Genomic DNA, 142,964 nt, shown 5'->3' on the forward strand with positions numbered 1-142,964 from the left:
TGTTATACTGTCAGTGGAGTAACTAGTTATATGTAACAGTGTTGAGTAATTTAATTACACAGTAATTGTAATCCATTACAGTTACTGAGAAAAAATTTGTAATTAAATTATAGTTACTGATGAAAATGTTGATGATTACAAAGGAGGTTACATCTGAAGTCAGACCTTTAAGATTCTGCTCAGGAGGGTTTTTCCCTCATTTTTAAATATTCAACATGTTACTGAATACATATATTGCTGTTTTTAATTATTTGAAATCAATATCTTTTATATATTGTAAATAAATCATGATGTGGACCTTGTTTGGAGCACACATGGGCTTAAATGGTGTCACAGTACCAATTAAACCCACTTTATTCATCAAATATCTTTATTTTATATTCCAAAATCTACATGAACTAATGAATACATTCTGAAATGAGAGATAAATGTTGCTTTATAAGAAATGATCTCCCTTATAAATCATGTCAGTAGACATTAAAAACACCTGAACTCAGTTTTTGGTGCTTAATGGGAACACTTACCCTAACAGTAATAAGTTACATTACTTTGATTAAGTAATTGAAATAATAACATTATTATTACATATAAACAAGGTAAGTAGTAATCTGTAATCTGTTACATTTCCAAAGTAACCTTCCCAACCCTGTATGCTGTAATGACACTATTGTTATGGCAGTACAATAGTTGGAAGCAAGTGAATGTGCATGAATTATTAATATCAGAGCTGCAATTCATGAACTAATCAATAACTTGCCAACTATTAATCACCAACCATTGTAATAAGCTATAAACCCCTGATTAGTATTGATGTTGTTGTTACAGTTTACATGTTGTTATCTTTGCTATATCAGTTATCTCATCTATCCTTGAACACAGCTACATAATTTGTTTATTTTCATTGTGCCCGGCTCGTTCATTGTGCAGGAATGTTTTTGTTTATCACTGCCGGTGGAGACTAACGAGAAATCAGTCTGCAGGAATCCTGAGGCACTTTTCCTTTCGCTGCTAACTATACTTCATTTCACCACATGTCACACAGAAATATTGCACTTTTCACTGCATTCATCTGAGTTTAAGAAAAATAAAACTATAAAGGGCAATGCAATGAATAGTTATACAGTACATTAAACTATCCAACAGTTAGTTAAAGTTAGGAACAGCTCAACTGTGCAGCATTAAAATGTCATAATACTCCAAAAATACATCATATAATGCTGACAGAGGGTATTCTGCACAATGGGTACTTTTAATATCTTCAGTTACAATAACTGCACATTTCAAAAAAAGACTTTGCATGCAGGATTTTTGCCTATAATGAAGTGTTTTTTTAGTTCGGGCTTTGAAGTAGAGCAGTATTCCCGTAGCCGGCTGTTGCTCAAGAGCACTTACAGTAAGTCGGACACTTCCTGACACGACATAAGGGCCTGAGGGACCTTATCTGCACCTGAGGGACCAGTAAATGACACGTTTATCATCTTCATGTTGTGAAAAAAAAGAAAGGGTTATCATTTTAAAGCCTGAGGTTTTACTGGTCCACATTATACCAGTACAAGAAACAGGTAATAAATAAATTAAATGAATACAAACTAATTAAACAACATGACATGCAATATATATCTGCAGTATAAGATACACATAACAATACATCACACACACTGTTTAGTGGATTGTATTTTACACTTTATGATACTTTCTACTTCTACTTAACTCTTCAGAGGTAAAAATAATAACCTTTTTTAACCCCACTATCTTTTATTTGATAGTTATAGTTACTATCACTTTGCAGATTAACATTTGACATACAAAAATACACGAGTGCTATAAAATATGACGATGCATTGTTTATATTAAACAGACGAAGCACTTAAAATCACTGCAGCACTTATAAATGCTGCTTGCATGTGAATGCATCAGTAATAACAATCAATAATGTAATATAATAATGTATCATAATACCATATAAATCAGAGTGAGTACTTCTACTTGATCCATAAAACTCCTTAACATACAGATGTCCCCTTTTTTTATCACCTTTTGGAGCTTTAAGGTTGTACAAACAACTTTATTCCACTTTGCGGTTCATTGAACATGTGTGTACATCACATTTATCCAAAATTCAACCTGACATATTTGGTCTGTCTGGAAACTCCAGGATCACTACTAGAGTAAAAACACATTTCTGTGGGTTTGGACAGAGTTTGGCTGGTTAAGATTAAGTATTTTGACATGTTATTGCTACTTTTTCTTATAGTAACAGATCTGCATATGTCTTCCACCCCTTAATATTTTTGTGAATGAATATGTGCAAAGGTAATCAATCAATCAATCAAACTTTATAAATATAATTTCAAACCAATCAAATGCAATTCAAAGCGCTTTACAAGCGACTGACAAAGTGTAGGATGTAAAAATGGATTTAGAGACTAATGCACACTAAAATAACTAAAAAGCAAACAAAAGTTAATTGAGTAAGATGTTTAGACTATAAAAGATGGATAGTTATGATGAGAAAAGATAAATAATAATAATAATAAGACATAACAAAATTATGAAATACTACATCAAATAAATAGGCTAGATAATCAAACACTAAAATGTTAAGAAAATAACAGAATTAACCCCTTGCAACTTTTGTCCTCCTGGGTCAAAACTGACCCAAACTTTAGTTTATGAAGCATAAGGGGGGTAAATTATGGTCAATAAACCACAATAAAAGAAACTATATGTGATTTTTGAGTTAATGCCTGTCAAAATTGACCTGAGGACACCAGGAGAGTTCAATAGTGCAACAGGAACCCACTGAATACTTTATTTTCACTATTACTCCATCCATAAGTGACACAATGACAAGATGATGGCTTTCACACACTATCTGTTATAAAACATCTAAAATATGATCAGATAGGGGAAGAGGCGAAGGTTTAATTTGTGTCAGTTTAGGAAAAGAGAGTCCTAAATACTCTGTAGGCTAAAAGCAAGGCTTCATGTTACACAATATGTAAAATACTATCTAAATCTGCAAGGTAAAGTTTCCCTAATTTTGTTGATTTTTTAGTGTTTAGTGTTGCGCCACATGTGGAGCTTTTTAAACATGTTCACCTTGTCGGGACGGGAACCCACCAGTACCAGGAAACAGTCCTGCGAAAGGTCACGCTGATTAGTTATTGGCAATCTGCCATGAGGGAGCGCTCGAGCCACGGATGTATTATAAGATCATGGTTTGCGCGGGCACGTGAGTCCCGAGCCCGTGCCTGACTGCCTGCGTGCGTGCGTGCTCGCGGGGCGGTGCGCGTGCGTGTGTTTACTGGAAGAGCCTCTGAGCGCAGGAGGCGGAGCTTCACTGGAAACAACCTCCAGTAACCTTCCTCCACACACGGACAGGGTTCCTCCGGCAGGCAGATACCACCAGCGCTACATTCCTCCGGTCGGGACACAAACCCGCACACTTTTTCTGGATACTTTTTTTTTTTTTTTTTTCACTTTTGGGGGGGATTTTAATGCCTGAGTTAATAATTTATCTAGCACTACTCTCGGGTAGTTTGCATATCTTGTGGTGCTTTTGCGACGAGCGCCTGCGGTGCGGGGCTGCACATATCCGCAAGGTAAGTTAAAAAAAAAAAATTAAAAAAAAAAAGAGAAAAGAGAGAGACCATAATGATAATATTAATAAGTATAATATATAATAAGAATATGTTTTTATTTGCATAGCGCTTTTCATTCACAACATTTTAGAAAATCATAGTTACACCTCATGCACTGTGAGACTGCTCGGGCTCTTGGTGCAGTGCAGACGGAGGCTGATGGAAGTGTAACATTTTGGGTTGTTTTGCTGTGTTTGTGTGTGTGTGTGTGTGTGTGTGTGTGTGTGTGTGTGTGTGTGTGTGTGTGTGTGTGTGTGTGTGTGTGTGTGTGTGTGTGTGTGTGTGTGTGTGTGTGTGTGTGTGTGTGTTTGAGAGAGAGAGAGAGAATATTGGACGGACTCTCTGTGCTTGTAACGGCGCCTCCTGCTTCAACCCTCTGTCTCTGTCTCTCTGTCCGGCTCTAAGCCCGGCCACCGGGGGATCAACCCCAGACAAGACGGGACACCTTTTTAGTCACAGTGAAACCGGAGAATGGGACCACTGTGGCGCAACCGAGCTGGGAATAAGGAGTTATTTATTGAAAGAGAGAGTGGGGGGGGAGGGGAAAAAGCGCGCTGGACTCTCTGTCTCTCTCTCTCTGTCTCTGTCTCTCTCTCTGTGTGACCCCGTTTCTGAAGTCCCTTGTTGCGGTTCGCCCGGTCGAAGACAATTGAAAGCAATCAGGATCCAGTTGCTGTCTGGCTGCACGGTGCAGGCAGCAGCAGGCAGCAGCAGAAGCAGCAGCAGCAGCGAGCTCATTCATTTAAACTAAATTTAACTCGCCTACTCGCTGTGCAGTCAGTCTCGCCTTGTGCATTTGACAGAGTTGTAAACGCAGAGCTCTCCAGTGAGGCAAAGAAGACATTTATTTATGAATGGGTGTAAATTTGAGAGATTTTTGATTGCATGTCTGCATCAGTTTATGCATAGATGGAAATGTCTAATCTGTCCTCCATCCTCTCCTGCCTCTCCAGCTGTGTGTAGGTCTCTCCCAGCCCCTCTCTGGATGCATCAGACTCCTCTGCCCCGGGGCCCTGGACCCGGTGTGTGACCCCGCCGCCCTCGCCCCTTTCCCCCTCTCCTTCCTCTCCTTCCTCTCCCTCGGCCCCCAGCTCCTTTCCACCTGTCTGCTTCGGCACTCCTGCTCTGGGCCCCCTGCCTCTCGGCCGGCGGGCGGAGGCAGGGGGCCATGGCGCCATGGTAACCTCCGGTGGACGCAACCCCCTCGCCATGAGCAGCGGGACCCCTTCGGAGGGCAGGGTTCAGGGGTCGAACTTTACCCCGCATCACTACAAGCCCTTCAGCTCGCACGCACACTACCAGCAGGTGAGTCTCACCTGAGGTCACAAATCTGAACTTTCACCCATTCAGAAAAGCATCCTAACGTCACCGTTCTCTCTCTCTCTCTCTCTTTGCATGTTTCAGGTGATGCGTGCTCTGCGTAAGCTCCAGGAGAGTGGGTTCTACTGGGGGGCTGTGGGGGGACGAGAGGCTAGCTCCTTGCTACGCTCTGAACCCCCGGGCACCTTTCTGATCCGGGACTCCTCCGACCACCACCACTTCTTCACCCTCTCTGTCCAGACGACCCGCGGGACCAAAAACCTGCGCATCCACAGCGAGGGAGGCGGCTTCTTCTTACAGCCGGACTCCCAAAGCACCCAAGTGCCCCCGCAATTCGACTGTGTGCTGAAACTCATAGCGCACTACATGGGGAAGGGGCCCGACGCCGCGAGGAGCAGAGAGGGAGCGTGTGGTGGAGGGGGGAACTCGGAGGCTGCAGACATGAAAGGACGCAGCGTGTATCTGATCCACACGGGTGGAGAGAGGATTCCCTTGGAGTTGCGCCGACCCCTCTCGAGCTCTCTCTCGTCCCTGCAGCACATGTGCAGGAGGACCCTGAATAACAGAGGAGGCCTGGGGGGGTCTGAGCGAGCCGAGCAGCTCCCGCACACACTCAGAGACTTCCTAGAGGAGTACGATGCCCCCATATGACTGACAGGAACTGCAGAAGTTCCCCAACACATGGACCAGACTCCTGGAGTAAGGCACAGACCAGTTCTCAGCGAATCAGATACTGACCTGAGTTAAGCCGCCAGAAATCAGTGAGGTCTGAAATCAGCTGTTCCCAGATCTATTTCAACACTGACAGCCATCGTCTCCCTCTGACCCGGGGGTGGGGGGGTGCTATGGTATGAGGAAGTGTGATTTGGGTAACCACGGATACCTCGTCCGTCATGCCTTGCAAAAAAAAACAAAAAACAAACTGACCACTAACTAGTGTGAGTGGCAGATTAAAACCAGAGGTCAAAGGTCAACGTTTTCTATGACTGACTTAGACGCAGAGCAGAGCCTCGTAGAAGATTAACCCGATTGGTCGATATTAACGATGAATACACACCACCTGCGTTCCCGGTGGGGTTAAAATGTGCTAAAGACGAAAACCTCTCCTCTCCTCCGACATACCTGACATTTACACACTTTGGATCACTGGACACAGAGAAAAGACGATAAGAGAACAGGAAAGCTCAGAGAGGGTGAAAGAGAGAAATAAAGAAAGAAAAGGGGGGAGGGGGTTGCAATAGAGGAAAGGCAAAGTCCACAAGAGGGCCAGAAAACGTACAGTGTTTGTGTGTGTGTGAGTGTGTGTGTGTGTTGTGGTGGTGGTGATGCACACATTTCCATCGCTGCTTCCCGCAAATGTTGCCTCATAGAGGGAAGCGGGGTGGTCATGCACGCTATCTCCACTCACACACTCAATCACACACACACACGCACACACACACACACACACACACACACACACACACACACACACACACACACAGGTGCTGCAAAGCCCACATGTAGGTTTTTGCTAGCGTGGGAACAAACGAGGGGAGAGAAGAGGGGAAAAAAAGCATTACAAAGCATCTTTTCCCCCCCTCCGCTGTTTGTGTCTTGGTTCTCCTTCATTACCGATTCCCTACCCTCCCTCCCTTCTTTCTTTTCTTTTTTTTTTTTTTGGTGTGTGTGTGTGTTTCGGAGCTGCATGTGCGCTTTGACAGTGACAGAAAACAGGCTGCTGTTGCTGAGACAAAAGCCTTGGCAAGGGACCAAACAAAACAGTAGAACTTATTTTTATCCAGACTCGCTGGAAAAATGTCAGCGACACTGTAAAGCTCCTTTGGGGGAATGATGATGATGATGATGATGATGATGATGATGATGATCATGATGATCCTAGAGATTGGGGGGTGGGGGAGGGTGAGAAGAAGGGAATGAACGAAGGAGACAGAAGAGCGGGAAATGGGATTAGGAAAAAGGAAACTGAATAGGACAGAGTGGTAAGGAGGAGGAGGAGGGGGGCTAGGGTAGAGGAGAAGGAGAAAGGGGAGGAGACATACTGGTATAGAGCTAAACAAAAACATTGACGTGATTGATGCTTCAGACTTAAGAGGAAGTGATAAAGCTCAACAGGACACAACTCCTGTAAATATGAAGCCGGGTTTATGCTCAAGCTGAGAATCTCCATGTGAAAAAGAAAAGTTTAGAGTCTTAATTTAAAAGTGTGTTTTTTGACCCTCTCGTTTTAACATTATCATCTCAAACTCATTTCTTTTTGTGTAATACCTTTTCAAAAACTTGCTCTCCCGAGACCCCTCTTTTAATTTCATCGCTCATCGTATGATTCTGTGGACGTCATGTACTGAAAAAAAAGAAGTGTATTCTCTCCCCCTTCTTACTTCCATCGTTACCTCTGAAGCAGGAGTTTTTTTGTCTGTCTGAATGTCAAAGGGAACACAAGTCTTCCCGAAAGTGATTCTTTAAGATGAAAAAAAAAAAAAAGAAGAAGCCTTTTGTAAAAACAAGACTTGGATTTGATCAAAAAAAAAAAAAGTCTTAACAGCGCTCCTCATACTTACCTGTGATCCATATTGGAGTGGTAGCCTTTCTCACATCAAACAGTTTCTGTGATCTTAATGTGACCACTTGAGAAAAGAGTGCTGAAATATACCATAAATAATTCATGTTTTCCTTTTGTTTTGTTGGTGTTGTTTTTTTGGTTTTTTTTGGTCAAATCCCAGTCTTTATTTTATCACATTAACACCAAGTTTGTACATGTGTCTCATCAGTGGATCTCACGTGTATGTGAATCATTTTTGTCTTTTATAAAGACTCTTGCAAAAGGCTGGCCACTAGTCTGGCAAAAATACAAGCTGTAATATCTGAAATGACAAAGCATTACAAAAAGAAAAATAAATGAAAAGGAACGTTGCACATATTTATATTTCTAAAATATTTCAATAATTTATATTAAAGAGCACTATTTTTACAAAAGTCAATGCTTTTGCCCTGTGTGTTGCTTCGTTGAGTGTGTTTCTTTGCCTCCTTCACTGCTTCTCTTCTCACTCACACACAGTCACTGAGTCAATATTGACTGAATAAGCTCTAACTTACCGTAATGTATTGTTAGGCAGTCTGTATTCCAGCAATGCCTGGCCTCACAACAAGATTATATACTGCCAAATGGGATTTCCTAGTTAAACAAAGCAGTGTTTATTCAGTCGGCAGCCTTTTAAAGAGTCGGACCAGAGCTGGATACACATTCATAGGGTTAAAATTACTGCAATCATCACTTCTTGTTTTCGCTGCTAGAGCATTGTGGGTAAATTCCATAGGCATCAGAGAGCATATAGAAAGGGAGGGAGTAGTAGTGGGGGGGGGGCATGATTTTTGTTGGACACACCCTGCAGATTTACACAACACATAGAGTAACAAAGGGATTCCCAGAAGCACACAGTTACAATAACACTCACACACACTTTGACACAGCAGTTACTGTGTAGAAAGCTCACTTTGGGTTGGACCTAACTGGAAAGGAATGCAGCAGGGTTTTATACATCCTGCCCGAGGGGCAGACTGAGGATGGTCTCCTTTAGAGAGAGTGTGTGTGCAGTGTTGGAAGAAGTACTCAGGAACTTCATTTAAGTAAAAGTACCAACACAGTACCAACAAAGATACTCCATTACAAGTAAAAGTCCTGCATGACAAATACCACTTAAGTAAAAGTAAATAACTACAAGCAGCAAGATATATTTAAAGTATTACAGTAAAAATACATAAGTATTATGAGTGATGTAGTATGCAGTATTACAGTAAAAGTAGTGGTTTGGTCCCTCTGACTGATATATTATTATATATGACATCATTAGATTATTAATAGTGAAGCATCAGTGTTAGAGCAGCATGTTACTGTTGTAGCTGCTGGAGGTGGAGCTAGTTTACACTACTTTATATACAGTTAGCTAGTTTAGTCCAGTGGTTCCCAACCTAGGGTTCGGGCCCCTCCAAAGGGTCAGCAGATAAATGTGAGGGGTCGTGAGATGATTAATGGGAGATGAAAGAAGAAAAACAACGTTCTGATACACAAATCTATATTTTTTTATCTTATCTTTGATTTTTGGTGAAATATTGGATCATTTGAACATTTTTTGAAACGAAACCATGTGAGAAGCTTAGAGGGAAAAATCACTATTTGGTGGAGCTATTAACACCTCATAGACATCTGAAATGTGACCCGACCACACATTGCTTTAACAATGTGTTGTATTTTAAAAGATTGTTATATTATCCATTGTGTCAAACTTTATCTGTAAAGTAACTAAAGCTGTTAAATAAATGTAGTGGAGTACAAACTATAATATTTCCCTCTGAGGTGTAGCACAGTGGAAGTATAAAGTAGTATTAAATGGAAATACTCTAATAAAGTACCTCAGAAATTGTAAACAGTAAAGTACAGCACATAAGTACATTTACTTAGTTACTTTCCACCTTTGTGTGTGTGGTCTGTGTGTATGTGAGTGTGTGTGTGTCAGAGAGAGCGAGAGAGAGAGAGAGAGAGAGAGAGAGAGGTCAAAGACTTGAAAGGGTCCACGTGGAGAAGATTTATGATGGTCTGTGGGTTTAGTGTGCAGCCATTGCATAGTGTGTGTGTGCACGTAAAAGGCTGTTGTAGTGACATTGTTGGTAAATTGAAGCAAGAGGTGAGTTTCTAAAAAATTCTTGACTCTTCTTACACACACACATACACACACACACACACACACACACACACACACACACACACACACACACACGGTTCCCATTCCCTGCATACCTAGTGTTCTGTCTGAGGCTGGCTTCCAGGAAAGAGGCACTTTAATTGAGTTGAGTTTTTACGGCTTGCCTGGTGTTAGTGTGCGTATGAGAAACAGCGAATGAGGTGTCTGTGTGTGTGTGTGTCGGGGGGGGGGGGGGGGGGGGGGGGAGAGAGAGAGAGAGAGAGAGAGAGAGAGAGAGAGAGAGAGAGAGAGAGAGAGAGAGATGGGGGACTCCACCTGGAAAGAATGAAATAAAGAAAACAACATGATGCAGAAAGAGCATCTAGTGCAGAGAAACTGACTATTTTTTCTCCGCTCAGTGGCATTACACTATACAATGACACCATTTACCACACACACACACACACACACACACACACACACACACACACACACACACACACACACACACACACAGACACACACATACATACTCATTTGGATACAAGCCAGTTTCAGACCTTTGAGGGAAGTGATGGCGGGAATGAGAGGACAATGTTTAATTACTGTTTTTACAGCTTACCTTAGTGCAGGTAATTACAATGAATCTTTAAAAAAAAAAAAAAAGTCCTTAAGGTTCCTTATTTTGTTTTGTTATGACATTTCCAGGAAAAATGTGAGTCTAAAGTTTCTGTTTGTGCGCCTGTGTGTGTGTGTGTGCGTGGTTGTGTGCGTGTGTGTGTGTAAACGTAGGTGGGTGACACTACTTGTTTATGAGAGGAGGATTGAGTGGGCAATTATAGACAAAAAAATGACGTAGCTCAAGAGACAAACAGCGATGACCGAGTCGTCTTCCCAAAATCCAACCAGAATAATCCAGTTTCACTCACACAAGCTCACACACACACACACACACACACACACATTGTCTAAATAAGCCAGCTCAGCTCACTCTGACTCATTTTATGTTCCCCATAGTTGCCTGGTTAGTGGGGCTGAAATATCCTGCCTGTATCCTCAGCTCCTTTCGTGAATCTCACACACTCATAGAAAGTCTTTCCACCGTGATTCATTTTCTGGGTAATGACTTGCTGTGTCCAGCTCAACAGTTGTCAACAGTGCCCCGGCCAAGCACAACACCCGTCTCTCAAACAACTGAGCTCGGTTTGGAGATTTTCTTTTTTTTTTTTTTTTTTGTTTGCTTCCAACAATCAAAACATTCACACTAAAGTTTGGGCACCGCCCCTCATAACTTTTAGCATCGTGCTTTAATGCTTCACAAGGAAATGTGAAACAAGTTGTGCAACGAGAGGAGAATGTTTTGAAAAAAAAGTGAGACAGCTTGACTGATGACGTTTTACAGTTTGATTAATGTGTGAGATGTTATTGACAGTCTTTTTTTTTTCATGTCATTTTTGAGTAAATGCCAATATCAACGGTGTCAAGCGCAGAAGGTGGAAAGAATATTAAAGGATTAGGAATATTCCCTGCAACGAGCAATCCACATTGGTCTTCCAGGAAGGGCCTCCAGTTTGCTGATTATTTCTTCCAGGAAGGCTTTTTGTTGGCTGATCAGTGCTTATAGGAAAGACGTTTGGTTGGCCCATCAGCTCGAGTATTGTCACAGCCACTTCTGATAAAGCCAGACCAGCTTCCAGGAAACCAGAGATTTACCCTCCAGCATTCCATCATTCCTACACCATCAGCGCACACAGAGAAAGACAGAGAGAAAAGAGAGGGAGCAGAAGGGGTATAATAGGGACATGGATCAATAAAAACCATATGGGAAGCATACAGATAGTCAAATGCACTCAATAACATGCGTGTATTTGCATGTACGTGTTTGCACAAGCCTGACTGACCAGCTCATTGTGACACAGACACACTCACTCAAACCACAATATTTTTCTAAGCTGACTATTCACCCCCCCCCCACACACACACACACACACACACACATGCACACACACTCTCTACAGAATTTGAAACTCATTGTGACTAACTTTATTTTCACTTAAATCATCACTGAAATGGTTTTCCCGTAACACCTGGACAGCCCTAACGGATGGGTGTGCCTATGTTGTTCCTGGCTGGAAGAACAAAGAAAACTACCTGGGATGATCGAGAAGTTAGAAAACAGGCTGTAAAAAAAAAAGCAGTTTTTAATGCTGCAGCAGACACACAGTTGCATTGTTTTATATAGGCGATGGATTTTTTTTTCTCTCTCTCTCCATTCACAGCTGTGCGAGCGTAGTGGCAGAGAGGCTCGGGGGCCAAATGGCTTACTGTAACAGCGTGGACTCAGACCAAACCCTCCAACACTCTCAGGTGTCACTGTGTCCCCTCAGCCAGCAAGCAGGGCTGCATAATAAACACTGCACTGCACACATTTAAACAGACAGACACACATGCACACATATACTTAACAGCACTAGCATATACATATGTGGCTGGCAAGGGGCTACTAGTCATGAAGGAAAGGTAATAATAATATATTTAATAATTTATAGAGTGCTGTTCAGGGTACTCAAAGAAGAAAAAACACAGTGAAAGCAGGAGAACAGTAAAAATATATTATGTTAGCAGGGGACATTAAATCAACATCAAAAGAAGCTTTAAGCTTTAAGTTTTAAATAGTTTTGAATTTCATCACTCATGATGAAGATCCAGTGCAGTCTAAACATTGCCTTCTTTAGTGAATTTTTTTTTTTTAAATACCATGGGAGTTATAATCCAGTGTGTAGACAGTGTGCTACATTTTTCCACCACCTGTAATTCACCCACATCCATCCTTTACTTAAATACATGCAACAGTGCTATATTAATAATGCACCAAACTGCATGCTAATCCATCGAACAGTCATTTCACTCTGAAACAAAAATGTCAAGATGTGCAGAAGATAAGTCATCCTCTGAGGAGCATGACTGTACAAAAAAGCCACTGCGTCTTGTAAATGTAAAGATATTATGCACGATATGCAGAAATGTTGACCTCCTGCAGGTGGCGCTAGAAGAAATGTCAACCACATGGTGGAGCTAAAAGAAAGTCAGAGGATCATCAAGCTCATTAGGATTCATCCTTTGGAGACTACGATTGCCTGTACAACATTTCATGACAATCCATCCAGTAGTTGTTGAGATATTCCAACAAATTTCAACAAATAAAAAGTACATTTCCATCTGAAATAACATATTAAAGTCTCACAAATTGGAAATATTGTAGTACAGTATAAACACTCGAGTACTTACTCCCACTCCTGTTTACTTGCCAGTACAGTAATTCTGTGACACATACACACTTGTCCAACTAAGTCAACATTACTGCAGAGCGTATTGACATCAGTTGGAAAAGTGTGTGGGAAGGTGTCAGTCTCTGGCCGTCACTCAGTTACATAACACAGAGGCGACTGACATCAAAGAGGAGCTCCACTGCCCTTGGCATTTCGTTATCAAAACTCATACATTTTGGTTTCTGCACTGGATAAAACCATTAACCGTCTGTCTCTCTGAAGCTACACATAAAAGACCAGCTGGAGTATCAGCATCAGATTAAAATGTGGAGGTCCAAAAACAAGTTTCTCATTAGTTAAGACCAAAACAGCATTCTTTTATGAAACCATGTGTGTTGTTTCAAATCATACACAGCTTTTACAAGGTTTTCACTGCAAATTAAAAAGCCTTCAATCCAAGCAAAGTGGAGTTTTTGAATATGAACAGTGGCCAATATCTGACAGGCTGCCCTGTTTCGTCTCAACGAGGATCCAATTGGATTAAAATGAGCCTCAATGCTGAGTCCATTCAGCTATTGACCTGCCACAGCACGAATCCCTCAACATAAAAACAAATACAACTTCTCAGGCTTAGTGTGTATGTGCGTGCATGCTTAAGTGATTTCACCTTGTGAGAGCAGCCCACTCATTAAAGATAAGTAAGCATTGCTCTATTTGAATTCTCTGTTTACTGCAAAAGGTGGGATTTAGGCATAAGCACTCACACACACACACACACACACGTTCATGAACCCCCCCTCATTCCGTCTTTTAATGTGAAGGATCACATTTGTTCCTGTAAGGAGAAAACAGTGGGTCTGCTGTGTGTGTGTGTGTGTGTGTGTGTGTGTGTGTGTGTGTGTGTGTGTGTGTGTGTGTGTGTATGTTTGCGCCCAGCATCTGAATGCAAGAGCCAATCAGCGAACTGTATAGACACTGAGCCCCCCAAGTACTGCTGGTTTATAGGGCTCAGCTTCAGAGAAGTCACATGACTTCCCAGAGAGAGAGCGAGAGAGGAGTGGGTAATGTGGGAAAGGAGGATGAAGAGGAGGAGGAGGAGGAGAAGCAGGAGGAGGAGGAGGAGTGAAAAAAGGGTCAGGAGGTTGACAGGATCGCTGCGAGGGGTGAATTGAAGGTCTGGTAAATGAATGAAGGAGAATGGAGGTAAATAAAAAAAAGGAAAAAGAAAAAAAGGGGAAAAAAAGAGAGAGATGCCACTGTTCTCGGAAGTGAAATTGTACAAGCTGGTCATGGTCTATAATTACAGCTGAATGAACGAAACGAGAAATGACTGAGTGAGTGAGTGGAGAAGTCATTAAGTGGATGAATGAAGGATGAGATGACACACAGGCGATGGCGGTCGCAGTTGATTACTACAGCGGGTAATCTTGATGGTCTGGTTAACCTTACCTCACAGTGTCACACAACAACTATCTTCACCACACTGCTTTAAAGGGACAGTTCACCCAAATCACGGAAAAGGTACTGGTGGCATGCATGCAGTACCGTGCAAAAGTTTTAGGCACTGAAAGAAAAAGTAAGGAGGATTTTTCATACAGAGCAATAAACAACAAAAAAACCTAAATCAAATCCACATTTGGTGCAGTGACCACGCTTTGCCTTTAAAACGGCACCAGTTCTCCTCGGTAAAAGCGCACAGTTTTTCAAGCTTGTCTCTGTCTCTTCATTTGATCCCAGACTGACCCGGTGATGTTGCGATCAGGGCTCTGTTGGGGCCATACCATCTGTTGCAGGACTCTTTGTTCTTGCTGTCACTGGAGATAGTTTTTTATGACTCTAGCTGTATGTTTGGGGTCATTGTCATGCTGCAGAATGAATCTAGGGCCGAACAGATGCCTCTCTGACGGTATTGCATAATGGATACCAATTTAAATATCTACTCAACTGCATCAACCTTTTGTTCAGTACTAAAAATCAACCAACAAAAACAATAGAAGGGACTTAAACTTTTTTGTGTGGTGCTAAACATTTAAAAATCTTTCGCCCCCTTTTCCAGGAACAATTTTCCTGTTACCATCATCCACAGAATTGGCTGTCAAGAGTTTTAATTGGGACAATTTGCTGGGTTGAAAGCAGTTCCAATGAAAACAGTTCACAGCAAGTTCTGTGGAAATATGTGACGCTTTGGAGTTTTGCAAGTCATTTTTTTTAAATCCTTGGAGGACCATAAATATAATTCTATTCATCACCATCGTATTGACGAACATGTCAAAATGTCACAAAGAGAGCCAAAACTAAACAATATGGTCTGGGGTTCATGGTTTGAGTTAAACTTCTTAGGTCCAATGAAGGGAAATCTTTCTGTTACAGCATACAATGATGTTTTGGACAGTATTGTGCTTCCAGCTGGTGGCAACAATTTCAGGAAGGTATGTGTTGTATGTGAGTTAATAATTCTGGTAAGAACTTGCACAGAGCCTTGACCTTAACACCACGCAACTGCTTTGAGATGAACGAGAACACTGATTGTGAGTCAGGCCTTATCGTCCAGCATCAGTGGTTGACCTCGCAAATGCACTTGAGGTTGAATGGGAGCAAATCCCTGCAAGCCAAAATCTTGCGAAAAGCCTTCACAGAAGAGAGGAGGCTGTTATTGCAGCAGATTAAGGCCTATGGTTTTGGAATCAGATGTTCAGCTCGTGTTTATGTTTGTAATGTTCAGGAGTCCGTGTACTTTTGGCCATACAGACACCCTGTCTCCTAGAAATTAGGTTCATATACAACCAAATTGCAACAGCAAACAAGGCTGGCTAAATAATGTTTTCTGTCAACATAACAAGAAAATGTTGCTAATTCATGTATTTGGCAAGTTACAAGTGCCGGATATGGTTTTTCCACAAATAAAAGTATGATTACCATGTTAAATCCTTAAAATGGCATCTTTTCCTTCTCCCTGATTAAACATCTCTATTTGCAAGTATTTTTCATTTCAGACATTTTCCTTTTGGACACAAAAGTCCTGTTTAGTTTATGTGCACTGGAGACATCAAGCTTCCACATCACACTAGTGTGAGTTGAATACTGCATCATGTTAGCTTCCAAACTAGTTCTAATGTCACAAATCATGTTTGTAGGCCAGTACCTTAAAATCTGATTTTGAATAAATTTTTTGAGTAGTTACATGTGAAAACAGCCTTCAAGTGTCAAACTCTGCATATGCATCATTCTGCAGAGTGAAGCTCAAACGTCCAACTGAAGGAACAAGAAGAAAAACATATTTTTTAAGTGGAGGAGGACTTTAAGGTTGGAGAAAGATCACAGTCTTGGTTTTAATACAGAAAAAAAGCCTGAAATGACTTGAAGCAGGAGTTTATTAATATTTAAATGAAACAACGATCTTTCATTAACTCTTAACCAAAGTTTTTTTATTGCCTAAACCTAACCGCACACAGAGTCTTTAAAGACACACGACTGTGGCACAGAGAACAACCCCCACTCTGCTTTGAGAGAAAGGGAAAGAAAGAATTTGCACCATCGAGCCTCCCTGCTTCTTAAGAGCAATGTATATGTGTGTGTGTATGTGTGTGTGTGTGTGTATATGTGTGTGTGTTTGTGTGAAGTAAAGCATGTCCACATGGTCCATGACATATGAAGTAGGGGGTTAGTGTGAAATGTGAAACAGATGTTACTCTTGTTTCGCAGGCACTGATGTCGACACCTTGACACTGAACTGGGAAGTGTGTGTGCGACGTTTGTGTGTTTGTGTGTTTGTGTGTTTGTGTGTGTGTGTGTGTGTGTGTGTGTGTGTGTGTGTGTGTTTGTGTGTGTGTAAACCTCATTTGAGGGGAAGGCTTCCCATAAACACCTGTTTTGTTCCGGTTAATATCTCTCGTCATGGTGAAGAAATGATGGCCTCAGTGAAAGGGGAGAGAGAGAGAGAGAGAGAGAGAGAGAGAGAGAAGGGAAGGGAAGGAGGGAAGAAGAAGAAGAAGGAGGAGGAGGAGGAGGAGAAGGGGGGGGGTCACCTCCATTCCCCTCCATCTGTGAAAGAGAAGAGCTCATGTGGGATGAACACATTCGTTTATTCATTCGGCCCGTCTATTTTCAGCCCAGTGGGTTTATGGTTATTGGAAAGGCGTTGCCGTCTCGCTCCTTCCCAGAAGGAGTCAATATTTCTCCCTCTCCTTCATTTCTCTCTCTCTCTCTGCCTCTTTTTCTCTAATTCAATATTTTCTCCAAAACACCACTCTCCCTCCACGCACAGGCAAGGAATGCTGGAAGGCATTTGAGAGAAAACAAAACACACACACACACACACACACACACACACACACACACACACACACACACACACACACACACACACACACACACACACACACGTAAACAAAAGTGTGAGGTTACAGAATACGGTGCCAGCAGTGATCCCGGAAAACTCCTGCTCAGGACGTCCCCCACATTCTCCGTCTTATCACGGTTATCCATCGCCGGCTTTGTCTTGCTTACCGATGCATCTTTATCTCTCTCATTTCACGGCTCTTGCGAGACTCTCGAGACCAACTGTGGCCTTTTTACGATGCTGATGTTTGCTAATGACTTTTAATGATGACTTGTTATGGCCCATAAAACCTGGCTCTGTTACTGGCAGTATCAACTACAGTTTGGTGTGGTCCTGATAACACAAGTGATTAAAATCAAACAAGACAGCATGAGTATGCATGCGAGTGGGAAATGTGTGTTTGAGTGTGGTGTTGGGGTGCGGCGGTGGTGGAGAGGGAGGGAGGGAGATGGTGCCTGTGATGTGAATTGTAGTCGTACCATTTGTAGGTCAGAAGGAAAAAGTGAGAGTAAGAGGGAGGAGGAAGCTGTTTTGTTAAGAGCGCACCTCCCTCGTAGCTTAATCTCACTCCACACCAGATAAATTCCCACAAGCCTTCACCTCCAAATATTGACATAGTCCTAGAGACATGAAGGAACTGAAGCTTTATTTCAGATAAAAATAGAGGACAGGGCTGGATATAACCAGTTTAGTTTGGGGCCAGAGCGTTGCCCCATAATGTTATGTGTATGCATGTGTGTTGGGAAGTGAGAGGTGGGGGAGGGGGGGCATGCTTTCACCTCCTTTCTCGCTCGCTACAATAAGATAAATTATATAAGTTAGAAATTAGCTTTACTGCCGAGCGCTGGGAGAAAAGGTCAATCCAAAAGCAGGTTTATGACCCCTGAAGAATCTGCGGGCGTCGCAGTTATTTCAGAGCTTTCATGACAACATAGTGTAAACATCTCGTACACACTGGCACAGGAACAGACGGACACACACAGATGCACAGAGATATTTACGTACATACAAGCAGCACTAATGGGGTGAGGGGGGCAGTGAAAGCAGTCAGCACTGAGTGTTATTTGAGGCATTGGGTAGGACTATCTGGTTCACTTCACACCTGTCGAACACGAGGCTTTAATAATATCGTATTTTGCTCCTGTCAGGTATGGTGTTCCTCAGGGGTCACTTTTGGGGCCAGTGTTATTTTCTCTATATGGGTCGGTAACAAATAAAGTTTGGTAATTAAAAAAATATCTTTAAAAATAGTTTTAAAAGCAGCATCAGGCTTATTAATATGTATATTTTGTATTTATGTTAGTAAGACAGAATGCTTCTGAAAATGTCAAATGGTGTAACCACAAAAGAATGATAAATATTAAATGTTTCATCCACCTACAGTGTGCACTTATAAAAATAATTACTTCATTTTAACACATCGAATGAAAAGAATTTTTTGGAATATTTCTATGTTTAAATTTTAAAGCATGTTGTCAATATTGAGCAGGACGTATCCTAAAAATAAGTTTGACAAACTGTGTAAAATGTGTTAAAAAAAAAACACTGCGTTGCACAAATGAATTATATTTATTCCACATTTTAGTTCACATTTATTTTCCCGTATATAATCAGATTTTTCTGAAAGAATACTGGTTACACCAATTCACACTGGGTTACACCATGTCAATCACCCATACAAACTTCATCAGGGACACATTATCCATACATCCAGTTATGCAGACGACATGCAGATGAACTTGAGGTTGAATGGGAGATGTATATTGTCAATAATGTCAAAAACTGAATGTCACAGCTTAACTCAAACAAAACAGAAATCTTTGTTATTGTCTCCCAACATATTACAAAACAATTCCTGTTATCTGCTGGTGCTGGAACACATCGAGCCAGTTGCAAAGCTTCTCAGCATTTGGTTTGATAGCAACTTCAGCTTTGAGCAGCATACGCACAAAAAAAACATGTGCAGTCTTGTTTTCATTATCTTAGAAATATTTCCTTACTACAATCTATTTTATCTGACAAAGACCATTTTACACGCCTTCATCTCCTCATGCTTCGACTATTGCAACAGCCTCTTCACCTGCATTGACTAAAAATCTATTAATCGGCTCCAGATTGTGCAAAACTCAGCTGCAAGGCTTTTTTAAAAAAAGATTGAAGAGAAATTACCATATTGCGCCTATTTTATCTTCCTTGCACTAGCTCCTAGTATGTTTTAGAATTGATTTTAAGTTCTTACTGTTGACTCTCTCCATGCTATATATCAGCATTATTATGGTGCAGCACTATTGTACGTGAACTGATTGATGACACATTATGCACTCATACATCGTCTATGGAAAGTGACTAATTCACTGCACGAAGCATGCTGGCATACATGGTGAAAACTGGCGGTGAGACGAGAAGGCGGTATGCATTCAAAAATTCAAATGGTGACCACATCAATAGAGCCAATAAAGCTGCAGCTCAAGCAACTTTCTTAACAGCTGACTTAGTTACCGGCTGTGCAACTAGGACTCTCGAGACTAATTGGTTGCGTACAGTGGGGCAGCATCGTTAGTCGCATACGAGCCGGTACGTAGCCTGAGATCCTCGGGGTAGAGGTCTTTAATTTGTTCCTGAGACGTAGCTGAAAACTACAGCTGACAAAGCGTTCACAATCAGGGCCCTGAAGCTACAGAAGGAAATCAGGTCAGCAGTATCAATTACCTCTTTTAAAGGTGCAGTGTGTGCAATTTAGTGGCACCTTTCAGAACAGTTGGCAGAATTGGAGTATAATATTCATAAGTATGTTTTTATTATAATATTTTGTGTTATTCTAATATCTTAGAATGAGCCCTTTATATCTACATAGGGAGCAGGTCCTCTTCCACGGAGCCCGCCATGTTTCTACAGTAGCTCAGAGTGGACAAACTAAACACTGGCTCTAGAGAGGAAATTTCATGTTTTTTCCGAGTTTTGCACAACTGTAGGTTCTCTTACATGCTTGGAAATTCAGTTGCATTCAGTTTTTTGCAATCTGCAACCTCACCGCTAGCTGTCACCAAATCCTGCACACTGCACCTTTAAATCACTTAACACATACTTTTCTTTAATTTTGCTGTTTTTTTATTGGCTTCCCTTTTGCTGTCGATACTGTAATTTGTTTTATTTGCTTATTTTATTTTATGATCTGCTTGTTTTGAAGCTGTTGCCTTGTGTGAAGCACTTTATAACACAGGTGTAGAAAAGTACTCTATAAATAATAAAGATTATTATTATATGTGTGAATAAATATATATGTATGGGAATTAGAAAGAAACGCAAACTTTACATAAAATATAATGTATTCTGATAAAAGATAATTGAGTGAAAGTAGAGGAGTACATCTGGGAATGTTTTTGAGGGAAAAGCAAGAAAATAAAAGTAGACATAGCAGAGGTTGTATCTGTTTGTTAGCAACCCCTAAATAAAATACCCCAACTAAATGTTACTGCTATTCTCATGTGTACAAGTACCGGAGTATGTTCATGCTTCACAAGCAGCAAAGTAATCTGAAAACACTGCTGCAGACACAATAACATGATCAGTTGCTCTGTCTAAAGGGATCCAGTGTAATTATACTGCAATAATTATCTCCTATATTAAAGTTTGCAATGTTTAGTTTTTACTGACAGACTGTCAGTGAGTGGTTGATTCAATTCTGGCACTTCAATCCAGTTTAATATCATAAAGTACTGCCTCATAAAGAGTTGAGTGAACACAAAGAGTTGATTTTTTTAAATTTTTTTAATTGCAGGTCAATTGTCTTGTTATTTCTGAGGGTTGGGATGATTAATTTGGAAATGTAATAAGTGATATAACTGTTTCAATTACTTAATCAAAGTAATGTAAATTATTATTGATGGGAAAGTGTACCCATTAAGCACCAAAATCAGTTCAGGAGTTTTTCATGGATACTGACATGATTTATAAGGGATATCATTTCTTATAAAGCAAGATGTATCTCTCATTTGAAAATGTATTCATTAGTTCATGTAGATTTTGGAATATAAAATAAAGATATTTGATGAAAAAAGTCAAAAGTCTGGCATGTGCTTAATTGGTACTGTGACACGTCATGATTCATTTACCAAATATAAAAAATATTGATTTCAAAGAATTTAAAACAGCAAAATATTTATTCAGTAACATGTTAAATATTTTTTTTTAAAAGAGGAAAAAACCCTCCTGAGCTGAATTGTAAAGGTCTGTAACCCCTTTTGTAATCATCATCATTTTCATGAGTGCTTTAATTACACATTTTACATAAAAGTAGGAGTTTTGTCATTATCTAGTGAGTTGAGTTAAATTTGACATAGGGGACGATCACTTTTTCTACCTAAATTAATGTATTTCTGTGTATTATAGAAATTAGAGCTTTGTTTGCATAGTGGCTCCACCTTGAGGTCCACACTGCTCTGTGCATGTTGATCAGGCTCATCGGTCATCCATTAACTCTCCTCTCAGTCAATGATTGTCGATAGCAATAATCCAAAGTTCAGCACAATAACACCTTCAATGAACATGACATGACTGAAAGCTGCACATCATGTCTGTAAAAACTTTTTCTTGCAGGGTTTTCTTTAATCTTTTGAACCACGCTGCAGTCGCCTCCAACAAGCCGATTCATGCTCGACATGCAGCCGCCGCCAGAGGTTACTACACCTCGGGGAAGCCCAGCGACACCGGGGCTGGACGGGCGGCCCGGGTGCAGGTGGTGGACCTCCGCAGCGACACGGTGACCAAACCCGGTGCAGCGATGCGTCAAGCCATGGCGGAGGCCGAGGTTGGAGATGATGTGATGGGGGAAGACCCGACTGTTAACGGTACCGATGGTGGTGGTGTTTAAATATGATCCTGTGTGTGACTGAAGAAAGATTTAAAGGACGAGTTCACAGCTGTTCAAGTCTGATTTAAAGCAGACAGGAGTCCAAATGAGTATTGAAACAGGTCACATTACAGACCCCAAACTTAAAAAAATCAGAGCAAGGGCCTCCATCTGATAGGATTTTGCCTTTGGTTTAGATTTTACAGTAAGTGTATGAAACCCATGACCAAAAACAGTCATACATTCTGTCACTGTGTAATTGATGATACAGTGAAAATAAGCAATTCCCCTATTTGCTGGTGACCCCTTATTGAGCCCCATCAACCAGAACCACTGCATTATCCCTTCATAATGCACTTATAATGGAAGTGATGAGGGACAATATCAACAACCCGTCTGCACAAAAATGTATTGAAAAGTTTATCTGAAACTATTATAAATCTTCTGCTGTCCAAATTGGTCTAATCGAGTAGATATCTTTCAATGTTACAGTGTTTTTAGAGCCAAAGTTCCTCTTTTTCTTACTATTCTTCCACCACAGCTCAACAGGGAAACACAAAGAGGGAATTTGATGCTAAAAAGTCTATAAATGTGGCCGATATCCACTAGATATGACTAACTCAGACTGCTGAAGCCTCATATAAGCTTCACATCTACTTTTAAATGTGGATTTTGGCCCCTGTTACTTACACTGAAAGCTCGTTGAAAGGGACATTTTTAATAGCCAATATAAACAGGAGGAATTTTTACAGCGTGGAAAACCTCTTTCAGTGTTCATATGAGCACCAGGCTGTTGTTTTAAGACAGACTTGAAAAACTGTGAAAGAGTAGCGATCAAGCACTCAATATGACACAAAAAGTTGGCAGTGGTTCCTGAATAACTGAATAATGAAGGACTGCTGACTAGATATAAATAACTTTATAGATGTGTTATTGTACTGGTTTGTAGTGCGTTGTCCCTGCTTAACCGTACATCTACATATCAAAACCCTTAGTAGTAAAAATATTTAACTGATTATATAGCAGCATGAAGATAGCAGAGCAGAATGGATCTTAACAGGTATTATGAAATGGAGGAATTATTGTGCGTTATTATTGTGTGTGTTTTTTTTTGCAGAGTTACAGAAAATTGCAGCTAATATGTTTGGTATGGAGGCCGCCCTGTTTGTCCCCACTGGAACTATGAGTAATCTCATTGCAGGTGAGCTAAGCTTGCAGTGAGCTGTGTTTTTTTAATGTGTTTGTCAGATTTTATGAGGTCGTATTGGTCATTATGTGCATGCTATTCATCGTGCAGTGATGGTGCACTGCAGGGAGCGAGGCGATGAGATGATTGTTGGCGATCTGTCTCATTTACACATCTACGAGCAAGGAGGGAGCGCACAGGTGAGTTTAACTGAGCAGCTAAACCGTTTCACTGCATCTACAGAGTGTCTTTCTTTCCCAACATGGAAGAATTCAATGTGTGTTTGTTGTGTTGACACAGCTGGCCGGTGTCCACGCCACCACGGTGAACACCCTTCCCGACGGGACGTTTGATTTGGAGCAGCTGGAGTCAAAGATCCGCCACGGGTACCCCGACCCCCACTACCCCCGCTCACGCCTCATATGTGTGGAGAACACGCACAACATACAGGGAGGACGTGTGTTGCCTCTGCCTTTCCTGCAGCAGGTGTGTGTACATTACTTTTTGTTTTTTTTAGATATAATGTGTCGCCATGTGTGAATGCAGCAGTGATATTCTCCTTAGGACAGTTAGGGCAAACAATTCAGAATTCAGCAAACGTGTTTTCATGTGTTTCCATATCCAAGGTACGCGATGTAGCGGACAAATATGGTCTGTCAGTTCATATGGATGGAGCCAGGGTGATGAACGCTGCTGTGGCCCAGGGGGTGCCTCCTTCCACTATACTGCAGTACACACACACCGTCAGTGTGTGTCTCTCCAAGGTGGGACAGCTAAATAAAAACACAAAAAGTGCACCAGAACATACTGTACACTGCTAACAATCACCAGGTTTTTACAGTAAATTCTCACAATGAAATGCTGTATTCACACTCTTTGCAATGCATGGCGGGTAATTATTAGGAATTTTACCGCAGGCTGCAGTGAATTTTAATTTAATGGTAATTACAAGTAGAGCCCAACCGATATATCGGTCAGCCGATTTTATCAGCCGATATTGGCCTATCACAGATATATCGGTATCGACGATATTTTGTGTAATTCAACAAGTGAGCAGAGACCAACAAAGAACTTAGACAAACAACAAAACTTCCTGAAAGAAAATCAGTCATATAATGCTGCAACTAATGATTGTTTTCTTAATTGATTTTCTTGATTAATTGATGAGGTGTTTGGTCAGTATTTCTCAAAGTCGAAGATGAAATCATAAAAGTGTTGTTTTGTGCACATTAACCCCAAAATTAGTCAGTTTAATATCACAGAGAACTAAATAAAGCAGAAAATATTCATATTTAAGATGAAATAAGATATTCCTTTATTAGTCCCTCGATAGGGAAATTTACACTATTGCAGCAGCAAAGTGGATAGTAAAAACAGAAGAGTAAAAAGACTGAACCAGATAATTATGGCATTTTTTCTTGACTCAAAATGATTAATCGATTATCAGAATATTTGCAGATGAATTTTTGATTGACTGAAATGTTTCTGGGTGTGTAACAGGGTTTGGGTGCCCCCGTGGGAACCATGCTAGCTGGACCTAAAGATTTCATATCCCGGGCATTGCGGTGCCGTAAAGCTCTGGGTGGGGGGATGCGACAAGCTGGTGTAATAGCAGCAGCTGGAAAACTGTCTCTGCTGGAGATGGTGGGAAGACTGGAGGAAGACCACCACAATGCAAAAACATTTGCTCAAGGTGCGTAGTTGCTCTTATTTCCCTGTAAAGGTTTATTCTACTGTTGTGGTCCTGCTCGTAACTTCTCTTTCTTTTTCTTCTCCCAGCTTTGCTAGAGTGTGACCCTCCTCTGTTCACTGTAGACATGGCAGCTGTGGAGACAAACATCCTGCGTTTCCGAATACAGGAACCCACGTTGAGTCCCTCTGAGTTCTGTGCCCGCATGGCCCAGGTTGCGGAGGGAGAGGAGACGGCACTGGGACAGGGGATCCAAGTCCTCATGTACCCTCATTTTGGAAATTCGGTACGGGCTGTGTGGCATCTCGGGATATCGCCTGAAGATACCCAGCTGGCCATCCAGAAAATGCAATTTGTGGCTTCTCAGTTCTTGAAGGAAAAAGTCAGGGCCCAGTGAAACCTGATGTTTCCCCAAGTGTCTAAAACTAATCTTGAGCAATCTCAACAGACGAATCTAGAAAAAGACTAAATCATAGGATACTGCACTTTGGATCAGAGTCCTCTTTATATTAAAGAAGTGTTTTCTGTCATTTATATTCATTAAATTTTATGAAACATTATATTGTGTCAAGGTTTATTCTTTGGTTAATTTGAATAGTCTGAATTTGAGCAGCTACAGCACTGTTCACAATTCACAGTTTTTTCCAATCTGGCCTAAAGCAACACTCAGGTGCCCAAACAAACATTGACACATTTTTCTTGCTGTAATCATTCCTCTTGTTCATACTGACTTAGGAGATCCCTTCATAATGTGTTTTCACTATAAGTGATCTGTTCCAAAGTTAACTGAAGCTAATATGAAGCGTCAGTCCAAATTATTAAAATGAAGTCAGTATCTTTTCAAAGTTACTGCCAGATTCCCTCCTTTTGTTATGATCCTTTCACTGCAGCTGAACAAGCAAACACTGTCTATCTCCATCGAGATTAAACAATAACTGTGGAAGATATCCACTTTATTTGACTAAGTTAGACAGCTGAAGCCACGTATCATGTTCAGATAAAATACATTTTTGCTCAAAATGAGGATGGTGGGTTTTGTCGCTCATCACATCATGCATTATGAAGATAAGATAAGTTTGGGTTTTTTTTGGAACCACCATGGGGAAACTAGCAGTATTGCAGCAGCAAAGTGGACGGTACAAGTGGAAGAGCATCAATAAAAAAGAATAAAGAACAATATATAATGGAGGAATCCTATATGAAGAAGAGGAATGATTAAAGCATAATAAATGTGTTAATGTTAATTTAAGCACCTGTTGTTTTTAGGACAGACTTGAAAAATTGTGAACCTGTCCTTTTATATAAGTGCAGTAACACATTCAGCCACAAGGCACCACTTTAGTCTGTACCATAGTCTGTACCTGATCCTGCTACATGGTGACTTCTAGGCAGACGCTGGCAAGAGGGAACGGTCTATTTAAGGTGTTTTTAAAAAAAAATCTTATAAACACTTGTACGTAGGAGCTATGCTATGAAATGTGTTTAGCGTTGGTGTGTTAATTAAATATAAAGCAAAGAAAAGGTATTGGCAGCGGTGGGATTCGAACCCACGCCATCGAAATGACTGGAGCCTAAATCCAGCGCCTTAGACCACTCGGCCACGCTACCGTTACATCTGCACGGTGGCGACGTCATTGCTTTTAAAGTGTCACCACGTACTGTAAATACGACAAATGATTGTGTTGCTTTTGTGACAAACTAGACTGGTTGTTGTTTAGCTGTTTCTTAGCTACAAACTTTTTAGTTCTTCTCATGATGCATTGGCTCTCCATTAGTTTATGAACGGGGCCCGGTTGATGCTTTTGATCAGAATAACAGATAAATAATGTGAATTCGTGACTCAACTGATAAACGGGATCATGTGACAAGTCTTAACTTACAGATGAATGGCAATGGTTACTGACTAAAACACTATAAATATGGTTACCAACGCTGGGACGTCGTTTCTTCAAAAAGTGAGCCCTTTTTAGCGAAAACACGGTAAAGCCAGCCGCCGCTTGGATTTTGATGCGCGTTTTTTCGTGTTGTTACGGTAAAGGTGCTAAGGTGCTACTAGACCTTTACTTCTAGTACTAATCCAATACTACTAATTAGTACTTAAACGAAGAATAATTAGTAATTCATATAGTGCAGTAATAAGTTCCTGTTGAGGAGACAGAGAGGGAAAGTGAAGACCAGACAAACTGAGAACTGAGGCTGCCAAACTAAAGAGTTTGATGCTGCAGTATAGAAAAGGTGATGCATGATACAATAATGACTAAAAAACAGCAGTAATTGAATAAAGAACATTTCCCCAATTGTAATAAGGCATTTTTACAACCTTTAATACGTTCTGTTAATGTTATTACTCATAGATTAAAGATGAAGCTCATAAAGTCTGTTAGTGATGCTGAAAATGTATTTTGTTATTAACATTTATGGATATTACAGCAAAGTTGTAAACTAACCAGAGACAAAGGAGGTCAGGCTGATGAGCAGAAGGATCCTGTGAAAGGAGACAGAAGAGAGGAGAACTTTCATATCAGAAACACTGTGGACTACAACCACAGACACATTAGTCATTTCTATTATAAATATACAGTTTTTCTCTGAATACATTTATCTCTTAAACATTTTCAGTTTCTCATGTGCAGTCATGTATTTTGTCACAAGATGGCGCCAAAATATATGCAGATATAAATGTGCAGATTACACCCAATATGACATGAGGCATCACTCTTCCTGCACAAGGAATATAATTAATTTATTTCAAATATTTGATACAATAAAATATACATTTTAGCATTTTAATAATGCCCCATGTTGCTACGCCAACAATAATGAAATATCCCTTATGTGGGTCGACAGAGGTGGTCCTCAAGTTTGTGGGTATCATAGATCATGATATACGAGTCATAAAATCAGCTTCAAAGAAAAGGTAATCATACAAGGAGGAAATAATATAAAACACAATGGTAAGAAAGGAATTATAATGTAAAACAGGGAGAGAAATTTCCTTAAAAGGTGAAAAAATTACCATTTTATTTCTCCAAAATAAAGCTGCAGGATTAAATGAGGATTTTATGACCAAATTGCTTCTTGAGAATTTGATGTGTTGAATCATCAGTGCATATCATAATAATTAAGAAACATGTGATGAAAATGTGTGTTTGAGTTTTCTTTGCAGCTAACTGTGAAAATCAAGTCCACTTACTAATGAATTGGGGCTTGCAGTTGAAAGCTTTGAGTCACTGTGGACCTTACGAATTCAGGTGTGTCTTAGACTGTTGGCATACTAACATTTTTAGAGTTCAAGTCTCAGTTCAAATCTAACTAACCGAAGATAAGCTGTCCAAAGGGTCTGTAAACAGTAAAGGACATAATCAGCTCTCTTTGATGGAAGACTTTCACTGTGAAGAGCTGCACTGTCGAGTTTGTATTAATAGCAAACGACAGGCACATCACTAAATGTTTAGTAAAACAACTGGAGAAGAAACACAGTTAAGGATTGGGGGTCCTCCCCTAACAAAAAAAAAAGAAGCTAAACACCAACAATTTACACACAATTTTGGACTATTATCATTACAGTTTGCCATAAAAAATACTATTCACAAAACACTGGTCAAGCAGGCTTACACTGACACATATCAAGAGATCCAATATGTCAGCTCAGCACTTTTTATATCACACATTAGACTCCTGATAAAGATTTAAACTGTCTGTTAATGATTGACATTTGTTCCACAGTTCATGATGCTTTTCTGTGATCAGATTTAGTCGAATAACAGAATGGAGACTTGTGAGGCAGGAGCAGCTGATTTACTTCACTTTCACTCATGAGCTTGATGCAGATTATATTCAGCATGTAAAGGTAATGTGAGCAACAGTTTTCATTGTGTGTGGATGTTAAAATGATCAGATAACAGTTTTTATGTGTTATGTTGCTTTGTTCGCTGAATCGATAGAATGAACGAAACACCACAAGAAAGAAATTGATCAATACTCTTATTGGATCTTTTTTTTGCTAAAAATGTGGGATTAGAATATAATTAGTATACAGTCTAGTCTAATCAGAATAAGATTAGCAAAGATTTATATTTTAAATATGACAACATATTGCTTCTTACAGCAGCGACAGTAATGTTTAAATTAGCAAAGTCTGTATAAATTCAGTAATATCTCACTTGGAGAAAATAAAAAATGTCCGTACAATAAATAATATTGCTGACATTAGAATACTGAGTGAAGTTTAGAAAGAATGAAGAACACAGACATAGGTCAATGTCCTCCTCTCTTCTGTCCTCCCTCTGCTGATCTTTGAGAGGTGGAACTGTTTCAGCAAGTAGCGAAGTTTACAGGCATTTGCCAAATTTTAATACGTGTTAGGCTACAAACTAAGCTAAATACAAACACTGACAAAAGAGCAGTAATAGCAGTATAGTTTCACCTGTGTGTCGACACACAAGACATTCAGGTTCAGTGTTGAGCGTTGGTCATATATCTCAGACATAGATCGATACTGTTTTATTTCCATCTGAACACTTGTTGATTCCTTGTTGGAATAAAAGACACACATGATAAAGATTTATAAGAGCTGATAATATTTGACCTTTGAACTAATAGTGTTCAACCAGTTACCTTTATGACTTGAGTTAATGATATTGAATGCCAGTGCTTTCTGAATGAGAACGAGTGAAAACACAGGAATAGTGTTTAGTTAGGTTGATGTGTTAAATTAGGCCCAGTTATAAACGATTTAAAAAAAACTGTAAAACATTCTTACTGTAGAGGGGAGAAGAGTCAGAATAAATTCTGTGAATATGAAGAGAAGAAAGAAAACACTGCTGTCACAACTGTTGTTGCTCTGACTCTTGAACAGACTTGTTTCTCTTCAATCTTGCTCTCTAACCTCACGTTCAGTGTTACTGGTTTACCTTTCAGACTGACTGTAGTCCACAAGATGAGTGTTCATGTGGAGAAAGAGGAGGACAGAGCAGCGTCTCCAGCTCCCAGCTGTGTGTCTATGAAGAGTGACTGGTCCAGGGGTCTTCCTCCAGAGTTTAGTAATGAACCTGGACCCTCAGACACAAAGTAAGAGACTGTATCTACCAGTGCACTGGTTACAGATGTATTTCAGAACTTCTGAATCTTCCAGTAAGGACTCATGGGGCAACATTTGTGGAAGGAACTAGAGATCAGAGTTCACAAGAGGGCCCCCCGTAATCTTCTAGATTTAAAGACAATCTGTTTAAAGAATGGGCCAAAAGTTTTAAATAAATTTTAGTTTGCATGTTAAATACTTTTTTCCTGTTTCATTCCACTTTATTACACATAACTTTATTTATGGACTTTAATGTTTTTATGTCTTTATATGTGTGGCTTTTTTGAGTTAATACCAAAGTCTGGTGAAAATGTCATGTGAATATCCTCATTGGAAATATATTTACTGAAAAAAAATGTTGAAGCATTCAATACATATTTACCCCAGTGCTGTAACTCTTGAACAGACTTGTTTCTCTTGAATGTTGCTTTCTAATCTCAAGTTTATTGTTACTGGTTTACCTTTCAGACTGACTGTAGTCCACAAGATGAGTGTTCGTGTGGAGGAAGAGGGGAACAGAGCAGCGTCTCCAGTACCCAGCTGTGTGTCTATGAAGAGCGACTGGTCCAGGGGTCTTCCTCCAGAGTTTAGTAATGAACCTGGACCCTCAGACACAAAGTAAGAGACTGTATCTACTGTAAACTGACCTGGTGGAAGATGATTCAGTGAGGATGAAGACAAACTGCTCTGTTTAAATATTTCTATTCATGATGCAGAACTATTATAATAGACGTATAATGTATGTTACTATTATTATAGGTTATTATAGACATTACAAATAGTATTTCTACAGCAACCTCAGAACCTCCATGTCAGAATTTACCTGTCAAGATAGGACTTATTTCGAAAAAACAAAACAAAAAAAAGGTTTTGCCACAGTGAAATGATTTGTGAGAAAGATAATTTCATTATTCTCTCTTCACACATTAAAATGATTATGATGTGATTTTTTAGGGATCTGTATCAAACAAAGTCTTAGAATATGAAGTGTAGGCCAGAACATCTTTGAAGCATGACAATATTTAATTTTAAATGTTATTTTGAAATACATTTCACTTTTAGTAAATATTGCACCTCCTGAGATTTGAAAATTGCAGTAGGCCATTAAAAAAAATGATTTACTGTTCATCCCTACTTCTTTAGATGTGCAACTATTCAAAACTGTGAAAAGTAAATTGTTAGAGTACTTTTGCGTTACTGAAAATGAAAACCCCTTTGTGATTCCTAGCGCATGTTGTATTAGTGAATACCTTTAATAATGACCAACCCCAGGCACAACTTGCATGTTACTTTAATTTTCTTGCCCTTATTTCCTCCTACAAATCCAAAATATTGTGAATATTTCCACCAAGTGAATGCTGCCCCATCTTACTCACCAAGCTGCCGAATTTGTGTCACATTTCCTTTTTTTGTGGCAAAAGGTACAGGAATACTTGGTTAAAAATTATAACCGATTACCTTTTTGAAAATGTAACTAAACAACAGAGTTACTTAAATTGCGGACCTAACGCATTAGGTTACTCGTTACATAAAAAAAGTAAACCAAGTACTATAATAGTACATTGTGTCTTGAACTGCTGGTGTCCCAAAAATGTATGAGCGCTTCTAATTTCAGTTCAAACAAAAAAAAACGAGCTAAGCTGCTTAAAGGGGCTGTAAACTATAAAGGAAATAATCAGCTCCCTTTAATGGAAGGCTTTTACTGTGAAACAGCTGCAGGAAGAGTTGACTTTGTGTTAAAAGCAAACCACAGACACATCACTAAAGGTATATAGTAAGACAACCAGAGAAGAAACACAGTTAAGGTTTGTTTTCAGCAGAGATAAATTAATCATTTTATGTCAGTTTACAAAACTTGAATATGTGTTTATGAAGGCCGCATCATTTCATTACAATGAATAACCATTTCCAGAAAAATAGCTACACTTTTTTTTTTAATTTGGGGGTTTTTATGCCTTTATTCAGAGAGTAACTGGCAGAGAGGGGAATGACCTGGAGCATTGGTCCCAAGCCGGACTCAAACCAGGGACCATGCTGGTGGTTGATTGCTCTAACCAATCAACCACCAGGACGCTCCAAAAGAGCTACACTTTTACTGTTCTCTGTGACTGTCTGATATTGCTGAACCACAATCAACAAACCATTCCAATGATAAAGAAATGTCTTTACAGAAAGAGGATGAGGAAGAGGGAGGGTGTTTCTATGGTGGAGCAGCTGTCCTGCTGTTATTTGTGTCAGGTCCTCCCGAAGGATCCAGTCCCTACCAGCTGTAGACACTGGTTCTGCAGACAGTGCATCACCTCATACTGGGACCAGTCTGCTTTGTCAGGAGACTTCTCCTGTCCCCAGTGTGGAGAAGTATTGAGAACAAGACCTGGACTGCAGTCAGACAGTCAGACCATCACTGTACAAAGTAAGATTGATTGTTTTGTATTGGTAATAATAGATGATTTTAAGATATCTTTGTTTAATCTCACATTTTTCTCTTTTTTAGTGATCGTTGCTCTACTGGAGGTTTTATATGTACATAAGATCAGTCTGAAGTGGATATGTGAATGTGTGACCGAAGGAACTGAAGAAGCAGGAAGTGAAACCATCCTCAACAAGATCTACACTGCGCTCTTCATCACAGAGGGACAGAGTGAAGACGTTAATACCCAACATGAGGTGAAGCAGCTTGAGAGAGCTTTGAAGATGGAGACCGTCCATGACACTCCAATAAAGTGTCAGGACATCTTTAAAGTCTCACCTGACCAACAGAAACCCATCAGAGTCGTTCTGACAAATGGCGTTGCTGGTGTTGGAAAAACCTTCACAGTGAAGAAGTTCACTCTGGACTGGGCCGAGGGTTTGGAAAACCAAGATATCATTCTAGTGATTCCTCTTTTGTTCAGGGCACTGAACTTGATCAAAGATGAGCAGCACAGTCTGCTCACGCTGATCCATGTTTTCCATCCAACATTACAGAAGCTCACAGCAGAGACGCTCGCTGTCTGTAAAGTTTTGTTCATCTTTGACGGTCTGGATGAAAGCAGACTTTCACTGGATTTCATGAACGATGAAGTTGTGTCTGATATCACACAGAATTCATCAGTCGATGTGCTGCTGACAAACCTCTTCAAGGGGAATCTGCTTCCCTCAGCTCTCATCTGGATAACTACCCGACCTGCAGCAGCCAATCAGATCCCTCCTAAATGTGTTGACAGAGTAACAGAAGTACGAGGCTTCACTGATGCCCAGAAGGAGGAGTACTTCAGGAAGAGATTCAGCGATGAAGAGATGTCCAAGAGAATCATCTCACACATCAAGACATCCAGGAGCCTCCACATCATGTGTCACATCCCGGTCTTCTGCTGGATCACTGCTACAGTTCTGGAGAACATGCTGACTACAGACCAGAGAGGAGAGCTGCCCAAGACCCTGACTGCCATGTACTCACACTTCCTGCTGGTTCAGACAAAGAGGAAGAAGCACAAGTATGATGAGGGACATGAGATGAGTCCACAGGAGCTGACGGAGGCTGACAGGGAAGTTCTTCTGAAGCTGGGGAGGCTGGCGTTTGAACAACTGGTGAAAGGAAACATCATATTCTACCAAGAAGACCTCGAGCGGTGTGGTCTTGATATCAGAGAGGGCTCAGTGTACTCAGGATTTTGTACAGAGATCTTCAAAAGAGAGAGTGTGATATTCCAGAAAACAGTCGTCAGCTTTGTTCATCTGAGTGTTCAGGAGTTTCTGGCTGCAGTCTACATCTACCACTGCTTCACCAGCAGCAACACAAAGGTACTGGAGGACTTTCTCCAAGAAGAGTATTTTTTAGGGAAGATTTTGGATGTCTTCCTGTTTGCATCCATGAAAAAATCTCTCAAAAGTGAAAATGGCCACCTGGACCTGTTTGTTCGCTTCCTTCATGGCCTCTCTCTGGAGTCCAACCAGAGTCGCTTAGGAGGCCTGCTGGGTCAGACAGAGAACAGTCCAGAAATAATTCAGGAAGCCATCAAAAACTTGAAGGAGATGAACACTGAGCACATCTCCCCTGACAGAAGCATCAACATCTTCCACTGCCTGATGGAGATAAACGACCGCTCAGTACATCAGGAGATCCAAGACTTTCCGAAGTCAGAGAACAAATCAAAGAAGAAACTCTCTGACATCCAGTGCTCAGCTCTGGCCTACATGCTGCAGATGTCAGAGGAAGTTCTGGATGAGTTGGACCTGGAGAACTACAACACATCAGACCAGGGACGACTGAGACTGATCCCAGCTGTGAGGAACTGCAGAAAGGCCATGTAAGTCCAGTTGTATCAGCATTATAAATCAATCACTGTAGAACACATACACATTTCTCATGTTTAAGTGCTCAGTCCAAAAAGTTTTAGTAACTTCCTGTTGCCTCTGTACCCAACTCTGAAGAGCCTATCTATTTTAATGGAGTTTTTACAATCTTGAGAGTCATAAGGAAACATAAGGAAAGTATCAAAGCCAATATTACATCAATCATATCAATATTTAATTTTTCATATTTAAGTGTAATGTTAATGTACAATGTATCACTTTTAATTACAGATGATACCATGTGGAATTTCAGGGCTGATGACAAAAAATGAGAATTATCTGTTTGTTGTGGCTAATATCAACACAATAACCAGTAATATTAATGTTAAAACAATGTTGTTTATTTTTGTTTGTAAGTTACTCTGGCCTTGTGCAAACAGGCAGCAACACAGAGAGCAGAGGAGAGAAAGGCTAGAGAGGAAAGACTGTACAGACTACTATCATCTATTCTAAAACCATATCTGCTTTGTTACTCTCAGTCTGCTCCAGTACAAACAGAAGACCCAACCATAAAAAATCCCAGTTCACAACTGGGTTCAGAATGATGTCACTAGTCCACAGTCACTGTAAAAAGAATCTGCATTATCAGACGTAATTATCAGCTGAAATTCCTTCAGCAAAACAATAAAATATCAGCCACTGACATATCATACTTACAAACTATTAAAATGTGTTCAGTTTGTGTTACAGCTGCTTGTTGCCAAAATTGTACAGTTATTCTCACAATTGTTCTTCAGTTGTAACAAAAACTTTGAGAGCAAGAAAAACTTTGTAGTTTCTGTGTTTACACTCATGAACACAGTTATTCTGTTTAGTAATAAATAATGTTACATTTTACAGTTTATCCTTCACCTTCTAGTTTTAATACAAATCCAGCAAAAGAACTTCAGGACTTTGGGATTAATGTTGAAAAAGTTTTAATAGTCAGCATTTTAAAGTGTTTGCTGTATATGCAATATATGGAGCTTCTGACCTCCCCTCAATACAAATGTATAATGTCTATATTCATGATTAAAGTGTTTTGATATTTATCATATTTAAATATTATATAATTTGTAATAACAGGCTTCAGAGATGTGGACTCTCAGAGACTCACTGCGAAGTTGTGGCCTCAGCTCTGAAGTCCAACCCCTCCCATCTCACACACCTGGAGCTGAGCTACAACAACCTGAAGGATTCTGCAGTGAAGCTGTCTGCTGGACTGGAGAGTCCAAACTGTAGACTGGAGACTCTGAGGTCAGTTCATTGTCTGTGTTTTCCTTTTGTACATCATGTATGTACTCAGTTATTTAAATTCATAAAATAAGTTTCAGATTCAATTTGATTCATTTGTTTTTCACAACTCAATAAAATGTCCAAAATGCCTGAACAGTTGGTTTCACTATGAATTTAAATTACAACTGAAAGGGTCTGAAAACTTGAAATGATTGGACAATTTAATGTTCATCATTTTTTAGTACATGTGTGAAAGTCAAATCAGAGAAAGAAATGGGAACTGCGTTTTTTCATTGCATTTTCAGGAATACTGTCTTTTATATTAAATATTGAGAAGACACTTTAATAATATTGGTTATCATATTTGTATAAGTCACAAAAACGGATAATTATCTGTTTGTTGTGACTTATACAAATATGATAACCAATATTATTAATGTTAAAACAACGCAGGTTATTTTTGTGTGTAAGTTACTCTGGCCTTGTGCAAACAGGCAGCAACACAGAGAGCAGAGGAGAGAAAGGCAAGAGAGGAAAGACTGTACAGATTACTATCATCTACTCTAAAACCATGTCTGCTTTGTTACTCCCACACTGCTCCAGTACAAACAGAAGATCTGACCTTAAAAAATCCCAGTTTACAACTGGGTTCAGAATGATGTCACTAGTCCACAGTCACTGTAAAAAGGCTATTCAGTATGGGACGTAATTATCAGCTGAAATCCCTTCAGCAAAACAATAACTGCAGTTACATTTTCTCATTTCTCAGGTAATAAAATATCAGCCACTGACATATCATACATCCTTCCTTTACATACATGCACACTATAAAACTTACAAACTATTAAAATGTGTTCAGTTTATGTTACAGCTGCTTGTTGCCAAAATTGTTCACCAGTTATTCTCACAATTGTTCTTCAGTTGTAAAAAAAACTTTAAGAGCAAGAAAAACTTTGTAGTTGCTGGGTTTACAGTCATGAACACAGTTATTCTGTTTAGTTATAAATAATGTTACATTTTAAAGTTTATCCTGACCACACATTAGGAATCTACATAGTTGCTTTCTCGCATGAAAAAATATTAAATCTTGATAAAATGACTTATAAAATTGCAGCTGCTTTTGGTTTGCTTTTGGTCCCCATTCTGATCTCCTACAGTCCTTCACACATCTGAAGAAGAAGTCAATAAGCCACGGAAATTGGAAAAATTAAATATCAAAAACAAATTTCTTTTTTTGACTTGAGCCTAAGATCAAAAGTCCGAAAAACTAAGCGTAAATTACATTTTTGTATCACATTCATAAACAAATAATGAAATTAAGAGCAATTTTTAAAACTTTGGATTCTCAAATGAATATCAAATGAACGAATGATACACACTGAGAACACACTATTTGCAGGAACTTTTCATATTCACCAATACAGTTTGTATCTGTAGTCTAGTCTGAGTTTGCCACAAATGACACTTAAACATTTGCATGATGCTTCCTGTCAAAAAATGATGTCACTTTGTGTAGCTGCACCACCAATTTAAAGAGAAGCGGTGTGACAGTCTGGTGTTTGGTGCTGATCACAGTCAGTCAGCCGTGTGATGAAAGTAAATCTGTGGTTGGAAATAAGTGTTTCAGTTGGAGGGAAATATTCATTGTTTTGTATTTTAAGTTTTGTAGCATTTTTATATGAAATTACACATGAATTGTTACCATTTACAGGAAGAAGACAATTCAAATGAATGCACAAGCTTTTTAATCCAACATGTCTAATTTGATCCTTATTGCAGTCTTGATGGAGGTCAGCAGCATTTTATTGATCTGTGTTGAAATGAATAGGGGTCTGAATGTTGTGGTGACATTTGGATGATGTTTGTAGAAAGCTGACATGATGATCCAAAATAACACAATGACAAAGTCAATCAGCTCATTTTAGGGAAAAACTAATTGATTTGATTTGAAGGACATAATAATGTTGAGTTATGCATTTAATACCTGAACAGATCTGATGGATTATAATGGATTTTTATCTACATGATTTATTCTTTATTCAGATTGAGTTGGTGCAGTTTGTCAGAGACCAGCTGTGCTTCAGTGGTCTCGGCTCTGAAGTCCAACATCTCCCATCTGAGAGAACTGGATCTGAGCTGCAATTACCTGCAGAATTCAGTAATGAAGCTACTGTGTGATTTTCTGAAGTGTCCACACTGCAGACTGGAGATTCTGGGGTCAGACAACATTTTTTATTCTGTTCTGAGATTAATATGATGTGGAAAATTGTGGTGACACTTATTAGGATCAGGATTATGTTTATGAGGTAAAATCCCCTTCAGATGTAGACATTCAAATGTTTATTTCCAAATATTGAAATACAATTTAATTATTCATTTTTGAACCATAGTTTTTAAAACATACATTCAAACATTCATATATTTCTTTCAATCAATTTCAATAACATTAAAACATCTGTGGCTACATAGACTTTATATTGATACAAATTGAGCATCTATTTGGACATTAAAACCTGAAGAGTACGGTTTAGAACCTGCTCAATGTGTAAAGTGCCCTGAGATGACTTTGTTGTGATTTGGCGCTATACAAATAAAGATTGATTGATTGATTGATGATTGTTCTTCATGGTTAATGTAATGCTAAAAATGCTCCTTTTTTACTGTTTGTATTTGACAGTTTTTAACCTGCATCATGTTGGGTTCAGATGTCTGGAGTTTTCATTTTCTAAACATCTACATTTAAACCTTCTTCAGCTCTGAGCAGATTATGAAACATTGAATGATTTCAAGCATGAACTTTGTCCTCTAAAGTGACATCATTTATTCTTTATTCAGATTGAGACTCTGCGGGTTGACAAAGACTAGCTGTGCTTCTCTGGCCTCAGCTCTGAAGTTCAACCCCTCCCATCTGAGAGAGCTGGATCTGAGTGGAAACAACCTAAAGGATTCAGATGTGAAGCTGCTGTCTGATCTTAAGGAGAGTCCAGATTGTCGACTGGAGATTCTGCGGTCAGTACAGAGTTGGATTTGGTTAGATTGGTTTCAGCAGTTTTGTATTAAACACAGTTAATATCAAAGCAAATATTCAGTATTTCCTGGTGAACATCCAACCTTCTCAGTGCTGCTTTCCTCTGTGAAGCTGTGAGAAGAGAATGGTGGTTCTCATTCATCCAACTGTTGTACCATCAAATCTGATCTGATATTTTTTGTTTTTTCACTTCAACACTAAACAATTGATCAGTTCATCTTTGTCAGAGCTGTAAGATCAGTCTGACTGCAGCCTGCAAATCACTGGCTCTGATTTCAGTACCTTCATTACGTTTAGTAACCATGTGGAATCACATCTTTATATCTGTCCGTCACTGATTTTGTTTCATTGAAATATTTTCAGTGACAGCTTTCATGTTTGTCAGATGATATTTGCAAACAGATTAGATCTTCATTAACACACATAGACTTTGGCTTTAAATTTAACAGCAGGTCCCATGTAACAACAGTGAATGGTCAGTAAAGTGTTTCTGCAGTAATGAAGTGTTCATGACTCTCAGCAGTTTGTTTCCTCTGTGTACTTCAGTGAAATCTGCAGAGTAAACAGACTTGATACCAAAGTCTCTGCAGGTCTGTGAGCTTGGAGCTCAGTGTGTTCACTTATTAACATGAGAGCTGAAAGGAAGTTGGCTACACTGCACAGCTGTTCCACTTCTGGTCTTTTCCTGCTTTTCTTTATACTGGATGTGCTGAATCACTGACGGACAGCTGATGAAGTGAATCTCACTAAACAACGATTTATGATCTCTGTTGTTTCTTCTTCTCTCATCAGATGGTGGTCATCTTAGTAAGAGAGTGAACATCCAGGAGTATGTTGAGAGAGGATCAGCTGTATCCTGATGATCCAGAGAGGTTGAAGCAGCAGCTTGTGTGTAGAGAGGCTGTGACTGGACCATGTTACTTCATCCAGCAGTGACTGACAGAGGAATCAGAAGAAGTGGATATTACTCTCAGTGCTGCAGTCTGAACTGATCTGAGAACAGCTCCACTGTCAGACACAAAGTCTGAAGTCCACCAAAACAACCAAAAACCAAAACACATCAATTCTTATTGTCAGGTGATTACACGCTAACTAAAACATATTTGTGAATATTATATTTTAAGTCAGTTGTACTAGATGCCACTAAATTCTTCACACTGCACCTTTAAATATCTTCTGTGTGTTTCCATATTTGTTTATTTCCATACTGTTATTTTGATTTTCATTGTTTTTCTGCTATTATTCATATTTTAATTTTTATTCTTGTTGAGTCATTCTTTCTGTTTTTTGTTATTACTGCTGTAATATAGAGTTTGATCTTGTGAGCATGTGTCGATGCAGTCTGTGATCTCACTTCATGTTAGCACGAGAGAGAGAGAGAGCTGCTACTAGCCTGTATGAAAATCGTGGAGCTATAACTGATAAAAAAGTCTGTAGATAAGTGGGAGAGTTGTAGAAATAAGCTGAACAATAAAACTAGCAGTCTGGTTCTGTGTTTTCTACGTATGCTAACAGAGTTGGATTGTGTTTGTTTTTTAAAATCTTCTCTGGAAACTCTGATTGCTTTTGTGTTCTCCATTTTTCTCTGGATTTTCAGTGTATTTCTTTTGACTATTGAGGTGTTTTGAATGCATACCAGCTGCTGGATTTACCCAGGTCTAAACTTTCTCTTCACAGCTTGTTTAATCTCAGTTCATGGTGTAAGAATTTGTATTATTACAGTAAGTGCATTAATGAGTCTGATGCCTTTTAGTTTGTCATTTTTTATTATTGCAGAAGAGATTACAGCTGCTGAACATGTTACTGTTCATTTCGTCTGTCTGTTTTTGAAGGCAAAAAAAACAAACCCATTTAGTTGTACTTGTGATGATTTAAAAAAAAAAATGCTGATAATAAAATGACGAGCTCAATACTAAAAATATGTCATTTCATCTTTTGATTTCAACTGCTGCAGTGGCGCCAATTTTTGAAAAGTATTCGAAAGGGGAAAGTAAACTCCAGAAACACACTTTATGTCAGAATTACAGAAGAAACTGGAACAGGGGGAGTAGAGAGGAAATCAAATCATCTGCTCTTTTTCTTTTAATACAATTAAAATAACTAAAAAAAAAGTTTAACATAACGTTTTCCCAAAATATTTCAACATTTATTTATTTAAGCCAGGAGAGTCCTGTTGAGAAAAATAATGTCTTTTTAAGGAGGAGCTAGCCATGACAGGCAGCAGCATAAATAACAGCACATTACAGATATAAAACACAAATACAGACACATTTAATGAGAGAATAAACAACATTGGTGAAAACATAGTATATGACTGCACCATGTATGGGATTGTCAGTGGTAGTGTAATGTGAATTCCTGGATATTAAAAGGTAACGTCAATGTCAATATATTTAGAAATCATTGTCTTACATGGGTAAATGTTATGCAATATTTTAAAATACATTTCTCTGATCTTGTTCAAAACACAGAATTGGAAGTGTAAAAGGACATATCCATATTTTGCCGTTTATATTATTTTATCCTTCCAAAAAACTTGCCCCATTGGTGAAATCTCGTTCTGGTTTTGAAGCTTCTCATTTGTTTGTACATTTATGTGTTAGTTTTATTCTCCAACATTTAAACAAGGCACTTGAACATTTATATTTTGATAGCCTAAGAGACATTTCAGTAACATTAATGAAATAACATTAAATAAAATAAAGTTAATAAAGTTACATATTCTTCTATAATGCTAAATAGATCCACTGCAGTTCTATTTTTCATGAGTTTTAAGGCTTTAATATAAGAGAGAAACTCATTATGAAACACACTTAACCTCAGTTTCACCTTCATATATGTGGATTTGTGTAAAGAATTTTCCAAGTATTAGGATGTTGTTGGCCAGAAAGATTGTCTGTGCAATTGTCCATGAGGAGTCCATAAATAATATCCATTTGGGAGAAGTTTTCAGGAATCTTTGGGAAAAATCATTCATGAACATCCAGCCGTCGAGCTTCAGAATACATACACTGTAAAAATAAACGATCAGTAGTTTCATTATCATCACAAAACGCACAACTACTGGTTTCTATTCCAAATCTCTGTCTTAACAAGACACTGGATGGATAGACACCATTTAATATATTTTTTAATTGGGTTTCTTTTATTTTGGTGGGGTGTGTTTCCTTTTTAATATGCACGTATAATTCACTTCCGTTTCCCATTTGAAAAAAGCTGATAATCACCTAAGTTAACACACATATTGACGATATATTACTGTTTTGAATTATTAAACTCGATACAATTTTAATTCAATACTACAAGATGTTTTATAACGTTATTTATTTGGTTTCTAAAGCGGAACAAGTCTTTTCGGAAGTTGTAGCTCCATCGGACTCATTACAGGGACGCACCTAAACATGAGCTCGCTTTAAATGAATGTTTACGTTTGTTTTGATGTTTTTTGGGAGTTTTTCTGCTGAGAGAGACTATTAAATAAACATCTTTAAGTCCCAGTAAAGGTGAAACATGTGGAAGAAATCTTCGTCTGACCGGTTTGAATACTTACAGACTCTGGTGACTGAATTTCAGGACACAGACAGTGACGGTCAGTAAAGTTTAATCTGTTTTATTCGATATTGTTTATTCTAGATTGAGTGATAAGTCTTTTGGTCTATAAAATATCAGAACATTGTGAAAGGGGTTGATCACTTGCAACCAAAGATGTCCATTTTTGTTTTGTTTGGATTACAGACTGCTGTTTCTCTTCAGTTTTTAAATAAGCCGAATAACACATTTTTCAACTATGTGTATAATATACGTTTATAATGGATTCCCCTTTTTAATGTTCCTTAGAATAAAATGTATTAATATTGTTAATTTCAAAAGTGTAACTCATGCACACAAGATTTTTTGTTGTTGTTGTAGGTTTCAGGGAATTAAAATGTATCCTGTTATTGCACAGATTCAGTAAACACTTTAATGCATAAAGAAAAACAAAATTACAACACAAAAAAATAGAGAAAAATAAAGTAAAATTAAATAAAGGTAAATAGTCTAGAAACACTCGTTTAGACGTTTTAAAGTTCAGTCATGTGTGAACATAACTAATTTGTGTTAATTTATGTTGTCAAAAAAGACAAATATCATCCTAAGAAATACCTTTTATTTTATTTGTTTTTTACCTCCAGAACAGAGTGTATAGCAGTGACTTAGTTTTAGTGTTTCATTTTTCTTTAGTTTCCCTGGAAAAATGTAAAGAATACATATTGCACAATGTAGTCTCTATATTTTGTATTATCTTATCTAAACATAAACCTTCACTTTTGTTCCACAATTTATTTTTCTATACTTATTTTGACATGACAATATAACCTTCACACTTTTACAGTCTTAAATATAAAGAAGGATGCAGTTGAGTGCAAATATCCTTATCAATAATATACCAAATAATATACTAATATACCAAATATTAATTCCAATATTAAAGTGAATCCCTTTTAAATATGGATATATAAGAACTGTGACAAAGGTATTTTCTGAATTTAAAGGTAAAACCTGTTTTTTTTTTTTTTTTTTTTAAAGTTACTCACATAACATTATATAATTTCATTACATCAGAGGCAAAGGAGCAAGTGCTCGCTAACCTGGCCAATTTTGCGTACGACCCAAAGAACATGGAGTATCTGAGGGAGCTGCAGGTGGCCGACCTTTTCTTGGACATGCTCACTGAGGAGAATGAGAACTTTGTGGAGTTTGGGATGGGTGAGCACCTCATATATATCATCACAAATCTCCCTTTAACTACACTACACTGTATTTCTCTCTCTACTGTTTTTACATAACCAAACTATCAGAGTATCACTGAGGTTTCTTGTATGTGCTCTCTTCTCAGGGGGGCTGTGTAACCTCAGTATGGACCCTGAATGCAGAGACATCATCCTGCAGAGTGGTGGGATCGCCTTGGTCACTAACCGTTTGTCAAGCCGTCGGGAAGAGACGATCCTGTCAGCCATCACTACGCTCATGAACCTCAGGACGCCGTCATCGCGCTCTGAGATCACTGACCCGGCCATACTGCAGTGCATGCTGCGCTTCTCCCTGTCAGAGAGCCCCCGCCTGCGTAACCTGGCCGCTGTGTTTCTGCAGGACTGCTGCAGCGAGGAGCAGGTGGCCCGAGCGGAGCAGCAGATGCAGGGACAACAGCAGACAGCGGTCGGCATCCCGCTGCCCAAAGACTAACACGTTACAGCTACTGTAATGTTTATATGAGGCTGATTTTTTACAGTGGATAGTGGCTAGGTTTGCTCTCTGTGAGAGTACAGAAGCAGCTTAAATTGTGTGGACAAAAATATGTGGACGGTCCAATTCATAACAAAATCATGGGCATTAATCTGCTCCTCTCTTACTGTTTTTACACTTTTCATCAGACTTTGGAGGCTGGCTGCAGGGATTTGCTGCCATTAAGCCACAAGAGCATCAGAGAGGTCCAACACTCATGTTGGGTGATAAGGAGCACCGGCTCGTTGGTGTTAGATGGGGTTGAGGTCAGAGCACTATGCAGGCCAGTCAAGTTCTTGCACACCAAACTGGGAAAATCATTTTTTATAGAACTGACTTTGTGCACAGAAGTTTTTTATGTTGAAGAAGGAAAATATTTTCTTTAAACTCCTGCCATAAAGATGAAAACACACTATTAGCTTTAAGATATCTCTTAATTTACCATATACATTCACCATGAAATGTATTATTTAAGATTTGGAATGGCAGAACACAAGAACAAGATCCCTCCTTGTGTTACAACACATGGAAAAGACTGAAACAAGTGTTAAAAGTACCAATAACAATACAGTAACAGCTATGAAAGTAATCTGATCACAACCTGTCTTCTTTGTTCATCAGTGACATCTTGAGTCTTTTTGTGCATCTTTATTCCCTTTAAAAATAGATTCAGCCTGTCAATATGTTCTTTTGTTCTTTCCACAAGTGTACATGTCATAGAAAATGCTTACATTTTTGGGGTTGTGCTCTCTTTTTACCACACGAGGGAGCTGGACGTTTTTTGTTGAAGTGCTTCTATTGGCAACACAGACCATGAGTTAATTAGTGAGTACAGCTGATTGCTTAAAGCACAGAAACACCAGGAAGACAATTTAATTTAGTTTATTTCCAAAACACGGCTTAAAAAGTGTAAAGAGAGAATTGGCCACATTTCTCACTAAGTCATACTTGTGAAAAAAGAGACGCGCTACCTATCCTCACCCCAAAAATGCACATTCCTTTGGGTTTGAAGTGATTTCCTCAGACTCAGGAGCAGGTTAGAGCTAACTGGTTGCCTCTTGCACTTGGCACTCGACAGAAGAATACCATGTCCTGAGACATTCAATCCAAACCCAAAATATGTCAAATAAAAAATGTTAAATAAACCTTGAGGTTCCTTCTTAAGAGCCAGGAGTGCTGTTTGTTTTCTTCTGGGCTCCTAAGAGCTATTTCTGGGCCGAGTCCTTCAGGTCTAGACAGAAGACGACATCCGATCCGCTAGCCCAGCGTCAGGTAGGCTGCACATGTACTCGGGTCAGACTCGAGAGGAAATTCTTCACAGCTTTGGGTGTGTGTCTGTGATACTCGCTGCTGTTCAACACCACAAAGACATTCCAAGGGCTTAGGAGGCGTACACCTGCCGCCGAGATCAATAAAAATACCTCAATTCTTCCCGTAAAAAGAGAAACACCCACGCCTGGTTTTAATAATGTGGTATGAAGTTTATTTCCAAGTTGATATATAAAAAGATTTTTATAGCTTCTGCTTGATGAAAAAAGAAGAACAATGGGGAACTGTGATTCAGCAATTACATAAAAAAGCTCTGCACTGATCTTTAATATGCTGCATGTCTGAATGCAGTGGTTCAGCAGCCTGTGAAGAAACTTTTATGGGATGAATATTTTTTCTTTATGTCAACAAATCTAATGAAAAGACTGTTCTTCAAATGTGGCTTGGCTAATTCAGGCTAACATGCAAGACTAAAATAATGCTGTCAATTCTCATTTGGTGCTCATGATGTGATTGCTGTTAAATGAGGTAGGTGTGTTATGAACAATCAAAATCAAGACAAAAAGCATGATTTTAATGTGATCCTGTATTGGTACTGCTGTTATTTTATTACACATCATGATCCACAGTGTTTCTCTCTCTTTCATTACACAAATAAGTTTTAATTGCATAAACGACTTTCAGCAAAGTGAATTCTGCAGTCAGTCAAAGTTTAGTGTTAAAAAGTTAAACTAAATGTGCTCCATTGGTCCTTTAAGGTTTATGTCTTTTTGCTCCGAGTATCCAAAACTAAATTTAACTTCCCTTCTAGTGCACACTTGTATATATTATCATGTATGAGTAACATGAGTAACATGTATAAGTAAATCACATAATTACAACAAATCATAATTACGTCATAATTCTTTCATTAGATGACTGTATCTGAACATTTATTGATCCTAAAAGGCCGTAATCAGGATCCACGTAACTGTCACCTTTGCAGATTTGGGTTTAAAGACTTGTTGCTATGACAACAGTTCCAGATTAATTATAAAACAGCCAAGAAGGACTAAAAAAATTAATCTGGATTTTTTGTAAAATTATCGACATTTTAATCTGGATAACTCGGTCATCCATGTACAAAGAACGGGGACCAGAATGGGGTCTGAGAGCCCTGTGTGGGGACCAGCTCATATTTATGTAGATATTTAAGAAACTGATTATAAATACATAGTTTTATTTTTGTTTTTAAAAAGTTCAGTAATTTCCTTAAACAGATGGGCACTGTAGTTTCCAGTCAACGTTACTTTAATAGGTGCAAATAGCGCATTTGTTAGGATCTATTTTCAGCTGCAGATTAATACACATTTGGGGCTCTAGTGTGTATTCATTGCAGCGGGACAGCGTGTCAGGGTGTTACTGACTCAAACTGAACCACAGTGTGCGTGTTTGTGGTGATAAAGGAGTTGTTTCGGCTACACAGACGATACTTATTAACAGGATTGTTGGGCTTTTCATTGGATTCATTGACAGTAAGAGAAATATAGAATATGATTATAATCCTTTAACAGCTGGTTAAAAGAAGATACACAATCATTTGGCCCAGGACAGCTTTATACCCATCCATCATGTTTACTGAAGGCACGAGGGCTGCCTTTAATACATTTTAAAAAACAGGTTTTAAGATGTTCTGATGGCTGGGTATGTAACCCCAATTGGTGTTTGTGGGATACAACACACACTAATTAATCTATCTCCCTCTCTATCTTTTATCTCAATGGAATGTATGAGCTGTTGGCCCCTCATTTTTCCTTCTTCAGTCCCAGCTGCTCTTCAGCGATCTCTCGTAGTTTGTGCTTCTGGATCTGAGAAGAAGAAAAAGACAAAATCAATACACTGTGTGAAAAGTTGTTCCTGCAGGTTGTAAATTGTAGTGAAGAAGACCATTTGAATTCTATTTTTAGGAGATTAAAGCACTTAAAACGTATTCAGTCAGAGTTGGACAATAAGAACTCTTCAATCATTAAAGTTTTAGCTATTGGTCGGCTGATTGTAGCACGGCAGCTATCCCTTCAGTATCTTGCGTCCTATGGGGCAGGGTAATGGACAAAATTAAGACTACAGGGAGTGGATGATATATCCTTGTCGAAGCCAGCTACTGATGTGGCCAATGATAAGCCGGTGCTGGTAAATGAGAGGCATGGTGACGGGAAATGAAGATGAAGAGCCGAGGCTAGGGTTATGATGCGTAGTGACCAGCTAAACCAGTAGCTAATCCAGCAGGTCACGAATGAATGAATGAATGAATAGTCAGCTTCTCATTTACCTCCGCCGGGTCTCTCAGTTACTAGCGCCGGCTCGTCATTGGCTAGGAAGGGATATAGCCTCTAAATCAATACTTTATTTTGTCCTGTATCCTGTGCCATAGTTTAGATTTTTTAAGGTTCATCCTCCTCTCCAAAGAAGAGTCTTAATATGAGGTACTGCATGCTATGTTTTGATAGTCTAAAAGTAGGCTAGCTCATCTACGATAGCTTTTGGCAGGATAGTTTATCTAGTGTTATTTCTAGTTTTCCTTTCTTCATTATGATTTTTTGCCTTATTTATATGGTATAAAAACTCAGTTACCAAGATGTCGAAGCCTTCCAACTAGCTGTATGTAGCTTTAATAAGTCAGTTTGGATTGGTTGTAGGGTTTATTTATTTATTTAATCTAAAACAACACATTTTCATATGGCAAAACAAAAAGTCTTATTAGATTTGCAGGATTGTTTTTAATCAAAATGATAAAATACCTTCATTGAGGTTATTTCATTGACTCAACTCACAAATTCTGTGGTCTGTCATGTGTGCCTTTCGTTGTATGTGAAGTATTTTGGGCTCCATCTCATGTATTAAGGGTGCTCTACAAATAAAGTCATTATAATTATAATTATTATTGCAGACAGAATTGCAATAACACTGGTCTGTAATTCTATTCATCACGAGAATGGACACTGTGGAGAGGGGGGATTGATCCACATCTCCTGAAAACGCTCCATTCAAGAGCAGCTTGAGGTATTTTGGTGCCACTATCTGAAATCAGCTAGACGGGGAACAAACTAATCTGCAGGCTTTCAAATGTAAACTGAAATCTGGATGCCAGTACACTTGACTGAGAAAGTATGCTGACTATTGCTACTATTTGATGTGTTTTAATTGTTTTATTGTGTCCTGTGTTGATACTCAGAAGTCTCTGGAAAAGCACCGTAAACACTGAGCGGATTATCCCGATGAAATAAAGGAGTCTGGTCGATCTGATACGCTGCCTTGGGGACGAGGTCTGCCGGGCCCTCCTGGGTTCATCTAACAGGACGTGGTGTGCGTGCAGACTAACTAATAGCTCCCTTTCCCTCCTGTCTGGGGGCATGCAGGGCAGGGCTGTTCAAACACAACGCCATGTCTACAGTAAATTATTTTAAACGGCGTCCCATGAGAGAAACAAGAAGCAGAGGGGAGTCGATGTTTTTGTATTCGCCCCTTGTCTAATTTATCACAGATTACAGCAGTTGTTAATTATAGCTCATCTCATCTTAATTAACCCACTAATATAAAAGTGTGTTTATGTCATCTATACTGTATGTAGGAATATGGGTCAATGACGGGTTTTTGTGTCCATGTGGTTTAGTCAAATTTAAAAGTGTACGCATTAACTTGCACACATCATTTTTTTTGTGGACCCAGCATCAAATTTCTGCTTTTAATCCATTTTGAGAGAATATATTAGAGGATTATGGCAAAAATTTCTAAGTGGTGTAACCATAAAAACTTTGTGCCAAATAATTCAACTTGCTTAAAAATGCTAAATTCTCAATATAACACCATATCAACTAGTTTGGCATGATCTTACATTATAACTTTTTTATATTAAATAAAGGTAATGGAATACAATTGTTCTAAATATTACATTTAATCTGGGGGATCATGTCAATCAGGAACCATTTATATTTAAGTAATTATTTGTATAAGTGCACTTAAATACATTGTAGGTGGAAAAAATATTTAATATTTATCTTTTGTAGTTACACCATTTGACATTTTCAGGAGCATTCAGTCTTACTTTGGGTAAAAAATGGTGCAAATGTCATTTCAAATGACATAAACCTGATGCAGCTTTTAAAGACGGCTTCTTATGATATTTTTGAATTGCTTATTGCTTAAATCTTGCCAACCCTTATTTGTCACTGACCCATATATAAGCTCAGCTGAGAGGCCAGGATTTGGGAAATTACCTTTCCAGTAACAGTGAGCGGGTAGCTGGTTACAAAAAGTACGTAGCGAGGAATCTTGAAGTGAGCAATCTGAAAAGAGCAGATCAGGAGCATGGGTCAAAACCATCACAGATTTATATAATAACACCTGTTTATTATTTATTATGAAATATTGAATCGTGTCTCACCTGTTCCTTGCAGTAAGCTTTAATTTCCTGTTCAGTACACTCCTGTCCGTCCACCAGTGTGATACAGGCACAGACTTCTTCACCCAAACGGTAATCATCCACTCCAACCACCTGAGAGACAGAAACAAGAGGAACTAGTATTGAAACCAACTAGTATTGACACTTCCACAGCCAAATGCTACTTGCATTTGATCCTTTTGGTAACTTAATTTAGAAAAAAATGACTATTTATATGGTTTTTCACAGCGTTCTTTGATTTAATGTGATGTGTGATTGGCCCACTACTGCAGCAGCTTATAGTCAGTGGTAATAATACCGCTTTGTACAGTTATTTGATAAATATTTAAACAATTTGAATACTTAAAAATGTATTTGTGTAAAGATAATTTGGATGCGGAGGAGCAGTAGCATTTTATGCAACAGAGTATTGAATGAAGTACTCTATTGGTATCGATATCACTTTAAAGGGTAATGGTTATTTCTTAAATGATACCCAGCTCTACCACTTTTAGAGAAAAAGACATAAGTGTGCAGATTCTTCTTTTAGCAGCAATAAAATCTGTATAAAATGGTTGTGTGCCGTTGCTGCTTGAGCTCACCTGTGCTTCCTTCACTTTGGGGTGTGTGTGCAGGAACTGTTCGATCTCAGCCGGGTAAATGTTCTCTCCTCCTCTGATGATCATGTCTTTAATCCTGCCCTCGATTTGGCAGTAGCTGTACGCATCCAAGCTGCCAATGTCTCTGCAGGAAACAGGCAACATTAAAACATCAGCGACTGGACTGGAAATCAAAATCAGCATTTAGACAAAATATTTACTTATTGAATAATCAAAATAATCGTCTAATTAAAACATTTTTTGGTGGTTGGCTAAATATTCGGACACAAACACTATCGCTACGTAACAGATGCTTCCCATTTCTGATTTAAAGAAAACATTAAATGCTGCAGATCTTGTTTATTATATGTTGTTTTACTCTATTCTGCCTTTGCTGTTCAAACTGCTGGTTCATACTGTATGAAGCTGTGTGTGCAAATACTCACCCAGTTCTGTACCAGCCGTCTTTAGAGATGACTTCCTCGGTTTTGGCTTTGTCGCCCCAGTACTCCAGCATCACACAGTAGCCTCGGATCATAATCTCCCCCAGCATGCCCAGAGGTAGGAGCTCTCCAGTTGTAGGATCCACGATTTTAGCCTGTGGAGCAGTAGAATCATATTTTTATTGCTTTTATTTAGCAAATATAATCATCTATGGACCTTCAGTCGAGCCATTTTTCTGATAACAGGATCATATTGTTGTATTGATGGCTACCAAGCAAATGTAATCCAAGTAAAAACTGATACAATTACTTCTTATAGTTTCCTTTTTTTATACATATTAAGAGTACGCACACATATGAATGTAATATATTTAATGTTATTGTATATATATATTTTTACATGGACGTTTTAGAGCACTTTTCAGGCTACTCAAAGATGTTTTACACAAGTTTAAAGACTCCTACATGACAAAAAGTACAGTAAAGAGGTCAGTTTAACCCTTTTTTGCCATATTATACACTCAGAAGTCAACTTATTACTATTTTTATTACCTCCAGTAGAAACCATCCACTTTGTGACCAGAACAATTTGAATTATTTGTGGTGCTGGAAACATTCCTGCTTCATGTGGATATAATGGCCTCACACTGTTGCTGCAGATTTGTCGACTGCATATCTCCGCTTACACCTCATCTCCAGTTTGTTTTTTTCTTCTGTAAACTCTGTACGTGAAAATCCCAGATCAGCAGGACTGAGATGCTTAAACCAGCCCGTCTGGCACCAACAATCATTCCACAGTCAGAGCGATTTTGGATCACATTTCTTCTCCACTCTGATGTTTGCTTTGCTCCGCATGGTTTTATGCAATGAGTTTTTGCTACATGATTGGCTGAGTGTACAGGTGTAGCTATTGAGTGTATGTATATTGATTTGGGAAAATATTCTTATTGGCATCATGGTTTTAATTTCAGCAATAGAAATTGTTGACACTGGTGAAGCATGATGTTGATTCAGCAGGTTAAACTTACTGGACATGAACTCATCATGTAATAACACATTTTCACATTCATGTATTTGTCATTTTTAATAGTTAATACCATGCTGTGGTACCTCTAAGTGGTCCATGATGTACCCGACTGTCTCGGACTTCCTCTTCATGTTGTCTTCCGGCGAAGCACAGAACGTCACAGGGCTGTTCTCTGTGGTGCCATATCCAATCTGTCAATCACAAACACAAACCACACATCACAAAGATGTCCAGGTACATAGACTGACCCCCCTCCGCCCTCCCCTTCTGCCCTGATGGATGGTGTCGTCTTTTCCTAATTGTCTACCAGAGGTTTTCATAACTCCACAGGAGCAAACAAGTGCAGGCCTGGGAGCTCAGTGAGGTATGTGGTGCCCCTTTGACAACTGACACACCTGATGCAGAGATCTCTTAATCTCATAATCTCTATCATTATTTTAATCAGGATCTATTTTCTCATCTTTTTTTTTTTTGCATTGTCTGAAATATTTTGAGGGTGATCTTTAAACAAAAAGATCAGGCTCTTGTCCTGGTGGCTTCTCCAGGTTTTTTTTAAGATGTTCTTGTGAGCCAAGAGAAGCATTACAGTCAAACAATCAGAGACTGAGCCTTAAAACAAATCTTTCTCTTTTTCTGTCTGGGTGAGCTGAACCTGAAAGTATTTGGATGGGTGACAAAAATAACACAATTTCCTGAACTAATATCTGAAGTTATTTCTTGTAACTTGTAACTTACTGTACACTCAGTAACACCACTTGAGGAAAAAGCAGGAAAATGCAGGAAAACTCAGATTATAGTGATATAAAATATGAAAAACAGCTGAAAACCATCATATTTGAAAAGGCTAGAATTTACCCTACATATAAACTAAATGTTTCTGCTGTAAACTCAATATGATTATTCAACAAATGTTCTTCAGTATTTCTATTTTTGGATACTTACTACATGTTCTTAGCTGATTCTGAGTTTACAACAAGAGATGAGATGAACCCATGAAGAAAGAAGAAAAAGGAAAATATTCAAAGGGGAAGGAGCCAGATCTGTGATACAAAATCCACTGCTCACAGGTGCAAACTCACTCAGAGGCAGAAAAGTTCATATCTGTTGGACAAATAAGACCTGCACAGTATTTTAGAGGAGGTTACCTGGAAAATCAGGGAGGAGACGATATTCCCAATAAAATGTTAGATCTGTTAAGTAAACTCTAGATTCCATTTATCCTGGGTGGGTCCATCAATCTTAGCCAAACTATCCACAAACCTAAGCCAGGCAACAAGGCTTCTGCTTCATTTTTCTAACATTTTATTTTAATAGTCAAAGTAAGTATCATGAGCACAAAAAAAACAAAGCTTATTCTCAGATCTGACTCATAACTTCTCAACGGTAGGTCTAATTTTAATTTTTGGGTTTTTTTGTCACAGCAACAGTAGACTTTGAAAAAATAACTTAAGAGACTCATAGCAGTTGAAACCTGACAGCAACAATCACCGTAACAACTCACAGCTTCGCCTGCAAGAAACCATTACATTACATAACACCCACACTCATTTTCAGAAGAAAAAAGACAGAAAAAGAATGCACACAGGAATGTAAAGTGGCATCTCAAACTTTCATTCCTGGCATGATGGAAGTATCTTTTTGCGATTGTTTTGACTTAAAACAGCATCTCTCCTCCTGCCAGCCATCTGGAGACTATTATCGGTTATAAAACAGCTGCACAGGAGTGGCTCCTTTTCCTGCCACCGCAGACTGAAAAACAATAGAGACGTCTGGCAGCGTGCACAGATCGATCCTGACCTCACGCCACGTTGTTAACATACACCTGCAGGTTACTGTAATGTAGTAAAAAAAAAAAAAAAAGATAAAGAAACACACAAAAAAAATGGATGATGGATTTGTCTGTTCAAATTATCTGAGCGTTCATGCAAGTCCTGTAAAAATGAAGCCTCTAGCTGAGGCTGAGTGCTGTCTTCCTGCTCATTTAGGGTTAAATTCTCATAGACACTTGACTTCCTCTTGCAAACCTCTCACTCCAACACCCTGGCAAGCCCTCCTCGTTTTTTTTCCTCAAGTAAATGTTATAAATAGTGATGTGTGTTCTGTTGACTGGCCATCCTCCTCTCAAAGTGAATGTCTCTCTGCACTGCCCACCTTTGCTCAGTCACCTTTACACTCCTTCTCTCTGCCTGTTTCTCTCTCTCAACACACACACACTCACACACAAACACAGTTTTGCCTTTTCCTTCTCTCCACACTACTCAGCACTGCTTCTCTCAGGAGGATTTTTCAGCATTTTCTTGCTCTGCTAAAAGACTGGAAGACACCCTATAACAAAGTTGGCAGACATTAAGGAGTCTGTCAGGATGCGGTGCGTAAGCTGGTTGTTGCTGGGGACCTGCCTCTTGGTTCTGGGCCCCGCAGTGCAGGGCGCCCCGGGCCAGTGCCCCAGCTTGTGCCACTGCCACGGTGATCTTCAGCACGTCATCTGTGACAACGTCGGGCTCAAGAAGATCCCTCGGGTGTCAGAGGCCACCCGTCTGCTGAACTTGCAGAGGAACAACTTAGGCAACATACCCACGGGGGCCTTCAGCGAAAGCAAGGGACTCATCTCTCTGCACATGCAGAATTGCCAACTCCGAGAGATTGGATCCCAGGCCTTCAAGGGGCTGAAGAAGCTCATCTACCTCTACCTATCCAACAACGACATCAGCAGCATCAAGCCGGGCGCCTTCGATGACCTGACCGAGCTCACTTACCTCTATCTAGATGGGAACCAGATAAGTGACCTGGCTAAGGGCATCTTCTCCCCAATGATCAACCTCTTTATTCTGCAGCTCGATGACAACAAGCTCCGGGAGTTGAGGTCGGGTACGTTCTCAGGTGCCAAAGATTTACGCTGGCTGCACATGAGCGGGAACGAGCTGTCGACCATGCAGCCGGGCTGTCTGGACGACGTGGAGAACCTCGCTATACTTCACCTGGAAAGGAACAAGCTGTCCACCTATCCCAGTGTGGCAATGAGCAAACTGCGAGTGGTGGAGGAACTCACGCTGGGGAGGAACCCCATGAGGACCATTCCAGACAACGCCTTCCAGAGCTTTGGGCGCTACATGGAGAAACTACACCTGGACAACATGGGTCTGGAGAGGGTGAGTCATTAGTTTCACCTGGTATTTACTACACAGACTTAGCAGGACTCTGTAATATCTAACGCTTAAAATGTGGACAGCCAAAGCTTAAAACATTGGTTTTCAGATAAGAATTAAATAGATATGTTAGGATTATGTAATTTATAACTCCTACACTTGTACAGTAAAATAGATTGGAGTGCTCCTTGTCAGATGTCAAAATATTCTGACTATATTGAGCTATGTTTTTTGAAAGACTGTACCTAATACCTAAAAGACTGGCTGAAAGGTGGCTTGTCTAAAATACTGTTTTTTTTAGCTCAGAGTTCAGGGGATATGTTAGGATTATGTCACTTTTAAGGTAAGATAGAATATACATATTCAGCTACTTCTCTGATAAAAGAATAAGGAATAAATAGGTAATGAGTGCTGGAAGTAATGTTTTCAGATTTAGAAATAAAGAAAAATAAGGTCTCCCTAAAGAAATTATTGCAGGTTATTTAATTCCTCAGCTTTCAATAAATGTAATAAGAAGCAGAATAATGTAAAGATATTTTTATGTCTGTCTTAATGTTTGTTTATTTGTTTTGGTCTGGCATATACTTCATCAGCATATTTACATGTACCGACTTTCCAACAGCCAACGCCCCCCTCACAAAACAGCCTTCAGGCATTTTTCTAATCTCGTGCCCAACATATGTCTGATGTTAATGGATACATCTACACTAGATCATAAATCCTACTATAAAGTGTGTAACTGACTGTCCCTAATGCAACAGTTGATTTTGTGTGATCCTGCTGCCTCCCCATCTGGCTCAGGATGATGTGTTTTTCCATCTTTAAAAAAAAAAAAAAAGGAATGTGTTTTGGGTCAAGCTTCAGGATGCACATGTGCTGGAAACAGCGAGGCGTTTCTCTACTGGAAGAACAACTGAGTAATCCTTGATTATGTAATTAAGAACACACGTTGATTGAAAAGGCTAAAACGTTAAGAAACAACCTCTACTACTGTTGACTGGTTGATAGGGTGACTCTGCACATGTTCACTCTGTCAGACCTGTGAAAATAATATATGTACTTCTCTTCAATTCAAGCAACCAAAGCCAAACCATTAATCATAACTTTCCCTTTGAAGGTACTATAAAAGTGTTGGTTCACCCAAAGGACAAAAATAACAGACAGTTCTGGTTATATTTTCTCAGGTTTTATTATATAAATCTTGAAGGTTTCTGTCTCCACCCCAATATAATGGAGGTGAATGCACTGAAAAAACAGCTTGTTTTTCCAAAAAGTGTCAGCATTACTCTGAATGATCAAGACAATACAATCTTTAGAGGGACTAATCTAGAGACATATCTCAAGAACCAGGAGAATAAAAACAAAACAATATGTGCATGATACTACTAGCCTTCATCTTGTACTTTGGATGAACTGACATATTAATAACATCTTTAGGGCTGCAACTAATGATTATTTTGATTTATGGTAATTGGTTATTAGATTAGTTGTTTGGTCTATAAAATGTCCAATGTCTTGTTTTGTCCACATTTCAAAGATATTTAGTTTATTATCACAGGAACCTTAAAAAAACCTCTGAAATATTCAAACTTGAGCAGCTAGAATCAAATAATTTAGAAATTCTCTTCTTAAAGAAACTCAATACAATCAATTATCAATATAGTTGCTGATTAATTCAGTATTTGGAAATGAATTGATTAATGAAAGTAATTGTTGCAGCTCTAAATATCTTGCTTTCAAAGGGAACCTGATGACTGGTGGTTGTGCTGGTCTCTCCTGAATTTAAAGTGTAATCTGAGATGGCCAAAAACTTCATTACACTTTTACACATAGAATAGATCTCCAGGTTTCTAATTCACATGACATATCAGTCTAAATACAACCTGCCACATGGGATCAGATTAACCGTAAGAATGATGCTCACATATTTCTGACTGTAAGATGTCGATCTTCCAGCTTTTCCACAGCTATATACTGAATGTGTACAGTATAAGCTCTATGCTATACCATGCTACTTTTCAGACATTCCTGAGAGCACATTTGCTTCATACTTGAGGTTAATCCTATATTTAAGTGTACCTGTGCCACAGTATGGAGGCATCCCCGAGGGGAAAACTGTACAACAACAACCTTCTCACGCTGGGACTCTGCGAGAGCCAGGTGGAAGCAGCAGGAGACGGCGAGAGACTAAGCCATTTTCCAGCCAAATGCAGATATTTTTAGAGTGTTTTTGTTTGCTGGACCTTGGCCAAGCATGTCTGAGTCTAATTATTACACAAATGTTATTTTCAGCTAGGTGTGTTTTCTACTTTCGCTAGGAGGGTCTTGTAAACAGGTCAGGAGGGGTTAGGAGACAGGTAAATAGAGGCAGGGTGTTCCACAGTCCATGAAGAGGAGTATTTTTAGCTTGCCATCGCCCCATTTGAATGGACAATTGGGCCCTTTGCGAGCCTTCCTGGCAAAGGAGCAGCCCGAAGAGGGAGACGACAGAGAGCAAAAACACCCCGGCCATGCTGGAAGTCATCCATCTTCCATTGCTTCAAAATACCATACCCTCAGTTACACGTCGCTCTACAGTGGAAATTTCCAAAGGACACTTTTAAAACAGCCAGACTCACATAAAACAGCCCTTCATGTCCAACTCCTCTCTCATCCTCCAAGTTTAGGAGGAGACTAAACTTGACACGACGCACATCGGTTCATCTAGCACCTCTCTGAAGCTTTTAGCACCCTCGCAAATTCATACGAAGCACAAGTGGAAAAAAGGAGGCTAGTGACTGTCAGTGTTTACACAAGTGCCGGTGCAGAGGGAAGGATGAGAGGAGTCTTTCATGCCAAAGCAACACTGGCGAGATTCCCTCACTCTGCACATCTGTCTGCCTTCTGACAGACACGAGGATGGGTGGTGGTGACGGGTCAGCATGCCATGTGTACCATGTTTTTACCAACGCTGTATGCAAACTGCACACAAGCTCAGTTAGTTTCCTGATGTTTGTATCAACTGATGAATTCAAATTTATCAGTATGCTAAAAACACACAAACAAAATGCCAAATATGAGAAACTTTCTGAATGGTATACAAAAGAATATTTTGAATGGAGTATCTTACAAGTCTTTGAGAAACAGAGCGGATTGAAAATCAATAGGGATCCCTCAGTGTTGTGATGTAAAAATGAAAGACAACTCTTGAATTTCTCTGTCTTTCTAGTTCTCTGAAGGTGCGTTTGTTGGTGTGACAGCAGTCAAGTCGCTAAACCTGGACAACAACAAGCTAAAGTTTCTTCCCAGAAGCCTCGAGTTTGGTACCATCACAAACCTCACCCTCTCCAACAACCCATGGAGCTGCGCATGTCAGCTAGCTCCGCTACGCAGGTAAGAGATTCACCTAAAACACCATGTTCACTGTCTGAGTATAGTGTCTAAGCATTCTAATACTTGGTCATTTGCACTATTCACAAAGGATAGCTGAGTCTAATGGGAGTGGCAGTTTAGTAGGTATCTGGATATAAACCAAAGTATGTAGTAGTTTTGACATGGTGGTAGATGAAAAGTGATTGAAACTTTTACATCCAATAGTACTCAAGACTTGACTTTCTACCAGAAATGTCAACCTGCTGCACTAGAAAAACAGTCTGGGTGAAGTCCAAAGACATTAGGATTCATCCTCTGAGTACCTTCAATGTTTGTACCAAATGTTGGGCCAATCCATCCAATATTTGTCAAGATATTTCAGCCTGGACCAAAGCAGTGGACCGATCAACTGACTGACCCTACAAATAGCAAGACACTGAGATGTAGTATCACCCAAGAAGCTCTGTATCTTAAATGTTCAAATAATCAGCCCTTCTCTGTATTTATCTAAGTTGTCTCTTAGCCCTCATAAATGCTCCTTTTCTTTTGGTTTCTACACTTAAAAAAAGGTGGATGGACTCAAGCCGCAATCGTCCAGATGCAGTGTGTGCTTCTCCACCTCCGCAGAAAGGCAAGCAAGTCAGAGACAGCACCGCCTTTAGTGGCTGCAGAGTCAAGCAGAAGAGAGCCAAAAAGGGCACACGTCATTGAACACACAACTGAACAGGTACAGTACAAACAAATGATGTGATGAGAAATTTACAAAATTAAAATGTCAGACAAAGGCTGAACTAACGGCTCTGTAAAGGGCCTGTATAAGATAAATAAGGAGTTTTTTAAAACTATAAATCATGTAAAAATTCCAGTAGAGTCCCATAAATACCTGGAAAAGTGCATGATGATGTCCCCTTTAAAGTCTCTTAAGGCTTGGTGGTTGGTTACTATACTGTCATCCTAGCATCCTATAGGCCAATCACTTCAATTATGATCAAGTCATTATAAATCACCTCTCAGCTTGCTTTTCTTTTCTTTCTTTCTTTTTTATCCTTCCAAATACTTCCCTGGAGACACTTGACCTCTACATAAAGTTAAATGGTAGTTCTGTTTTTTAAAGTGACACCCTCACTGACCACTACCAAATATTTGAGGTATTGCTTTGTTCTTCATTATGGCCTGTATTCAAGTCTAAAATCACAGACCTCCTGTGATGGTCTGGAGAAACGTTTTCAGCTGGACTCCTGGATTCAGACGTTACCACATGAGGTTTATGATGGTTTTGGAGTGGCCCAGAGTTGGCTTTGCATGATTTTGTTTTTCCCTTCTCTCTTCCTGACCGCAGAACTCTCTGTTCTCAACTCTGTCCCTGTGTGAACTTTTCCATGTTGGCCCTGGGGTCCAGTACACAGAGTACAGGTCATGGGGTCTCTTATGGAGGGCAGACTGTTTAATTTGGCTGCTGATTGTGTGTCTTTTCCGCAGGAGACGCTGAGGAGGAGCCTGTCCAGGTGACCGGCTACATGTGCAAAGAAAGCAACGCTCACTCATACTACTTCGTGACTGTCCATCTATTCATCTGCCAGATGTTGTCAAACACATTCATACTGTACATACACGTGCTCTCTCTTTGTCTGTCTCTCTAACACGCAAACACATGAAGAGCTTTATGGACCTAATTTCATTTCATTTTCCTTCATTTATACCAAAAATGAAGACTTAAGTATGAAGTGGAAGTGTACACAATTCAGGTAAACACCCAAATAAAGGATGCATTTCAATAAACAACAGCTACAAAGACTATTAAGGAAAGATGTGTTGCCTTTTCCTCAGAACAGTGAATACAGAGAAAAGTCTGAATGTTATTTACTGAAGATAATATTCATTCCAGTGTCTTAATTAGCCTGAAAATAATGTAAGGACAAACCAGATGAGACTGAAGCTGCAGTATTTCTTATATTTTTGTTGAAGTATGGGCCAAAGCACATCTTAATGTTCTTAGTGTTGTCAAAGGCATCTGTGATTCAGGCTCATTGGACAGACTGGCAGCAGTACAAAGATATTCTCCTCCATGTTTAAAGTGGAAACAGACAACTTTTCAACTCCCCCTCACCCTGAGCATTTCCAAATGGTATTATTGTTTGCACTGCTGTTGCAATGACAAACAGATTACTTTCCATTTTCCTCAGAGAGTAGCTCCCTGAAGAAATGATCGCCACCAATAAGGGAGAAGAAAGAGGCATGTTCATTGAAGAAGTTGATTGAATTTGTCAAAATTCTGTATTTGGGAACAGGCAAAAGCTATTTTAAAGATGTGCATTGCATAGTGGTAACATAGTCTGAGTTATTGCTTCGCATAGACAAGTAACTACAGCAGAGGATGGTGTTGGCGTGGAGGGGAGAGTAACATTAGAAGACATAACTAGGAAATAAAGTGTACATTTGTTCATTTACTTGACATTAAAAGCAGATAGAAAATGTTCAGTATGTGTTGAGAAAAGTAAACTGGGTTGTAGCATGTTCATGTTTTTACAAAATGAAAGAAACTGCACGACAGAAACAGTGATAACATTTTTTCTGCCTATTTTCTGGACATCTACTTCATAAATGATAAGTTAAAGCAAAAACAGTTGTGTGTTTCCACTTTAAAGCGAGCCTCATCCGTCTAACCAATCAGAGACGGCCAAAGTACCAAGTTTCCATAACTTGCATATTGAAACTTTAAAGCTGGATTAATTTTAACATTATTATTTCTTTGGCCACAAGGGGGCAGTGGACAAGGTTAAGAATCACCTTGTGTTACCAAATAGTTGACTTTTCTGTCATCAAGAAGAAACAGAGCAATATTAGCATTCATTTGGATTCTTATTTCCGTCCAAAGTCCAATTTTAGCTCTGTTTAGATCTAGATTAACTATAAGCTGCTAAATGCTCTACTATGTTCACCAGATAGTTGTGTCTGTATGTTGCAGTTCAGCAGATAGTGTGCAGTTTTTGCAAAACAGGGGCGTGCTGCTGCTAGAACCAAGATGGATGAAACTAGAGTTTGGAGGCAAGAAACACTAAACTAAAGGAGGCTATAAAGCTTCTTAGAGTTGGGTTTGTCACTACGAGAAGTACCTTAAACATTACATGTAGCAAATGGATCCATTGTTAATATAAAACGTATTGGTTATTATAGATTTAAGTTACTGGAGTTCCTAAAGCAGGAGATGCTCCTTTATTTAGTTGGTTACCTGCGTAAAGAATTGATCATCAAAACAGATATGGCTCCAAAAAAGATAAAGATGATCCTTCAAATATAAGCTAAATGTTAATCATCCTACAAATGTCGCTCAGGCAAGCATCAATGCTCTTGTTTACCCTCTTCGCTGCTTTTTAATGTCAGTTTTACCCCCTCATCGACTGAGAAAAAACCTGAGACCGTCACAGAAAAGACACAGTGACTGAAGACTTATTTCTCCAAGAAAATTTAAAAGACAATGAGATTTGAAGATGTGGGTAAGCTTAGTAGGTGGACAAAGGGAGACATCATTTCTCACTTATTAAGATATATCAACATCCCACACAGTAGATCTATAAAACTGGATTTAGTTAATTTCTTCCACAGCTAAGAATGTGCACACATGAGAATTCAAGAAGACTTTAAACCTAAAAAACACAAACTGTGTTTTTGTCTTCATGCTAATTCTTTGTATCACACTTAATGTTTTAAAATTCATTTGAAAAGCTGATTCGAACAGAAAGAAAAAGTTTCTTGCACACCAAATATGAGGGCTACTGACAAGTGTAGACTTTAAGCATATCTTATGTTTATTCAATATTTTTTCCTGGACTTTTGGAAGTGGAAACTGCTCACATCCAATAAATCTTTTATTAAACTAATACTTCTTTTTTGTCTTCTTTTCTTTTCAAAAGCAGAGTTTATACTCATGCTTCTGCTAAATCTACTGGATATTATTCTAAGGATTTGTCTCCACCTAGTGAGTCAAAGCTGAATTGCATCTTGATATAAAGCAAAGTGAGATGTTTGGTGGGATGAATAAGAGTCTTTTTCAATTATTTACACCAATATTGAAGCTATATTTTTAAGATTTACTCACTGTTATTCCCTCGATGCCCATTACAGAAATGACCTTCTTCACAATCTCTGGAGGACAAGGGGAACCGGCCATGATGCCTACAGCACAAAAACAAAAAACAGCATTGGAAATGAGGAATAAACACAATACGACAGATGGAAAAGTCAGATTTAGACAGACCTATGTACATATTTTATATACATACAAACAGCACAAACAAAAGGCACATATAACAGCTAATGAGCATGCAGCTGTTATGTGTCCCAAAAGCAGCATTTGAGCCTTTTCTCACCTGCCTTCACTGACGACAAGTCATATTTACGCAAGCCCATCTGGCCAATCATATCAACATACATGGTGGGGGTCCCGTAGATGAAGGTACACCTGTAAGGAAAAGAGGACAAATGAAAAATTGCGGTTAGAGATTCAAGAGGCAATGACTGCCATCAATTTTAATTATTCAGCAAGATCTGGTTTTGGCTCTTCCAATGGCGGAGAACAATCTTTAAATCAACAGTAAAGCCTGCCAGTACAAGCCCGTATAATTTAATTTAGATATACCCTGTGGCAGACGAGAGCAGACTCCAGATAAGCACAGCTGGGGAGATTCTGCTTTTAATTACTTGTTTCCAAAAAGGAGAAAGGAAGAATGAAAAATGAAGAAAATTAAGAAAAAATAAAGTTTCGTTTTTACACTTAAATGTCATCCAGGAGTTACTTTTTTTTTTAAAGTTTACCTGGTGTATAAGAACACCTGTTGATTTTGTAATGCGTCTCTTAACTTCCCACCAGACATCTGCCACCATATTTTTTTACATTTATCAATTTCTGTGTTTGAGTTCAGATCTCTTTTTCCACACGTTCCTTAAAATGTTACTTACTGTACTTTACTGTACTGATTTCCATCATTTGAGTTTTAATGGCAGTTGGCAAACCAGCTTTTAGGTGCTTTAACGCCACCTACTGGACTTCAATGTGGAACAGTGGATAAAAATATAACCCCTTGACTCTATGCAGCTCCTTAATGGTAGATACCTCTAAAACTCTGTTGTCCACTAAACCAAAACCATCTTTCAGCTCGTGTGAGAGGACTGAAAACAGCTAATATTCTTATACACTATTATTACCACACAATAGGTTTTTTTTTAATTAAAATTAATGGCTTTTCCAGGTTGATGAATATCCTTCTTTATATTGAGATACAATATATATAACAATTTGTGAGTTTTTAGCCATGCCTCTTTGAAATGCTCCAAGGTTAGCTTGTAAATCATGCTGTGGTTTATCTTTTACAGAAATTAAAATACATAAATAAATAATTGGTATTTCTGTTTTTTAAAACAATGGGAAACTTTTGTTCTTGATATGCTTCGAACTACATTACATCTAAAAAGGTGGCACTTTACATGTTTTGGTCCTCATTCACACAAAATCAACAAAATTGGGTATTTAAAAAAATACTATTTAGACAGTTTTATATGTTTCTACTACTTAAAAAACCCTTGTTTTATAGTCTGACATCTTAGAATATCATTTAAAATATAAAAATACAACACATTTTATTTAAGAATGTATGAAGATATAAAAACACACACATTATTGCCCAAAAGTGATTGTGTTCATTTGATCCCTTTAAGCTTTCCAAGCTGGACAAACACTGACTGCTTTCACAGTGACGGGAGGTAAATTCATTGAACCATAAACAAAGGCGTACAGGTTTTTTTTTTGTATGCCTCTTTCTTAGAATTAAACTTTTCACTATAAACCCTTTACTTTAAATCTGCAGCAGATAAAAACTGACTGAGAAGAGTCATATTTTACTCCAGTGGAAGGCAGAAAGGCTGCTATTTAGGTCGGAAGTGACCTAAATAGTTCTGGGGATGTCTGAACATGGAACATTGAATTTAAATATACTCTGGAGATTGATTGTTGGCAAGCATGTAACCTGCTGGAAGTGTTTTCTACTTACATAAGACTGACTAGAGAAATGCAAATGTGGGGTTGCTTCAATTTGTCTTTATGATAGCTGATCCCACTCAGGAAGCGTCCATCTGACACTAATGCTTCCCAGAAACTAAAACACCAGCGCACGATTAACCTTTGATTTCAACTGGAACTACACACACACACAGATGGTTTCTCTCATTCATTGTGTCCACTAATCTTATTTTTTTCTACTTTTGGAATGTAATGAGAACATTTACTCTATTACTGTACATAAGTACCTCCAATATTCCCATTTTATTGTAGTTTTCAGAGGGAAATATTGCACTTTTTTTTTAACACTGTCACATTTATCTGACAGTTTTAGTTCATAGTTACTTTACAGATTAAGATTTTTACATACAAAATGATCAGGTTGTAAAATGTGTTGCATTGTGTGAAGTAGTTAAAATAAACTCAACTAAAACATGTTAGTACCACTTACATGTTAGTGCCTCAATAATAACAATATTCAATCATTATTTTTTATATACTTTTGATACTTAAAGTACATTTGTGTTGCTAATATGTCTGCATTGTTACTTAAAATGCAATATATGATATTCAGCATCCACTAGATGTCGCACTTGCACCAGCATCTCAGAAAATATTTGTGTGCGTTGTTTACTCAATAAAGTTTGGGGAAAGCAAGCGGCCCCTGAACCGTCAGCTCACAAAACTCTAATCAAACTGTCAAACTTGGCAGTGCTGGTTAAATATGGATCAAGATTGTGTTACAGCGGGGGGGGTTTTTGTCGTCTTATTTTCTGCAGAAACACTCAATCAACACAACACTGACACATTATCAAGTTTTAAGCTGATGTGTGAAATGTTTGCACTCTACGGTTGAATCATTGCTGCATGTACGCCAAGGAAATACGAGATGTGTGAAAACCAGTTTTCGTGTTTTTAACCGCTGTGCAGACAGATCAAGACAACAAGACTGAATTCCTTTAGACTTAATAACCAGTATTTAATTGGAAATAAGCCTAAATCACAAAGCAACCCTTTCTCAGCTGCATGTCACAGAGCATCAAGGTACAGTGCTGCGGTACAAGCAGTACAGAATTATTGGTAATTATAATGTGAGCTCATTTAATCCTTTTGTACAGGGTATTAAACCTCACGAAAATTTGCCAAGCGGAGGATTAACCTCTTCGACTCCCCCTTCTACCATAGACCCATTTTTGTCTTTTTAGGGGGGATCTTTGGGGGCAGATAGCAGGTAAACAGAATATACCATATATAAGTGGTATACATCATCTAAAAGCCGGCAACCTGAGGATTCATTTGAGATGCAGCACAGTCCCATTTCTGAAGTTTTCTAGTTATAAACAATGTGTTTTGGTTAGGCACCTATTCAAATTTGAGAAGTTTAGGATCTCATATGTCTCATGTCAAAAAAATCCTCCAAACTACAACATTAAGACACCAAAACTTTGAGAAACACCATAGAAAAATTGATGCATTGACTTGGTTTCACAAAATTTTGACAGATTTCTGTAAAAATTGCCTTTTTTCAGCAACTGGATGATGAGAACTTCTGTTAGGTAAATTGCTCAGAAAACCCCTCAACCTTATTGTTAATATATGTAGGAAAACCGTACATCCTCTGAATGATGAAAGTTTCATGAAGCTGTGATTATCATAGATGTCACAATTGGTCAAGTTTCAAAAAAATGATCTCACTACAATGAAATGGCTTCTATGGGGACTAACATCACATCATACCAGCATGCAGAAATACCATTATAATATGATAATACCATTTTTAGTATAAGTGAAAGTAACACATTTATACTGCATGCAAAAAACAGCTTGTTGTTTTTCCTCAAAACTACATGGGATTAGCATAAAGTGTGTCTATGATCATAGTTTTTTTACTCTTTTGTTTGAGGCCAAATATATGCACTGTCGGCTAATGACTTCTGATGTTACCTTTCACTCTCCACAGCTGCTAAGTTGGCCGCTCCATCGTACCCAGCAGAGGGGAAGACCACGGAGAGGCCATGCACGGCCATGCACATCCCACCACCCACAGAGCCGAAGCAGTGGTACAAAGGTACAGGCAAACAGACACGAGTGTGAGGCTAGAGGAACACAATCAGGAAAGGAAAGGGTAAAAAAAAAAAGTGTAAAATGTTATGTAAAATGCACCGGAGGAATCACTTGAATGAAAGCTGACTTTCCTTTTCTTTTGAGAGAGACATGGATATGGAAAATAACTCACAAATAGATAGTTTCTTTTTCTAAAGTACGTCTAGGCACTGTCAAACTGTCGAAGACCATATTCAGACATGGACTAACCCACATTTGCTGCTCTAGTCAGTATTTTGGACAACAATGGAGCTCTACACCACAGAAACTATATTTAGCTTTAGCTCACACAGACAATTCTGCTATTTCACAACTATACTGTATGTTAGATTTAGGACTCCAGCTGTGCTCAATCATCTTCCAAAGTATACCATACCCCTATATCACTCATCAACTCTTTAAATGAAGAATTCTGGGGCCTAAAAAGACAATCACAGGTCAGAAGAGGTTAATAAAACATGTCAAACTCACCCTCCAGGTGTATCCAACGCGTTTGCCAACAAAGTAGGCGTTGTTGACAATGTTGTGATGTGATAATGTAGCGCCCTTTGGAGCTCCAGTTGTGCCCTAGTGACAGATATTAGGCATGAGTTACTGTATTTAAAAAGACATAATTATTGCTCTTTAAACATGATGAAGCCAACAGTGATCTTACAAAGTAAACATGTTATTCTTCCTTTGTAAATACAGTTTAAATGGACATTTTGAATTAGAGCTATGAAGTAAGATGGGATCGTCTTGTCCCATTAAACCAATTTTTTTTCTTCCCAGGTCTATATTTATATTCTGGGACTTTGCTGGAATATCTTTGCATGATTTACACTTTAATGTATTTATGCAGCCCCTCAGTTCAGCCTCTGTCTGAAACAGGCTGTTTTAGCTCCCGTCTTTTTAAGGCGCCCCTGCTTATAAGTCCATTCTGTTCTGATTGATTACCTTCCTCCGGCTCTGGAGGCTACGTAAACAACACAGTGGATACATTACATAAATACAAATACATCCAGTCATGTTTGCCAAATCCAATCCGAAATATGCAAGTGGCCAATGTGAACAACCCACTGAGCAACATTAGCAACAAAGGCTACCAACGAACGCCCATATATGGGCATTCACGAACAATCTGATGTCATCACGAGGAGGAAGTAGAGGTAACTTTACAGACAAAGAGTTCAGAGCAGGCTGAAGTTGTGGTAGCTTCTACATCCATTAACCCTGAAGCTTTGAAACTTTGATCATGTTTAACAGACATCCGACATCATAACAGCAAAAAAATAAGAACTGTTATGATGAGAATTTTTTGCAATTGCTAACACATTTTTTTTAACAATGTATCTTGAGATTCTCATAAAAATGTTTGTCTAAATTGTTTTACTTCATTATTGATCATGATGCCTTTAATTTTGTGCCTATATTCTATATATTATACACTAGATAACTTTGTTTTTCATCACGTTTGCTTTTTATGTGATGAAGATATGGTAAAGTTAAGCCTTTGAATGTTAAGCAAACGTCTGCAAAAAAACTCATAATCACTTATTTATTTAATTAATATGTCCAAAATGTGAAAAAGTGTGAAAAATGTAAAAGGACAAACATTTCAGTCAAGGCACCATGGTCAGAACATCTTGTAAAGGGTCAAAGTGTTCAGGCTAATACGGTTCAGGAAGCTATAATTGTGTGTGCATATTGTCTCAACCAGCCAAAAAGGAGCAAATTCTGCCACACCTTCATGACTCAAATTACAGGACTCAAATAACAAACATGTTCCAGTTAATACAGCTGTTCATTGGGGGTTTTTGAGTCTCCATCGGCTCAGCAGGAATTATGCAACAGCAGAAATTATGCAACTATTACCGAAGTGAACTGGATGTTTATGGGGTCATCAAACGAGATCTTCTTTTGCAAATCTTGAAGCTTCTTCACGTACTGGCTGCTGCCCGCCTGCATCACGTCCTCAAAATGGTGCATTCCTGGCTGTCGGCTGCTCAGGACAATCACAGAGCGGAGGTCTGGGAGTCTTGAGGGGGGGGAGGAACAAAACAAACATAGATGTGGGTCGTGTTACATAACAGATAATGTTTCACACCCTAAGTTATACTGTTACATCTGGCAGCTTCGTCTCTCAATGTTAAACCAGCACGATACTGTTCAATTCTGTTAATCCTAACTGAAACATAAACATGAACCTTTCTATACATGTACAAATAGACTGGAGGTCAAATTACCCAAGTGTGGCAGCATCCCTTCAAATACATTTTCATATTTGACAAAAGAACCCCAAATCTATTAAAGGCCAAATCACTCCAGCCTTTAAAACTGCTGAATTTCATGATAAAATGAATTCATTTCAATGCAATCACCATGATCAGTGGAGTTTATGTAGGTGAACTTTTTCATTGACCAATAGCAAACTGCCTTGACTGTTCACAGTGCTGGAAAGTAACTACGTAAAGTTTTGAGGTACTTTTTTCTTCCACTCCACCACATTTCAGAGAGAAATATTGTACTTTTAAAATTCAACACATTGTTTAAACAGATGTTCAAATCATTCAATATTTGACCAAAACATTAGAGAAAAAGTCTAAGAACTGAAAACTTTATTCATTCTTCTTTTATTCTTCTTTCTTCTCTCATTAATCATCTCACATCCACGTTCCCACTTATTGTATTGGCACTTTTAATTAAGTAAAGGATCGGAATACATCTTCCACCACTGTGTGTTTTGTAGTCCTCCATCACTTGCATTACTGGAAAGATCAGACCAATGACATGTGACTTTACCTGGCACTCTTGATATCTCCTGGGGTGGAGGACTCGATCTCTGGACATATCTTTCTCAGCATGTCACAGTATTTCTGAGTCTTAAACTCCGATGGGCACACTATAGCTTTACACCCAACCTGTGGAGAGAGAGAGAGAGAGGCAGAGGATTCAACCTTTTCCTGATGTGGTACCATCTCTGGATGCCACATCGGTAAATTGATATGTAAAATCACGCACCTTCCGCAATGCAAACTCCACTTCCTGCAGCTGATACGCTGGATTCACAGACACCTGTTGGGTGGTGAAATTATAAAGAGTTACTTGTAATGTTGAAGATATAAAACATTGACAGACTTAAACCTGGACCAGAGCTGAAGCAAAGACAATATATGAAGGACAGATTACTGACGAAAGATAACCTGAACACTTATTTGTCCTCCACTTTGTGTAGCTATTTTCATTGATGATCGGTTATCATTTAATTCATTTTCAATTCTTTTTCTTCCTCTTTAAGCTTTTATTGATGTTTTCTCAGGAATACTCAACAGAAAAATACCCAAAAAGCAACAAAAACACAAAACATGTCAAGGCATAGTTTGTCCCATTACGAACTATGTGTCCAGATCGTTTTGAGATTTATTGTGTTTTGTGTTGATTGATGTTAAAGCACAAGACCTGGTATTCTATATATTTCTTATTGACAACGATAATTTGGTGAATTTAAGATCCCTGTTGACCTTCATGACCCTTTCCCAAAACGGCAATAAATCTTTGTTTTTACTCTAAATACTTGAGTTAGATTTGTATTACATTGCATAAAACTAATGCAAGCTGACATAGCTAATATTTTAGTTAAAGTCAGTGAAGTTTAGTTTGATTTCATTTACTTTTCATAAAATCTTGTAGTTATGACATGATATCACATGACAAGTGAATTGATGATATGCAAATTAGTGCATGCATCGCAATTTAGTGAGTTATTTTATTCTTTTGACAATAAGAAAACTTTGCACGTTGTAAATATTGTAAAAACATTTTTAAATTAATAATTTGTGTGTGGTGATGTAGGTGATGGTGGGGCCTTAATCTGGGTTTGTCAAGTTTAGTTGAATTGAGTCAAGTGAAGACTTGTATGTGTGTGTGTGTGTGTGTGTGTGTGTGTGTGTGTGTGTGTGTGTGTGTGTGTGTGTGTGTGTGTGTGTGTATGTGTGTGTGTGTGTGTGTGTGTGTATTAATAAATATACATATCTCTCTTCTGAGTGCCAGCCTGGACTCACCAATATAATGCCAGCTTTGGCTGTTGCAAATTGGAACAGGATCCATTCATAAGTGTTGGGTCCCCACATGCCAAGACGGTCTCCTTTCTCCAGTCCAAGTGCCAGCAGCCCGGCTGCAGCCTGGTCCACCTGCGGACACATTAACACACAAACAGGTTAAACTTGTGTGTTGACAGGAGCTGCAGGCAGGAGATATGACAAAACATACATTCATACTTTAAATGCATAACTGGCAGTAAATCAAGCTTGAGGTATTCTTAATATCAATCCTTTAATGTAAGGTGAAAAACTTACATAGGTGTTTCTAGCTTTATTGGGTTATACCAAGTCCGAACTTTTACCTTTGAATCTTAGCCTCTACAGAAATACTGTATTTTAAAGATCCCTCATACATTAAATCCATATCAGAAAATGAATTGTTGTTCCTGTGTGTTCTGGTTGTTGGCGCAATATAGAAAAGTTTGGGACATGTTATGACTTGTCACATGAATACTAGATGAAGCATCTCAGTGAGATAAAACAATAAACAATTAACTTGTTAAGACTGGTAGAAATTTAGAAATAGTTTCAGTTCATTTTTTCAGTTTTACTTCATACCAGTTTGCAGAACATCAACATTATGTGTTTTCTTATCTTAAAACCAAATTTAGCACGAAACATTTTCAGAAAAATCCCCTTTAGCCAAAAATCTATAATCAAACTGCTTATATAACTGCTCTGAATTACAGTGGACAATTTTCATGTTGTCAAATTGTTGTCCCACCCTGCCTCAAAAGAGCAAAGTCTAACACCTCAACAGGAACTGAGTTAAATGAGTTTATAGATGCTGAAACAAGCATATTTTTTGCAAAAACAACATTTTGTTCCAAACTAAACTGCTGAGGACAAATATATCTTAACAGTAGGGTGGTTAAAACTGTTATACTGTTATGATGTTATGCAATATAAAAAGAAAAAAATCACTTAATCACTTAATCTGCAATGAGGGTAGACTCTAATAGTGCAAGTAAGTACAGAGTAGAGAGGAGAAACAGAACATGTATGTCTTATATTTAGCAAAGCAGTAATTATAAAAATTATAATTATACTGCGGTAAATCGTTCATATTACTCAAGGTAACTGAACATTGTTTGAACTCCACTTATGTCTGGTTAATGTAACCAATCTGTGACATTGCCTTACATTTGTATAATCTCCACTCTGTGCTCCACATTTCTTTAGCTTACTGGGTGAAAGTTCACAGGCTATACATGCAGGCAAATTTTTCCCTGCAGGTTTCTACTCCATGTCATTGATGTTTGAGGCCACGGCTGTGCTTTTCCTACAATGACAAGTCATAATGTCTGCAGTAGGGCTGCGACTCTCCATTACATTCATAGTTGATTAATCACATGCAAATACGTTTTTGGATTAACCTTTAGGCTGGAGAGCAAATGGGTTGTCTTCAAATGTCTTGTTTAGTCTAATCAAGTCCAAAACTCACACTTTCCATTTTAGGAAAAATGACTGAAACAACTAATCAATTATCAAAATATTATTCTGGATTTTGGATTAGGAAAAGCTTCAGTCACAAGAAACGAAGTCTGTACTGGATTTAGTGTAACAACGTGATGTATTTGCCATCCAAAGCCGAGAGTTTGCCTATACATTGCACCCTAAACTCTAAAAACTCGCCAAACTGATCAACAAAGCATTAATCACAGAGACAGATAAACATCCACACTCCTCATTCAACGGTCATGAATATGCTTCTGTGATTCCTGCATCTTAAAAGCACAAAAACATCTTTTCATCAGTTGATCATTCTAGGCCCCCTGCTTGTGCATAAATGAAATGTACGTCCATTTTTTTCTTTCACACAATATGCACCATGCATAAGACGTGGCAGCGTTCTTTTTTAGCCCTGAATAGTGCCTGCAGGCTTCCTCACAGTTGCATATGGCCCCAACAACTACCACTGATAAGGAAAAGGCGAGCTTTGAGTGCACAGTAATTATTGAAAGCAAATCAGTGGAGCCTGACAGGAATTCACCTTACTGTCCGCTACATCTGCCTTGACTTGGACAGTGTTTAATTTTACCAGAACACCACAAAACGTATGATGTTTTTAGCGCTGTTTTCTGTTTTCACAGAAAAAGCAGAAAACAAGGTTGGAGCTAGTTCTTAAAGTGAGGTTTAGTTTTATTGATAGCTCAAGATCATATAAACCACAAAAAGAGTTGGGAGGGTTAGTTTTAAAATGTATTCTCATACAATTACTAGTTACCTCTTAAAAAATGTGGTCAGTAACACAATCCAAGTTATTTGTCCGTTACTTTTAGATTACCTTAATACCAAATATGCAATATGTAGGGCCAAATATACAAAGGATTGCGTTGCAGTGCAAATGAGACAAATAATGGTATCTAATTCACCCGCAAGATGTGAAATGCGGCTGCAAACTGCACTACCAAGCATATAGCGTCATTGTGCCTTTTCCCATTTGCATATTGATACATTCCCTTTCTATGCACGTAAGCAAAACACGTCTTATTCTCAAAGCCCACCACAAGCTGCTACATGCAGTAAGTGTGGAGACGTTATTTCTTTTCCTCTCGTTCCTGCTCTGCTCACGTTTGGGACTCCTACAGTGCATGGTAGTACATCGTTCTTTACTGTAAAATGGGTTTTAAAATTGTAATCCAGCTAAATAATCCACATTTTACAAAATGTACCTGTAATCTGATTACATCTTTTTTTTTCTGTAACAGAATACAGTAACCTTTTTATGTATCCTAATTATATAACGATGCAACATGTATTTCATGCTCTCTTTCCAGCGACAATCCACTTCGCTCAGAAAGTTAGCATGGCCACCAAGACAAAATTTTCGCCTGAGATGGGGAACCAATCACAGAACGGGGAAGCGGGCTCAAGACGATGACGACCGTAGAGCGACTCTGTTTACATCCAGCATGGCTGGAGCAGCAGCTAAGCAGCAGTACATTGTGTGCTAAATAAATTCGAAGGCAAGTTCACTTTGAAAATAGAACAAAAACTTGCGCTTCATTATTTTCCATTCATAAAAAGGATGTGTTCGCGCTGCTCCCTACAGGCTCTGAAAACGTCATCATGTATCATTGATATGATTGGCTGTAAGTTTGTCCAGTAGCTTACAGAAGCATTTGATCGACATTCGTTGATCCCGCCTCAAATACGAGGAAATGAACGGCTCCTTGCCGGACCCTACCTCAATCTCACATGAGATTCAGACGCGGTCTGGTTTTAGCCAGGCTATTGCTCTGAGGGTCAGGTGAGGCAAATCATAAGCCAATTACTTCTTATCAGTTAATATAGGTTGTAAAGTGTATCCTGTATGCTACTGTATGCTGCCTGGAGATATTCTCATTTCCAAAACCACAATTAGAATTTTGCTGCAAGTCTTAATAAATATATTCATAAAGGTGTTGAACTCAACAGAGGAGGAGATATTTGAAGAAATTCATCTGTATCTTTTTACACGAAAAGACTGAATGTTTAAATCCACACCAACGGCTCTGTGAGTCTGTACTTACAGTAGGCTGCCAACGATCACCATAGCCACCTAGAATACTAACATTTTCTAATTACCACAACAAAGTCCAGCTGAGGCTGACAGTCATAAACCAAAGTACTGGAAAAATGAGATTACAAAAGCTATTGCAGGTTATCGTGAGGGAGAGGCAAATATCTGAGCCACGTTTCATGGCAGTCAATCTGATAGTTGGAGAGATAGTTCAGCCAGGACCAAAAGAATAAGCGAGCAGGCTGAAATTGCCATAGAGCTACACTGCTGACATGGCTGACACAAAGATGCAATACATGCTCTAGATTATTCGCCAATTAACGAGTTTCTCAGTAGGACTTTTGTGTAAAATACATATACATGGTCACAGTCTGCAGACTGCTTTGAGGCTTTTCAGCATCCAACAACAACCAATCTTAACTGGATTTTTCATACAAAGAGAACTCGGATCTTAAATGAGATTTACGTTAACGTGCAGTTTTTATTTACAGGACACATATGCTTTGAGGAAATGACTTACATCTTGGGAAAACTGTGCAAAGGTCTTCCGGACTCCGTCTTCTAGAAAAGCCACGGCCTCTCGGTCAGGCCATTGCTCGACAGTCTTCTGCAGGGTCTGTCCTACTGTGGTGTGGAGCAAAGTTGAGGAAGTGGTGCCATGGGCGTAGCTGCTAGTGAGAGTCGGGATGATGGGCGGACAGTCCACATGAATGCCACTACAGGGTACACAAGAGTTAGAAAGAGGTTTCAGACAATGGCACAGGTCATATAGAGATATCAATTAAACATAGTTCTGAATAAATGTAAAGAAATATAGGAAGCAATAGGAATCCATCATACTGTACTGCCACTCTGGATTGTGGAGTACCCCAAGGTGCTATCGTAGATCCATCCACTTATTTGAATAAATGACTCCCACATTTGTTTTGGTCTGAGACGCTTGTGCTAGTGTAACATTTAGTGAGGCTAAATGTCGTATATTACACCTTTAACCCTATAGCCAAAACTTTACTTAAGCTTTACTCTTGATAATCATGTTGAAGTATACATAACTGCTTTTATCAACGTTAAATTGTTTCAGTGATTCCTGTTGATGTGATCCTCAGTGATTTCCTTTAGATCTCTTCTAAAGAGGCTCAACAGGAGGAGGAGGGTTTGCTGTAATGAAAAGTGTAAAGTGACCTAATAGGTTGTTGAACTGATAGCCTAATTGATAAGGGGAATGATAAAGGTTCAAGGACACTTGTTCCTGAACTGCAAATCATGGTGTTGTGTCATGGAGTTTATAAAACTAATAGAAACATTCCTTTATCTTTATTGAAGAATCTCTAACATTAAAACGTATTAACTCTGAGAGCAAACTGTGAAGCATCACTATGATTTAAAATCAGCTTGTTATAAAATGACTCCTTTCAACACTGAAAATTGATTTCAGACCTAAAGTTGAAACACTCAGGCTTTTAACAGACAAGGGACCGATTGCTATTGTCGTTGAATTTTGGGAAATGTAGGATCTAGGATTTTTCAAGGATACAAGTCAGGATTGCTGGATCCACTTGCCGCATTAATTTTGACAATTTTGCTTTTATAACATATGTTTCATAATAAGCTTCCCAAGTTTGTGAAAGTGAGACGACAAGTTTGCAGAGTGCCTCTTTAAAGGCACAGTCAAACAGCAATTAGCGTGCGTTAGTTTACACAGAGGCAGAAATTAATAAATTACAGCACAATCAAACACTGGGAACACTGAGCTCAGAACACACACCTCAAGGGTTCAGCTTGTCAAATAATGACTTATCTCAAACACCTTCTGGGTCTGAAATGATCTGTTAAACTGAGGGGAGCTGCCGAATCGCTGATGATTCCCTGAAGATTCATCACTAAAAATCCACAATCAAACGATAATGTTAGATAATTATCACGTCTTAGACTTAGACGTTAGACTTCCTGCCTGCATGGTCCCTGAACCTAAGAAAGGTCACTCATTTACCTGCTGCCCCACTCCCATCTGTACAGAGTGGCTGTGAGGACATTTTTTTCTGACTTTTTCAAAACTTTGAACATTGTCTGTCCTGTATCCCTTCCTGTTCACTCTCTATACATCTCACTTCAGATACAACTCAGAGTCATGCCACCTACAGAAGTTTACGCATGACTCTGCAATTATCGGATGTGTTAAGAGGCGTCAGGAGGGGAAGTACAGAGCACTGGTTGGTGACTATGTGGACATGTTAACCTCTTGTAGCTTAACATGCAAAAAAAAAAAACAAGGGAGTGGTGGTGGATTTCAGGAGGACTAAGACACCAATCACCCTTGTTTGCATCAGTGGGGAGGATGCAGACTTGGTGTAGACTTTGGTGTCGACTGTCCTGTTACAGCTTTAGCAGCTACTATCTGTCCAGCCATCAAACCGACACCTCCCCCAAAAGCTGTTTATGTACCCTCCTCCACCCTGCCTGCACGAACCTCAGCCTTAGGGTTGAGGTAATCTTACGTGGTCCACACACATTTCTCACCAGGTGAAGAATGCCTAGCACTTTACCTCCTCAGAAAATTGAAACAATTACTGACAAACTTTTACCGTGCCACCATGGAAAGCCTCCCAACCTGCTGCTGCACTGTGTGGTACGGCAGGTGGTCGGAGGGACCTGCAGCGGGTGGTGAGGGCAGCTGAACGTGTCATCAGGACCACATTACCACCTCTAAATGACATATACACTGGACGACTGTGCAAGAAAGCCAGCTGTATTATAAAAGACCCAACCCATCCTGGATATGGCCTGTTATCACCCCTCCCCTCTGGAAGGAGATACAGAGCAATAAAATGCAGACCAACAGGTCAAAGGAGGTAAACCCTCTTTAATATAATACACAGCGGGCCACAAGTACAACTCAGAGACAAATGCAGATGTTCTTGGGGGTTAATAATAAAGCATCTACCTACCAAATCGGAGAGGAAAGAAGAAAAAGCAAAGTTCTGATACACAAATCTGTTTTCAGTTTTTTTGAGACTTTTTCTCCAGTCTTTGATTTATGCTGAAATATTGGATCATTTGAACATTTATTGGAATTAAACCATGTGAGAAGTTTAGAGGGTAAAATCACTATTTGGTGGAGCTGTTAACAACTCATAGACATCTGAAATGTGACCCAACCACACACTGCTTTAACAATGTGTTGTATTTTTAAAAAGCTTGTTATATTATCCACTGTGTCATATCTGTCAAATAAATGTAGTGGGGTAGAAGTATGAAGTATAAAAGTGCCCTAAAAATTGGATTTACTTAAAGTGCTTGAGTAAATTAAATTAAGCACTTCCTGGAAAGTATAGCTTGTAACCATAGCTGTGAAATAAGTGTGGTGGACAGTATTTCCCTCTGTGGTTTAGTAGAGTATAACTAAGTAGTTTGAAGTGCAAATAATACAGTGAAGTAAAAATAAAAAGATAAAATATGTTGTTACAGGCTGAGTCACACTGAACTCTTGCTTTCCAACATAAACACACTTCACTTCATGTTGTCAACTTTCATTTGTGAGTCTCAGTCGTTGTTGGTCAGTGTGCAAATCTGCAGGCTGCAAAACTGAATTAATCTGTGCTTAAAGTTCATTGTTGAAGGTATAACATAATGCAATAATAATTATACATGCATTTTTGGTTTATTTTATATAAAATGCATTGTGTTTGCTGCAAAAACACAGCACTGTTTTTTCTTATGTCCCACCTCCTTTTTCCTGCGAATAACACTGAAGCAGCAACTTTGATTCCTTCACTGATACCCGATGAAAGCCAAACGATGTGTTACAGAAGAAACTGGCAAAAGTGAGTTTCCCATGTTGGATTTGTCGTTTTTTTAACAGATGTGGTCTATAAATAATAGTAATACTAATAATAGCCTAACATCTGATTCATGAGCTTTAATTGTGAGTGGGAGAATAGCCTATTGACTTCACTTCTCTTGGAGGTATAGTGTCCAAAACTCTGGGGAACTTTGGGGAAGTGGTCTCAAGCTTCTTCTTTTTTCTTTTTCTTTTTAACTTATTTTTGGAAATATTTTAATCTAGTGTATACAACTCACCGACTTGCTGCTGGTAATGGTAATGGACGGCGTGCCAATGGTCTCCGTGAAACCTCTGCAGCTCTGGAGAAAGCAGCACAGTTGATCCGCAGATATCTGGTACAAAGAGCCGTGTTGGAGATCATCGTGTCCAGCTGCTGCAGGTCACCTCGCCCCTCCGGTTGAGTGATTGCACACTGAGGGGAAGTGCAGAGGGAAAGTGGTGCTTTTCTTCTGGGAAAGAGTGGTGACTGACTATTGGCTGCCCCGAGCTCGAACCTTGATCATTACTTGTTTTCATGATGCAGAAATGTCCTGTAGGTGGCGCCAAACATCTAACACCATTTAAGGATTGATACACAGGTTTTCTTAACCTGTCAAATTTGACAGCTGTAAAAAAATTAAAAAAAATAAAAACAACAACACACAAATGTCTTTTACCCTAAAAAAAATTTGGTATAGACACTTTTTACGAGGGGAGTCTTGTACCGGGTCAAAATTGATTCCAAACATACTCCGAGGGTGGAAAATCCAAACAGGATGTAAGGGTGAAGGATAGATACACAAGTCTTTTTTAAAATAACAGTTAGGTGCCTTATTTTTATTGCTGTAATCCTTCTTCCTATCCATACTGAACATTAAAAGATCTCCTCAGAATGTGCTTTCAATGTAAGTGATGTGGGTCAAAGTCTACTGTGCTTGTTTTGAGCAAAGATGCATTTAACGGTTGCTGTAAAACAGTCTGAGTTAGTCATATCAAGTGGACATTTACAGACTCATTAGTATCAAATTCCCTCTTTGTGTTTCCCTGTTGAGCTGTGATGGAAGTACAGTAACACAAAGATGGACTTTGACACTAAAAAGACTAACGTTGAAAGATAGAGAAAGGCACTTCCACTCTGAACATTAAACAAAACGACACTACACAGTTTGTTTAACTTAGATTGTTTGAGTGAAGTGCACTGCACACTTCTTAACAATGTAGGGCTCTGCACAATTGTCTCTTATATTGATTACTTCTTTCTTTCTCTTTGAGTTACCATGAAAGGTGAGGCCAAAGGCTGAGGACTCTTAACCCTTACATGCAGTTCTGCAGTATTCTGACTCATGATTAGACTCTACACCAATTCACATTCATACATTTTCCATTAGTCAATAATAAGTGTTTGATTAATCCTTCCTGAAGCTGTAAGAGAGCAAATAGAGTTTATTCTATTCATTTATGGGGAGTAAAAAGACGCACTCACAATCAATCAATCAATCAATCAATTTTATAGAATATGATGAATACAACATGTTTGAATGCTGATTTTTGAATTATAATTTTTTTTTTTTTTTTTTTAAATAAACACAGGTCAAACTTGTGCATTTGCATATGTACAATTTGTATAAGTTGCATTTTATTTTCATATTTGTACATTGTTGGTTACATTTGGGGAGAAGTCCAGCTAAAAGAAATGTAAAATTGGGTTAAATTTGACCCTGAACACATTATTAGCTTTCTGCAGGATTTAATCCTAACTGGAGAAAGCTCATCAGGCTGATGTGTCATGGGCTGGGATTTGGGTTTAGTTGGTTTGCCTTTTATTAAGTTGTAGTTGGCGCTCATTTGTTTACCCCTTATGTGTCATGTGGTTTGGCCAAGTCAGTGATATGTGTTCCCTCATGTCATTCTGTTAACGTCACAGCTTCTCTGTTGTCATATTGAGTATTTTGGGAGTTATCTTTTATAGGCCTATTATTAAGTTTGTCCTGGTTTTGTAAAAGTTTTTTGCGGGTAAATAAAACCCCATTTCTAACTTCTAACAAACTGGCCAATTACGGACCCAGCGGAAGGATTCTGTTCTCAGGGACTTTGTAAGATAACTTAAAATCTTTTGTGCCTTCACAATGATTAGAAATACTCTTGTTCTAACCCTATTTCCTGTTTCCTGTTTCCTGCACTTCCATCTGATCCTCTCGTCTTATCAGCCCTGCTTCCTTTCCATAGATCCAACACACTTCCTAACTTCCAGCCCAAGTTTCCCCAGGTCTACAGAGCATGAAGAGACATTTGCCTTTCTCCAACCTTTACAATAAATACTTTGTTTCTGTCATGTCACTGTGTCCTGACTGAGTGCCTGCACTTGGGTTCACCTGCTATCCCCTACGTGGCAATACCAACAGCACAAAACAAAAAAAAGTGAATATTTCCTTTTCCTGATATATCCTGGGTCACTTAAAGGAAAAGTTGTAAACTTTAAGAAAGTTAAAAGAAAGGTGTTTGTTGGTTGTTTTTACTGCTCTAAATGTGAAAAATGGGTCAAATTTAATCTTTTTTTTTTAATTGTAAAAAAAAAGCCCTTGAAAATACTAAAACCAATTTTAAATAAAAATTAAAATGTTTATGTGGTTTGTTTTCACAGACTAGATTGGAGCTAATCCTGGTTTATTATGCAACTTTAAAACAAGTGTGATGTGCAAACATGAAGCTTCCAGTGTACAAACATTGAAAATGGACTTTACAGTCAAGTACGAGACATGTTTTGTCCAGCAGGAAAACATTGAAATAAGAAATATTTGCACGATCATGGATTCTTTTTTATTAGAGAAGAAATTTCAGACCATATTAGAAACAAATAATTAATCAAAATGACTGAGAATAAAAGTGAATTAAAACAAAACTCATAATTCATAAACTCACTGGAGCATTAGAGGGTCAAACTTTGACTCTGTGGCTGTTGTCATGGCGACAGCAGTCATTTTTCATTGGAGTGCTCTCTGGTCACTTAGGTGATATCAAACTCTTAAATCATTTCAACAGACAAGTAAAAATACAAATAATACTCATATTTGACACATATCAAAATGGATGATCCTACTCCTTCATGTAAAGAATATCCTCAGATCATACATAAAAACAAGCAGGTAACCATTTAAAAAGTAATATTTACACATTTCATTCACTAAGTTTAAAGCCTTTTTTTTTCTCAGCTGGTTTGAGAGAACAGTTCCTCTTTCAAACGATGGTAGCGTCCTTTCTTGGCCATGAGCTGTTTGTGCGTCCCCTCCTCCACGACTATTCCCTTCTCCATGAAGATGATGTGATCTGCCTTCTCCACAGTCTTCAGCTGATGAGCCACAACCAGAACCGTCCGACCACACGACAGAACCTCCTGCAGCACCTGAGACACAGAAACCAGCACAGAAACATCAAATTACTGAGATCCGTATCTGGATATTTTGTCTGGAAATGGGGAAAAAAAAACACATCTAAATGCATCAATGAAGCGCTATCAGGTAGAGGAGGTTACAACACTGGCAACACTTGTAGTATAAAAAACAGCTTTATTAACATTATTGAGAGTTCATATGCTATTTATTAAACTATTTTCTTTTAATGTGGGTGTATGTATGTTTATGTGTACATATGCATATGTATGTGTGTATATTATTATTTTAGTGTATGAGTGTGTCTATATGTTTTCATATATATATATATATATATATATATATGTACATTATTGTATTTCTATTTACTTTTTAAAATTTAATGTATTCATTTTTCTTTTGGCCTCGTGAGGGGGGGGGGCAGGGTTGAATTGTTGTTAAATGTTCTGTAAGCTGAAAAAAGACTAGAAATAAAGTGCTTTAAAAAAACAACAACAACTTTATTGTAAAACCAAAGTGTTACCCGATGAAAGGATGTTATGTAAGTGTTGTTAGAGTTTATTACTTCTAGGCTTTTTCCCTTCTTCATGCATGTTGGAAATACTGAAGTCGTGCCAGAAACTTTGACGCTATCAGATTCACCAAATTACAACTAGACTACAATGGTGATTTTTTATGAAATGGTCATGCAATTTGGACTCAAATTAATAATTATTGTGTTAATTTGCAAACACTTCTTATTGAATTAAAAATTAACAATTAAACAGCAGTTATTTTTAGGGACCTTTGTTGATTGACACACCCTTCTCTCCTCCTTTATTTCCTGTCTCTCTACACCGACTGTCAATTAAAGGCATAAAGGTCCATGTAGTGAGGAGGGATGGAGCTGCTGAATGTGTGGGGGGGCTATTAAATGATGAGATGTTGGGAGTCTTCTTCCCGTGATGTGGGACATGACACGTTCCTAATCTGCATATTGGGACCCAATCACAATACGGGTTAACTTGAGCTAACTTATGAATACTAAATCAGATCAGATGTCATTATCCTCATAACGTGAGGATAATGACTGACACATTCTGATTGCATCTAGTGTAAATGTGATCATTCTTACAGATAAATATAATAATCGTGAGCTCCTGTTACTCTGTGTCACCATATTGTACTTACGGTATGCTGCGCGCCGACGTCCAGTTTGCTGGTGGCCTCGTCCAGTATGATGACCTGCGGATCTCGAACCAGAGCTCTGACGATGGCGATGCTCTGCTTCTCTCCATCTGCAAGTTTGCCGCCACATTCTCCAACGTCTGTGAACGCAAAGAAACGAACACAGCGATCATGGGATTATTCAATATTGTTTAATTTCAAAAACATGTAGAAGAAATAACATTCAGGACAGACAGCGAAGGCCTGAGAAATCTAAACTGCAAAATGAGCGGTTTTCTAGACATTCACTTTGATAACATATATACATTTTTACTATTTCAGGCCAAATTTCCAAGTGTAAGTAAACATTTAACTACTTTTCCAACCTTGTCACAGTATCAGTGGTGGATCAATCTCCTCCTCCCTGAAATGGGAAACACAACCTCACCAACCTTCACTCTTTGTGTGTGTGTGTCACCTGCTCACCTGTGTCATATTCATTATCCAGCTCGGAGATGAAGGCGTCTACGTTGGCCTTCGTCGCGGCTTCTTTCACCTTCTGCATGGCGCAGTCCTTCAGGCCGTAAACAATGTTGTATTTCAGTGAGCCAGAAAACAGCACAGGATTCTGGGATACCAGGGCCATCTGAAAAAAACAAACAAACACATATTAGTATTGGTGCAGTGCTGGTAGACAGGATCACAATTTACAGAGTAAGTATGGTGCACATTTGATGTTGTAGCAAATGTGAATGAAATGTGGTGAAGTGAAACATACCAAAATAAACACTTAAACTTGCAAATTAAGATTTTTAATTTACATTAATCTACAATAACAAACCCTCAGAGCTCTGCAGGTTTGTATTTCTCCCATCCAACGTGAAGTAAACTGAGGTATAATTCATTGTTTTGCACAAAGCCTCCTGACTGAAGGACATGTTTTTAACCAGCTGCTCCTTGTGTAAGATTTCAGCTGATTGCATCTGACTGAATCAACTGTTGCTCACAAAACTGGTTCAGCAGCTCAAAATATTTTAGACATTTAGACACAAACCGGGCTTAAACAGCTCAAAAACATTTCAGTATTTACATTCTCGCGCTTAGAAGCTCACTGAAGAAAGCTTGAGGCCGAAAGTCTTTAGACATTGTGTTACCTTCCAACAAGATTGATAAAAATGTGACTTAGGAATCAACAGATCAAACATCTCATAGCATCTCAAGCTGCACTCACACAATGTCAAAGGAAATCCTCTTCTTCTGAGTAAATACACTAAATAATTTGTTGCTGTTATAACTAAAATCTGATTTATTGAGTTGACCAAAGTGCTGAACAACCAACAACCTAAAAGCAACACGGCAAGAATATACAAAAACTGGTGTAACAGACAGAAAAGACAAACTCCCACACTGAGTTAAAAGCCAAGGAATAAAAATGTGTTTTAAGAGATGATTTAAAAACAGGCAGTGATGGATCTCCCCTGTCTCCCCTGTGCTTCAACATAAATCTAGGCACAACTAAGAGACTTCATAAAATCAGAGAGGTATGTTGGAGCTAGCCCATTTAATGATTTGTATCCTAAAACAGCCAGCGAAGGGAGGCTAACACTGGGGAAATGTGCTCTCGCTTGCCTGTTCCTGCTCCTGTTATAACGTTTGTAGAAATTAGTTAACAACCAAACACAAACATAGTAAAGTAAGTCAGAGTATAACTGAATCTTATTAGTTAATATAGGATTTTATTTAAATGTACTGTAGCTGTTATCTATTACGCAAATATTTTGCCACGTCCGTATTTCTTTATGCATGAGTGGAAATGTAAATTCCTGATATCATAAACTCTAACATGAACAGTTTGTTCCACTTGGCTGCTCGTAATCACAATATATATAATATATGACTTAAAGGTGACATTAGTGCAACACTGGCATCAGTATGAGCCTTGGATAGACAGTTGTAACCAGGCTACATGGGTAATCAGGGGACGGTGCTTATATGCACTGTAGTCATGGTTACTGTGAATCTGTGTACACATGCAGCAGGTCAGTAACTAGATTTCTCTCTTCAGTCTCTGACCAAATGTGAAATATAGTCACAATCTCTCTTTCTGTTCCTGAGTTATGGTGTTAAATAATGGCCATAAAAGTGCTTTTGATTATGATGTCAGAGTGATGTTATAAAAGTTCAACTTCAGTTCAACAGTTTGTCCTGACACGTGTCAAACTTCTTGTGTTACTGCCAATAATGTGTTGTACGAGGTCACAGTGACTGTCACTGTCACTGGCTTTTGACCACCAAATGAATCACTGAATCAAAGTGGAAGTTTGTGCCAAATCGGAAGGAATTCCCTCATGGTGTTCATGAGATGAATGGGACAGACTGACGTAAGTAAGACTTCCTACCTCTGTACTAAAATCATAAAAAGAGCAGCCTTTAAAATAAAGTGCTAATGTGTTTACGGTGGACAGGTAGTGGTGAATATTAAAGTGCTGGTGCATTTGTGACCAGATGTAATATCATCTCAGAGTGTCGGAGGGGGGATGGATGGCAGCATACGGAGGGTTTTCAGAGCTCTGACAACTTGGGGGGAAAAACTATTGCAGAAATGTTCTTTAAATAACAACTAACACTACTTGATAAAACTTTTTTTGAAAGTTTGCCTTTTCCTAACAACTATGACGCTGTTTCAAAACATCTTTAGTATTTCTCTGTATTTCAGTTCCTTGGCATATACACCGAAACAACACAATAAACCTGCAATGAACCAATATCAATCAATATATTGGTCAGGCTCCTATTCCTATATGATTTTATTCGGTGCAGTGATTTAAGCCTCCTTCCACCGAGCCGACTTTACCTTTTGATGGAAGTATTTGTGTTGGTAATGGTGCAGCGGCTCTCCATCCAGCAGGATCTGTCCCTCCTGAGGTTCATAGAGCCTCTTCAGGAGGCTCACACAGGAAGTCTTTCCGCTGCCCGATGGACCCACCAGGGCCGTCATCTTCCCTGGCTTCAGCTCAAAAGAAAGTGACTGCACAGAAACAAACACTGTAATGACAAAATTATCCCTTCTCCACTTCAGGATTAATGTTTAACACCTCGTCTAAACACAATGATAGTGTAGGACACGGTGTGATAGTGTCTGTCAAACAGTTACCTTCAGAGCAGGTTTATCTTGAGAAGGGTAGGTGAAAGTGACATTTTGGAAAATAATTCTTCCCTTCAGCTTCTCAGGTGCCAACTCTCCTGCTTTCTTACACTTTGGTGTTCTGTCAAGATAGCTGAACACTTTGGAAATGACCCCAACTGTCGACACCGTCTCTCCAACGCAATACAAAATCTCCTGTGACCAACAAAAAGAAGGAAAAAAACTATCTTTAAAAAGGGGGATTATATAAATACAGTGTTTCACAACAAATAGGAGATTCTGCAGTGTGAAATATTTGTAGGTCTTCTCACCCTTAAATTGTTTGACATGGGCTTCTGGTACAAGTAAAAGGACACAAGACTACCGATGCTGAGCTGACCCGCGGAGATGAGACTGCGGGCCTGTACCAGCATGAGGATCCTTATCCCCAGACTGACCAGCTGAGTGAGAAGAGTACAGAGATAGAGATTAGTCAACTTAGAAACACACTAAAACACAAAAAAATGCTTCTAAAAACACTAGAGTCAAATAGAAACATGATATGAGGAGGACAAATAAATGGAAGCCTATTCCTGCCAAGAAAGATATTAATAGATGAAATGTTAGAAAGGCCAAAAAAATACTCACAGAAAGTAAAAATGAGGAAATACTAGAGGCAGTAGTTTGGATAAAAATGGGGAAAAAGAGGGATGCATATTTGCATTTTCATTCTGGTTCCTCTACAGCAGTGTTCATTTCATCTATGGAAGCTATGACACGCAATGTTAGTTATGATAGTTAGTCAGTTGGTTAGTCAATGTAGTTAACCTTTCTCCACAATGAAAACTAAATAAAAATAAAATCAGAACTATGTTCAAATATAATAAACCTATGATGCAACAAAAAGAGTGAAATTTAAACTGTAATGTGACTAATTTCTCATCTGTTCTTTGACTTCCATATTTATGACATCACAATGAATTAAAAGTTGTTAACTGATTAAATCTACACCACTTCTTACTTACCCTTCGTATTAAGAGGAAGACCGCACTGTAGATTCCTGAACGCCTCTTGACAGATCCCATCTCCTCCAGAGCTGCGTTATATCTCTTCAGTTCACCTTCCTCTCCTTTAAAGCTGCGGACCGTTCGGATGGCGCTGACCGTCTGATGGGCCAGCTCTTTGTTCTGAGCGTGGCAGTCCTGGATCTGTTCTTTCATCTCCTGTTTTTTTTGTTTTTTTAAAAGAAAAGAGAGTGATTCAGTGAAAAGCTGCACATGAGCAGATTGACAGGTTCAAGTCTTCTTCTTGATGTGTCATTTCCTCAGTTTCTTATATTTCATGTCACTCTTCAAGTTAAAGTCTAGTGGAGCTGAAATAACATTCTGCACAAACCTCATATATCTTTTATCTAATTACTGTAAAATGCACGAAATGACTTCTTTTTATGTTTTGTCATTTTAGGTGAATTCAGTTCTTCCTTTGCTGCTTTTTTCTTTTTGTTTGGTACAGTGGAGGATTTTTGATTGATGGTTTTGTCCTTGATGGTTTTACTATATGCACAAAAAGTCTCCTCACACTCCTGTTGTAATGCCAGGTTATTGTGATATAAAAAAAAAGACATAAAAATAAATCATTTCAGAAATGATTCCACCTTTAATGTGACTATAAACCTGTATAAAATCAAATGAAAAACAAACTGAAATCTTTTAGGGGGGAATTAAAAGTAAACAAAGTTAAATAACGTGGTTGCATAAGGGTGCACACCCTCTTATAATGGGTTATGTAACTCTGTTCAGAATTAACCACACCACATTCAAACTCACGTTAAAATGTAGTCAGTACACACCTGCCATCAATTAAAGTGACTCTGATTAACCCCAAATAAAGTTCTGTTCTGTTGCTACTTTATTCCGCCTCGCTGTTCTGTATAAAAGGTCCGGACACTGAATTGGGGGTCAGAGTTGCTCCGTCAGTAAGCGGCTACAAGACGCTGTTGTGTTAGATGTGGTCGAGCGAGGTAGAGAGTTAATGAAGAGAGAGAGTGCTGGCAGAAAGAAAGCCGGTGAATCAGATCAATAAAATGTTATTTTTGGATTGTTTTACAGCGGTTACGAAACGCCGGCGTGCTGTTGAAAAGCACATAGCCGCAACATTATGCTGCTTTTGGTTGGTTGGTTGTAAACAATCAAAGGCTTAATGAGAGACCTTCTTTATGGTTATGATGATGATCTCTGTTAAAGAGCCGTATGTTTAATCTCAGGTGGAGCTGAGTGTGTTTTGCTCACACAGAGAAAGTGAACCAGGTGAAAACTGGAGTTGACAACTACACTCTTTGTTATTTCTTTACTCTTTTAAATGCAATTAAAGCTACCAGAGTAAAAAAAAAACCCTTCCTATATGGAAAAAATATCAGTATATATCGTATATAGCCATTCAGCTAAAAAATATCAAGATATAACTTTTGGTCCATATCGCCCAGCCCTACATGGAGCACAGTGAAGACAGTCATCAACAAGCGGATAAAATATGGGTCAACAGTGACGTTATTGCCAACTGGACATTCTTTGTTAAAAAGACAAGAAGAAAACTGGTCAGAGAGGCTGCTATGAGGCTGGCAGCAACACTGAAGGAGCTGCAGGAATTTCTGGCTTTCTGTACTGCTTGTGTAATACATTTGACAACAATCTCCTCTATTCTTTACATGTCTGGACCATGGGATAGGGTCACAAGATGGAGGCCTTTTCTCACAAAGAATCATTAAAAGAACAACACAATGACGCAGTTTTATGCAGGAGAGGACAAAATAAATAACAAAACCAACTCTTAAATAACTCTGAATCTGTAGAGCAAAAGACACAGGTAAGGAAAACAAGGAGACAAAGCCTCCAAAGGCCAAAGCAGTGTTTTTTTAGTGTTAGAGCTCCTCTTACTGGAGGTTGACAGAACTATAGTCGGCTCAGTTATGGTTCGCAGTATGTTGCTTCCTATTCTGATTAAAATAACTGCGTTGCACATAGATTAGGGTTTAGTGTCTGCAGGGTTCACCAAGTTCGAGTCCTTCTAAAACCTCTTTAAATTACACACCTGCTGATACCGTGTGAGCTATTAACTTTACATAACGCTGTTTATAAAGACCTAGTTTGGCACCAAACTAAATGTAATCAGGCTGACCTCACTACACACATTATAAACAATGATGTGACTGTTTAGCTTGGGAATCATTAACAAGCTGCATAGTGATTAGGGTTAGGGTTAGGTACATTACTGTTTAATATCAGTATTTCAAGTATAATATTTCAGTATGTAAGTAAGTAATATATTTCTTTTACTTTAAAATCTGTGCAATATCAATATCAGACTCAGGTATATGATCATTCGGACATTACTCGTGTTCATTACTATTTTTTTAACTATATTTTTCACTACTATTGTTTTTTATTGCTTGTGTACTACTTATTATTTATTGTTATTTAGACTTTTTCTAATGTGATAAACATTTTTGTGTAGGCAAATGTACAAAATTTAACACCTTTCAAACATGTTGTTGTATTCGTTATATTCTATAAAATGTTCTCCTGGTCTTTTTCCCCCCTATAAATAAATAAAATGCTCTCTGACAGCTTCATTAAGGTTTAATCAAACATTTATTAATGACTGACAGTGAATGCATGAATGTGAATTGGTGTAGAGACTAATTACGAGTCAGAATATGAACAGTATGTATTTTTAAAGAGAGCCATGTCTCACCACACCTACCTTGGACACAGTGATGTATCTGTTCTGCACTAAAGCCAGGAGCGGCATCTCTATGCAGGTGAGCACAGTGAGCTCCCAGGACAGGCGTAACATCACAGCGAGCATGAGGCAGGTTTTCACTGTGCTGCGAACCAGTGCGTTGGCGTTCAGTGCGACCGTGCGGCCCATCCTGTCCACGTCAGAGTGCAGGCGGGAGGAGAGACGTCCTGGGTGTTAAAAGGGAGGAAAAGACAAGTTCAACAACATTGCCTGGACTTTAAGGCTCATTATCTTTTAAATATGTGTTACAGATTGTGGAGTGAAAGTCGATGTTTATCAAACTAGTCTCGTATTTTAAATACCTTTCATGAGGGGTTTATATTTTGTGCTTGAAAGGCTTTATTAATGGTTCTAAATCATTAATAAGCCATGAATAAATATTAGGAAAATATTACAGATAACCCTGAGATATTATATGTAATAAAATAAATGTTAAACCATCACATCAAGAAGCTGAAACAAGCTAATTTTCAGCATTTTTGCTTTAAAAAATGACTATTATGCAAAAGAATAGCTCAAAAAATGCTCAGTTTTCAGTCAAACTAAAAATTATTTTTATTTTCATTATCGATGAATGTGCTGATTATTGTCTCGGTTAATCAATTCAATGTTTAGTCTGTAAAATGTCAGATAATAAAGATAATGCCTGTTATAATTATCCTACAACAAAAGGTAATGTCCAAAACCCCAAACTATTTAATGTACTATTATATAAAAAGAAAGAAAAACAGCAAAGCATCACATTTGAGAAACTGTAAGAAAGACATTTTGGGGAATCAATGATCAACATAGTTGCCAATTAATCAATTATTCATTGCAGCTCTAATAACAACACATGTTGGGTTCACACGTTGGCCAAAGTGTATTTTTTAAGTCTGTTTTTTATGATTCAGACTCCTCAGTTCCAGTGAAAGTAAATTTTACCGCTCCGGCATGTGGTAATATTTTAGACAACAGTGAGCTTCCAACTTCGCTCGGCTCTTTCCTGTTTCACCATGACAACGCCTTTGTGCTCATAGCCAATAAAGAAATGGCTTTTACAGTTTAGTTGGGAAGAACCTGACTGGCCTGTACAGAGCTCTGATCTCAACCCAAATCCTTCTGGGAGCCAGTGTTGGACCTCACTGATGCCTCCTGTGGCTTAACGGGAGCAAATCCCTGCAGCGAGGTTCCAAAATATTTTGGTAAGTCTTCTCGGAAAAGTGGAAAAGTGCTTCATGTTCAACAATCACATATGGATGTACTGTTTATGTGCCTACATACTAATGGCCATGTAGTGCACCATCTAAAAGAGATTTCCTTATCCACCATTGTTATAATTTGTTGAAATATAATAACAGTTCTTCCTTCTCACCGGGGTTGTTCTCTTCAAAGAACTGCACTTCCTGCTGCAGGAGCGTGTGGAACAGCAGATGCTTCAGTCTCTTGTTCAGTCTAGCCAAAGTGCACATGAATATACCTCCTCTCAAGCCCGAGAACAGAGCGCTGTTAACATGGACACATTGAAGATTAGTGACGGATTAGCGAAAAACACAAAGGAGAAGGAAAAATATGTTTGGTTTCATTACCTTCCAAGAGAGATGAGAGCCAGTTGTCCAATTGCATAGTAAAAATCTGCATGAAGAATTTTACCTCCTAGCATATCGATTACGTTCCCCTGATACAACGGGATAAATGTATCACCTGTTAGGAGAGATCAATGACACTGATTAGGTGAAGAGGAATGATAACGAATATACTGTACCGAGTTTAATCCTACTTTTTACTAAAGTTATCTCTAAACTTCTTAACAAATATCACGTTGTTGTTGCCTCCATAATATCAGAGCTATTTGAAGCCAGAAGAGAATCATGTTTTTCAAGGTTTTCACCTAATAGGACAAATAAGGTGATAATCTGTAATTGAATTAATGTCAACAAATTCCATGAAAAAGTCAAAAACCAACAACAAATTAATCCTATTAACAAGACATATTTTTGTGGTATTTGTTTAATGCTGTTTGTCTGTATTCATTGTTGTTGTTGCTTATCTTGGTCAATGAGGTTTTCCTTCACTAAAACATTAAAAGTATATGAGTCCGCAGCTGGAGATAATCCCCAACAAACGCACCATTTACTAACATGGAGAAAAAAAAAAAAAATTGTATGAACTCATTGTTGGTTTTGGTCTTTTGGGATTTGTTGACAGAAAGGAAAATACAGAATAATGTCGTCCTTGTCCTTCAACAGTTTCTGTATTAGTTTATAAATGTATAACTATACAGCAGATGCTATGTAAAATGCTATCACCTGGTGTGCAATAAAATATACGGTCAATGTTTCACACTCACAGATGACACCTAAGATGAGGAAACTGAAAGCTGCAATCAGGTAAAGGACGTCTGGTCTGAAGTATTTCAACACCCTTGTAAGCAGCTTGCTACTATCCAGGTCTTGGTCGTTCCTTTTCGACTTTTCACCACCACAGAGACCCTTTTCCCAAACCACACAGGCCAGTAACGAGGACGAGGGGACCAGGAGCAGCATGTTGAAATCAGGAGTTGATCCGGTGTAAGGCTCCGAGGGAGGCGCCATGAGTGTCCGCACAGTCTCTAACGCAGGAGAGAGAAGGCTGAGGAGCGCCACCAACCTGCGGAGCACAGCCTCTGGATTTCCATCAGTCAGGAAAGACATGAAAACATGCAGAGAGGCCCATTTTACTGCCCCCAAGGCCCAAACGCCTGCCAGTCCACCACAGCTGGAGCACTCCAGCAGCACCAGTCCAGCCCACTGTGCCAAAGACAGCACCATGTCGAAAAAAAGGATGAATAATCCACATGCTGCCACTTCCCTCATTTTCCTTTGGTGGACGGAAAGACTGCAAGAAGATGGATCTGATCCTGAAATCACAAATATTAAAGTTAGACAGTGTACTGATGACATGGATCATCCTAATGATCACTTCACACCAGTGGTACTGCATCAAGTACCGCAATGCAAGTAAAGCAAAAGTCCTGCAATCATGATTAAACTTAAACAGAAGTATAGAAGTATTAGGAGCAAAATGTATGTTAATTTTACTTAATTTATATACTGTCAAGTTTTTAATTTGTAACAATACATTATATTTCCTGAGTTGATCATTATGTTTTTCTGGGAGTGGTGAACAGTGACTTAATACCTTTACTAAGTACAGTACTCAAGTATAATTTTGAGGTACTTGTACTTTATACTTCCACTCCACTACATTTATTTGACAGCTTTAGTTATTTTTCAGATAAAGATTTGACACAATGGATAATATAACAAGCTTTTAAAGAAGTGTGTAGTCAGGCTCACATTTCAGATGTCTATGAGTTAACAGCTCCACCAAATAGTGATTTTTCCCTCTAAAATTCTCACATTGTTTCATGTGTATCAGAACTTTGTTTTTTCTTCTTTCCTAACCCATTAATCATCTATGACCCCTAACATTGATCTGCTGACCCTTTGGAGGGGCCCCGACCCCTAGGTTGGGAACCACTGGAGTAAACTAGCGAACTGTATATAAAGTAATGTAAACTAGCTCCACCTCCAGCAGGTACAACAGTAACATGCTGCTCTAACACTGATGCTTCACTATTAATAATCTAATGATGTCATATATAATAATATATCAGTCAGAGGGACCAAACCACTACTTTTACTGTAATACTGCATACTACATCACTCATAATACTGCAGTACTTTTACTAAAGTATGATGTTCATGCAGGACTTTCACTTTAGTGTAATGGTGCCTTTACTTAGATAAGTGCTTCTTCTACAGCTGTTTGTAGGTATGTTGGTGTTCACAGTAAGTACAGCTATCAGATAAATATAATACTGCAGAAGTATTAAGTGACACATTTTAAAAGTAGAAACCACACCACAGGCTCTGATACCTTCTGTTTTGAGTCTTGGTTGGAAATATAAACCCCATTAACTAGATGTCATTAGCTGATGTTTCCCTGCATTGCACCTGGACAAATATCAACCATACCTGCAGCATTATAACATTTAACATCATTTAAATAAACTCGCATAACTTCATAATGTTAGACTGGATCACAAGCTACCCTTTTGTGAAGCTTTTTGTTTGCACTTCCACCTGTAGTGAGCTAGCTGGTGTTAAACTTTAATATCACTTCATAAAAACATGTTAGGTCAATACTGTCCATGCAGTTATTTAACATTTAACTGGACCAACCTGTAACACATTAATATGTCCATTAATGTATCGTTATCGTATATAATTTGTGTCTTACCGTGTGTCCCGCCGTTCAGTCAACGTTAAATTAGCTGCTATCTGCTATTTTATGTTTAGTTTCACTTTCATTTGAGACTCTTTCCACATTATGACCACTTGATGTCGGTAGTGTACGCCGATTTATATTTCCTAGGATGGTGAGGTCAGGAACTGCCCTTACTCTGCCTCTGATTGGCTGGTACTCGTTGCCTTCGATGAGCATCAGGAGCGTGATTGGTTAGCGTTAGAGTGACAAAGTCAGAGTGAGCCAATCAGAGGCGGAGAAAAGAGGGTCTTGACTTCGCCGTCCTATGAAAATACAAAATAAAGACCATAGACTGTACAAGCTATGGTTTAAATAATAGGGCTATTTGTTGAGGGTCAAATTTGAACTATTTTTACAATAGGCAGCTGTAAAAACACCTAATACACATTACTTTTAGCCCGACTTTTCCTAATGTGACCCACAGTACACAATATTGGAAATAAAATGCATGATCTTTCTCATTTGTGTGAAACTGATACACATTTTATATGTGCAAATGTACAAATTTGACCTGTGTTTATTACAAAAATTAGCATTCAGACATGTATTAATTATATTGTTTAACATTTTCACCTGGACATGGATATCTTTCAATATTACATTCTTTTTAGAGCCAAATTCCCCCTTTTTGTTACTACTCTTCCACCACAGCTCAACAGGGAAACACAAAGAGGGAATTTGATGCTAAAAAGACAGTAAATGTGGCAGATATCCACTTGATATGACTAACTCATATAAGTTTAATACTTTAAAGTTTTACTTTTAAATGCATTTTTGCACATAATAATGGTGTGGGGGAGTTTTGCCTTATTTGCTTTGAGGGTCTAAGGATAAAGAATGTATGCTGTACAGATTATAAAGCCCCTTGAGGTAAATTTGTGATTTGTGAGATTAGGTTATATAAATACAAACTGACTTAACTTGAATATCCTTAAACAAGTATTTGCTCTTTCCTTTCAGAGATGTTTGTGAGAAACATTTTATATGTATATTTCATTTAATTGTATGTTTTGTAATTCAGTAGCTTCTATATATTTATTCTCTCTGACATTTCCCTGTTTGCAATATTTAAAAAGCAACAAAAGCAAAGTCTGAAAACATTTTTGTTGTTAGTTTTACCTTTAACATTTGACTATGCAGAACTAAAGCAGCAAAGATTTATAATCAGGGAAGCAGAAGTATATTCTCTCACGATGAACCATACAAATGGCAATTTTTCACATGGACAATGCCTTCTTTCATTGTAGAGTACCAACTACTGTATGTCATTGATGCATTGGTATCCTATGACCCCTCTGTAGGTCTGGATTAACCTGCAGGACCTGCCTTCAGGCCTTTACATTCAGTTCATATCCTGTTTTGGTGCCACATTTTCCTGAACAAATGTAAAATTAGATTACCACAAGTTACAGTAATTTCCACAGTGAATCTGGTGCCTTTGGGGCCCCAGGGGAATTTCAAGCTTTCCCACAGTTGATAATATTGCTTTGCTTTGTCGGGAGTAAAATTTTCAAATATGAACATGCCTTCATTATCTCATCTGCAGCTTCAATATAAGTTTAAGAGAGTTGTTTTTAATTAATTAATGAGAGGGCAAATACTACGCTACTGATTATCTTCTCTCTTTTGGGAACTCAAGCATGTACGAACAATAACAAAAAAAGGTCTAGATTCACACACAAAGACATTTTTGATATTTAAACATTTATTCCCCCCCCCTTCACATATGTATAAATAATGAATTTATAATAGTAATTTGGCCCAAAGCGAAACAAGCGTCTAAAAATTGCTAATAAAGCCTCTTGTTGCAGAGAATCCTCTGGCTGCACTTGCAAAACAGTTTATACTGTACCTGAAACATATCACTTCATTTTAAGTCACATCTGTCATAAAAGAGCTTTGTTCAGACCTGTACTAATGCGATATCATCGCTTGGATATCTTAAATTCATCAACAGATAAGGCAGTCACACAAAATCTCTCATCGGAACTGAAGGTAAACTCAGCATAATAAAACCTTTTCAGTTTGAACACATGAGCTGTTGACTTCTCAGTGCCTGTGAAATATTAACTTCATGAAATGTTTTAAAAACCACCAACGAGCTGGAATACTGTATGAAATCATCATGTCTGTCCGTCGTGTCCCTGAAAGGCTTCTGAAATCATCCCGTGGTTGTAGATTATCTTATTCAAATACATCAGTTATATAAAAAGGCACTGTTCCATTAAGGAATGAAAAAGCATGCGGGGGGAAAAAACAACAACAAAAAAAACATGATTAATTACTGCTACAGTGCATTTTCATCTTCTTACATACAAAGATGAGTGACAACCTTTTTTTATAACCACCTTCAATGACCTCTTGCATCCCATACTCATCAAAAATTGGTGTAAAATAATCTAATGCCCGAACAACGGCCAGGACATTTAAGACTTACTGTCCTGCTTTGAAGACTAGTGAACATGTCGAGAAGACTGTGAATATAAGGATATTATCTATCAATTGTTACATCCTGTTCTGGCCGATTAAATGCCTGCTGTAACAATTAATTAACAATTTGTTGAAAGATAACTGGTGATATTCTAAGTTGTTCTTATTGTAAAAAAATCCAATTAAAACACCAAAAGTAACAATGAACTGAGATGCAACTTAATCATTTATATATAAGTTAACTATTTTATATAATTGATTAATCATTTTGAATATTTTTTTTAGGTAAAACTGCCAAAATACTCTTATTCCAGCTTCTTATAGTCAATTCTTTATATTACTATATTTACACATTATATACTATATACTACTAGTGCATACTCAAAAAAAACACTTTTCACCCCTCTAAAATATATTGTTTACTCACCTAATATTGTTATTGTAACAACTTGTATTTTCTCTTACCTTTTATTTTTTAATGTAATTCAATACAAAACCAAGACCAATTCTCTGTATGTGCAAACCTACTTGGAAATAAACCTGTTTGTGATTCAGATTCTGATTAACAGTGAACATTTTCTGTTTTTTTAAATCTTCTGTGACAGAAAACAAAATATATTTTGGTTCGTGGACTGTTTGTCAGGATAAAACATCATTTTACGTAGCATTTTGGGCTTTGGTGATTGACATTTTTCAGCATTTGAGGCACAGAGTTGAAGAGGTGCCATGTGTTATAATATAATTCATTATTTCAGATAATATTATGCATTCCTAAGTAAATTTAAATCAAACTACCAAAGAATAATTGTGCACATTGCAACACTGGATCCAGGTATGTTCCAGTATAGCAGTGCTGGTTGGTATCTGGGAAAAGACTAATGATTTTGGCATGTGTAGTCTACAGCTGTAAAGTCAATCAACAAAATATGAATCAAATATTTTGATAACAATAAGAGTAATTGTCTTTGTTAAGTAGAAATATATAATTCAATATAATCAAATAATTAGTGAAAATAATCTTTAGTTGCAAACCCTGTTATGCTTGTATTTGTTATATATACAGTGTTAAAAAAATCCCATTATTTTAACTAAAAAAATTTGGCAGCTCTGGTTCTCAGAATAATTTGTAAAAAAAATGTAAAGTGAACCCAACTTTGCAGCATAACCTGTACATTTTACGGTTGAGAACTGCTATAATTGACCAAAAAATTACATTTTAAACCAGTAAATCCAACAGCCTGTTTCTGCTGAATTAGCATGACAACGCAGCTAAAACTACCAAACAAACCACACTGTTTAACTGTAAAAGCCTCATTTTAAGACTGTCATTAAAGTAAATATTTCTGCATATTTTACTAAAAGTTGTTTATTATTTATACATTATAAATGTAAATTACAACAATTTAAACTGTAAAATGTTCAGGTTGTTCTGTTAAGTTATTTTTACAGTATTTTTTTCAACACTATTCTGGCTAAGTGTTATATAATTATAACAGCGTTTTCTGACATTTCCGAGACAAAACAAACAGACTTATACAAAAAATAGACTTTATAGACGATTAAAGAATAATCTTTAGTTGCAGCATAGTGTAGTCGGTTGTGTGCACTGCACCGGTTCCTGATGCACTCTTAATCCGGCCATGGTAACAAATAGTTAGTTTTGATCTTTTGAGATTTGTTGACAATAAGGAAAGCCTAGAATAAAAGCACCAGCCTTAACATTTAACTCTTGATAATCTGGGAGCGAATTCTTACTCTGACTGTCATCACTTTGATTGCACCCGCTGATATTAACGCTCAATGTGCTCGTTATTTCAGCACAACCACTGCTGAATAAATGAGTGGCTGACATTGTTCTGGGTGTAGCTTTTCCCCTTCTGTAAGTTCACTGTATACTGATAAACTGTCAAAAAAACAAAAAAACAAACCCAACACTTCAGCAAACATCTAGAAAGGAATTTGTGAGATTTCTTTAAAAGAGGATCATGTTTGCAGTTTGGTTTATATAGAGTGAGATACCTCCTGTATGATAAGATTGTGTGATCACATAGATAAGATCAGCAGCATATTACGATAAACAGTACATTCACGTTGTAGTTGTAAGTGCACATATCTGTTCATTTTGGTATATAGGATCAAGTGTTTCAACTGGGTCAAACAGAGCAAATTATTCATAGTATTTGTTTTGCCTTTTATGGCGTACCAGATGGCAACTTTTCAACACATGGGGACAGCTTAGATCATATCAGGTGTGCTGTCAACCACACAAGAGTCAATTTTGAACATCTGGCACATTGGAGCGAGCTGGTGCAAACATTAGGAATTATTTGCCAAGCTGTCTGACCCAGAGTGTGATGTGTGTTAAGGGGGTGACACACAGTGTAAGCAGGTTCAGACGCTGCTGATATACTCTTCCCCGTTAGCCGAGGCCTTGTCTTTGTCTCCCTCTGTGGGCACACTGCTGTACTGGCAGCCAGGTGCGACGTCGACAGCAGGTCTCGCTGGGTCGGGCAGCGTGGAGGGTTGACCTTGCTTTGACGACTCCCTGTCCTTTTTGTCCAGCCAGAAAAATGATACCATGAGAAACACGGCAGATGAGGCAACAACGGCACTGCAGGCAAAGAAGACATGGAAGTACTGGCCTGTTCTGTCAATCAGGACTCCTACAAAAACAAGAAAAATCATCAGTAACATCAGCATTTTATATTTGATCTTTTTTTTGGATGATACTTTATTTTACATATCAGATATTTTCCTATAATTTGCTATAAAGTATCTGATATCTGACCCAAAAGACACATTAATTTGGTAATATTTATAGGAGAAATGGAGACAGTGATGATTGGTACATTTGAAAATAATAATCAAACTCATTTAAAGTGCAACTTTGAACAGAGGTTCCCAATCTGGAGATCAGGACCCCAATGAAAGGTTGCAAGACAGAAAATAAAAGGTCATGAAAAAACACATTTTTCTGCACCAAATGATGCTCTCACCCACTGATTTTTGATTTTTTTTAAATAACAAGATAATTTGAATGATTTCTTGAAATCATTCAAATGAAACAAGGTTGGAAAAAAATCACTGTTTGGCTGAACATGTCACAGCTGCAACTGCTGAAGAACAGTCACAAGTACCCATACCTGGCTCACAAGCAAAAACATTTCTATAACCACTGACTTTAAGTCTTTTAGTCAGACAGCAGGAGGTCAGTTGAACTTGTTTTGTCATTTTGCTGTTTCTCTGTAACTGTGTTTTCTCCGTCCACTCTGTATCCCATAAAGGCCCTCGAGAGAAACACATGATGCAACCAATCAACTGTCTAAAGACTGAGATCAGTTGATTAAATGAGATAAGCCTGCGGTGCTCCTGCTTGGTTAGAATGGAAACCTGCATCCACATGGCCCTTTTATGGATAGTTTGAACATGCCTGGTGTACACACAACATCTATTGTCTGTCTGTCCTAGAAGAGGGATCGCTCCTCCTTTGTTGCTCTACCTGAAGTTTCTTCCATTTTTTCCCTATTTAAACTTTTTTGGGCTTGAGTTTTTCCTCATTTGAATCAAGGTTATAAGGACAGAAGATGAAACTATAAAACAATTTGTGATGGTGATACTTGGTGATACAAATAAAACTTGACTTGTCTCTGCAAGAAAACATACAATACAACAAATATGGAGAATAAAGTTTCTAATGATAAATAAGAATGAATAAAGATTTACTTTGGTTTAAAAGGAGCAGATCTTATCCCTACTGAGCCCTTTTTTAAATTATATGTTTAGCATGGAGAAGGAAACTGGGTCACTGACTGCATGTGTAAAGCGTCTCTGTTGGGACTCCTCACTACGGTTACATCACTGCCTGCTTATATGCCATTAGACAAACAGGGGAAGCATACCTGTCATTTGAGACCATGGCAGGACAGAAAAAGAGGCTCTGCCCTTTCACAACTCTGCTGCTGCTAAACTCGACTCCTGCAGAATGGAGCGCAGACTTTTTGTTCTCTGTGTGCCGGCCAGATTGACTGAGAGCACACTGTTATTTACTGCAACTGCCTGGAGCGGGAAGGGCCGAATCTTCTATTCCTGTATTTCTGCCATTCACATTCAAACAAGCAGAAATATTTGCACCACAGCACATGAAAGCACATGTGCAGGGCAGACTTCTCTGATTACACACTTGTGTTTTGCACAATTTTGCATTGTTTTTTATATCAATGTTCTTTTGGTATTTTTGATTTATAGTCTATGGCGGACTTTGACAGAGAAGATCAACATGCAGAAAGAAGCTGGACTGAGCTTCAGGGTCACGTCAACTGTGCTGATATTAGCACATTGGGTTCTCATAAGACTTTTCAACTACGGGAACGTACTGACCCATAACTGAAGTTACCTAAACCTCAAGTTACAGAATGTTAACAGCTGTACAAAAGCTCCCCCTCTCTGATTTGTTACTAGGAAAGGAGGACGAGCTTTATCTGCTCTCAAGCTGTGTTTATTCTAAGCTGCTTATGAGAATGAAGTGTGATCAACATACATATACTCAAAAAGAGAGTTTGATTCTTGACTGTGCTGTTCATGTCAAACTATCGTACCACAATGTGATGCATAAAGGGACAAAAGGAGCTGCTCACAATTGCAAAACATACAAATAAATTGCAGACTGTGGCAGCTCCCCCATGAATACAACAGTTTATTCTAAAACTTCATCCTGCCTGAAGCCTGTAAAACCATGCTGAGCCAAATTCCATCTAGGATAACATCAAAAAAACTTGTCAATATCGACGTTATCACCACATCATCCTTTTAATTTCTTACTCTCCTCACTCTGTGTGTTTACCTGCCAGTGGAGGCCCAATGAGCAGTGTGACGCTCTCCATTATAGCGAGCAGACCCAGAGCTGAGGGGAAACGGCTCATCTCCACTGTCTCCATGAGGACGGTGAACATTAGGGAGCCCACCACACTCATGGACAGCCCGTAGACGGTCACATAAATCAGAAGTACAGTGAAACTGGGCCCGATGCAGCAGATACTGTTACTGAGCCCGTTGACCAGCAAAGCTGAGGCAAATACATAGATGTGTCGCCCTTTGAACCAGGGCATGTTGAACATGACCCCGAACGGAGGACGCACCACGATGTTAACGATGCCCAGGATGGAGAGCAGCAACGCGGCCCGACCCTGCTCCATTTTGTTGGCTGTGGCATAAGGAACCAGATACACGAGGGGCACCACAAACCCGAGCATCATCCACGTGATGCCTATAGAATATGCACGGTAACGGGAGTTGTTGCGGAGCTGATCAAAGGCCATGTGTCTGCTGAGGTAAGCCATCAGGCAGCTCCGTATCGTCCTCATCCTTCCTTTCTCCTTCCTCACATTCTCCACCTCTGACGGTGGGGGTCCATGGTTCATCAAGGGTTGGCCTCGACGCTTGGGGGCCTGGAGGGGCCTCATCACTGCTCCACACACGCAGCAGTTAAGCAGGACGGCCCCCAGAACGAGAAAGCTTCCCCTCCAGCCCAGCTCTGTGTGGAGGTAGTTACCCAGGAAAGGGAGAGTGCACAGACCCAGCGCCGTGCCGGTGGACGACATGGCGTTGGCAAACACACGGCGACGCACAAAGTAGTGCCCGAGGATTGTCACAGCCGGCTGGAAGCTGAAGCAGAAACCGAGTCCTGTAATGAAGCAAGACTGTGAGTTTCAACATCACATGGATTATCATGTTAACTGATTTAGAAAATTATGTGTAGAATAACCTTGTGGTAAGTTTTCAGACTAATCATTACCAACCTAATATGAAGTAGGGTTAGGGTTACACTGTTCTAGTAGCAGCGCTGCCCCCTAATACTCGACCAATCATTAGCTAATGAGAGGAGTCTCAGTTGACCAAGTTTTCATTGGTTGGTTATTCGTAGGGGTAAAAAAAATAATTTGGAATTCAAATTATTTTATGATCCCCCAAAAACTATATATTTAAATAATCAAATGAATATCATAAATGCTCAAGGACTGGTCAACTAATGGCTTGGACTCACGACTGAAAATAAACTAGGAAAGTCTGTTTTACTGTATTACAACTTTTATTTTCACACTTTTTGGCAATGATTCCTGGCTAAAAAAATACAGTTATTCTCACCCTGTAAAGAGCCGATAGAAATTATGCTATTAAACTACAAAAATAAGACCAACATTGTGATAAGACTGTCATTTAATTTGCAAAACTCTTCATATTATCGCTTTATAAAGTCGATATTACTATTGTGTTAGCTGTTAGTTGCCTATCTACATGAGGTGCCACATTAGCTTTCATTCATGTCATGTTGGGTATAAGTCCAAAACTACTGCTGTTTGGTGTTGGGCAGGTAGCGCACAGTTATGTGTAACCACGGTCACTAAGTGTCAGCTGGTACAATAAATCTTTGTTGCATGTTTGCTGACCTGTAATAACCCCCGCGGTGACGTAGAGCTCGGAGATGGACCGGGTAAATGAGCTGGCAGCCATTCCAAGCCCACTCAGGACTCCACCCAACATGACCGTCGCCCGGCAACCAAGTTTCTCCACCAACACGCTGCAAAAGGGACCTGTGGATGAAATGTAATGCTCTTAAGTTTAATGCATACAGGAGGAGAAATGGGCAAAAGGCTTACGTCCATACAGGCCAGGTCATTTTCTTAATCCTGCAGCGTATTTCACATACCTCGTACTAGGCAGTAAACTGTACCAGTTGAAAGACCATAATCCTTGACACTATATGTTATGGTATGACAGATCTATGTGTGCACTAGGCGTATACCTGAGGTTGCCCTTGTTTTGGTCTGTGCTACAGCTTATTATTGAGTCACTGAACTGTCAGTACATTCTCAAGAAGTTGTTACGAAATTTCTTTGTAACCGCATTTCAGGACATAATTAATTCCACAGAACAGATGTTCCCAGCGTCTCGCGTCACCTCAACAACTGCTCGTAAGCTTTATGCCTGTGGAGGAAGTTTCGTAAAAAGGTTCAGCACTAAATACAGCGGTGTATATTAGTTAAAGGTCATGAAGAAAGGGTGGTAATTTCGACACATTCTAGGTTTGTTGTTCAGCAACAGGGCGTCGGTGTATTAAAGGGGATAATAATGAGATTTACATAAGCCTACACATCAATCAAAGTGTTTGAGCCCTAATGTTTGCAATTGTTCATTTAATTGTCCCCTTAAGTACAGATATGACATTAGTTTCAATAGCTAAGATGAATCAATTATTCAATTCAGGAGACACGATCACTTCTGGATATATTCAGATGAAGATAAATCTGAGAATGTCACATTTATGTAAGCTCAGCAAAATTTCTAAGATCAAAGCATTCCTGTCTCTACCAAAAAAAAACCTGAGAACCGAGTGCAATAATCACATCATCCCACACTGCTGTAACTCTCAACTCTCCAGCACTGGTAGGAAAGACTAAAGCTGACAATGTGTGAGTCTGTCTCTTAATACTTCACAACTTTCCTATGCTGTGTGTTGCATTAAAGTCTCTTAATTCCTACTGGAATCGAAATTAATGTTTGTATATCAACGTAAATCTTTGAAAATCAGTCAGAAGTATATTGCTTTATTTTTTCAAATGCCCAGAACTTTCCTAAAACTGCTGGACACTGTAGCTTTTAAACAGGAGTACATTTTACTTGAGACTATTTTCAACACATTTGAATCTATATTTGGTGCTTTTATGAGCGTTTACATCAGTAGGATTTACAGTATGTATGTGTACGTCTCAGTTAATCCACTTCCAGCCGTATCCTTGAAAGGCAAACTACCAAAGCTCAACATACTTGTATGATGCAAACATTTGCACCCCTTCAGTGATTACCTGTGGTTTTTTGGCACTCTTAATAAAAAATAATATTATTATAACATATAATAATTATTATAATTATTACTATAATATAATAATTATATATTATATATATAATAATTATTATAATTATTATATCCTCAGCTAGGGCTGGGGGAGTTCGGAGCCCTGGTCTGGGGTTGAAGGGCTCGCTGTAGAGCTGCAATGATTTGTTGAATAATCCATCAGCCTATTGACAGAACTTTGAGTATTTTTTAAGAAAATATACATAAATTATCTGGCTCCAGATTATCAAATATACATATTTTCTCTCTTCTTTAGTTGTTTATGACAGTAAACTGAATATCTTTGGGTTATGGGGTGTTGCTCGTGACAAAAATAGTAATTTAAGGACATCACCTCCGGCTTTGGGAAACAGCAAACAACATCTTTTCACCTTTTCCAATCATTTTAAGCCAAACAACTAATCGACAGGAGCCAGTTCCTGCAGCCCAGGGCAGGGCGATTCTAGCACCTTTCTCTTAATCTGTTTAACTGATTATACCTGAGAGTAAACATCAAAATCCTTTCAGAAATATTTCCACAAATAAATATCACCCATAAAGTCATTTCATTTTCACTTCATTATCTGTATCACTGGGAAAAATCACAGGTGCCGTTTGTTTAAATACATAATACATAACTGGTCTGTGCCGAAAAGACTTAACGAGACAGAAATCCAGGCAGTGTAAACACAGCCTGGAGCTGTGTTTTCAGGAAGGTAGGGAGGGTGGTAGCAGGAGGGGAGTTTAAGTTTGACAGCATTGCAAAGGCGGAGAGCAGTACTGATTGTTTTGGTCAAACGAAACCACAGCCCCCTTTTGTTACAAAAAAAAGAAAAAAGGTTATTTTTCATATGTTATGAAAGTTAGTGAACTACACCCAGAGATAAACTATACAAATTCATTCCTTTATATCTTAAATAAATAAATCATAAGGACGTAAGAGAACTGATGACATTATTATTATTGTTATTAACATGAGTTGCTGTTAAACTGGGAGTGGAGAGGAGGAGGAAAAAAGAGGAGGAACGTTATCAGACCAGTGTTACGAAACACTGCATGACTCTCACGCTCCTCATTTTTGGTTTACGTTGCAAGAGTAGCTGTTGATTTTGCACTTCAGAGTGTTTGGGTCACACCATGTATTATTTCTTCTACCAAGATGTCCATTGATATCTGAATAAACCCTCTGATGTACTACAGACAGTCTACTGGTCTGAGCCAGATGGCGACAATAACAGAAACTCCAAACTCTTCTGTCTTTTTTGATTAGTTTAGATAGGAAACTAAATTACCTCTTACATGCACCAAACCCTAACCCTAACCCTGCAGGATGAAACAGCATAAAAGCATGCTTGCCATAAACATAAAGCTACGTAAAAATAAAGAACTGGTATAGTAGCCAGACATTCACCTTGATCCTGTATATTGACTTTTATACAGCACACACTACTTCCCTGTTTTCCTGCTGTTACATAATGTTTATAAGAATACGTCAGAGGAAGGATGTTGAAACTACAGACAGGAAAGATAGATCCTTTATCCACCACACTGAAGACACATGCTCTAACAAACCCTGATGAGAGGATACATGTGTCTGTATAACAGTTACCCTAAATTAAATATTTTAGTCTCACAATTTGCTACATAAAACCATACAAATATGTATTATTTAGTATAACATGTCAAAAAATATGTCTAAAAGTCCTGTGAGATCTACAGAATGAAACATGGCAGCACTTTATTTTGAGTCCCCCTATTTTGCATTATAAGCTGTACAAACTGGTTTTAACACGTTATAATGTGTTTAAGTTTGACAGCATTATAATGTGTTAAAACTCCTATATAAAGTGCTACCATGTTTCAATCTCTTTTGGGCCTCCATAAGTGGTGTGTAAACAGATAATGAAAAATAATGATATCAATTATATCTGCTTATAACTGCATTATGGTGTGTTATGAACCATTTGTTTAATGTTTATATACTGCTTTCAAATGCTAAACAAGAGGATTCAAACATGTGTAACTGTGTAACTCTCATAAGTGGTAATAATAGAGTAACGGTAAATGCTTAACATAGTGCAACAATAGCACAAGTGTGAAGGTTCATAAAGTCAGCAACTCTGTGGTCAGAAAATAAAGAACGTAGGTAACCACATTAGCTATCAAATGTTTGCTTACATTAGTATGAACGTCTGGTCATATCAGTTCAAATCAGGCTGTGGCAGGAAAACCCTTCAGTGTATTAATATAAGCAATAGTGCATTTAACTGCTTGTGATTTCAGTTTCCATTTTAAAAAGAATGGATGTGCTATTTTGTTAGTTACATAACGTTGATTTGTATATCAACAAAAAGTTACTATTTTGATTATAAATAAATTGTTTTAAGAAAAAAAGAAAAAGATTCTCTGATTGCAGCTTCTCAAATGTAAATGTTTCCTGTTTTTTTTAGTCTTCAGGGTTAGTAAACTGAACATATTTGGGTTGTGAACTGTCTGAACAAAATAAGAGTGGACATTAACACTTCTGGTAATACCAGACTGTGTCAGGCTGCAGCAGGAAACCTCCTGGGTGTATTCATTTCATGCACAAGTAAGAGTGCAATTAATTGCATATAAATGCAAAATCCATTTGAAAAAGTATTAATGTGCCATGTATTTACTTCTTTAAGTAACAGTACATGAAATCACATTAAATTACTATTAATTGTGTAACTCTATTCTGTATGTGTCGTTTACTCGAGTCGCGGTGCGGCTGTGAGGAAAAGCAGGCAACTCTTTCTCATGAAACAATCTTCTTAAATCAACACCAGTACAACAAATCCAAATTCCTTCTCTCAGTGTTCTTCCCAATGCAACAACAGCAAATAGAAACTCAAATTACCTCCAGATCAGGGGGCATTAAAGGCATTAAAGTATTGTAAATGATAATCAAATAATAGCTTCGGGCACTGAGTTAGTCAAATAAAGTGGATATCTTCCATGTTTTAGTCTTAGTAAAAAAATAAATCCCTCTTTGTGTCTCAATAGAGTGCTTTCCTGTTGAGCTGCAGTGGAAGGATAGGAAAGGAAATTTGGCACTAATAAGACTGTAACACAATGGTCAGTATGAAGAGGAGGAATGATAACACAAAGGAAAACATTTGAACCCATACTTTGAGGTAATTTAAGAATTTAAGATGTGCTGTACAGTAACTGAGGTTACATATTAAAATGAATAGATAACTAACTAAATACCATTTTATTTCCTGGTCTGCCTGTCTTACCTCCAGCATGAAGCGCTGATGTCATGATGGAGGGCACCCAGGAGGTTTCACTGTTGGAGGCATCGAATTCATTCTGTAAGTCGGTGTAGAAGATTCCCACACAGGAGGGGAAGGCCAGGGTCAAAGCCAGGACTATGATTGTGGCAACCAGCACCACCCAGCCCCAGCCCCCATCAGGAGCTGTGACTGCTCCTGTTACAGCTACAGAGTTTCTGTTTTCTTCTCCATGCCCCCCTTCTTCAGACTCACAATCGATGGCCTCTTGGACTTTCTCATGCTCCGTGCCGTTGGCGTGCTCACGGACCACGGAGGCCTCCGATTGGTGGCAGTGATCACTCGTCCCTCTGATTCCATTTCTCTGAGTCATTGTCTGCTCGACAGGTCAGGTATGGCTCCTGTGTTAGCTCTGCAGGGTGTGTAATGACTCCTGCTGTCCATGTCACTGTAGCTGCTGAGACCTTTAATCACACCTGGAAAGACAACATTTGTGATTTTGAGTGAAATATCTCAATAATTATTGGATGGATTGGCATAAAATTTGGTACAAATGTTGTACTTGGTGTTCAGAGCTAATTAGCACATGTAAGATGCTAACACACTAAACTAATACAGTGAAAGCAGTAAACATAAAACATGCAAAACATCATCACTGGGTCTCATAATAAAGTTGTTCTTTTTCTACAAGTGAGTGCTGCTGGAGTTTTGACCTCTGAAAAACATCAGTATGTTAGCATCGTCATTGTGAGCATGGTTGCATTATTCATGGCTGCAGTTTTCTTACACCGAGAAAGTCACTGTTTCATTGTGCATTTTTGTGTAATGACAATAAAGATTCATTCATTCATTAGCATTTTGCACAAAGCCTTGCTGTGAGTAGAGCATCAAAGCTGCATCCAACTTCAGACTCTTCTTGTACAGTAGTAATTTGATTACTCTGAGCTGTTTTGTTGTATTTGATCTGCTAACTTGTATCAGCATCTGTTATTTTCTTCCTTTACATCCATCCCATGTGGAGTACCACAAGGTTCCATATTAGGGCCCATTATATTGCCCATTTACATCCTTCCACTGATGTCTATTGGTAGAAAATGTAAATGTCTCTTACATTTGCTATCCAGACACCCAGCTGTACTTCCCCCCTCTCATGACACACCCTACACCCCTTCCTGCTGTGCTGCATTGATAATATAAAATTCTGGATGGCAAAATACTTACTGCAGCTAAACCACAATTCAACTGAGCTCCTAATTTTTGGCCCTTCAGGCTTTTCCAAAAACACAGTGAGTACTCACGTGCCTCTAATATTGAATGTTATCTCCCATGCAAGAAATCTTGGCATTATCTTTGATTCTGGTTTAAAAGTTGAAAAACAAATCAACTCTGTTGTCAGCACCAGCTTCGTCCATCTTAGATCACTTACAAAACTAAAATATTTATGTCTGTTAAGGATTTGCATGCTTTCTCCTCTCCACTATTGTAACTCTTTGTCCACAGGAATTAGTCAGTCGCCTGGTTCAACATGCTGCAGGCCTGCTCCTCATTGATAACATAATCACTCCTGTACTGGCCTTTTTTCACTGGTTACAAGTGAAAATGCTCTAACCTACAATATGTTGGCTTTCACTGAGTACTTCATGACCTTTATTGGTTTCTGTCTCAGTGAATTTACTAAGTGCTGTCCTGCTGACGAGATAATTGATTGTTGTAACTGTCCTGATAACCGCAGCAACTCTCTAACCTTCTGTTTGTTTGTTCCATAACATGAGCGTCCAGCTGTGTGCCTCTCTCTCTCTTCTGTCCCTGTTTTCTCTTCCTGACCTCTCTCGTCTCTCAGGTATCCGTAGCTGGACCAGCACCCTTCCTGGAGCCGTTCTGCTTCTCTGGCAGTCGGTGGCATTTCCTGAAAGTTTTTGGATTTGGTTCCCTATCCTGCAGGTAGTTCAGCCTTACCTCATGTCCCTCGCTCTCTGAATGATGTCTTTATACTTTAGGGTTAGGGCTCTTTCCTGTGTATGTGAACGGTATGATGCGAGTCTCCTGTTTGTACATTTAGCCTGTCCTCCTGTCAGGTTTCCATGTTGATGGAGGTCCTCAGGTCCTCAGGTCAGGTAATGGACGGGGGATGTGCAGACTTTAAAGCACCCTGAGACACATTTGTGATTTGTGATATTGAGCTATTCAAAGAAATTGACTTGACTTGAATTGATTTTAAGATTCTTGAGTCTGTTTTTAAAGCACTGCATGGACTAGTAACAGCTTATCTTTCTGAACTCCTCACCCCTACTCCACCCCTCAGATCTGCTGACCAGTCGCCCCTCATCATCCCAGTCGCTCCCAGTTAAAATCCAGAGGTGATCGGGCATTTTCCATTGTTGGCTCTAAACGGGGGAACAGTTTGCCTCTCATTATTACATCCTCCCCTTCGACCGATATTTCTGAAATCTTAAGACCCATCTCTTTTCTTCATTCTTTTAATAGTCATCATGAAGACTTGAATGGTCACTCTGTTTTTATAATGTATCTATTTACTCTCTCTATTAATTATTTGTTTTCTGTGTAATATTGTTGTGTTTTTAATTCAACACCCTTGCTCCTCATAACTACGTATTTCTCATTCGTTGGTTACCTTTTGTATAAATAAACCAACTTGACTATTTCTTTAGCTGTTAAACTCTCCACTATGTCTACCAGTTAGTCGCTAACTTTGTCTGCTTTCTGGTGCTGGTCAGGTAGTGTGTACAGCAGATATATGAGGGTTTTTTGTTGTTGCTGAAAACAGCTGACTGCTGCGGCTGTAAATATGAGCTTGATGAATGCAAGGTGGGAATGAACCAAGACAGTTGCACAACATTTGGGCTGTGAAACCACAGCAATGCTCCGTCAAGCTGAGAGAAACCGCAGTGTGAAATGATATCAATCATCATTCAATGTTATATAAGAATATTGATCAGAGTAGCTTCAGTGGAGTTTTAAAGGAGGATATTCTCAAATACAGCTGCAACGTTGATTAATCCATTCATTGTCAGCTATTGAATTAATCACCAACTATTATCCTAATCAATTAATTGTCTTTTATGTCTAAATTCTCTGATTCTAGCTTCTCAAATGATCTTCATATTTTCTAGTTTCTATAGTCTTCTGGGTTGTGGATAAAATAAGACATTGGAGGATGTCATGTGGGCTTTTTCTGACATTTTATAGACCAAGCAACCAGTTGATTGATCTGAAATTAATGAACAGATTACTCACTAATCAATAATAATAAAATAATTGTTGCAGCACTAGATCAGCAGCTTTAAGGGATGAGATTGAGTATATTCTTTGCATTTTAAAATTAAGGCTATACCAGAGTTTGGAGCCTAAGTGACAAATGCCTGACAGGCCTCCGCCTTCAGCCTGATCCGGAGACAGTCTGCTGGTCAACAGCCTCATGCAACAAACAGGAATGTGTGGACATAGGTAAACAATAGTGAAAGGAACAAGGGCGGAAATTAGCTCAAATCTAATTACTTTCTGGAGGACGTTGGAGTTACAGTAGCTGACTGGAAACATAAGCACGAATATGGGTTTGTGCATTCTAAAATGAAAGAAATGACTTAATCTTGAATGAAATGTTTTAGTTTAAGAGGTCGAGAACCCTAAGATCTGATCCTGCAGGTGTTACAGCATGTTTCACATATTTCCTGTAGGTGCTTAGGGGCTAAAAAAAACATAATTTTGGTCCAAACTGAGGGTTAAATGAAAAGACAGCCAAGCATCAAAGACTTTGTCTGTAAGTCAGACTGTGCCAGCAAGTTAACAAAGAAGATGACTGGTTGGTTAAAGGACGAATAAAGTATCTGTGTAGATGCAAAGGGAATCTAGCAAGCGTGATACTACATGCACTTGTGAAAACTCAAGAATGAATAGCCCTCTGTGCAAATGTTCCTGCACAGTTTTCCCCAAAGACACTTAATACTATTTCCAAATGCACCAACCACTGAGCAGAGCAACATCTTCTGAGATCATGTTCCTGAGACTATAACTCTTGGCTAATGTTAATGCACTCAGCCATTTACACCACAGTGTGTGGCCAAACGTACCAACATTAAACCATTATGTGATTGTTGAACGCAGGAATTTCCGCACTTTACAAATGCTTAAGCTCAATTTTTCACAACAGAGTTTCATTATACGAAAAAACTCAAAATGCAAATATCCAAACGGACTACGGGTGAATTCTTACTTTATGACACAGGGTGTTGTTGTTACATGCAAAGTGCAAACCACTGAATCAAATGTTCAGTCATCCAAATACAGGAACCTCCTCTTACCAGAATTATTGATGCTTATTACAGATAAGTACAGCTCACAACCTTCTTTACTTCAATAACATACAGTCATTAATTAACACTGCCATATAGGAAAAAGAAATGCAATGTATTTTCTTCTGATTACTGTCAAATGATGCAATGATTGCATGTTTGATACTGTGAGAATACAGTCAATTATATTGTGTCTATATTGTGTCTTTAAGCATTATTGCAGCTTACTGTGTGTTATATGACTTAAGTATCTCAGGTTTGGTTTATTGAATATGGAGCAGAAAAAAGGAAGCAGTGAAGCGCAATAGCAATAATCAGCCTTGTACTGTATGACCATAAGAGTTACTGTTGTGTAAAAGCCAGACTGCACCATATTTACAGCTTTTGAATATATTCAATAAATACAATTTTCAAAAGCTATTTTTATTTAACAACGTGTCAAATACTGACTTTTGTATAAATTGCATTATTGCATTATCATTACTTGTATAATCTCGAGGAAATTACAATTGCTGGGTGTTTTTAGAAGAATTATTTACTGTTTGACAACATCTGATGAAGTTATTTACATGTAATAATCATAGACTGTATGGTAATAATAGACTTACCAGGTGATACATTACCTAATTTGATACAGGTGTTTTCATTTGGGGTGTTATTTGTAATTTTGAGGCTAATATAAGAAATATACTGTTTTGTTTTAAAAGTTTTGCAAAAAGAAACTGTAAAGACTGAACCAAGCAGTAAAAAACTGTAATATGCTGCTTCAAGAGTTGCTTCTTTTCCAGTTTCAGGTTTTTCCACAAATGTTGTAACCTGGGTGTGACGATTTGCTCCCTTTTAGTCACAAAGCATTGGTGAGGTGATGCTGGGAGATACAGACTGACTGTTGAATAAAACTGAGATTGAATGATTATCTTCTATCCCAAACTGGGAAAACCAGTTATTTATGTCTTAATTACTGCTGTGATCTGCATCATTAAGTTGATCTTGGAATAAAGGGCTTAACTGAAACCTGACCCGAGTTTGTGTGTCTCATGTTTCAGCATTAGTTTCACTTCACAGAGCAAAGTATCTGATTTTCTGAAAAGTAAAGACCAGCCATCTTTGACAACCCCAGAAGCTTGTTAAACAACACTTAACACTATTCTGAAGGTGATGTTAAAAAATATTCATAATGATACCCCCACAATTAATTATTTTTCAAAATAAAAGCATGTTATTATCATTTATCAGTTTCTATCCAATATCTTATATTTTCATTTTGCTTGTGCTACAAAAAGAGCAAGGACATATGTCACTTCTGGTAACCTGGATTAGGAAATACAACCCTTACTTGAGAACTGGGTTAAAAATTATATTTAGTTATTTTTTGTCATTAAGATGGTTAAAAAAATCTGACGAAATCTGGGCTTTTATGAGGTCGCCCAAGTATTTATTTAACAGGAAATCAGATCCTTAACTCTGTGACTTGATAATTTGTTTATTTATTTTCACAATATGAAAATAGAAAATCATATATAACAGCTTAAAATACATAGAAATATTCATACAATCACAAAAGATGTGAAGGCAGAGCCAACATACCTAAAAGTTCATCATATTTAATAATCACAATAACCTTTTTCAGGCTCATCAGTACAAACTAGAATCTACAAATTAAATAAAAAGGAAATTAATTTATAATCCGGGGATAAGTATATAAAAATGACTGGGAACTGAGTTTAGGATTCTAGGACCCCTGTTAGAAACCCAAAATTGGATGTTTGAAGTTTTTGAAATTACAGGTCGAAGCTGCCGACTGTTCCTGGTTTCATAACTGTGAGTTTTAACTAAATGTACTTAAATTATCATTAAAAAAGAGAAGGCTTCTTTTATTAATTTAAATAATAAATAATTGAAATATAATTAAATTCACTCCTCCTGATGTTTATTAACTTGGAAAACACTGAGAATGGAAGAGCTTGCAAAAAGGGGGATTCTGTAATGCACAAAAGGCAAAAACTAGAGCAAGTCCATGAAAATATAAAAACAGGACAAACTGCCAAAACTCCACAAACAGAACAGGATTGTCTTCATACTTTTGTCCATAATGTCAAGCTGTTCTGTCACACTGATTTCTGGCCTTTCTATTCCTCTTACTGCTGAGTGTGCAATGGTTCAGTGAGGGAAAGGCCTCACATCTCTTAAAGCCACAAATAAAGCAACAACAGGGGCAGACTTCATTATCAGGCAAAGTCAGCGACTGCCTGAGGCCCCCCGACTTAAAGGGCCCCAAACTACTACAGATTTATTATTATGTTTAGATATGAAAAATATATGAATTTGCCTGAACTCAAACACACATGTACAAACAAAGCAAACAATCATATGTCGCCGTTCCTTGTCCTTCATCTCCACCAGAACTAGTGACAAGCCAAAGACAAAAGTAAGAATAGGAAAGAAAATAGATAAATAAAGCAGTTTCCAACTAAAAAGGTGTAGGCGGAAGCATTTGCTAATAACACCTACCCTTTTTCCATTAGTCATTCAATAGATCCCAATGTACATAACGAACACAAAAAATCCACCACAATTGGCTACATACACAAAATACTGCATTATGTTACTATTCTAACTCATTTTACCCCAAAATAACCTACAAAAGCCCCCAAAAGCAACTGTACACTTCTACCCTCAGAGAAAAAACATTGCACAACTACATTTACATTACTGGTTTTTTCTTCAGATTCAGATTTGACTCACAAAATATAACAAATGATTTGCATTATATAAAGATTAAAAGCTTCATCTTTCACAGATGTTTGGTGAAAGATGTTTCACTCTCCACTTTAAGTACGAATTTGAATGCAGTATTTTTGCTTTCACTTTTTTGATGTGTTTTACTGAACCCTCCTGTTGTCTTCCTGTCGGCCGTAAAACTTTTGTCCTCCGGGGTCAAAACTGATAAAGCATAAAGTATAAATTATCACCTAATTCTGTGTAAAGCGCTTTTTAACCAACTTCATCCCAACTTATTCCCACAGGTTTTATACATATTGTTGCAAATAAAGGTCTCATTTAAATGAAACTATACCTAATTTTTAAGATAACACCTGTCCTCCTGGGTCAATTTTGACAACAGGAGGGTTAGAAAAAAAAACTTTTCTTCTACCACTGCCAATACTAACATTCCCAGTTGTGTGTCTTCATCACTAAATCAGCCCCTGTGCAATGATATCCTGTTTTAATGTTTTTTTCTTTCTGTTTCACCTCCTGCAAACTGCACACACGTTTCCTCTTATACATGCAATTATACAATACTATACATCCTCTTATACTTCAACTATTTCTGAATTGCTCCTAAAGCTGGCATCAGTAACTACAGGAAGGGTGTAAGGAGACGACTCTGTAAGACTCACTGGTTTGAATAAAAGTGATGCTGGGACAGCCCATGGAGGGATGAGAGCGCCTGTTTTTATATATACTAGTATTTGCACACACACAGTCATCAATCAGCACATGATAACCAACATTACACATATACTATATCCACATTTCCAGCTGCATTAATAACAGGAAGCCCCCTTTTTTCCCCTTCACGCTCACTCACATGTAACCACTCGGTTTGTTTACGGCTGAAAAGCTCACATTTAAACACGGATATACAGTCCACACACATCACGTCAGTTACACAACATCTTCCTGGTCCTCTACTGCACTAAAAATACTCATAAATGTTCATAAATATTTCATTACAGTCCTATTTTTACTTGCCTGATCCGCACTGCCGTATTAAAAAAAAAGGGTTTGAACCTGCAATTTGAGGCTCTTCCGTGAATTTGCAAGTTGATATAATGAAATAAAATAAATATACTGATCTCGCACCTTTTCTTTGAGATGGTTGTGGTCCTTCTCCTGCAGCCGTCCGTCGGTGCCTCACAGGCGCGGTCGCTGCTCGGTGATTGCCGGAGCAGAGGCTGCAGGTCTGGAGGTCTGATCGTGAAGGAGCTCCAGCAGCTTACGGTGGGAGGAGACTTGTGAGGCCCGACTGGGAGGGGTGGGATGCCCGGCTGTGTGCAGGGCCCTGCTGCAGCACAATACAGGCGGCCGAGAGGTGCTATAGAGCCCGAGTGAGTGAGCCCTGATGGTGGAGACAGTGTTATATATGTGCTGCTGTTCATTAAGTTAAAGACAGCTGGTCACTACCTGCAGAAATACAGTCTGTATGCAGTGGTAGCAGGGCCGGATTACCCTTCTGTGGGGCCCATGGGGCAAAAGTTTGTTGTTGGGCCCCCAGTACGAAATCATAGCAAGAAATCTGTCATTTAATTATTAATGCAGACTTTTCTTTGGGGGGGGGGGGGGTATTGTTACGCCTTGTCGAACCTGATAATGTTATAATTTCCCAATAATGTAATAAAAAAAAATCTCATAACTAAATGTAATAATGTTATTACAATATTGGGAATATTAGGTTCTGCAAAAATACGGTTAACCCAATAATTTATAAGCTCCTGTTAATGTAATAATTTATTACCTCATCGGTAAAGAGATTATTTACATTACTGGGAAATACACTTAATATTATTATCAGGTTTTATTACATTATCAAGTTCTATACGCCTTATCATCTTTCTTTCACATGTAACTTGTGAGCTTGTGGTGATGACACTCAAAGTGCTGTACATAATATGCTTGGCATTCAAGTGGTTAAGACACAGTGGGGGAAATAAATATTTAACACGTCAATGTTTTTTTCAGTAAATATATTTCCAATGAGGATATTCACCAGACTTTGGTATTAACTCAAGAAATCCACACATATAAAGACATCAAAACATTAAAGACCATAAATAAAGTTATGTGTAGTAAAGTGGAATGAAACAGGAAAAAAGTATTTAACACACTAAGAAAGAGGCAGTAAACCAAGGCAACGAAAAGCAAGGAACCAGCTGAAATCTGTAAGTTAGAAAGTTATTCTACCTTCTATCTATATATATATATATATATAAGTTAATATCAGCTTACCAAGGTGTCATACAAGAGACATCTCAAGCAAAGAGCTCTCCTAAGACCTTCACAACCTGATTGTTGCAAAACTTTATCAGTGCACTGGTTACAGATGTATTTCAACACTTATGAATCTTCCAGTAAGGACTCATGGGATCATTATCTGGAAGTGGAAAGATCATAACTCCTCCCTCAACCGGCCACAAAAAGGACCTCCTCACAAGACTTTTGACTAGGGAGTCAGAAGGACAATTCACTCTCACTCCGCAAGACTCAGAGGAAAAGGCATGTTGAAGCTCATTTAAAGCAATATTTGGACAGTCTATGAAATACTGGGAGAATATAATCTGGACAGACAAGACGAAAATTGAACTTTTTGGCTGTCATACTACACACCATACGAGAAATGGCACTACACATCGCATCACAGCATCTTGAAGCTGTCATTACAAACAAAGGATTCATTACAAACAAAGGATTCATTACAAACAAAGGATTCATTACAAACAAAGGATTCTCCACTAAGCATTAAATACATTTCAGTTAGCGTGTTCAGTACTTTTTAATGTTTCATTCCACTTTATTACACATAACTTTATTTATGGACTTTAATGTTTTGATGTCTTTACATGTGTGGATTTCTGGAGTTAATACCAAAGTCTTGTGAAAATTTAATGTGAATTGGAAATAGATTTACAAAAAAAAAAGTTGATCGTTCAATACTTATTTCCCCCACTGTATATACACAGTATATATATCCTCTAGCGCTGAAGTTAAGTTTGGTTTTATTGTCCAAGGTTTTGAGATAAATATGAAAAGGTTTCTGGAAAGCACAAAATAAATGACATTAATCTCCATTTTGTTGGAGTGGTGATTGTTATTTTAAAGACATATTTCAACATCTCTGCAGATAAAATCAAATCTATACTTAGTGTGAACTGAAGAAGTTACCATCGTATTTACTATGATGTCTACAGTGACCTAGGGATGGATATCTTAAAAAAAATGATGATACTAGTACCAATTCGAGTAGCCTTAAAGTGATACAGATACCAATTGAGCACTTCATTCAATACCCATCATGTAAATAGAAGCATTAAATAGCATAAAATGCCCTCACTACTCCACATCTAAATGATTAGATTTTTACACACATGCATTTTTAAAGTCTTCAAATTATTACTATTCATTAATCGAAAAAGCTTGTGTTGATTGGCTATTGTCATATTTTCTAGCTCTGGGTGCAAAAAGGATCGATTGCAGGTATCGTTTGATGAGAGACATTTCGATACTACTTTGTATGGATTTATTTCGGTTGATACCTTAAAGATATTGAGTACTGATACCCAGCTCTACTGTAACCTTTATTTCAGTTTAAATGGCTTCATCCCTCGCTACACTCCAGGCAAATGAAAATATATGCAAATAAGTAACTGTAACAGACACATGAGGTGATGTGGGTAAAACTGATGACGACACTTTCTGAATCTTTCATTATGTAGTCACTGTTAAATTTCAGTATGTTCATCATGTTTCAAGTTTCAAAACATTTTGAAATCTCCAGTAAACAGAAGAAATAGTCAATGAGTCAAATCTTAAAACACAGACACATTTTATGATTAAAAACCAGACTGGGTTTTGTTAAAATTGTTACATGTAAAGAAACGACATTGGTAGACAAAATTCAAAAAATATAAAATAAATAAAAGTGAAACAAACAAATTGGACAAAATGTTTTGTCAGCTTCCAAACATTTCTCCACAGTCTCCAATGACAATATTCACATTTGACATCAATACTGTTGATAAATGAACACAAAGTAACTGTTAATAGGTGACATTTCTCAATACATCTAAATGAGTGTACAAGTGTGCATGTCCACAAACGCATGCAGGTGTTTTACAGATTAACTGGCAAAAATGATCCATGAATAGAAAAAAATCTTTCTTTTTGCGTGTTGACCATCGGGTCCGCGTAAATGCTGTAAATATAAACCAAGATAAGAGGGGAGGGCAGGGCAGGGGGGAGGGTCTGAAATCAGATTGGTTGGTTAATTCGTGTTCAAAGCTAGCTATTCTTTATCTACGGTTAAGTCGAAATGACATGACGGAGATACAGAAACGACAAAGAAACAGAACATGTGAGTAGAGAATATGTCTAGTTGTAGACCAACTGTTCCACACAAGAAATCTACACCTACAAACCCCAGAGCCATGCCTTCCCTCTGCTCCCCCCACCATGCATCACATACACTTTGCACTAACACAGAGGTCAGACAAAATCCAGTACACGACATCATAATCTCTAGAACAATGCATGCTCTCATGTTTTCACGTGCCCGAACAACAGAGATTTTTTTTTTTTTTGCGTTTTTTTTTTTTGCAGATTTGTTAACATTGCACATTATTTGTAGACTAACTAGTGCAGGTGATAGTAAACAGTAATGGTTAAGAGTTCATTTTTGTTTTTTTAAAAAGGGGGTTGCTTGATTCAAATATTAAGATAATCACACAAGAAGGTTCTGTGAGGTCAGTGGTTTCCAACCTTTAAATGAAGCACTTGTGACTCTTTTATTTATTACTCATTCGAGTCCTGAAGATGTAAAACCATCCAGTTAGTTATCCAATTAGTTACTAAGGTATTATTATTATTAGTTATTAAGTTAATTATTAGTTACTAAGTTATTACAATTCATCCTCTGGACACCATGAATGTCAGTACAAAATTTAGTGCCAATCTCTTCAGGATATGTTGAAATATTACACTGGATGAGTGGAAATTTAGACAATAGATGACCAAAATTCATACTCTGGAGACCCCAAATGTCTGTTAAAAATTCATGGCAACCAATCCAATAGTTGTTGAGATATTTCAGTCTAGATCAAAGAGGTGGACCGACTGATCAAACAATATTGCCAATTAGAACCATGGCTACGAAAAAGCAACGATTACAGTGAAGTCTGAAAAAGTAGGCATAACTTTCTTGTAAATATGTTTTTTTTCCTCCGTCAGGTTGGGAACCACTGACCCGAGCAACCAAAGTTACGATCAAACTGGATTCACAAAGGTGACAAGTACAGTAAGTGCTTTTTAAGGTTGATTACATACATCTAAAAGTGGGACCTTTCAGAGATGGCTTCAGCATGCAACTCTAGGACGTTAAAAAGGAAAAGAAAAAAGAAGCCGCATGATGGTAGATTTATAGTCGAATCAATTTCTGATTACAAATGCACTGCTGGAGTTTTACTAAGATAAAAGGCGAGGGGGGGGGGAACCTGCTTTGACAGTCTTCCTGCAGTCGACTGAGCCCTAGCTCCCCCTTCCTCCGCTCCCCTCTGTTTAGTAGCGCTGTTAAAACATAAGTGTTTGCAGCGAAAGACAAACATTTTGAATCACCAGCAGTGTAAGGGACTGTGGGTGGATTTAGCTCAAAAGTAATGGCACGCACAGGAAGCAGCTGGTAATAAGGTTTCAGTTTGTAGGTACGTATAGAAAAACAATGCAGGGGGAGAATGGGCATGTTTGGCGTGCCTCTCATCCAAATACAAACTATAGAAACCAAGCTAAAGACCGCATTACACATTATACCTCCGGGTTGGTGCCTCCTGGCTTTTTTTTTAAAGGTATGAGAGGCACCTTATGATACGAGGGGGGAGAACAACTGTGCACAACACAGGTCAAAAAGGCACAACACTGGACACAGACAAAGGGAAACAACACCCAAGGTGCTTTGAAGAGGCCCAGAGACAACAAGGTGGGAGGAAAAAGTGCTCCTCGATGAGACGTTTTGGGCAATTTTTAGCAGCTCACAACTCCGATTAGTAGAATAAAACTGCACGACACACACTGGAGAGGAGAAATAAAACAACAAAGAGGAAGTCACATCAAAGTTTGAGCTCTGAGGCCTGACTGGACACGGTCAGGGAGCATGACAACAGCAAAAGGTACAGGTTGTTTTTTTTTTTCTTCTTCTTCGTTAAAATGCATTCTTTTTGTTCATGCTTGATATAACATAACTGCATCAAATATGTTCTTTATACAAAGGATGGTGTATCAAAGTGATCAATGCCAGTGATAGGTACGTGTCGGCGATATCGCGTAAAGATCAGACGCCCCCTGTAGGAGCAGAGTGATAAAAAGGTGAGTTCGGTCTGCACTATGGGTAACGGCAAGATGTTTCAATTCTCCATCTGATATGTGTTAATATGGCTCAAACTCTGCATTAAGTTGCTGTTATAACGAGGCTGCATTTATATACCAGTAACATTATATTCTCACGTGTCTCACAGATTTTTAGAAAGTGGGGAAACAGTCTATTTATCGGTTAGTCAATTAAGAGAAAGTTTTGTAATCAGTGAGACATTACAAGTTATTTACCAAGAAGAAATGCTTTCAGCTTCTCAAATGTTATAATTTGCTGTTTTTTTGTATTATATTATTGTAAATTTAATTATATTTGGGTGTTATACAATTGGTTGAATACAAGAAATTTAAAGACGTCACCTTCGCCTTTACTTTTGGTGTTTTTCACTATTTTCGATTGATGAATTAAATGAAAAAGAATCAACATTGATGAAAAAAACATAATTTTCTCAATTAATTGTCTTGTACACAAAATAAAATTCACAATTTTTCCAATTTTATCAACATTTTTATCTATTAAATGTCTGAAAATGTCTTTGCAGGTTTTCAATTGTCCAAAATATTAAATTTACAGTGATATATATAACACGGAAAAGAAGAAAATCCTCACGTGAGAAGCTTAAACTAAAAATGTTTGACATTTCTGCTTGTTAAAAAACTCAGAAGATAAACAATTTTTTTTTAATAGACTGAAATTTCCGCCATTAAATCAGAGACGTGAGCAGCGATTCAGAGGTGTGAAACCAGGCTGGTATATATACTGTTACAAGTCTATAAAACAGCACCATCATACAGCAACTTAATGTCAAGTATACTTCAAGAGAAATACACTTCAGCCAAGTTAATATCTCTATCTGCTGTCACAGAAAAAGAAAAAGTGTGAAATAAAAAGGCTTTCCTCTGAAGCTCAGAAAAACCGAAGACACGTCCCATCTGGTGGCTTGACTTACAGTATAATAACGTCTGTGATAATGTAGGCTCAGGTATCTCAGGGCTTTAAGCGTGAGGAGTACAATTCAGCTTGCGCCACAGTTGCTACAAGTGCTGCAGAATGAAAGACAACAACACAGTCGGGTCGGGTGTTAAGTTAAGAGAGGGGTGTCGACGGAGGCAGCTGCGAAGTGAATGAATATTGGCGTGAGAGTAGCAAGATGCCAGAGAGAGAGAGAGAGAGAGAGAGAGAGAGAGAGAGAGAGAGAGAGAGAGAGAAGAGAGAGAGAGAGAGAGAGAGAGAGAGAGAGAGAGAGAGAGAGAGAGAGAGAGAGAGAGAGAGAGAGAGAGAGAGAGAGAGAGAGAGAGAGAGAAAGAGAGAAAAAGAGAGAGAGAGAGAGAGAGAGAGAGAGAAGGGTGTTTCAGGGTTTTTGAGGCAGCATACAAACTGGCCACAGTCCATCGACTTCCCCCGCCACGCCACGCCAGTCTGGACAAATGGCGATGACAGAAGTTTTCCGTATCCCTAATTACAATTTCAAGATATGCAAGATACCAAAGTAGGATATTAAAGAGAAAACTTATTGACAGTATCTGGAGTTATTTTTGAGAAACACTACAGAAAAACATGCAGCTGAAAAGCTTGTGATATTTCAGTCATGGACAGAAAGCAGAGAGGCACTGCATACACTTACTCACACCTTTGTCACCAGGTGTTCCACCTTCAGGAAAAAACTGGTTATGAAAACTGATATTTTTCTCCACCGTTTAAATAGACTCACCCACCAGAATACGTAAATATATGACAACTATGATACAGAAATCAATAATTACACCATTTGCATTCAATTTTTCATATAATTTCATCATGTAGCCTATATAGATTTATATAGATTCCTCACATGCCTTGACAAGTTGTACACAGGTGTGGTTTAGTCTTTTTGAGTCAGTTGTTTTTCTTTTACGTGGGAATATCCCAAATCTTCTCCCTGCGAGGTCAGATCAAATCGAGCCCCCCGAAAACAGGAAACGAAGAGGAGTGAGTCGTTTGGATGTTTCCAGCAGCTCCGTTCCCTCCTGTGCCCAACCGAAGGCAAAGTCGTCTTTAAGATGAATATTTGTCACTTGTTAACGCTGTTTTAAAGACCGAAGACAGCCGAGATAATGCTCCACCAGGCCCGGCTCAAACAGAGCGATCGGACTCTGCGATCTGACATCCTGGCTCGTGGGTTGTTGTTGTTGTTGTGCCTCGGACGTCAGCTGAGGAGTCCGGGATGCCGCCGAGAGGGAGAAACGACGACGGGCGCCGACGCTCACTCCATTAACGGATTCAGGTAAAGAGAGAAGCTCAGTCTGTGGAGTTGTGTTCATTCCTTTATGTCCTTTGAGAGTCCTGAGGAGGTTTTCTGCTAAGTCGACAGAGCCAGATGTAGAAGACAGAGAGAGAGAGAGAGAGCGAGAGAGAGGAAGTATCCCGTCTGTTAATGGCGATGATGATGATGATTTATAGTAGGTCCGACCTGGGTGTCCCATCCACTGACGATAACAAGGGGCTACAATCAGCACCGTAGCCTGCACCGCTGTGACACTGACCATCAAAAAAATAAAAAAGCTGCGATGAGCAAAACCACTCACTTGTAACTCCTTTAAACTCCTCCTGAAGTGTTCGTAGCCGCTGACGGAGGAGAAGAAGAAATGAGGATACGAGTCGGGGTCTAGTTGCAGCGCTGGAGGAGAGAGAGGGACGTGGTGGAGCTCCCCGCTGTGGAAAGGCACACCGGAGGAGGGAGAGAAGGAAGGGAGGGAGGGGGAAGTCGATGATGATGATGATGATGGTGGCGATGGTAGAAATATAGAGGTGGGGGTAAACTTGTGGATCTTGATGCAAACTGGAGGGAAAAGTTCATGTGGTTGTTTTGTTTTTGTTGATAAAGTGTTATTTTAGCTCAGGATCCGAGGGTCTCTTTACATCCGCGAGCCTCGCTCTTGAAGGATCTGCGAGGGGGGGAGGAGGAAAGAGCATCAACACAAACATCGTTAACGACATCATCATCATCATCATCAATTAACATCATTTTTCCACCTTCGGCTGCATAGGTAAGTAAAGGGACTCACCTTGGCCTTCTCGGTGGGCTCTATGACGATGCCGTTGGTGGAGTTGTTGAGTTCCCGGGAAACGACACATAGAAACTCCGCCTGGTCCTCGTTGCCGTAGTTATATGAGGAGCCGATACTTATAAGCTGAGGATGTGGACAGGAAAATTATGAGGTTGACTCATTGGAGGAAAAATAAAGTAGTAAGTAATAAACTCTATGATTGGAGAAGATTATTTGAGCAATCTACATTTTGAGCTAAGCTATTCTTTTTTACATCTTAGGAAGGAATAAATAATGGTAACAACAGTGTGAAACAATAAATAATGTCTACAAAAAACAAGAAAAGGTGTTCTCAAATGATTGATTTTCATATTTCATACCTATATTAGGGCTTGGTGGTAATAAAACACCTGAGATTTGGTGCAGATACCAAATACTTTTTTTCTAACTTTAATGAACTTATTTTCATTTAACAAAAAGAAGTCAAACATTTCAAATGTTTAAAGTTTTCTGAAAAGCTGTACAAGAATTTTGCCTCAAGATAATAATCTGAAGTTGACAAAATTATTATTGAAATCTGGAACTATATGCTCAAAAAAATAAAACAGTTGATGAATCGATTTGTCAAACAACAGAAAATTATTCTGCAACTATTTTGATAAATCAGCAATCAATACAGTAACATATTTAACCAAAAATGCCCAAAAGTCTCTTCTGGTACAAAAAGTAAATATGTGTTCTTTATTTTTTATATATAATAAATTCATATCTAGGGGTTTTGGATTGTTGGTCAAACAAAAGCAGCAATCTAAAGATGAAACCTCCAGAGGCAAGGTAACATCTTGGGTAGACGTTGGATAGATAATCGGAAATATGATCAGTGAAATAATCAATAATGAAAATAATAATAATCATAAATTGCCACCTTAGGTCTGCTAATTATCAGTATTTGATGGTTGTAACTGGACTACAGACACATTTCAGTCTGTATTGATACCCACACATGCACAATTATTGAGCATTTTATTGGATTTTTTCAGTTTCCTCTTTAGTAATAAATTAAAATACAGACGTGTGCTTCAGGTGTGTCTGAAAACTGAAGCTTTGAAACAACTAAAGCATAAACTAAAACATGACAACTGAGATAAAAAAAAAAGCTGCATATTCTGCACCTGCTCAAACTTCCAGCCGTCCGACATGGTTGAGACCATCTGTGTGAGTTCCTCCTCTTGGCACTGTAGTACTCGATACACATGCTTCACAGGGCCCTGCGGGACACGACACAACACACACACACAGAGAGACACACACAGACACACACAGTTACTAAAACAGCATCAATGCTCTTCACTTAAATGTAGAACAGGAAACACTATTTTGGTTTCATTTGTAGTAGAAGAAAGTCTTGCACACAGATCCATCAGCCAGTTCTATTTTCGGTCCTCATGACCTGTTTTAATTGTTTTGAGCTGTTGTTTTATGTACCTGAGATGTTCGGTTCTCGTTGTCCCGTATCCTCTCTTTAACCAGCCTCACCAGAGATGCGATGTTGTAGAACTCGGCTTCTTCGAGAACACCTGAAACCAAATTAAAAAAGCAAAAACAGGCAATCAGACCTCGTGTTTTCAGACCACTACTGCACAATGTTCACCAAACTTATCCTGAAAATATGTTTTATAATGAATAAGGCTGGGTATCTGTACTCAATACCTTTAAAAGGATGAAGTCAGTAAAAAAGTGAGATTACCTGTATGTGTGTATAAGTCAAATCTATTCATAAAGTGCATTTAAAAACAACAGCAGATGACCAAAGTGTTGTACAATCAAAATGTCAAAACCATAAAAACAACACAGTAAAAACACAAAGATTAGCATAAGACTCTCATACCGAGTTAAAAGCCAAAGCATCGATAGAAATAAACCAGTACCAAGTAGTACTGAAACTTCTCTAGTTAAACAATAATTGCATTTGATACATTTTGTAAATTAACTATTTATATGGTTTTGTCGCAGCCAATCACTGCAAGCGTTCTTCGATTTAAAGTGACGTGATTGACCAATTAAAGCAGCAGCTACAACCTTTACAGCCTGTGCTGAAAATACTTCATTGAACAGTTTTGTAATAAATACTGACATACTTTAAACACTTTCAAAAATGTATTTGTGTAAAAATCTTGTGGATGGAGAGGAGTGGTAGCATTTTAGGCAACTGAATGCTTCTGTTGGGTATTGAATGAAGTACTCTTTTGGTATCGGTATCACTTTACAGGTACTGGTATTAGTACTGGTCTAATACTTTTACCCAGCCTTAATAATGAACCAGATCTTTCTGCAGGGGTCGAGATCTTTCTTACCTTCCTCAGCCAGATTTTTATCCATGATCAGTTTTCCGTGCCGAAGGTAATTCAGGATGGGGCCGAAGTATGTGGGGTCCCTGTCGATCAGGTACGCTCCTGTATCGTCCTGTAGGAAACATGACAACAGTTGGAGTGAATAAGGAGCGGTCTGACTTCAGTGTTGAGTCTTCTTCACCACTTCACAGAAATCAACAGTACAAACTATGAAGTGGAATAAAGTCAAAGAAAAAAACATAATGTAATGTAGAAGTGTGAATTTATTGTCAAAATCTCCAAACAGTGTTACTCACCTTTTATTATCCAAACATACATTTTGTCAGTGGTGGAAAAAGTATTCAGATATTTTATTAAGTTTATACATCTTCAGTTTTTATTGACATTGTCCAAAAGGTGATAATTCCTCTTTATGTTTACTGAGGTTGTAGTGGGTGGTGGTGGTGTAAAGGGGGGGCATTATATTGAATATTTTTCCTAATATTTTGCCATCCTCGTGCATGTTGATGGAGTTGACAAAATATTAGGAACACCATTTAATTTAATGCACCCCAATACACCAACGTCCCAATACGACCCCAGTAATAAACATAAAGCAGAATTATCACATTTCTGACAATGTCAACAGAAACTGAAAATGCATAAGCTAAGAATTTAAAGCAGAGCTGTTGAATTGCATTAAATTGCACAGGTGTTCCTAATAAAGCGGAAGGAGAGTGTATTTTAACCAAATTTAATATTTTGCTTTCATATGTGTACTTCATAATTATGTAATGTACATCTATTGCACATATCCTGCAGTAAGTGTTAAATAGATATAAATTGCTCTCATATACAGTATGCAACACATTTGAAAAGACCAAAACTTTTTGCACACAGAGTATTTTATTTTTACTTATTACATGTATACACATATATATGTTTTTATAAGTACAACTTTTGGGTAATTTTTAGTACTACATTTTTAGTTTTTTCCCCATTGGATAGTCAGAGATGTGTTTCTATGTGATGTTATGTGTGGCTGTCTTAAATGTGGATGTAGTTGCTGTAATCCATTACAGTTACTGAGAAAATAATGTGTAACTAAATTATAGTTACTGATGAAAATGTTGATGATTACAAAGGAGTTTACATCTGAAGTTAGACCTATAGACCTAGACATATATTACTGTTTTTAATTCTTTGAAATCAATTTTATTTTATATTTTGTAAATAAATCATGACGAGGGCTTAAATGGTGTCACAGTACCAATTAAACCCATGCCAGACTTTTTTACTTTTTTCATCAAATTAATTTGCTTTATAAGAAATGATCTCCCTTATAAATCATGTCAGTATCCATGAAAAACACCTGAACTTAGATTTTGGTGCTTAATGGGAACACTTACCCTAAAACAGCTGAAAACATTTGTTAGAAAATTAGAAAAGTAATCAAATGTTTAAGTTACATTACTTTGATTAAGTAATTGAAATAGTTACATTACTTATTACATTTTAAATAGAGTAACTAGTAATCTGTAACCTATTACATTTCCAAAGTAACCTTCTCAACCTTGATTTTTAATCAGTAATTCAGGTGCACAGATTTACACATGGATCATTGTTTTCTCAGCTGAACCCAGGAGGTAGAAACAGTAACTAAAGCTGTCAAATAAACGTAGAGGACTAGAAAGTAAAATATTTCCCTCTGAAATGTTGTGCAGTGGAAATATAAAGAAGTATCAAATAGAAATACTCAAGTGTAGTACAAGCAAAAATTATACCTAAACACAGCACTTAAAACATTGACTTTATTTATCTGATTGTTTTTTATTGTAAGGCTGTTATTTTTACTCATGTTTTAGTTTATTTTATTCTATGTGTTTTTTTTATATACACTTCTATGCCTCATGTGAGCTATGTCTTCTCTTCTGCACAGCACTTTGGTCCACTGTGGTTGTTTTAAAGTGCTTAACAAATACAGTTGGATTGGATTGAAGTAAATATGGGGTTGCTTTTTTTTTTAAGTCACCATAATAATTAAATTAAAGTGTGCTCACCTTGTCAGAGTCTAGGTTAAGTAACTATGGGGCTGCTTTTTTTGCATTTGGCTTTGTCTTCTTCTTTTTTTTAAAAGTCATCATAATAATCAAATTAAAGTGTGCTCACCTTGTCAGAGTCCAGGTCCGGGTCTTCTTGACACAGTCTGAACAGGAAAGATTTGGGGTCTCTGCACAGGGTCTGCTTGGTCGTGATGAAGTAGGTCCCTCCGACGTTCAGACGCACCCAGCGGGAGCCCGGTTTCTCCACCGGGGAGCTCGGGTTGCTCTTGGCCGGGAAACCGAACACCGAGCGGCCGCCGGCGCTGCTCGACACGCCGCCACCGGGACTGAGCACCATGAGAGTAGGGGACGACAGGCGCACGGAGCCGCCACGGACATCACGGTGCTCCGTCTGCTCGATGGTGCCAGCGCCGCTCGACTCCACGACATGCAACTCAGCCATGTTTTTGCTATCTTCTATCCGTGTGTGTGTGTGTGTGTGTGAAAAAAACCCAGATTAGCTACCGACACACTGCAGGGGGAAACGATTCCTCTCAGATTTGTAAACACAGCGAGGCGGACATCAGGGCGTTGCTGCTCGCACTCGACCTCCTCTGTACCCCCCTTCGCCCCCCTCCTGCAGCTGAGAGTTAATAACACACAAACACGACTACAGGCGGCTGTTTGGTGTCTGCAGCATCGTGTTTAACAGTCCCTTCACAAGATAAATTGCTCATTCTTGTCTATTCAAACGCTAATCAGAGAAAAAAGGCAATTCTTCCGGGTTGTAACGTGATTACTGTTTACTTCCGCCGTGTCATCGGTTTTCAAAATAAGAGTAAATATAGTAATGTTTTCCATCTCCCTACAGCAGAGTTGGGAAGCAGGGGCGATTTTAGACCCTTTTTATGGGTGCTCAAGCCCCCCTAAATTTGATCTCAGCACCCCTAAAAATAAATACATTATTATTGTATCCCCCCCTAAAAAATTATAGGTTTATGTAACTAGAAAACCTCTTATTTTAGGGAACAGACTGAATTGAGGTGTAAAATATTAGTCAATATTATTATTATTATTGTTATTATTATTATTATTATTATTATTATTAGTAGTAGTAGTAGTATTAGTAGTAGTAGTAGTATTAGTACTAGTAGTAGTAGTAGTAGTAGTAGTAGTATTATTATGTAATGCCTGCCTGGATTTGGATTTTCAGCTCAGATCTTTATTATTTTGGCAGCATAAAAACACTAAATGTGAACAAAACCTGCAACATAAGCATGATAAACACACTGCAAGTGTTGGTACTATGCACACGATTCAGCACAAAGTACAGGATGCATGTTTTATCTCATTAATAATATTAATAGTCTGCCTGCATTTGGCTGATTTATGCAAATGACTCTCATATCTGTTGTTATATGAGTGAATTACTGAATTAAATCAATTTATGAATGTATTTTATGCTGTATGTAGACTCTGATTTTGATTCATCTTACAGTTCAGTTGCATTTCCTGTCTGTCAGAGCTTCAAGCTATCAAGAATAAAGGAATTCAAGCGGAAAGCCACAGGAACCACACAGGATTTGTAATGACCTTTAAGCAATGGGTTGACTGCTTTTACTGTAATACAAAGACCTGACTTGTTTTCAGATGGGAGCGTGCATAGTGCTCACTCAGCAAACCTGCAATAGTTACGACATATTGGTGGAAAAGAGAAGTGAATAGAGATATGGATTTAGTCAGAGAGGCAGTGGTTCTGATAATGTTGGCAAAAGGCTTTTTCAGAAGATACATTTCTTGTCAAAAACACTTTACTTTTTCATTCAGTGTGCTTTTTAATCAGTGAAACTGGAGGTTTTGTTGATGCAACGTTGGGAAACATCTGGAAAGAAAGGAGCAGGGGAAGGATTCAATTTGAAATCATGAGAAAAACAAATAGAAATAGAGGGTACATTTTAATCTTAAATAAATCCATTTGAAAAAGAAAACACAAGAAGAGTAGGCAAGAAATGTATAGAAAAGACAATTGCAGGATTACATTTGAAATGTTTTCTAAAAAACAGCAGATAAACTTTTAAACACAATTTAGCACAGAAGGAGGACTGTGGATTTTGGCCCCCATCACTTACATATATGTATATTTGTTTTTCCATTTTAAAACCTGTGCAATAACAATATCAAACTCAGGTATCTTGCCATTCCCCACAATATTGCTCTTGTACATAATGTTACTACTTATTTACTATATAGAAGTCATTATTTTGAGATACTAAGTCATTATTTTGAGATACTAAGTCAATATTTTGAGATACTAAGTCATTATTTTGAGATACTAAATCAATATTTTGAGATACTAAGTCATTATTTTGAGTACGTTTCTCATTAAGTTGACTTACAGGATTTTTTTTCATCACATCGGCTGAAATGGGCTTAGATACTGTACATTGATACCCATTTTTTTCCATTTGCAAAGTTTTCCATTATCTTTCGAAAACAGTGAAGCTGTAGTGTCACATCCCAACCTATGGTGGCAGTATTGAGTCATCACCACCTTAAACTAAACCATAGAAGAAGAAGTAGTGTTTGAGTCGCTGTGGGCGCGTTGATGCTTTTATACAGGACTGACAGGTACAGTACTGACACTTTACACCTGTTTTACACCTGAAATACAGCTCAAAACCACCGAATAACGATATTAAAAGCTGTTTATGAGCCGATACGTTTCATTTGGGGTCAGCTAGCTACAAGTTTGCATCCTCAGTTAGCTGTATTTAGTCAGCTAGTCAACAAGCTAGCGTCTAATAATGTTGACTGTGAACCTGCCTGAGAGAATATCAGGTTATATATCTATTAAATATATGTGTATATATGTATATATGTGCAGCCTTTAATGTCGCTGATAGAGATAGTTATTGCCGCTGCACTTTTAAACTACGTCTGTTATCTGTGTGTTTGAGCCAGCAGCAGTGATGTTGGTGGGGTGTCAAACATGAGGCCCGCGGGCCAGAACCGGCCCGCCCAGGGGCCCAATCCGGCCCACTTTCCTTCCTGTCTTCTTTCCCTCTTTCCTTCCTTTCCCCCTCTTACTTCTTTCCATCTTTCTTTCCCTCCATCTTTCCTCCTTTATTCTTTCCTTCCCTTCCTCTTCCTTCCTCCCTTTATTCCATCTCTCCCTCTTTCCTTCCTTCCTCCCTTTCTTCCTTCTTTCCCTCTTTCCTTCCCTCCATCTTTCCTTCTTATCTTCTTTCCTGTCTTCTTTTCCTTCCTTCCTTCTTTCCTTCCTTCCCTCTTTTTAATGATCCAGCCCACCTGAGGTCAAATTGGACTGTATGTGGCCCTTGAATGAAAATGAATTTGACCCCTCTGATGTAAACTGTGATGCTCTCCTCTCCTCTCTCCTCTCTTCCTCTCTCCTCTCTCCCATCAGCTGTCTCTGAGCCATGAGTGAGTTCAGGATCCACCACGACGTGAACGAGCTGCTCAGCTTGCTTCATGTCCGAGGAGGTGATGGAGCAGAGGGATACATAGACTTACTGCAGAAAAACAGGACGCCCTATGTCACCACCACAGTGTCTGCTCACAGTGCCAAGGTGGGGAAATACAGATTTAGATAGAGTCTAATTAAACTTCCCACACACAAACTAATGGATAAATGGACAGAAACAGCATGCATGTTACTGTTGTAGCTGCTTGAGGTGGAGCTAGTTTACACTACTTTATATACAGTTGGCTAGTTTAGTCCAGTGGTTCCCAGCCTAGGGGTGGGACCCCTCCAGTTTAAATCAGATCTGAAATGAATGTGTTGTTGACTCTCCTGTTATTGACTGTTATTTCATTTCCAGGTCAAATTAGCAGAGTTTTCTAAAACTCCCGAGGATTTCTTGAGAAAGTATGAGGAGCTCAAGTCCAAAAATGTTCGCAACCTTGACCCGCTGGTCTACCTGCTCTCCAAACTCTGTGAGGACAAAGAGGTATGATAACTGATTTATAAGCTGACAATTATGTGGTTTTGTTTTAAAACTTTGCAGTCAGATGAATTAATGTCATCCATTGGTTTTATGGATATGAAATAATTAAGATAAGTAATAAAGAATAATTCCTGACCTCTTACCAATAGCAGTAGTGTTAAGAGATTAGTTAAAGTGAAATATTAAGTTTAGGCAATGCAATTTCCCAAATATTAGAAAAAACAACTAATAATATGTAAATAGAAGCTTGAAAACTATTCATCGGCATTGAAAGGAGCTTAATTTGTTATGTATTCACCAGATTTCTCCCATGTGTAAGAAAGTTTTGTATTTAAAAGTCATAACCATCTCAAGTCTCTTTAATTTTTTTGTCCTGATGTATTTGTAGACGCTCCAGTTCCTGCAGCAGAATGCCAAAGAGAGGTCAGAGTCGTCAGCGAACACAACTTCAACCACATCTACCAGTTACACGCTGCCTCAGACCAGCACTAAGATGTCCATGCAGGAACTGGACGAGCTGAGAAAGAAGCTCGGCAACGTGACGGCCAGTTCCAACGCTCCGCTGGTGAGCACTTTTCTAACTTGGGTGCAGTAGATGGAGAAGTTAATGTTTGGTGAAATTGTAGGTGGGGGATAATTTCACAAGATTTGAAAGGAAGATGGAAGATAAAAGACCCATTTTAACAGGATTTATGTCTGTGGAGGAGGTGCATTGATTTAGATTTCACCTACACTTTTTAATGCTTCAATCTTGCTAAAGGACAGTTTCATGCATTTTCAAATCTTCAAATCTTAAAACAACAGTCAGGTACCCAAATCAATGTTGAAGCTTGTTTTTCTTGCTGTAATCATTCCTCTTGTTCATACTGACTGTTGGATGATCCCTTCATGATGCTCTTAAATTGTAAATGATGGGAAACAGAATCCAAATCCCTCTTTGGGAATCTCTCCCCCCCCAATCTGTTCAGATATTATCAATAGAGTAGTGATCACGTTATATAACCATTTACTATGGGAATGCATTAGGAGTCTGCATAATCATTTTTTCACTATTATACTAAAAATACCCAATAATATAACATTATGGAGTCACAGAGTGTTATTACTGTTAGGCCAGCATGTCAGGTAACAGTTAACTTTTTGCAGAGTACTCCAGGTCATCATGGCAAATAACGCTTAATTTTTTTGGCAGCACACTCAAGCCATGGATGTATTAGAGCTCTAGTAAAACTTCCCATGCCATCATTGACGTCATGTGTGAGAGAACGGTCAGAGTCAGCAGGCAAATAAGCTCCACCTCAGATGAAACTCGGATGGGTATAAAAGAATGGAAGTCACAGATTGTCATTCGGTGCCTGGTCAGCGGACCAGAACCCTGTTTACTTGTGTTATGCACAGTGAATCTAATATTGCATTGAAGGTTTTTGCTGCAACGTTAGTGGGAATTCAGGATGAGCTGTTAAAGATGTCTGTGAACTGTCTGGAAATACCGAAATTACAAGTTAAAGGACGGATTCACGCATTTTCAAATCTGTCTTAAATCAACATCGAAACTTGCTTTTTCTTGGTGTAAGACACCAAGAAAAACATTTAGTCACTATTGTTTTAAGACTGACTTGAAAAATTGTTAACCTAAAGGTCTTTTTTTATTCGTCCACAGCCCGCTGAAGTCACACGGAAGATGCTGAGAGACAAACACAACAAGAAGAATCCCACTCAGCCCAACCCCGTGTTTCCTAATTGGGTGTACGACCGTCCCGCTCTTCTCGGAGACTTCATCACCAGCCCCAACCCTCCAGGAGATCCAGCTGTGCCTGTTGGTAAGTTATAATGTTTCATCTTTGTTTATGTTTTCTGCTACTGGACTCCAGATTTAGGTTGTTGTTGTTGGTAGTGTTTATAAAGATGTGTCTGCGGTCAGGTACGATGCCGCTGGCCGCTCAGGAACAAGCTCTGGTGGAGGATCTGCTGTTTGTCCTGATTGGAGTCGATGGGAGAGACATCACAGCTCAGCCTGTACTGGGGAGACAGAACCGCTCCTTCATTGTCGATACAACACTGGACATGTCTGTCAAGGAGCTGGTGAACAGAATATTACCTGTTGCATCGTATTACTCCACTATAACACGGTGAGTACACAAAAACACTGGGCTAAATATTAAAGATGAGTTCTTCTACATGTTTAACTACCACAGAAGTAGAATTATTAGATGGTGTTGTTTTTGTCGCTCAGTTTCATTGAGGAGAAATCGTCCTTCGAGTACGGCCAGGTGAACCACGCTCTGACGGCGGCGATGAGGACTCTGATGAAGGAGTACCTGATCCTGGTGACTCAGCTGGAGCACCTCCAGCGGCAGGGCCTGCTGTCCCTGCAGAAGCTCTGGTTCTACATCCAGCCCACCATGAGGACCATGGAGATTCTGGCCTCTATTGGTAAGACTTTAACACAATGCATCTATGGTGTTTCTGATTGACTCAGTGTAACTTTGATTGTGTTGGATCTGTATGAACGTTTTTAACCTGAACTACTACTTTGATGGGTAATGTTGCAACTAGTTGGAGCATCTACCTCTGCCTGTGTCATTGTAATAAATACAAGATTGTGGATATTAGAGACAAAAGAAAGGAGCTGGGTTGAGGGAATGAGTGGGACAGATTTACTTTGTTCTAACTAAATTCTTAGTTTCTTTTCATCTGGTGTTATAGGAGACACATGTTAACTTTATGTGTGTTATTAGATGGACTGCACACTGTTTGTCTTTGAAAACCACTTAACTACTTCAATATGTCTGAAAAGCTCAACCCTTTTTTTAAACCTGCACTAAGACTAATACAAAAATCTGTGACAACATCAGCTGATATAGGTTGGAAAAAGTAAATATACAGGCTGCTGTGTTGGTGCATTAATTTGTTATGACAGTCCTTAAAAATATCTGCTTCTCTGAATGAAAACCAGTCGCTCCTTTTAACCACTGAGGGGCGATCTACACCAGGTTTTGAGATTTCAGAAAAATTGGGACAAATGTTGATCATTATTGCAGCTTTTGTATACTACCAGTACTTCTTTATAACAGATGTTAGAAGTATGGCATTTATTAATTCAAAGATAACAGAATTAAATAAACTATTACTTTTTATAAAGAAAAGTGTGTAAATGGGCTTTCATAACTGTTTCCACTGTCTTCACAGCGTCCTCAGTGGACAAAGGAGAGTGTATGGGCGGCTCGACGCTGAGCCTTCTCCATGACAGAACCTTCAACTTCACGGGTGACAGCCAGGCTCAGGAGCTGTGCCTCTACCTCACCAAAGCAGCCAGCGTCCCTTACTTTGAGATACTGGAGAAGTGGATCTATAGGGGTATCATCAAGGACCCGTACAGGTACAGCTGCTCTCAGATAAATAGGCCGATGATCGGAATAACCGTCAAATAAGAAAATATTTACAATATTGTCAAATGGCTTTTATTAACTGTCTTGTGTCTACTTTGTGTTTATTTCTGCTGAAGTATTTATTGTGTCCTCACAGTGAGTTCATGGTGGAAGAGCACGAGCTGCAGAAAGAGAAGATTCAAGAAGATTATAACGACAAGTACTGGGATCAGAGATACACCATCGTACAGCATCGGATTCCCTCATTTCTACAGAAAATGGCTGACAAAATATTAAGCACAGGTACAAACAAAATAGACATTTTAGGGCTTTTCATCTCTTTTCTTAGAAAGAAGCTTTTATGACAGTTTTTTTTGTTGCTTAGGGAAATACCTGAATGTGGTGCGGGAGTGTGGCCGTGATGTGACGTGTCCCGATGCGAAGGAGGTCCTGTACACACTGAAGGAGAGGGCGTATGTGGAGCAGATAGAGAAAGCCTACTACTACGCCAGCAAGGTGCTGCTGGACTTCCTCCTGGAGGAAAAGGAGCTGGTTTCACGTTTGAGGTGAAGTCAAAATATTGAAGTTTATAGTATGTGCTTAATTTTATTTCTAACCATTAACATTATAAACAGTTATCAGACCTGCATGGTTTAGTTTTGGTTATTTAGACCTCTTTGCTACTAGAAACTGGACATTTAGTTAAATAATGACTATTAAAAGGCTAAAACCTCCATATAATTGATCTCAGTATATAATCGTTACAGTTGGATGTTAAATTTATCACTACTACGACAGACTTACTATAAAAATGTTTGTGCATGTGTTGTTTTTTCTTAGATCCATCAAGCACTACTTTTTGATGGACAAAGGTGATTTCTTCGTGCACTTCATGGACCTGACGGAGGAGGAGCTGAAGAAGCCGGTGGATGACATTGTTCCTCCTAGACTAGAAGCCCTGCTGGAGCTCGCTCTGAGGATGAGCACGGCCAATACGGATCCGTTTAAAGACGACCTCAAGGTGAAAAGAACATTTTTGCCCAAATATGTGCATCTCAAAGCACTAAAATAATCTACAACAGATGTATTAAAGACATCTGAATAGAAAACATGTAAGATTGACCTGCTTGGGAGAGAAGATTATATTATAAATTTCTGTAAAAGTGTACATCCTGTCTTGCTGTCACACTGCGTTAATCCGTGTAATGACAGTTTTTAAAAAACAGGCAGTGATTGGACAAACATTTTGTCAGCTTCCTGACTGATGCATCATATATCAGCTTTTAGGAGGAAGCCATACTCAAAATGAAAGTCTACTTGTTTATTTATAAGGACCACTAATACATACAGCGTCTTAATGGGTGATACATCACACAGGTTCCTCATGCAACCTAAGCTCTCAAAGAAAGAAACTCCCATCAAAACTGGAATTTTTGGAGGAAAAAAAAAACTCAAGGAAGAAATGGAAGAAATCTTAGGACAGGTCATTCAAATATCCCTCCTCTTCCTCAGGTGGCTCAGGGGGTTAATAGGAGCTGCAGATGGGACTATGGAAATTATAGTCCATCCATTACTCATATATTAATGCAGTTAAACCTGTTTTGTGAAGCCCAGTAGTCTGCCTTAACTGTCAAACTGATCTCATGATTTGTGAGTCATGCTGCGTCACACTTTATAATGTTTTAACCTCATCTCCTCTTTCCACAGATCGACTTAATGCCTCATGATGTAATCACCCAGCTGCTGCGGGTGCTGGCCATCGAGACTAAGCAGGAGAAGTCCATCATCAACGCAGACCCTACAGACGTGGCTCTCAGCGGCCTGGAAGCCTTCTCCTTCGACTATATTGTCAAGTGGCCGCTCTCACTCATCATCAACAGGTTCCAAATGTTTTATACTGTTTGTTTTTTATAACTTGAGATATTTCAACAGGCATCTTGTGCTGCTTCATAAAACATCAATATAATTAAATGTGTGTGGTAGTTTGAGAATGTAGAAGACACATTTCTTTATTTTAAGGGAGACAAAAATACAAATTAAACCACTCAAAAAAAAAAGTAAAATTTGAATTACTTTAATAGTACTTCTTTAAAGGTACAACCAGACACATTTTAAGAAATCTGCTTTAAATAATAATGTGTGTCTCATATGGTTTTTCCATCAAAAGTTCAAGCTCATGTTCATGCTCGCGGGAAAACGCCCTAAACTGAGATTTAATTCAAACTGTCCACCTTCAGCGGATGAATGTAATAAACAAACATACATCATTCTACACAATATCCAACTGGAAAGCAAAATACATCTTTGGGTGGAGGAAGGATTTAAATCAACCTGACACACCAGATGGTTTTTTACACACAGAACGACCTGAGAAGTCGTCCATATAAACTGTTTGGAAAAGGGCAGGCGCCTTCAAAAAATACTTGGCAGTTGATTGGATGAACCATCTGTCTATCACATTGCGAGTCAGTTGGACTCACAAGATCACACGAGAATCCTCAGAAGATGCTGATTTGTCAGAACCGCCGGTGGTTCGCACACAAGTGCATAACTTGAAGCCTTATGGGATGGATCCTCCTGTGATCTTGTGATCTTGTGATCTCACAAATCCAGCTATCTCATAAGATACACTTTAAATATGCGTTGAGAAAGCATTCATTTTCCAGGCAATAATAACATTAGTGAAGCTTTGCTATTGAGCAATACGACTGAAAACATGCGTCTTAGTCTTGCGTAAGTATAGTATAAATGCTGTCATATCATATTTATTTATTGTTAGATTTATTACAAAGTTATTCAAACAGGTGAAAATAGTTTATTTATTTGGGACTATTTTCAGCAGCAGATTAACACACATTTGATGCTATTTCTGGTATCAAGACTGTTCATGAGAGTGAGTCAAAATATGTAACTACATGCTGATTCTATACCCTTTATACTACATGCTACTGATCACATTATACTGCTTTTACATTTAGTATATGACAAATTAAGCTTCATACTAAAAAATGCCAAACCTTTCACAACAGCGAACAACTGGCAGCTGTTGTGAAAGGTCCGTTTGTGTTTTTTTTTCTTCTTTTTTGGGATTTCAGCAGGTTACAAGACATGTAATACTGTCCTCCACATGTGCAGGTTTTTCCTAATCAATTTCCGTTGTGTGTTGCACTGTTTGACAGTAATGTCCACACCCAGCTTTCTGGAAATGTTATTGTATTGATTTGTATTTTTGCTTTTACTGTCCGGTTTGAGTATACTGATTTTTTTTCACCTTTCCAGTGAAACACACTCTCTATAGTACTCAAGATCTGCTTAGAAGTGTTGTGTTGTATGGAAGGAATGTAAGGAACATGTCACCCAATGCAGCAGTGTGGCTCTTTGATTGTTTTTAATAGTTTTTAGACCACATTGGAACTCTGTGGCACAGAGAAATAAGATATATCAGGCTTTGGATACACAAACAATGTTGGTTGTGGTGTTTTCATGGGATTTGTTGACAATAAGCAAATTATGGAAAATCATCAATTTTAATACGTTTAGTAAAAAGCTGTAATGTGTCTAATCGTTGCATTTGCATTAATTTCCCAGGAAAGCACTGACGAGGTACCAGATGCTGTTCAGACACATGTTTTACTGCAAACACGTTGAGAGGCTGCTGTGCAACGTGTGGATCAGCAACAAAGACTTCAAGGAGTACTCTTTACATTCTGCCAAATGGTGAGCTGCCTTTTAAGCGGATATAGAGCTTGAGGTGAATTTTTCAACCAGCAAAATATCCTCATACTCTTTTCAAACTTGCACTGCTCGTAGGTTTTCTGCCGCGTTCGCCCTCCGTCAGCGCATGCTCAACTTTGTGCAGAACATCCAGTACTACATGATGTTTGAGGTGATGGAGCCCACCTGGCACATCATGGAGAACAACCTGAAGACAGTGAGTGAAAGAGAGATTACCCACTTTCATCATACCCAGTGGCCTTTTTTCAAATGAGAGCAAAGCTAGCTAAAAGCCACTAGTTTTACTCGTGTTGCACTGTCCTTTTGGCCTGTGATGATTTATTGTTCACTTATATGAGTTTGTTTTTCTGGTTTGAGGAGAGTAGATAAAAGAGTCACAGGGTTCAGACAAGAATGTGATCTTGTATTTGTTATCTTTAAGCTGACCCTGTGTGTCTTCTCCTCCTACAGGCGTCAAACATAGATGACGTACTTTGTCATCACACTAGCTTCCTGGACAACTGTCTGAAGGACTGCATGCTGACCAACCCCGAGCTCCTCAGGATCTTCTCCAAACTCATGTCTGTCTGTGTCATGTTCACCAACTGCATGCAGGTGTGTTGGCATGATAATGAAGAAGAACAGTCATTTCTGCTCCTTGACTTGCAATGTCTTCGTCCTTTTTTTAAAGTATTCATATTGCATTTGAGTTTCTGCTTCAGTTACTGGAATCTGACAAAATGAAACCAGCAGATTACAAATAATTGCTCTAACATGTTTTTTTTTTTTTACTGTTGTAGCGGTTCACTCAGAGCATGAGATTAGAGCGTCTGTCTCTGGAGCAAGGGACGATGGACGGGCCTCCCACTCAGAGTGAACATGCAGAGGAGGCAGAGAAGAAGAGGCTCACGACAAAGGTATTCCCACACTCGCCAAGTCCTGCCTAAGTAGACTGTGTACTGTAGGAAATGTTCAGATTCCTCCTTCAGGTTTCAGAAAAATGTGAACATGAACACTACACTAAAAACAAAAAGTACTTCAACCCTAACCCTTTAACAAGGTTTTGAACTTATTTTGTCTGTTCAGGGTTTCTGGTTTAACACGTGTCTTTGGACAGTAAGTTTATCTTCCTTCTTTTCTCCAGTTTTTAGCTGAGCACGCCGACACCCTTCAGTCAGACGTAGGCTTTGAAGCCACCATCAGCAAGTTTGACAGTAACTTCAGCATGTTGCTGCTGGACCTGCTGGACAAGCTCAGCATCTACAGCACCAACGACTGCGAGCACAGCATGATCAGCATCATCTACAGGTAAACCTATTAGCACTCAGAGTACCAGACACAGAGTTATCACATTTCCTTTCTTCCAGGCAGCCATTAGTGTCTGTATGTACATCATACAGACTAGATTTAGATTTAGATTTAATTTGATCATGAGTGGGCCAGGCCAGTAAAACCATTGCATAATAGATATACATACATATATATAACTTTGTCCTTCTAATCTACATTGCATCGCAAGTCAACCATCAGATTGGATGTGCACGGGATAATCTGAAGCCTTGACTGAATGGCGAATATTGGTGTTTTATTAAAAAACTAGACTTAATTTTCTCACGCTTTTCACACCCATTGGATTCGGCCGAATTGGACTCCTTGATGGGCTGGTTCCAGCCCACTCGCTGTATGTTTGACACCCCTGGTCTAGAGTATCTTACTGTGTTGTTTTCACATTGTACTGAAATAAAAACAACTAATGGCTACTTGAAAGATAGGAAAAATATGCATTAAAAGGTGTAAACAAAATGTATGAAATGGTTTGACCAGTAATGTAAAATATACATGATAATATTATATGTATATTAACTATGGAACAGATGACTTTGTGCAGTGGAAAGAGAATTATCACCTGACTGCAGTCCCCTTAAACTCTGTGGTCCTTTTTGGGTAATTTTTGGGGTTTCTGGCGTTTAAACTCCACTCTCATGAGCCTTGTTTAAGCAGCTAAAGAAGCAGGAGTTGTTTGAAATCAAAACAGAACTAAAAGGTGGACACAAACACGACTTAAACTTACTGCTATTGTTGCTCTATTTCAGCTGGATGTGAAAAAAGGGAACTGATTACTGGCACATTGACCATAATAGGTTAATACAGTGATAATGTGTGAGGTTATGTTTTCAGCTTGTTATGCTGCCCCCAAGTGGCCAATAAAATATATTGATGCAACCGGCAAAGGTGGTAGAAATGTAAAAGTAAAGGGCTAAATAATTTTTTATCTAACTCGTGGCAAAGTACTCACAGTGACCCTTTTTATTGTGCAGATTAGGGCTACAATTAATGATGATCTTTTGATTACTTAATGTCAGTAAATGGTGAAACATGTCAATGGACAGTTTCTCAAAGCCTAAGACGCGTCTTCAAATTTCTGTTTTGTACCGACCATCAGTCCATAACCTTAATATAGTAAGTTTATTAGTATATAAGACTAAATAAATAAGAAAATATTCACATTTTAAAAAGCCGGAACAGGAGAATTTGAGCATTTTTTTCTGTACTGTGCTTTGTAGCTCAGTCAAGCCAAAATGAAATCGGCCTTGTTTTACCAGAACACTGTATTTACTTCAATTTGGACTAAAATAATCTCAATATCAATGTAAAATGTGTTAATTCAGCTGTTATAATTTTACAGGTTGGACTTCAATGGATTCTACACAGAGCGCCTGGAACGGATGGCCATAGAGCGAAGTCAGAAAGCAGCAGCGTAGCATGTTTTACTTTTGTGTATGCAAGAAGTCACCCAGCAATAAAAGAAAAAGTGCTTTTCTCCCCTGATATCTGTCCATCTGTCCAACGCTAACCGTCCAGATAATCACCTTACGGACGTCAGCCACTGGTTCAAAGAGCTGATATTTCAGTATGTATATAATATGTATTGTATCAAATGTAGAGTTAATCTGATGTTAGTCTGATGTTTGCAGCATCATGTCAATGCTTCAAATGTACATTTTAAGAAGTGGAACTATTGTTTATTCAGCTTTGACAATGTAAGTCATAACACTCCTTATGGGGAACTTATTGTACCTGTACAGTGACAGTTTATGGTTTTTTTGCGCCTAATTAAAACAAGACATAAAACAAGCTTTTCTTTGGCCGCTCCTTATTTTCTTTGTATCATTTGACTTAAATTATGCCTTTTCAATGTTTAAAAGTGAAAATAATTGGAATTTTGTGCAAATTTGTTGTTAAAAGTTGCAAGTTAATTGAGACTATATTGTTGCTTTGTGTCTTGAGAAGTATCATGTAAAGACTACTGACAGAACACTTCCTACTTTTTACATTGAGCTGTGTCAAGTTAACCAAACCCACCCGGAAATATGAGAAGACCTTCAACATAAAAGCACGCAACTTGTATTAGTAAAAAGTAAGACTTTATTTTCAAGCCTGTTTAAAACTGATAACTTGGTTTACTTGATAAGCTATGTTATGCACTTATTAATTTTACCATTTTACTTTGATTGTATTCATTGATCACTTTTATTATTTCTTTAATGCAACAATGTTTTATGGTTGTGTTCTTTCTCTATTGCTTTTAAATACTGAGGTTTTAAAAAAGTGTAATACAAATAAATAAGCAATAACATTTTATAAGATAGTAATTTTAAATAATTAAACTTTAAAATAAAAAGTAATTATTTTTGTCTTGCAAATAACAAGGCCTATGTTGATATTACTTAGTTGACTTAAAACTAAAGTTATGCTTCTGATTGTTGCCAGTCTTTGATTGTGTTTGTGATGTTAACATATATTAAATTTATTTTTTTAACTTTAAAGTTTTCAGTAGATGGTTGAAGCAGAGAACATCGATGGTACAATTTTTATCAAAGTACCCTCAACTGTAAGTCCAAGAAATACACTTTGCCCCACATCCTGCTCCTAATTAATGTTACTATTTAGTGAAAGTCCAATTAAACGTTGGGTTCTTTTCAGAACCATTTATCACATGTATTAAATCATTAAATATATCTTGATGATAATGATACTGTTGGA

At 38.5% G+C, this 142,964-nt stretch overlaps 10 protein-coding genes and 1 non-coding gene across 11 annotated transcripts; 6 read left to right on the top strand and 5 right to left on the bottom strand.

Moving 5' to 3' along the window:
* Positions 1 to 3,397: 3,397 nt before the first annotated feature.
* On the top strand, positions 3,398 to 6,404 carry socs3b (suppressor of cytokine signaling 3b). The gene is made up of 3 exons (XM_062442740.1): positions 3,398 to 3,605; positions 4,598 to 4,949; positions 5,049 to 6,404. Exons 2-3 carry the CDS (start codon positions 4,821 to 4,823, stop codon positions 5,613 to 5,615), a joined length of 696 nt encoding a protein of 231 aa, XP_062298724.1. The 5' UTR covers positions 3,398 to 3,605; positions 4,598 to 4,820; the 3' UTR covers positions 5,616 to 6,404.
* A 15,255-nt stretch (positions 6,405 to 21,659) lies between these two features.
* Positions 21,660 to 25,536, top strand: tha1 (threonine aldolase 1). Its single transcript, XM_062442470.1, has 7 exons — positions 21,660 to 22,098; positions 23,218 to 23,301; positions 23,398 to 23,486; positions 23,587 to 23,772; positions 23,913 to 24,050; positions 24,787 to 24,979; positions 25,066 to 25,536. The coding sequence occupies exons 1-7, from the start codon at positions 21,822 to 21,824 to the stop codon at positions 25,371 to 25,373; spliced, it is 1,275 nt and encodes a 424-aa protein (XP_062298454.1). The 5' UTR covers positions 21,660 to 21,821; the 3' UTR covers positions 25,374 to 25,536.
* A 966-nt stretch (positions 25,537 to 26,502) lies between these two features.
* On the bottom strand, positions 26,503 to 26,584 carry trnal-uag (transfer RNA leucine (anticodon UAG)). The gene has a single exon. It is a non-coding gene; the product is annotated as a tRNA-Leu (tRNA).
* A 2,168-nt stretch (positions 26,585 to 28,752) lies between these two features.
* Positions 28,753 to 39,550, top strand: LOC134003293 (NLR family CARD domain-containing protein 3-like). Its single transcript, XM_062442439.1, has 9 exons — positions 28,753 to 28,826; positions 29,897 to 30,046; positions 30,525 to 30,674; positions 32,240 to 32,469; positions 32,551 to 34,345; positions 35,457 to 35,627; positions 37,650 to 37,823; positions 38,442 to 38,615; positions 39,427 to 39,550. Exons 2-9 carry the CDS (start codon positions 29,916 to 29,918, stop codon positions 39,440 to 39,442), a joined length of 2,841 nt encoding a protein of 946 aa, XP_062298423.1. The 5' UTR covers positions 28,753 to 28,826; positions 29,897 to 29,915; the 3' UTR covers positions 39,443 to 39,550.
* A 2,408-nt stretch (positions 39,551 to 41,958) lies between these two features.
* armc7 (armadillo repeat containing 7) lies at positions 41,959 to 45,421 on the top strand. Its single transcript, XM_062442490.1, has 3 exons — positions 41,959 to 42,223; positions 43,237 to 43,380; positions 43,511 to 45,421. The coding sequence occupies exons 1-3, from the start codon at positions 42,145 to 42,147 to the stop codon at positions 43,855 to 43,857; spliced, it is 570 nt and encodes a 189-aa protein (XP_062298474.1). The 5' UTR covers positions 41,959 to 42,144; the 3' UTR covers positions 43,858 to 45,421.
* Positions 45,422 to 45,547: 126 nt separating this feature from the next.
* On the bottom strand, positions 45,548 to 78,531 carry acsf2 (acyl-CoA synthetase family member 2). Its single transcript, XM_062442454.1, has 16 exons — positions 77,965 to 78,531; positions 74,408 to 74,603; positions 70,344 to 70,472; positions 69,304 to 69,357; positions 69,085 to 69,203; positions 68,158 to 68,320; positions 66,775 to 66,870; positions 66,145 to 66,296; positions 62,516 to 62,607; positions 62,245 to 62,321; positions 51,735 to 51,842; positions 50,628 to 50,779; positions 50,185 to 50,326; positions 49,586 to 49,696; positions 49,419 to 49,487; positions 45,548 to 47,012 (listed from the first exon to the last, which is right to left on the bottom strand). Exons 1-16 carry the CDS (start codon positions 78,087 to 78,089, stop codon positions 46,950 to 46,952), a joined length of 1,848 nt encoding a protein of 615 aa, XP_062298438.1. The 5' UTR covers positions 78,090 to 78,531; the 3' UTR covers positions 45,548 to 46,949.
* On the top strand, positions 54,015 to 60,209 carry chad (chondroadherin). Its single transcript, XM_062442480.1, has 4 exons — positions 54,015 to 54,800; positions 58,006 to 58,169; positions 58,718 to 58,875; positions 59,628 to 60,209. Exons 1-3 carry the CDS (start codon positions 54,015 to 54,017, stop codon positions 58,857 to 58,859), a joined length of 1,092 nt encoding a protein of 363 aa, XP_062298464.1. The 3' UTR covers positions 58,860 to 58,875; positions 59,628 to 60,209.
* Positions 78,532 to 80,889: 2,358 nt separating the features above from the next.
* On the bottom strand, positions 80,890 to 93,489 carry tap2t (transporter associated with antigen processing, subunit type t, teleost specific). Its single transcript, XM_062442449.1, has 12 exons — positions 93,425 to 93,489; positions 91,491 to 92,039; positions 90,730 to 90,844; positions 90,516 to 90,646; positions 89,123 to 89,328; positions 86,389 to 86,586; positions 85,696 to 85,824; positions 85,394 to 85,579; positions 85,094 to 85,267; positions 82,726 to 82,885; positions 82,264 to 82,400; positions 80,890 to 81,107 (listed from the first exon to the last, which is right to left on the bottom strand). Exons 2-12 carry the CDS (start codon positions 91,993 to 91,995, stop codon positions 80,913 to 80,915), a joined length of 2,136 nt encoding a protein of 711 aa, XP_062298433.1. The 5' UTR covers positions 91,996 to 92,039; positions 93,425 to 93,489; the 3' UTR covers positions 80,890 to 80,912.
* Positions 93,490 to 95,157: 1,668 nt separating this feature from the next.
* slc16a5a (solute carrier family 16 member 5a) lies at positions 95,158 to 115,317 on the bottom strand. The gene is made up of 5 exons (XM_062442457.1): positions 115,204 to 115,317; positions 107,033 to 107,502; positions 102,325 to 102,468; positions 100,722 to 101,561; positions 95,158 to 98,544 (listed from the first exon to the last, which is right to left on the bottom strand). The coding sequence occupies exons 2-5, from the start codon at positions 107,397 to 107,399 to the stop codon at positions 98,273 to 98,275; spliced, it is 1,623 nt and encodes a 540-aa protein (XP_062298441.1). The 5' UTR covers positions 107,400 to 107,502; positions 115,204 to 115,317; the 3' UTR covers positions 95,158 to 98,272.
* A 6,397-nt stretch (positions 115,318 to 121,714) lies between these two features.
* Positions 121,715 to 128,545, bottom strand: kctd2 (potassium channel tetramerization domain containing 2). Its single transcript, XM_062442488.1, has 6 exons — positions 127,998 to 128,545; positions 125,853 to 125,961; positions 124,984 to 125,075; positions 124,671 to 124,766; positions 123,517 to 123,642; positions 121,715 to 123,396 (listed from the first exon to the last, which is right to left on the bottom strand). Exons 1-6 carry the CDS (start codon positions 128,331 to 128,333, stop codon positions 123,367 to 123,369), a joined length of 789 nt encoding a protein of 262 aa, XP_062298472.1. The 5' UTR covers positions 128,334 to 128,545; the 3' UTR covers positions 121,715 to 123,366.
* A 1,908-nt stretch (positions 128,546 to 130,453) lies between these two features.
* tubgcp2 (tubulin gamma complex component 2) lies at positions 130,454 to 142,033 on the top strand. Its single transcript, XM_062442440.1, has 18 exons — positions 130,454 to 130,498; positions 131,298 to 131,460; positions 131,713 to 131,841; positions 132,227 to 132,403; positions 133,499 to 133,658; positions 133,760 to 133,967; positions 134,072 to 134,271; positions 135,028 to 135,217; positions 135,364 to 135,509; positions 135,592 to 135,772; positions 136,047 to 136,227; positions 136,914 to 137,086; positions 138,795 to 138,923; positions 139,017 to 139,137; positions 139,392 to 139,535; positions 139,721 to 139,837; positions 140,065 to 140,228; positions 141,607 to 142,033. Exons 2-18 carry the CDS (start codon positions 131,311 to 131,313, stop codon positions 141,680 to 141,682), a joined length of 2,646 nt encoding a protein of 881 aa, XP_062298424.1. The 5' UTR covers positions 130,454 to 130,498; positions 131,298 to 131,310; the 3' UTR covers positions 141,683 to 142,033.
* The last annotated feature ends 931 nt before the right edge of the window (positions 142,034 to 142,964 follow it).

This window comes from Scomber scombrus, chromosome 21, assembly GCF_963691925.1.
Source record: "Scomber scombrus chromosome 21, fScoSco1.1, whole genome shotgun sequence".
Taxonomy (NCBI): domain Eukaryota; kingdom Metazoa; phylum Chordata; class Actinopteri; order Scombriformes; family Scombridae; genus Scomber; species Scomber scombrus.

What these genes read in the sequence shown, in the direction of transcription:
- socs3b (XM_062442740.1), top strand. Translation starts at nt 4,821, where the DNA reads ATGGTAACCTCCGGTGGACGCAACCCCCTCGCCATGAGCAGCGGGACC. An exon ending in CGCACGCACACTACCAGCAG is followed by an intron (nt 4,950 to 5,048) that starts GTGAGTCTCACC and finishes TGCATGTTTCAG; the next exon opens with GTGATGCGTGCTCTGCGTAA.
- tha1 (XM_062442470.1), top strand. Translation starts at nt 21,822, where the DNA reads ATGTCTGTAAAAACTTTTTCTTGCAGGGTTTTCTTTAATCTTTTGAAC. An exon ending in CTCTGCCTTTCCTGCAGCAG is followed by an intron (nt 23,773 to 23,912) that starts GTGTGTGTACAT and finishes TCCATATCCAAG; the next exon opens with GTACGCGATGTAGCGGACAA. An exon ending in TCAGTGTGTGTCTCTCCAAG is followed by an intron (nt 24,051 to 24,786) that starts GTGGGACAGCTA and finishes GGTGTGTAACAG; the next exon opens with GGTTTGGGTGCCCCCGTGGG.
- LOC134003293 (XM_062442439.1), top strand. Translation starts at nt 29,916, where the DNA reads ATGAGTGTTCATGTGGAGAAAGAGGAGGACAGAGCAGCGTCTCCAGCT. An exon ending in TCAGACCATCACTGTACAAA is followed by an intron (nt 32,470 to 32,550) that starts GTAAGATTGATT and finishes TCTCTTTTTTAG; the next exon opens with TGATCGTTGCTCTACTGGAG. An exon ending in TGTAGACTGGAGACTCTGAG is followed by an intron (nt 35,628 to 37,649) that starts GTCAGTTCATTG and finishes TTCTTTATTCAG; the next exon opens with ATTGAGTTGGTGCAGTTTGT.
- armc7 (XM_062442490.1), top strand. Translation starts at nt 42,145, where the DNA reads ATGTGGAAGAAATCTTCGTCTGACCGGTTTGAATACTTACAGACTCTG. An exon ending in TCAGGACACAGACAGTGACG is followed by an intron (nt 42,224 to 43,236) that starts GTCAGTAAAGTT and finishes TCATTACATCAG; the next exon opens with AGGCAAAGGAGCAAGTGCTC. An exon ending in CTTTGTGGAGTTTGGGATGG is followed by an intron (nt 43,381 to 43,510) that starts GTGAGCACCTCA and finishes CTCTCTTCTCAG; the next exon opens with GGGGGCTGTGTAACCTCAGT.
- chad (XM_062442480.1), top strand. Translation starts at nt 54,015, where the DNA reads ATGCGGTGCGTAAGCTGGTTGTTGCTGGGGACCTGCCTCTTGGTTCTG. An exon ending in ACAACATGGGTCTGGAGAGG is followed by an intron (nt 54,801 to 58,005) that starts GTGAGTCATTAG and finishes CTGTCTTTCTAG; the next exon opens with TTCTCTGAAGGTGCGTTTGT. An exon ending in CAGCTAGCTCCGCTACGCAG is followed by an intron (nt 58,170 to 58,717) that starts GTAAGAGATTCA and finishes ACTTAAAAAAAG; the next exon opens with GTGGATGGACTCAAGCCGCA.
- acsf2 (XM_062442454.1), bottom strand. Translation starts at nt 78,089, where the DNA reads ATGATCTCCAACACGGCTCTTTGTACCAGATATCTGCGGATCAACTGT. An exon ending in TTGCACAGTTTTCCCAAGAT is followed by an intron (nt 70,473 to 74,407) that starts GTAAGTCATTTC and finishes ATGTGTCCGCAG; the next exon opens with GTGGACCAGGCTGCAGCCGG. An exon ending in TGGAGTTTGCATTGCGGAAG is followed by an intron (nt 69,204 to 69,303) that starts GTGCGTGATTTT and finishes CTCTCTCCACAG; the next exon opens with GTTGGGTGTAAAGCTATAGT.
- tap2t (XM_062442449.1), bottom strand. Translation starts at nt 91,995, where the DNA reads ATGAGGGAAGTGGCAGCATGTGGATTATTCATCCTTTTTTTCGACATG. An exon ending in GATACATCACTGTGTCCAAG is followed by an intron (nt 86,587 to 89,122) that starts GTAGGTGTGGTG and finishes CAAAAAAAACAG; the next exon opens with GAGATGAAAGAACAGATCCA. An exon ending in ACAAATACTTCCATCAAAAG is followed by an intron (nt 82,886 to 85,093) that starts GTAAAGTCGGCT and finishes TGTTTTTTTCAG; the next exon opens with ATGGCCCTGGTATCCCAGAA.
- slc16a5a (XM_062442457.1), bottom strand. Translation starts at nt 107,399, where the DNA reads ATGACTCAGAGAAATGGAATCAGAGGGACGAGTGATCACTGCCACCAA. An exon ending in ATCAGCGCTTCATGCTGGAG is followed by an intron (nt 102,469 to 107,032) that starts GTAAGACAGGCA and finishes TTTCATCCACAG; the next exon opens with GTCCCTTTTGCAGCGTGTTG. An exon ending in CACCGCGGGGGTTATTACAG is followed by an intron (nt 101,562 to 102,324) that starts GTCAGCAAACAT and finishes GCTTCATTACAG; the next exon opens with GACTCGGTTTCTGCTTCAGC.
- kctd2 (XM_062442488.1), bottom strand. Translation starts at nt 128,333, where the DNA reads ATGGCTGAGTTGCATGTCGTGGAGTCGAGCGGCGCTGGCACCATCGAG. An exon ending in ACGAGAACCGAACATCTCAG is followed by an intron (nt 124,767 to 124,983) that starts GTACATAAAACA and finishes CGTGTCCCGCAG; the next exon opens with GGCCCTGTGAAGCATGTGTA. An exon ending in ACGGCTGGAAGTTTGAGCAG is followed by an intron (nt 123,643 to 124,670) that starts GTGCAGAATATG and finishes CCACATCCTCAG; the next exon opens with CTTATAAGTATCGGCTCCTC.
- tubgcp2 (XM_062442440.1), top strand. Translation starts at nt 131,311, where the DNA reads ATGAGTGAGTTCAGGATCCACCACGACGTGAACGAGCTGCTCAGCTTG. An exon ending in GGAGATTCTGGCCTCTATTG is followed by an intron (nt 134,272 to 135,027) that starts GTAAGACTTTAA and finishes CTGTCTTCACAG; the next exon opens with CGTCCTCAGTGGACAAAGGA. An exon ending in GAGCTGGTTTCACGTTTGAG is followed by an intron (nt 135,773 to 136,046) that starts GTGAAGTCAAAA and finishes GTTTTTTCTTAG; the next exon opens with ATCCATCAAGCACTACTTTT.